At 43.1% G+C, this 112,077-nt stretch overlaps 1 protein-coding gene across 1 annotated transcript; it reads right to left on the bottom strand.

Moving 5' to 3' along the window:
• Positions 1-26,579: 26,579 nt before the first annotated feature.
• FAM149A (family with sequence similarity 149 member A) lies at positions 26,580-103,215 on the bottom strand. The gene is made up of 14 exons (XM_077814553.1): positions 102,722-103,215; positions 51,276-51,383; positions 41,845-41,977; positions 41,400-41,542; positions 37,350-37,475; positions 36,739-36,915; positions 35,299-35,489; positions 33,389-33,543; positions 31,299-31,402; positions 30,872-31,099; positions 30,491-30,611; positions 29,014-29,142; positions 28,454-28,532; positions 26,580-26,653 (listed from the first exon to the last, which is right to left on the bottom strand). Exons 1-14 carry the CDS (start codon positions 103,213-103,215, stop codon positions 26,580-26,582), a joined length of 2,262 nt encoding a protein of 753 aa, XP_077670679.1.
• Positions 103,216-112,077: the final 8,862 nt, after the last annotated feature.

The raw sequence follows: 112,077 nt of genomic DNA, 5'->3' as shown, positions 1-112,077 counted from the left end.
TGTGGGGAGTGAGATTTTCTTTACTATAGATTGTAATAAAATTTTCAATGCTTTGTGACCCTCCCACCCCCCACCACCGCACACGCACACGCACACCAGGGGATCACAAGCCACTGGCTTAGAAAACACTAACCTAAATTGTGTAGGTAGTCAGACTAGAGATGATCATAATGATCCCTTGTGGACTTAAAAATCTATAACTTCTCAAAGTTATTGATTTTCTTTCTGATCTTAGTCTAGTCCTTGTTGTTGAGGTGCACAACTCCTGACATATCCAAGTAACTTAACAATATTTTAGTACATTAGTTAGAGAGAGATCCCTCCTTCAATGCCCTTAGTGAAGCCAACTCTGCTACATTTCCTCCATGATGAAAACTTGTCTCTTTCCATCCAAACGCACAGTTAAGCCTGTCTTTTTGACATTTCCTTGTGGATACCCAGCTAGCAATTTATCTTCAACATGGCCAAAATTGAGCTTACAATCTTCACTCACAAATTTTCCATCACAGTGGATTACACCACCATCCTCCCAGTCACTCATGCCCAAAATCTGGATGTCATTTTTGACTGAGTCCTCTCTTTAGAGGCCATCCAGGGTCTCTCCAAGTATCACCACTTCTCTCTGCATAATATTTCAAAGTTTTAGCCTTTTTCTGTCTCTCTGGATTGCCGAGGCTATTGTTCAGGCCTTCATCATCTCATGCTTTTGTAACATGTTTTTGTATATGAAATAGAGATTATAAATTGTTTTGTACTTTAGAATAAGTTGTACTTTATGCCTTTACATTTGGTTAAGGTAGTTGACCATGTATTAGATGTGGAGTCTGAAATTCAAAATGGTGTGTCTGCCAAACAACTGCTCGACTCCATCTTTGTTTAGCTTCTTGTTGAAGTTTTCACGCCCTTTTGGAACTTTGGCAGGAAAGGCAGTTAACCATTAGCACAGAACTGGTTCCAGCAGGGGAGCTGCCAGTTTTACCTCAGAACTTTGGTGCACTTGTTCCTATATAAACTCTGAGCGCCCGCTGTCCTAGAGGCAGCCACGGTACCGTTGTATCTGCGCAGCTACATGGACCAGAAGATCAATATCTGAGGACATCAGCATTAAGAACTATGACTGTGCTGCCAATCTCTAAACCCCACATTATTTTCAGAGAAAGGTACAGAGGTCCTGTAGATCACACACCCTCGGGTGATTGCAGAGCCAGGCCTCTCTTTAGCATCAGCAGATCCTGTTGATCTCCCACTAAGCAGCAGTTGAGACCCAGGGTCCATCAGTTGGCTGTGACAACGGTGTCGTGCCATCTATTACTTATCAACACCTAGAAACAGTGGAGTATCTAGGGTATTTTGGTTTTAGGTTTATTTGTTTATTGCCAGAGTATCTGTTTGGTTGGGCCTGGATTTTAAATCCAAATTGTCAAACCACATCTCGCTGTTGCTTCTTATTAAGTTATCTGTTCTAAATAAAAGCTGTCATCTGTTTACTTTATTCTTCTCTCTTCTTTATCCATTTGCATCATGGGATAGGAAGGCACACTATCTTTCCCTTCTAACCCCCAGCTGATGGACCTTCATCCGGTATCTAAGATGCTGCTAATTAGCTGCAAGGGATAGCTGGCCTTTACCATCCTCACCATCACAGTTAACGTTGCAGGGTTAACACTTTCACTACTATAATCTCCCTTTCTCTGGCTTTGAGGCAAGACAAATTGCCTTCCTAAAGCCATTTAAAATGTTCCAGCTAGGGATTATCTTCCTGGCTCATCACTCAGAACTTCTGGGCTGCTACTGACAAAGTTCTAAAAATTTCTCCTATTTTAAGGGTCTAACTGACCACTTCAGCAGTCTGCTGCATGATCCTATTGCCACCTTTGAAAATCACCAGGCCTGCAGCTTGCTGAAGGTCTCACATCAAGTCAGTAATACAGCTGGTGTGGTCCAGAAATACAAGTCAAGGGATACGAATTCTAGTCACAGCCTTGCCACTGATTTGTCTTGTGACCTTTGGAAAATCACATACCCTTTCTGTGCCTTTGGGATTTAAGGATACCGGTGAAGCAACAGGAATAATCTGTGAGATTGATAGTTAACTGGAGGGATTAGAGACAAGAACAAAAACTAAAATGAGATTCATCTTGGTAAAAGGTATATTGATGCCACACTTAACCCTGATTACGTCTGAATATTAAACTGAGGCTAAGGCCTAACTTCCTCGATCCCTGTAACTTTGTTTCAAGGGCAATCACAGTAGTTATCTTCCTCCCTACTTAATTGCTGTCCTGAGTAACAGTGGGGGAGGTCTAGGTTGGCTGTTAGGAAACACTGTTTCACTAGGAGGGTGGTGAAGCACTGGAATGGGTTACCTAGGGAAGTGGTGGAATCTCCATCTTTAGAGGTTTCAAAGGTCCAGCTTGACAAAACCCTGGCTGGGATGATTTAGTTGGGGTTGGTCCTACTTTGAGCAGGGGCTTGGACTAGATGACCTCCTGAGGTCTCTTCCAAACCTAATCTTCTATGATTCTAACATAACATGTGGGAAAATGGAATAACCAGACAGAAACACAGGATTAAGACTATCATAAAACTATTGGCCACATAATTGTGCCTCTAGCCTGCTTCGTGCATAATAAAAAGCCCTACCCTTACACGCCAGTGAGCTGCAGTAGCCAATGGGAGGGTAAGTATCTCTCTCTCTCTCTCTCTCGCTTGTTGGCATGCACATACACTCAGCCCTGCCGCCCACCCACCCCCAACGGTGATCACGCAGGCATGCGCCCCCAACCCCGCTCCTGTCTCTGAGGCTGCTCCAGGCATACTGAAACCATCCCAATGTGTAGAAAGAATAGTAAATATGGCAGGCGACCAGCTTGGCTTAACAGTGAAATCCTTGCTGATGTTAAACACAAAAAAGAAGTTTACAAGAAGTGGAAGATTGGATAAATGACCAGGGATGAGTATAAAAATATTGCTTGGGCATGTAGGAGTGAAATCAGGAAGGCTAAATCACACCTGGAGTTGCAGCTAGTGAGAGATGTTAAGAGTAACAAGCAGGGTTCTTCAGGTATGTTGGCAACAAGAAGAAAGCTAAGGAAAGTGTGGGCCCCTTACTGAATGAGGGAGGCAACCTAGTGACAGAGGATGCGGAAAAAGCTAATGTACTCAATGCTTTTTTTGCCTCTGTCTTCACGAACAAGGTCAGCTCCCAGATTACTGCACTAGGCAGCACAGCATGGGGAGGAGGTGGCCAGCCCTCTGTGAAGAAAGAAGTGGTTCGGGACTATTTAGAAAAGCTGGACGTGCACAAGTCCATGAGGCCTGTCAAGGTTCCTCCCCCACTCTGAACTCTAGGGTACAGATGTGGGGACCTGCATGAAAACCTCCTAAGCTTACTTTTACCAGCTTAGGTTAAAACTTCCCCAAGGTACAAATTAATTTTATCCTTTGTCCTTGGAATAACCACTGCTGCCACTAAACTCTAACTGGGTTTACTGGGAAACGCAGTTTGGACACGTCTTTCCCCCCCAAATCCTCCCAACCCTTGCACCCCACTTCCTGGGAAAGGTTTGGTAAAAATCCTCACCAATTTGCATAGGTGACCACAGACCCAAACCCTTGGATCTGAGAACAATGAAAAAGCATTCAGTTTTCTTACAAGAAGACTTTTAATAGAAATAGAAGTAGATAGAAGTAAAGGAATCACCCCTGTAAAATCAGGATGGTAGATACCTTACAGGGTAATTGGATTCAAAACATAGAGAATCCCTCTAGGCAAAACCTTAAGTTACAAAAAAAGACACACAGACACAAATAGTCATTCTATTCAGCACAATTCTTTTCTCAGCCATTTAAAGAAATCATAATCTAACGCATACCTAGCTAGATTACTTACTAAAAGTTCTAAGACTCCATTCCTGTTCTATCCCTGGCAAAAACAGCATACCAACAGACACAGAGACCCTTTGTTTCTCTCCCTCCTCCCAGCTTTTGAAAGTATCTTGTCTCCTCATTGGTCATTTTGGTCAGGTGCCAGCGAGGTTACCTTTAGCTTCTTAACCCTTTACAGGTGAGAGGATTTTTCCTCTGGCCAGGAGGGATTTTAAAGGGGTTTACCCTTCCCTTTATATTTATGACAGGGCCAGATGCGTTGCATCCGAGAGTGCTAAAGGAATTGGCGGATGTGATTGCACAGCCATTGGCCATTATCTTTGAAAACTGATGGCGATCGGGGGAAGTCCTGGAAGACTGGAAAAAGGCTAATGTAGTGCCAATCTTCAAAAAAGGGAAGGAGGAGGATCCTGGAAACTACGGGCCAGTCAGCCTCACCTCAGTCCCTGGAAAAATCATGGAGCATGTCCTCAAGGAATCAATTCTGAAGCACTTAGATGAGAGGAAAGTGATCAGGAACAGTCAGCCTGGATTCACCAAGGGAAAGTCATGCCTGACTAATTTAATTGCCTTCTATGATGAGATAACTTGTTACGAATTACACCTTGTAGGACATGCACACAAGTGCTGCGAATTATACCTGGTAGGACACGCACACAAGTGCTACGAATTACACCTGGTAGGACACGCACACAAGTGCTACGAATTACACCTGGTAGGACACGCACACAAGTGCTGCGAATTACACCTGGTAGGACACGCACACAAGTGCTGCGAATTACACCTGGTAGGACACGCACACAAGTGCTGCGAATTACACCTGATAGGACACGCACACCAGTGCTGCGAATTATACCTGATAGGTCACGCACAGTTCGAATCTAGGCTGAGGCACAGAAACAAAGTCCACAACTGCAGAGTTCCCAAAAGACACTAAGTTTATTACGCTCGAGCGTGGTGCCCCCCTGCTAGCCAGGAGGGGACCCTGAATGCAGATTATACAAAGGTTATATACCTTTTAGCAAAGCATGTTGCCCTCGTGCATCGGAAACCTTAGCCAATAAACAAACCCTTGTCTTATCTACCACCTATCCCTGCTTGGTGCATTCCTCGTGCTATACCAGTATGTCAATTACACAGCATGGTCCTAAAGCCGTGCATCAGTAACTTTTATTATCAGGATGGGAGGCCTCACATCAAGGCCAAGAGACAGGGAGTTAGAGACTGACAAAAACCAGATACTGGGAGTCAAGGCAGGCTGGAGACAAGGAGGAGGATTTTCACAGGGATTCAATATCTAAGGATTACTCCTCCTGGTGTATGATGTGCTGGCATTTAAACAATGGTGGGCCCCAAACCAACATGGAGTCACATGTGCTAACTTTTCCTTAACAGTCCTCCCTTTTTTTTTTTTGTACGTCAGTAAGCTATATCAGGGCTGAGTAACCGCGCTGCAGGGTTAGCAACTGCCGACAGCACATACTGCAGCATTGTAGGCATACAAAAAATAACGCAAAAACAATAACAGTCAAAAAAAGTAAATACAAAATACGCCGTCCCCAAGTCCCCACATCCGGTAGCCATGAGGTGAGCCAGTCCCAGACCTCCTGGAATCCGGCTTTGGTAGTGTCGAGGCTGATGTGGTGGGATAGGGCTGCCTGTTGCTTGAGGATGTGGATGTCAGTTTCCATCCTATGGTGCTGATTTACAAATACACAACAGCTTGAATTGACCAGAGCACAAACCCCGCCCTGATTTGCAAGGAGATAATCCAGGGCTAGGCGGTTTTGCAATGTAGTTTGGGATAGCTGGGTGACTTCAATTTGAAGGGCAGAGAGAGCATCTGCAGTAGCATTTGCCATTAGTTCCAAAGCAGCTGAAATGTTAACTATAGCTTTTTCCAGCTTGCTTACTCCTAACCATGGCAGAAACCAACGCACAAAGGAGTGAAAGCCTTTGGGCTGATAAGAAAGGGGGTTTAAAGGAATACTTCGTCGGTCCCTCCATACTAGATTGCGGATCTCTCCCCGGGTCAGGTTCTGGTGTACTGTCACGGCGGGTACTATGGCCCCTAAGGTACATATACCACACCATCCTGCTGGGAGAACCTTATAGGCTGTGTGATTGCATAACCAATACCAGCCAGACCCCTCGGGGACTGGCCACAGGGTTCTGGAGTAGGTAGAGGGGCCTCCCGCACCAGAGCTGATTTGGGTGGTGTCCTTGCACCCTACAAAATTCCCTACAAAAACTGTATTTTCTATGCCCTTACGTCGTGACACACATAAAGCATAATTACTCTGGGCCACCATATCAATAGACCATATTTGGATTGTAACATTCCAGTTAAATGTAGTGTTTGCCCATAGCTTAGCTTGGAGTGTTCGATTAAGGGGGATAGGTACCCCTACCAATGGGACGCCCTGACCTAAATATGTGGGGGTACGAATACAAATCCAACACTGCATTCGATTTACACCCTGTTTGATAGCACGGGTTAAATTCAAGAAGCTATTGCCCTCCCATCCTTGTACTGGACTTGGGAATAGGGAGAGAACCCCTTCCAGGCAAACCATACCAATGTCAACATCCTCCCCTGTACTATACAAAAAACACTACCCCCAATGTAAGTCCAATAAACAGGAATACAAAAAGTCCTGGTGGGCTGTGAAGGTCCCAGTAGCTGGAAAGCTTAGTCCATGGGTTGGTCGTGGTGTTCATTTGTGAAGTGGCTCATCCAATGGCTTGTCAGGGTCAGGTGGGGGTCCCAGCGCCAACTTAACGTAGCTATGATGGATTCAGGAACCTTTACCTGCAAAGGAGTGGTGGCAGATGGTGGGAGTAATGTTCGTGGCTGTAAGGCGTTTTTGGTATTTATACTTGCCTACAAGCACAGTTCCAGCCTCTGGAATAAACCCACCCCACCACTTTACTTCACATTCCCAAGAATACATTCCGCAACTTTCTCCCTGCCAATGTACAATGCTCCGTCTTTGCCATCAAGGCCAATTTTCAGTGTCTTTTGCAGTCAGGAATTTTTGGATTTTGGTGGTTTTAGCAGAGCAGGCGTTCCTTCTCTCTTGGAGCAGTCATGGTTTTGCATTATACAGGGGAGAGGTTACTAGCACGTCACCCTGTAGTGCTTTGGTTTCTTTAGCAAATACTGAATGCAGGTTAGCTTTGTCAGTGGACAAGGGAGAGGTTACTAGCACTTCACCTTGTTGGTTTTTTTTTTTTTTTTTTTTTTTTTGCTGTTCAAAAGGAGGAAAGAAAAAGAAAACCCAGAAGGAGGGACAGGCTGATCAGTAGTCGAAGTGAAGTCACCTCGAGGTGGAGGGGTCTTTTTGCAGTAAGAAGCATGGGTCTAGGCAGTCAGTCCTTGGCACTTCACAGCGTTGTTGGTAGTTAGCAGGACTTAATAAGGGCCTTTTCAGCATGGGGCCAGAGTAGTATTTTGTCGAGGGACCTTTATGTAGACCCAGTCACCTGGTTTTAACAAATGGCAGGTTTGCTCAGGATTCTTGAAGCAGGACTTCTTTTACCTGTAAATACAGAGACCTAACACATTTCATTAATGTCTGGCAGTGTGTTGCAGATCTCACAGCTGTTTGGGCACATTTAAGCCCCCCTCTTTCTTGGCTGTTAGCCAAATCCTAGCTGTGAGTAGTGTCCTTGGGCAGGCCAGTGTTTTATCTTTGGACCGAGCCTGCCAAACCTGCCAGCTACAGCGTTGAATTAGCTCGTCCTCTGTTTAATTTTTTTTTTTCCCCTTCTTGGCTTTTATTAACCTGCAAAGGAAACTTTCACTTTTTACTTATACATTTTTGCTTAAAAAGGAACACATGTACATTGCCCATTATACAGCACTTTAGTCTTATTGTATAATGTATGCCACATATACCCTTCTAGGAAAATGACTTTATTACAGAGCTTTGGAGCAACAAGCCAGGACAAGCACACCCACTTTTGAGGAGTTCACTTGGTACAACTTCTGGTGCCCAATAGCTTTTTTTCCCTCCCCAGCCCTCTGGCTAGAAATGTGAGGTAGCCAGAAGGATCTCATGTATAATATGGGGAGTGGGTTAACCTTTGATGTCCTTGCTTCCAAAGACTGTTGGTGTGCAAATTTTAACAATTTTTTTAATTAAAAGATCTGGCCAATGAATTTTTTTTTTTTTTTTTTTTACTTAAGCAAATGTATTAAACTTTAGTATATCACATTTTTTTGATATTATCCAAACACTTTGTACTGCAAGTTGAATAAAACAAGTATCTGCATTTTGATTTAACCCTTCTATTTAGTTTTAAACTAAACTGTCCTATGAAAAATTAAACACAGCAATTCTGGCCACAAGACAAACACCACAAGACAGGACATAGAACACAGAACAGAATTTCTATTGTGCCAGTAAATTCATGAGATGTTGAATTGCTTTTCAGCTGGCATCAGTTTTCTCTGATTTTCTGAAAGACAAAAATAAAACACAGATCTACCCCTTTTGGGCAGTCAGTCATTGCTTAAAATATTTCCTTTTTATACAAATACCCTTGTTAATTGCAGGCAAAACAGAGGAATTACCCATATTTTCTTGTATTTGTTTTATAGGCAGCCCAGGTTTCAGTGGCCTCTACCTTATTAGTTAGGTAATTTACATTAAAATAAATGCTTTCCGGCTTGCTTTTGGATCCACAGGTTAAAGATTCTTACTTTAAAAAGGGCACAATAAACTTTACCAGACTTTTGATTGCCTTTTACTTTTAACTCCTGCTGTCAAACACACAGCGACCTGAAAAGGAAGACACCACCTATTGTAGCCTCTTGGAACCTAATACGATATTAATTAATTAGCACTGTATAATTGCATTTCTTTGGAAAAGGGCCCATTTTTTTTCCAAAATGGCTGCAAAGAAACCAAGCTTTTTTTTTTTTTCTTTTCAGTATTTTACAAAGTTTAACTGTTTAATTCTTTCCAGCAACTAAAGAGTTAACTTTTTACTTTTTTTTTTTTTAAATTACTTGCTTATTTTTCAAAACGACACCCAATTACTTAGATTTTACCATTTTAAGTATTATTCCGGGATTTACGTTTTTCATTCCTGTAATTATTTACTCTTCTTTTTCACTATGACCTTTAAGTTTTCAACCTGTTTTCCAATCTCTATCTGTTGCCTGCCCGCTTGGGCCCGATCCTGTTTTTTTTCCTCTGAACTGTCCCTTCCATGAGCACCAGCTTTGTTTCACTAACAAATTAACAAGGAGGGTGGGCTTCTTAACTAGCCCCCAGCCCTCCTGGTCTCTTTTTTAAAATATTTTTACTTACAAGGGCTACCCGAGTCCTCCCCACATGAGGCTTGTCACCTGGACAGAAAGCACGGCTAATTGGCAAGCAAGGAGGTGACGGGCATAAGTCAGAAAGCCGAGGGTAAGCCGGAGGAGGGGCAGAAGCAGGCATAGCACAGAGCGGGGCTGGAGACCCCTGAGATGAATAAGAAAAGGAGGAGGAAAGAGGATGTCCTTTTGCATGCGCATAAGCCCAGTTGTCCCATACATACCAATAATCCATCTGGGCTGGAGCTTTGTCCTCCAGCCTCCTTTTAAGCACTGTTAATGTATCCCCAGCAAAGGACCCATTCAACATGGGTGGCCATTCAACAGATGTTTGAGTTGTTAGTGCTGGCCACTCAACCTTACATAAAATAACAGCTTTTATTTTTGCCTAACCCATGGGTGCCAGAAATATTCCCCCAATTCTTGAGAATTTCAGCCAAAGGGGTCCCCTTACTTACACTCTGCCCAGAACCTATAACGGGCTACCAAAAGAACACAAAATGTGCCACCTTATCGCCTAAGCGACGGCTCACCCCCCCCCCTCCTCGGAGTTCTCAAAGGTGAACTCACCCTGTGCCGGCTGGAGCTGTCCGAGAGGAGGAGTGTAGTCTCGCTTGTTGGGGCGAGCCTAGAGTCCCTTCGTGGTCACCAAAACTGTTACGAATTACACCTTGTAGGACACGCACACAAGTGCTGCGAATTATACCTGGTAGGACACGCACACAAGTGCTACGAATTACACCTGGTAGGACACGCACACAAGTGCTACAAATTACACCTGGTAGGACACGCACACAAGTGCTGCGAATTACACCTGGTAGGACACGCACACCAGTGCTGTGAATTATACCTGATAGGTCACGCACAGTTCGAATCTAGGCTGAGGCACAGAAACAAAGTCCACAACTGCAGAGTTCCCAAAAGACACTAAGTTTATTACGCTCGAGCGTGGTGCCCCCCTGCTAGCCAGGAGGGGACCCTGAATGCAGATTATACAAAGGTTATATACCTTTTAGCAAAGCATGTTGCCCTCGTGCATCGGAAACCTTAGCCAATAAACAAACCCTTGTCTTATCTACCACCTATCCCTGCTTGGTGCATTCCTCGTGCTATACCAGTATGTCAATTACACAGCACGGTCCTAAAGCCGTGCATCAGTAACTTTTATTATCAGGATGGGAGGCCTCACATCAAGGCCAAGAGACAGGGAGTTAGAGACTGACAAAAACCAGATACTGGGAGTCAAGGCAGGCTGGAGACAAGGAGGAGGATTTTCACAGGGATTCAATATCTAAGGATTACTCCTCCTGGTGTATGATGTGCTGGCATTTAAACAATGGTGGGCCCCAAACCAACATGGAGTCACATGTGCTAACTTTTCCTTAACAACTGGTTCTGTGGATCAAGGGAAAGCAGTGGACGTGTTATTCCTTGACTTTAGCAAAGCTTTTGATGCAGTCTCCCACAATATTCTTGTCAGCAAGTTAAAGAAGTATGGGCTGGATGGATGCACTACAAGGTGGGTAGAAAGTTGGCTAGATTGTCGGGCTCAACGGGTAGTGATCAATGGCTCCATGTCTAGTTGGCAGCTGGTATCTAGCGGAGTGCCCCAAGGGTCGGTCCTGGGGCTGGTTTTGTTCAATATCTTCATTAATGATCTGGAGGATGGTGTGGATTGCACCCTCAGCAAGTTTGCGGATGACACTAAACTGGGTGGAGTGGTAGATACGCTGGAGGGTAGGGATAGGATACAGAGGGACCTAAACAAATTGGAGGATTGGGCCAAAAGAAATCTGATGAGGTTCAACAAGGACAAGTGCAGAGTCCTGCACTTAGGATGGAAGAATCCAACGCACCGCTATAGACTAGGGACCGAATGGCTAGGCAGCAGTTCTGCAGAGAAGGACCTAGGGGTGACAGTGGACGAGAAGCTGGATATGAGTCAAGAGTGTGCCCTTGTTGCCAAGAAGGCCAATGGCATTTTGCACTGTGTAAGTAGGGGCATTGCCAGCAGATCGAGGGACGTGATCGTTCCCCTCTATTCGACATTGGTGAGGCCTCATCTGGAGTACTGTGTCCAGTTTTAGGCCCCACACTACAAGAAGGATGTGGAAAAATTGGAGAGAGTCCAGCGAAGGGCAACAAAAACAATTAGGGGTCTGGAACACATGACTTATGAGGAGAGGCTGAGGGAACTGGGATTGTTTAGTCTACGGAAGAGAAGAATGAGGGGGGATTTGGTAGCTGCTTTTAAACTACCTGAAAGGTGGATCCAAAGAGGATGGATCTAGACTATTCTCAGTGATAGCAGATGACAGGACAAGGAGTAATGGTCTCAAGTTGCAGTGGGGGAGATTTAGGTTGGATATTAGGAAAAACTTTTTCACTAGGAGGGTGGTGAAACACTGGAATGCATTACCTAGGGAGGTGGTGGAATCCCCTTCCTTAGAAGTTTTTAAGGTCAGGCTTGACAAAGCCCTGGCTGGGATGATTTAGTTGGGGATTTGTCCTGCTCTGGGCAGGGGGTTGGACTAGATGACCTCCGGAGGTCCCTTCCAACTCTGATATTCTATGATTCTATGAAACAGACATGTTGCCGGGGGAGAGGCGCGTGTCCCCCGGCAGAGATTTTTTTGCATTTTTCTGCACGGGGGGCACAGAAAAATGCAGGCCATATGAATTCTGTGCCCCCGTATTGGTGCAGAATCCCCCCCACACGTAACATATGTATAAGAAACATAGGGCATTAGGAAAGTAGGTGTGAACTCTATATACCACAATCATAGTGAATAGTTTGTAGATACAGTATATGCAAATATATCCCAGTTTTATTAAACAGCTCTTTTATTATTAATTATTATTATTATTATTAGAGAAGTCATTTGTGATTTTCATGTATTTTACCATCCAGCTCTCACTCAGTATTGAACCCAGAAGGAAGCCTCTAACAGACTGAATAATTTTCCTTCTCTTACCCCTTTATCCATCATCTACAGCAGCACCAGCCCCATTTCAGTCACCTTACCATTCGGCACCTGGTCTCACTGCACCGCCTCAGTTTTTACATTCCGGGGACTTAAGTGTGTCCCATGCCCCTGAGTCTCCATTACTCGGCACCAATCCATCACCGAGACCTTCAGCACCCTTTCTACGGTACTACCCTACCACTTCAAGCCTCTCAAATGAAGAGGACGACGACGAGGAAGACGGTGAACATATGTTTTCCTCACATATTCTTCCCAGGTTCCATTACCTGCAACTGGGAGATGCATTACAGCACAGTTTCCCTATCCTAGCGGCTACCTGCACTGCTATGGCAACTCCTGGATGGGACCACCTATGCCCTTCCCTGGGTGTCATATCCTTGGGAGCAGCAGTTTTAGGAAGAAATCACTTGAGACACAGAGAGCTGTGAGCCATGAAAGCAGTCATTTATTTTCAAACACTGAACTAACCAAACCAGCCAAAACTGGCTGGGCTATCCCCTAATAATCTAACTCAGTTGCCATAGCAACAACAAGGTGCTGTTACCACGACAACCAAATACACAACATATTCCTCCCCCCTTAATAAGAACATCCCCTAAATAAAACAAACACTAAACTAGAGAAGGAGAGTAGACTGCCTCCATTCCCAGCTAAACCCCAGGGATTATGTTGCCCCATAACTGTGGGTTCGTCCTCGCTAAAGATCCAGCCACTGAGGAGGTCGTCTGTCTCTAGGTAGATTACGGCAAACTGCTGGTGTTGTTGCACCCAAAAGTACCTTGGGCGCAGGCCTGACAATGGGCTCAGGGTTCGTAGCGCAAACAGGTGAGGAGGTGTTATCAGCTTGTTCCGGGCAAGGGGGTATCTCAGCCACCAGCAATAATGGAGGAGAACAGTCAGGAACAGGTGATTTTTGATTTGGTGTCTCGCCAGAAGAGGTGAAGTCAGACAACTCAACTGAAGATGTGTCCTGAGGACTGGCATGACCTGGCAACAGCTGATCTACATGTTGCCACCAGGTGAGATTCTCTGCAGTCCGGACTGTGTAGGAAACAGGTCCTGTTTGAGTGATGATCGTGGCAGGTACCCATTTAGCTCCAGAAGTACAATTCCAAGCCAAAACAGGCTCTCCCGAGCTAAAGGTTCGGTCTTTTGCTCTGGGTGCACATCTGCTGACTTGATATTGCTGCTGATGTTGCACAGTTTGTCTGGGTTCAGAAGGTTTCAGCAGATCAAAGCAAGTGCGCAGCTGTCGTCCCATCATTAGAAAGGCCGGGGATGCCTTGGCCATAGCATGAGGTGTGTTTCTGTAGGAAAGTAAGAAGGTGTCCAGACGCTCTTGAATGGAGTGTTGTCCCCTTGCTGATTTCAAAGTTTGTTTCATTGTCTGCACAGACCTTTCAGATAATCCATTGGTGGATGGATGATATGGTGCTGAAGTGATGTGGTGTATCCCATTTGCCTTCATAAAATTTTGAAACTCCTGAGAGACGAACTGCATTCCGTTGTCACTCACAAGTTGTTCTGGCAGACCGAAATGACTAAAAAGAGTCCCCGCAGTTTTTGGATAGTACTCTCTGCAGTAGTGGACTGCATTATAGAGACTTCTGGCCATTTAGAATGGGCATCTACCATCACCAAGAATATGCTGCCTTCAAGGGGCCAGCGAAGTCAACATGAATACGTTGCCACGGGTTTTCAGGCCAGTCCCATGGGTGTAGGGGCACCCCCACTGGGGTGCATTCCTGACACCTTGACATGACATACAAGCTCTTGCCTTCTCTTCAATAGCACTGTCCAATCCAGGCCACCAAAAATAGCTTTGTGCAATTTCCTTCATATGCACTATTCCACAGTGTCCAGAATGTAACTGTTCTAACATCTGTGATCTCAGTGGTGGTGGGAAAATGACACGTCTCCCCCACAACAAACAACCAGATTGGATCGATAACTCCGTCCTCCTGGACATATAGGTAATAAGGCCGGGTGAGACCAGAAAGGTTCATCGAGATGTTCCATGCATCACCAGGTCCATAACTTGGGACAATACTGGGTCAACGCGAGTTGCCTTCTTTATCGGAGTAGCAGCGATGGGTGTATTCTCTACGTGTTCAAACTAGAAGATTTCCTTTTGAGCAGTATCTTGATGTTCGACTGGCAAAGGCAACCTTGAGAGACCATCTGCATTGCCGTGCAGAGTGGATTTCTGATATTTGATCTCGTGTGTGCGCTGAAAGTAACAATGCTCAACATTGCATACGACTAGCAGCTAATGGAGGAATGCCTGTGTAGGGTCCAAAAATTGATGTCAGAGGTCGATGGTCCGTAAGAAGAGTAAACTTCCGCACAAACAGGTACTGATGAAACTTCTGAATTCCAAAAACAATTCCCAGTGCCTCACATTCGATTTGGACATAGTTAGTTTCTGCTTTGCTTAGAGTGCATGAAGCAAAAGCAATAGGTTTCTCTTCTCCCTAAGGCATAATGTGTGACACGACTGCTCCCACTCCATAAGGGGAGGCATTGCAGGCCAATTGTAGGGGTAAGGATGGATCAAAGTGCGTTAGAACTTCAGAATTTAGCAATGCATCCTTAGCTTTGTTAAATGCAACATTACAGGCTTCAGTCCACTTCCAGGTCTTGTTCTGCCCAAGAAGTTCGTGAAGTGGTTTTAGCAGTGTGGCTAACTGTGCGATGAACTTTCCATAATAGTTCAATAGTCCTAGAACCAAGTGCAGCTGGCTAACATTCTGAGGTGGGGGAGCCTCTACAATAGCCTTAACTTTTGCAGGGGCCTTATGAAGACCTGCAGCATCAATGATGTGTCCCAAATATTCTACAGAGGGCTGGAAGAATTCACATTTGTCTTTGCAGACTCGTAGGCCATACTCTTCCAGTCTTTGTAGGGTAGCCTCTAAATTCTTTAAGTGATCCTCTTCATTCCTTCCAGTGACCAGGATGTCGTCCAGATAGCACTGGACTCCTGGCAAGACACACAAGATCTGGTCCATAGCCCTCTGGAACAGGGCAGGAGCAGACGTTATTCTGAAGGGTAGGCGACTGTATCGATAAAGCCCCTTATGAATCACAATAGTCAACAGCTCTTGGGACTTTTCATCAACATGCATCTGTAAATACGCTTGACTCAGATCAATCTTAATGAACTTTTGTTCCCCTTTCTTTTGCCAGGCCCGCGAAGAGGTCATCGATGCGGGGAAGCGGGTATTGCTCTGCACACAACACCGGGTTGACAGTGACTTTAAAATCACCACAAATCCGGAGGGAGCCATCTTTCTTCACTATTGGAATGATAGGAGTGGCCCATGGGCTATGGGAAACTGGTATTAGGACTCCATTGGTGACCAGGCACTCCAGGTCTGCTTCAACTTTCGGCCTGATGGCATATGGCACAGTTCAGGCTTTCAGATATTTTGGTTGACTGTCAGGTTTAATGTTCAATGTCACAGTGATTCCCTTCATACTTCCCAGATCCTCTCCAAAAACAGCAGCACGTTTCGTTAGTATAGTGGTCAAACCGGTTTCTTCTTTAGTCATTCGGTGCACTTCTGCCCAATTCAGCTTAATCTTCCCAAGCCAAGACCTACCCATTAAGGCTGAGTAATTACCTCTCACCACAAAACAGTGGCAATTTAGCAGCCTGTCCATTGAACTCCACCTTATGCACAGCACTGTCCTTTTACCTGGATAGAACAAAACCATTTAGAAAACCCCCCAAACTTTTTGTCTCTACTACTCAGTGATCACAGGAAAAAGCTCTCTCTACCCAGAGACTCTCCAAATGGATTGCTGACTGCATACATCTGTTACCAGCTGAGGCAAATACACCCTCCTACATCAATTAGGACACACTCTACTAGGGCTGTCTCCACCTTCACTGCCTTTCTCCATAATGTCCCGCTTTTTGACATATACAAGGCAGCTACCTTGGGCAGCACTACACTCTCATGCTCACTGCAACATACGAAACCAAGATGCGTAACGCTGTCTTGTCAACAGCCTTCTTACCTGATTCAAGGTCCCAACCATCCTAAGGGATACTGCTTTTCAGTCATCTGAAGTGGAGCACCCACAGGGACATCTCTCTCTCGAAGAGGTTACTTACCCTGTGCAGTAACTGACGTTCTTCAAGATGCGTGTCCTTGTGGGTGCCCCACTACCCGCCCTCCTCCCCTGTACTTTGGAATCTGGAACGCACTCCATTGTCGAGAAGGAACTGAGGAGCCCGGGCCGTGCATGCGCTATTCAAACACTGACAGCTAGTGAGGCAGGCATAGCACATGCACGGTCCACAGGGGTACTGCTGTAGAAATCTCCAATCAAAGGCACTGGGATGCACCTTGACCTGGAGTGGAGCACCCACAGGACACTCATCTCGAAGAACATCAGTTACTGCACAGGGTGAGTAACCTCCTCTTCCCGCCGAAACATAAAAAGTCGCCAAATTCGGAGTGAGGAGGGGACAAGAAGGGCTTACAAAATGGATGCCTAGTTGTCCTTTAGAGGATGCAAGATGGCCTTAGGATTTTTACCTCTACACTGTGACATGGGTAAAAGCCACTCATTTTACAGCGTGGATACAGCTGATGCCTGGGTCACCAAACTCACATCCAGAGAGTCGGCCAGCATTATCTCACAATCCCCTAGGCCTGTGTGTCCCAACCCTTCTACCCCAAATTTACCACTTGATTCCCAGGAACCGGAAGCACTCTCCTGGTTCAAACACAACTCTATGTATTTAACCCTTCCTTTCCATGCCGACTGCTCAACTGAAAACACAGTTAACCTATTGTGTGTTAGCTAAGTCCGTCACTAAGAAGAAGCCCTACATCAAGCACACTGCTAGCTGACCAGAGGAACACAGCCAGATTCTGGTAAAACTGCAGTGGAAGGAGTGCAAGACATTTGACTTCATCAGAGCACAAGAAATGATCGTGGGTACAAAAGTATCTTACCTGGGAGTGTTGGGGAAAAAACAGTTACTCACCTCTTGTAACTGTTGTTCTTCGAGATGTGTTGCTCATATCGATTCCAATTAGATGTGTATATGTCGTGTGCTCAGTCGTCAGAAAGTTTTTGCCCTAGCAGCACCCGTCAGCTCGGCTGTGGGGCCCCCTGGAGTGGTGCCTTCATGGCACTCAATAAATGACCCTGCCGACCCGGCACCTCCTCAGTTCTTTCTTGCCATCTACTCCAACAGAGGGGAAGGTGGGTGGGTTTGGAAGGGATACGAGCAACACATCTCAAAGAACAACAGCTACAAGAGGTGAGTAACCGTTTTTTCTTCTTCGTGTGATTGCTCATATCGATTCCAATTAAGTGACTCCCAAGCCTTACCTAGGCGGTGAGGTCAGAGTTAACAGAAAGCTGATTGCAGCACCGCTCTGCCAAAAGCCACATCATCTCTGGCGTGCCGGACAATGGCGTAATGAGAGGTGAAGATATACACCAAGGACCAAGTTGCTGCCCTGCAGATTTCTTGGATAAGGACTTGGGTCAAGAACACCACTGATGAGGCCTGGGCCCTCGTGGAGTGTGCTATAAAAGCCAGGGCTGGTAGTTTGGCCAGCTCGTAGCACGTGCGGATGCATGACATGATCCAGGAGGATATTCCTTGAGATGAGACTGGGAGTCATTTCATCCAGTCTGCCAATGCTATGAACAGCTGGTTCGACTTTCTGAATGGCTTAGTGTACTCGATGTAGAAAGCTAGTTCTCAGTGAACATCGAAGGAGTGAAGCCACTGTTCCTAGTTACTGGCATGAGGCTTAGGGTAAAAGACGGGTAGGAAAATGCCCTGACTGGTGTGGAAGTACGACATCACCTTGGGGAAAAAGGCCAGACATGGCCTGAGTTTCACCTTATCTTTATGGAAAACTGTGTAAGGTGCATCAGAGATGAGGGCCTTTACCTCAGACACCCTCCTCGCAGATGTAATGGCGACCGGGAACACTATCTTCCAAGACAGGTACAGGAGGAAGCAAGTTGCCAGTGGTTCGAATGGGGGCCCCAGGAGCCTGGAAAGGACCAGGTTAAGGTCCCACGCAGGGACAGGTTGCCAGATCTGGGGATGTAGGCAGTCCAAACCTTTAAGGAAGCAACCAACCATAGGGTTGGCGAACACAGATTGACCAGACGCTCCTGGGTGGAAGGCCAAGATAGCAGCGAGGTGTAATCTTATGGAGGACATTGCCAGGCCTTGATGTTTCAGGTGTAGGAGGTACTCCAAGATGAGAGGTACTGAAGCCTAGAGAGGGGGTATGCAATGCTGGTCACACCAACACAAGAATCTCTTCCACTTCGCCAGATACATGGCTCTAGTAGAGGGCTTCCTGCTGCCAAGGAGGACCTCCCTTACTTGTTCCAAGCATGGAAGTTCCAGGGGGTTCAGTCATGAAGCTGCCAAGCCATGAGATGGAGGGACTATAGGTCAGGATGATGGAGGTGACCATGGTCCTGAGTAAGTCGGGGAAGAGAGGGAACGTGACCGGTGCGTCCACTGACAGCTCCAGTAGCGTGGTGTACCAGTGCTGGTGAGGCCACACTGGAGCTATCAGAATTATCTTTGCCCCCTCCCTGCAGACCTTGAGCAGGACCTTGTGCAAGAGAGGGAACTGGGGAAAGGCGTAGAGCAGGCAACCTTTCCAGGGTAGCAGGAATGCATCCATGAGGGAGCCTGGGCTGTGACCCTGGAAGGAACAGAACATTGGGCACTTCCTGTTGCGTCGGGTGGAAAAAACAGGTCAACCTGGGGAAACTCCCACCTTTGGAAAATGAGGTGTATGATATCTGGCCGGATGGACCACTCGTGTGTGCGGAATGACCTGCTGAGGTGCAGGGCCACCCTTAGGCATACACAGCATGTGTGGCTGCATAAGGCACCCGAAAATTTGGGGTACCTCTGGGTCTTAGTGTCCACCGTCCCTCCTCTTCCTATTTCTGTTCTGACCCCTCCTGCAGGCTCCCACAGCTACCTGCTGCAGCCTGGTGAGTCTTCCAGGGAAGGGAATCTAGTAACTTAAAAGTGAAAATGTCTTCCAGGCCTATTAGCACAACACTGAAACTGTTAAAGAGCCATTCAAGTAGTCATGAAGCCATTTAACAGGTATTTGCCAACCCCTAGGTATATACTGTCAGTTTCTGAATTTACTGACAAAAACAGTTGTGCGTTACTGTAACATGTTCTGAGTAAATATTAGTCTACAGGACCTTCATTTAAAATTTGCTTTAAAAATATTTCATTAGTGTGTTGCTGAAGATTATAAAATCACATCTCTAAAAAATCCTTGCATAGATTTTTAGATGCACAATCTGACTATTCATCTTTAGCCTTAAATGCTTAACTCTTCAGACATATATTTTTTTACATAAATCCTTCAATACACATTTTAATTTTAATTACCATAGTAAAAAAAACCTAGCTTCCAACGTCGTCCTGTCCTTTCTGTCCACCTCTTTCTCCCTTCGCACCCCTGTTGAAGAGAGCCTTAAAGGGACAACACCCCTTTCCTTCCAGATAGCCGGACAAATAAGTTTCCCTTTCTTCCCTTCTATTTGATGAACTAGTTTTAAGAGAACCCTCTAGCAAAACCAGTATCTTAGTAAGATATAAAATCCTTTGTTATGCCTAAAATCTTTGGAAACATATTTTTTAAAGTTGGTGAAATTTCATAAACAGGTCCATTGTTATGGAGATCACACAAAATAAATTAGTGTTCCCTTTTTCTAAAACAATGAACATTGTTATAAACAAACTAAACCTCTGTGACCGATTAATGTAAAATAATGTCTTTGTTTCAGTGAGTTAAATATGTAGTAATCTGGAATGATTACTTTATGAAGGTTTAAGAGTACATTTAAAATATAAAATCACCTTAGAAATATTAAGAAAATGTAAATCAGAGAAGAGCTGCATCATGTATTGCATAATATTGAATGTTGTATTCAGCTGACTTACCCTTACTACAAAGTTTTTGCAAATAAATCTCTGACAAACTTCAGGGTATATCAAAAAACCCGTGACTGACATTTTTTATTCCCAAATATGGTGCTTTTAATTAGGTACCTTCTTCATCTCCAATCTTCACCATCTGACATGCAGTGGAAAACATGCTCCATTTTCTTTAGAAAGAAATTGCAGAAGAGTGTTTTTTTCAAATGTCATTTGCTTTATTTCGATTCAGGGATTTGGCTGGAGTGGGGGCAGGGCCTGGAGCAGAGCAGGGGGTGGAGTATGGGCGAGGCCACAGGCAGAAGAGGCAGGCTGGGGAGCTAGCCTCCCCAAGCGGCAGCTTCACCCACCGCCCATGACAGCAGGTAATAACGGGTTGGCTCCCGCACACCCAGTGTGCACTGGAGACTCCTTAAGCAGGGGCCATATTCACAGAGCCGAATGCATTTTTGGTGCCACACATTCTGCATGAGGGAGAGGGTATGTGGGTCTCTGCGGGGAACTGTGATTCTCCACAGCCATGAGGCAGGCCGAGCTGCTCAGTATCCTTTGCTGCCTTGTCGCCCGCGCCCTGGGCTGTGAGCCCAGGCTGCCATTGGACGTAGGGGCACCAGTTTAATAATACTGCGTAGGGCCCCATAAATCCTAAGGATGGCCCTGCTGAGGCGGTCGGCCAGGGTGTTCTGAACTCCTGGTAGAAAGGATGCTTCCAGGTGAATGGAGTGGGCTATGCAGAACTCCCACAGTCAGAGGACCTCCTGGCATAGGCGAGAAGTACGGGCTCCCCCTTGCTTATTGATGTAAAACATGGCAGTGGTGTTGTCCATTAGGACTGCTATGCACTGGCCTTGCAGTCGGGCCTAAAAGGCCTGGCAAGCGAGGCGCACCACCCTCAGCAACTTGATGTTGATATTTAGGGAGAGCTCATCCTGCGACCACAGGCCTTGTGTCTGGAGGTCCCCCAGATGCCCCCCGCCCAATACCAGAGCCGACACATCCATAACCAGGGACAAGGAAGGTTAAGGGTTGTGGAAGGGTACTCCTCCCCACACCGCTTGGGGGGTCAAGCCACCAGCGAAGGGATGTGAGGACCTGCCCTGGCACCGTGACCAATGAATTCAAGCTGTTGCGCCCCAGGCGGTAGGCCAAGGTGAGCCATGTCTGCAACTGTCTGAACCAGAGCCTAGCATGCCGGGTCACGTAAGTACAAGAAGCCATTGGCCAAGGAGACTCAGGCACCCGCTTGCTGTTGTGGTTGAGAATTGCTGGAGGCTTTGAATTATGTCTGTGATGGCTCAAAATTGGGACTCCAGCAGAAGGGCTTGCGTCTGTACCGAGTCTAACACTGCCACAACGAATTCTATTCTCTGGGTCGGTTCCAAGGTCGACTTCCCCAAGTTGAGGAGACCAAGCTACTCAAACATGCAATTAACCAAACGGATTTGGGACTGCACCTGTGCTCTGGTGCAGCCCCTGAGCAGCCAGTCATCTAGGTAGGGGTATACTTGCACCTGCTGGCAATGGAGGAAAGCAGTCACAACTGACACGCACTTGGTGAACACTCAGGAGGCTGTTGAGAGGCTGAATGGTAGGGCAGTGAATTGGTAATGCTTGTGGTTGACCACAAAGTATAGGAAGCGCCTGTGTGCTGGACAAATCGCTATGTGGAAGTACGGACTCTTCATGTTGAGGGTGTCATACCAGTTTCCCGGATGCAGGGAAGGGATAATAGTGCCCAGAGAGACCATGCAGAACATCAACTTTACCATTAATTTGTGGAGTCCGTGCAGGTCTAGAATAGGTCTGAGATCCCCCTTGGCCTTGGGGATTAAGAAGTATTGGGAGTAGAATCCCTTGCCCCTTAGCTCCTGAGGAAGCTCCTCCACCGCTTCTATGGTGAGGAGCACCTGCACCTCCTGGATAAGGAGTTGCTCATGAGAGGGGTCCCTGAAGAGGGACACAGAAGGGGGGTGGAAGGGAGGGTAGGAGCAGAACTGGAGTATCCCACTTCCACCGGACCCAACAGTCCGAGGTTATTTGGGACCAAGCACGGTAGACGTGGGACAAACCATTCAAAAAGGGCGGGGAAGGATCCGGGAATGAGTCTGGTGCACCGTCCTCAAGCACCCCTTCAAAAGGCTTGCTTGGAACCCAACGATGGTTTGGTCGGGCCCTGGCCTTTTCCGGAAGGGGGAGGTGGGGTTGGAAGGCTTCCTTCTGCCGTTCTTGCCCCTTCTTCCATAAAATTCCTGCCTTAGTCGAGGAGGGTAGGAGAGCTGCTGCTCCTGTAGTGGCTTAAAATGTTTACATTGGGTTGTCAGCATGTGCATACCCAAGGATTTCATAAAGAAAAGGAGTACTTGTGGCACCTTAGATTAGATTTAGGATTTCATAGTAACCCTTGAGTCTTTGAGGCTATGCAACTGAAAGTCAGTCTGCTCCGCGAACAGGCCTGCCCCATCAAAAGGCAGGTCTTGCATTGTCTGTTGAACCTCGGGCAGTAGGCCCGAGGCTTGCACCCATGAGGTGAACCTCATGGCGATACCGGAGGACAAGGTGTGCACCACCGAGTCCACAACATCCAGTGAGGCCTGTAAAGAGGTCTGTGCCACCACCTTGCCCTCCTCTACTATGGCTCCAAACTCCTCCCTGGACTCAGTTGGCACAAGCTCCTTGAACGTGAGCATTGAGTTCCAGCAGTTGAAGTTATACTGGTTCAGAATTGCCTGCTGGTTGGCAATCCTGAGCTGGAGCCCCACACTGTGGAGTACACTTTACGTCCGAACAAGTCCAGTCATTTGGCTTCTTTGGACTTGGGAGCTGGGGCTTGCTGCCCCGCCTCTCTCTCTCATTTATAGCCACAACCACCAATGATCAGGACTGCGGGTGCATAAAGAGGTATTCGTACCCCTTTTAAGGCATAAAGTATTTCCTCTCAACGCCCTTGGAGGTGGGAGGGATGGAGGTCAGGGTCTGACAGATGGTCTTGGCATTGGTCTGTATAGTTTTGATGAGGGGCAGAGCCACCCTCAAAGGACCCTTTGGGGCCAAAATGTCGACCACCGGGTCCTCTGACTCCACTACCTCCTCGGCCTTCAGACTCATGTTGTGTGCCACCCTGCACAAGAGGTCCTGGTGGGTGCAACTACAGGAGGTGGTCCGGAGACGGAAGTGCCTGCAACAGCCTCGTTCGGGGAGGAGGACGAAGAGGCTAATGGGGGAACCAGGTCCTCCTGTCCCTCCTGCTCATCAGGAGCCTGACTACCTGTCTCGCTGGCTGTACCAGGCTCAGGAACCAAAGTTGGAGTTGGTTCTGGGGGGGGGGGGGCACGGCGCCTTCTTAGCATCCCTAGGCGTGGGGCGACTGGCTGAAGCCTCTGGCACCCTAGGTTAAGAGGTGGCCAATCAGAAGCATTTAGACTGGGCGCCCTGGGCCTAGTGGTACACCCACAGGGTCCAGAATGACCACGGTGCTGGGCCCTGCCACTGTGCAGGCCATGGCCCTGCCCCCACCACAGGGCATCCACAGCCTGACCGGTGACCCGCCCTGAGTACCTAGATCCCGAGTCCGAGAACTAGGATCAGGACCGCAAGGGCCAGGGTGGTGCTGAGCAAAGCTGATCTGGCAAACAGCGCTGTGCTGGGGAGTGGTGCCGCGACCTGGAGCAATGCCACAATCTGGAGCAGTACTGGGATCTGGAGCTATGCGGGGTCACTGAGCAGTGTTGGGACTGGTGCCGGGTCCGGGACCTGCTGTGCAATGGGGACTGACACATGGATCAGCATTGCGATGGTGAGCGCTGGCGCAACCTGGAGCGGTGCTGCGAGTCCAACCGGTTCCGCGATTCTATCAGTGGTACCAAGCGTTGGATCATCGCTGGTTTGCCTCGAGACGGTGCCATACGATGTGGTACCAGAGGTTGGCGCAAATCGTAGGTGACCTCGGCGCTGTCATGGCAATGAGGTTCCTTGCAGCAGCAAAGGTGTCTGGGGTGGATGGTGGGATGGATGGCAGCTCCAGTTCCTCAATGATGTAGGCTGGGAAATCCAATGGCACCAGACTCAACGGTCCCCCTTGCGGGGCCGAAGTCAATGGTGCCATCTCTGCAGGCTTCGGCACTGAGTGCTCCTCACGAGGATGTGCCCCATTGGCCGACTCCAGAGGGGTGGGCCTCTGGGACGAAGAACTGCTCCTCCCTTGCTTCCAGTGCTGCTTCTGCACTGGGGAGTGGGAGCGGTGCCAGGTCGATCCTGCTGGTTTCGGCACCGAGGAGCAGCGGTGCTACCGGTCTCTAGTAGAGTCCATCCGCGGTACCACTTCCACCACTGTCGCCAGGGTGCTACGCACCAAAGAACTTGGTACCAGGTCCTGCCGCACCGGCAGAGGCTGAGGTTTAAGTGTCACCTCCATAAGGAGCTGCTTAAGGCAAAAGTCTCACTCCTTTTTGGTTCTGGGGTGAAACCCTTTACAAATCCTGCACTAATCGGCTTGGTGAGCCTCTTCCAGACACTTCAGACAAACGTCATGGGGGTCGCCTGTTGGCATCAGCTTGGAGCAGGACTTGCAGGGCTTGAACCCCTGGGACTTGCGCATAAAAGCCCTCCCAAGAAAAAGCAGTTGGGATAGAGGGTAAACCCCCCAGCCCAACTGCTAAGTTTAATTTTTAGTTAGTATTAGTTCTAACTAAAATGTATAAAGAACAGAGACAAAATAAAGAGGCTGGGGAAACGTGGTAGAACTTGCTGAGCAATACGCCACAGTTCCAACGACTGTCACTGGCAGTAAGAAGGAACTGAGGAGGTGCCGGGTCAGCAGGGTCATATTTTGAACGCCATGAAGGCGCCACTCCAGGGGACTCCACAGCCGACCCGACGGGTGCTGCTAGGGGAAAAAACTTTCCAACAACTATGCACGTGGCACACGCACACCTAATTGGAATCGATATGAGCAATCATTTGAAGAAGAACCACTGGCATGTGATCAATACTGGGAGCACGATAAGCATCTGAAGACCACTTATTGCCAAACCAGGGGTGATAACCACACCTTAGAGCACTCCCAATCAGCATCGACCTGCCTCTTGTACAAGCAATCAGATTGGGTGCTGGGAACTGTGCCAAGCAAAGAACCCACAGTGCTGCATGACAATTTCCTGAGCAAGCATGGCTGACAAGAATTATGTTGTCCAATGAACAGGGGACAGGACTGGGACTCAGCAGACCTGGATTCTATTCTCAGCTCTGCTACTCACCTGCTGGGTGATTTGGGAAAGTCACTAAATTTCTCTGTGCTCCTGTTTCCCCTCCAATTTTTAGCCTATCTTGTCTATTTAGACTGTTGGCTTTCTGGGACAGGGACTGTCACCTATTGTATATATGTACAGGGCTAACACACTGGAGCCCTGATCTTGGCAGTGCCCTCTAGGCACTACTGCACTACACATAATGAACAAACATTTTTAAGTTACTTTTTGTTTTTTTGTATGGTCTAAACAGATGCAGGGAGTATGAAATGCTGCCTCTATTCATTAAGTAAATATTTTAATGTTAAAACAAATCTGCTGCAGAATTAGATACAGGAATTTTTATTAGGTTTCACATTAGTATGTGTCATTAAAAAACTTCAATAATAACTGGTTTGGTAAGTGAGACCTGTCTTATTCACAGGTCAGCGATTCAAATCTTGAGACTGTAATGAATAATTCAGCCTGACAAGACAACTGTTGTTTCCTGAGAACAATTCCATTTGAGCTACAGAACACTTAACATTCTGAACAGCTTAATTACTAATAATGAATGAAATACAGCTCTCTAATCACTGTTCAGATGAAGATAAATTAAACAAGGAAGAAAGGCTAGGGACAGGCAATTTTTACAGAGAGCAACAGGAACAGTCCGAGACTAGAAAAGCGAAAGGGCATAATAAACACGGGGTAATACAAACTCTTATTTAAAAAGACATTAACTTTGTACATAATCAGTGCAAGGACAGTACAAAATGCCTGTAACACTGGAAAGAGGAAGGGGAATATAGCTACAAGGACTTAAGCAGGTTGTTACTTGCTTCTGCCAAAAGAGAAGCAGAACTATGAAGTTGCTTCCCAAATGAAGGACTAAGTCAGTGTATGTGTGTGAAAGAGACAGTGGCCTCATCTTTACCCTGGAAAGACACCAAATTCCTACAGTCTAGATTTAATCCATTGGTTTTATTTTCTTTCATTTTGCTCCAATCTCTGCTGATGCTACTTTTGAACAAGGCCATACACATATGCCCAGGACTGGAAGACGAAGTAGCATACAGTATGCTGCAATACTCTTTCTTTATTCCTTATGACAATAGCTAGTAGGCCAAGCAGCGTAGTCCTCCAATTAATGCCATGGATTTTCTGTCTCTTTCTAAGTTGTATTAAGAGGCTACTTGAAATCTCTTCCTGGAAGTGGATGGATTTCTTTGAAAGGATTTGGAGTAATGTTGTGAACCTGAAAATAAAAAACATTATTTAGTAAGTGTACTATAACCAAAAGTCACATCAACCCTGTATTTGGGTTGTTTCCGTAGGCCTCCTTTAGAAGAACATTTATTAGCTTGATTGTATTCTCATGTCACCTTTTTTATCGAAGTAGTTCTTTTGGTTTGTATTAGTTTCTCTACACAATGCTTTAACTAAAGAATTACACAAAACTCAGGAAAACCTACAATTCTTAGAAATGAGAATGGACACACAATGTGTGGAATGGCAGACTTTCATTGGCTGAATGCAACCTAACATAAGAAGTACTGCTTTATCCCAGAAGTTAGAGAGCCCCATACGAAGATTCGTTTTAATACTGAATCCAATATCCAGTACCTCCTTGTTTTGCTGGTACAGCAAAGGAAAGACCTTAGCTGAAATCCAACAATGATTTAATTTAATATTTGATTTAAAGAACATTATAAACAAAAAATTTCCATTTTCTTTTTCACATTAAAATTACTTGTTTATGTTCAATATGCTATTAATAAATAAGGGACTTTTACACTTTGTAGCTCATGTAAGCCAATCTTATCACACACATCAGGGGCTCCTTGCATCCCTCCATTTCCCCCCACCTCCAGCTTCTTATGTGTCACCGTACCATCCCCCTCTTTTTCAGGGACTTCCTGCAACTCCCCCCAATCTTCTCGCTGCCAGGAGTTGTTTGTGCCCCCAATTTCCCCTTCCTCCCATGTAAAGGCTACCCTTTCTATCCCCCATGCTAGTGGCTCTGTGTCTCCCCATTCCCACGTCATCCCACGCACTCCTCCCCCCATCTCCCTATGCCAAAGGGTCTGTCTCCCTCCTCCCCCCCATGCAAGGGACTCCCCCCACACCAGGGTCCCCCCACTCTCCCCATCCCCCTTGGCAGGGACTCTGCTTGCAAACCTTTCACCTATTCCCCTTATATCACCCCCACCAATTGCCATCCATTCCCTCTCTTGCCCTATACCAGTGTCCCACATTCTCCCCTGAGTGACAGGGGCTCTGTGTGTACACCCACATTTCCCACCTCAGTATTATCTGTCTGGGTGTTGTCATTCACGTGTCAATGTGCCCCCACTTCCTCCCTTTCAATGTTCTGATTTGCCCCCCGCCAAAAAAAAAACCCAATAGGATTCTGGCCACTGATGCCTAAAAGGGACCCTGATATTTTGGAATTGATTAGATGCAGTGTTCAAAAGTTTTTGCATTACATAGACAGACAGACAAACAGAGAAATGCTATCAAAAGTTGGGTGTAAAGCTTTTGCAGCCTCAGCCAATGAAAAAGCATAATTATATGGAGTATGTTTAGACATTTTATAATCTAGTGTGGAATGTCATGTGCAATACACATCTATGAGTAAGTGTCTGGAAAAAAAATATAAACAACCACCACCACTGCTGCCATTTATATAGAACCTACAATGAGGGGGTTGCACACTTCATAGCTTTTGTAGGCCAAGCTTATTGTACACACCAGGGGCTCCTTGCATACCTCCACCCTGCCGCAAAAGCTCCCTGCATGCTGCCCTCCCCTCTATTTCAGGAACTCCTCCAATCTCCTCCCTGCCAGGAGCTCCGTGTATCCCCCCCATTCCCCTCTCCACCCATACCAGGGTCCCCATTATCCCCACCATTCCCACCTCTTCCATGCCCTCCTTTCTCCTCTTCCCCCCCATGTCAGAGGCTCTGTGTGCTCCCCCACACAAGGTACCCCCAATTTCCCCCTCATCAGGCGTTCTGTGCGTTCTTTTTTAAATTAATCTTTTGGTTTTGCTTACCTGTTAAAAAGCCTTGACCTGTCCATGTATGGTTAGCAAAATCCATAGGCGTCAATGACCTTTTATGAGGGGTATCTGACTGTAAAAAGGGGGGAAATATTTTTGTTCATTATGGTCCTCTCGCAGATTAAGGATTTGATTGTGACTTTCACACCACAGCCCAGCCCAGAGGGCAGTGGTGGAGTTGCACTGCTCTAGGAGTATGAGAGACATTGTGCCTCCACAGGCATCTTTCTTGCATATGGAGGTGGCGCAAATCTGCTTCACTCACTAGGATGCAGCAGATCTCTCTTCCCAGCACACTAACCCCACTCTTCAGGCCAGTGTAGATGGGGTGCAGGAATGTGGTCCCACCCTCTTTTAGACATCCTGCTCTCTGGAGGGAGTAGGAGTAAGCAGTCCCTTCACTCCTGAGATCACAAGGTCTGGTACTGTGGGAGGCTGTTTTGCAGTCATACAAAGATGGTGGTGGTGTTGGGGAGGCAGGTTTTCTGCATCTCTCTCTGTCCCACCCTTCCATAGATGTCTGGCCCAACATCTCTAATCACACAAAAACCCACCCTGAATGTGTTAGTTGTGTTGGGTCTTGAAAACTGATCAATAATGACAGTTCGTTCTCTAAGTGGTCGTTGCTCTGTACTGTCAGGTACTGCACTTGACACTCTGCTATGAGGATATCTCCCTCTATGCTGAAAGAGAAAAAAAATTGAGCATTGAAATAAATGCAAATATTGGCATGGCTAAAATAAGAATCCTTTTGACCTTTGCTTAAATTAAAAGAAAAAAAAAAAAAGCAAAGAGCTAATTCTCCATTAAGTGAAAGGCTTGAGTTAAGAGTTTTTAAAATAACTATTTTGGGCTTTTCAATTGGATTTCAAGTGTCTAAAAATTAAGATAACATGTTTTATAGAGAGGGCAGGAGAGGGGTAAGTGTAATTGCAAGAGGCTCTGTTTAAGACGAAGAATGATAGCTGTGTTAACAGCATGTGTCTATCTCTCATGTTCTACATAATTTGAGAGGGTTATGCTAGACCCTACTGTATCTATTATAAAAGACGGCTAGGAGGGTCTTCCACATCCCAGGTGAGTCTTCTAACCATTGAGTTTTTAGTAGAAGGAGTGTGGGTGCAGGACCACCACCAGTACTGTTTTTCATGAGAAAGGACTGAGTTGGCTAAAATGCTTAATTCTAGGAAAGAGTTTACATGTAGGAATCCTGAAGCACCTCCCTCCCAGCACAGAGTTAGGCACCTAACATCCTTTGAGGGGCAATGCTTAGACCTCACCCCTCTCCTCAACATCTCTACTGACCATGTCCATTTTAGAGATGAGGAAGTGAGGCACAGTAAAGCAAGTGACATGCTCACAGTCACACTGGATGTCTTTGCCAGAGTAGGGACTTGAACCAGGGTCTTCTAAGTCCTAGGATAATGCCCCAACCACTACACCATCTCATTAAGGAGCATAAGAACATACAAAACCATAAAAGTTATGGGTTTCTTCATGTATGTCCATATTTATAATTTTAAAAATATTTGGAAATATATTATTCAAACTGAAATAATTTCAAAATACTAATTTACTTTTCATCATTTTTCTCTTTTCTTGTATTTCATACTTCTTGGACAATGAAAATGGATCAGTTTCACTTTTATTTATATTCACTTTTAGTCAATTTCAATTTCTACTTCTCATGCACTGGCACAACGCAGAAAACACTGCAAGGCAATATATAAATCTAAAACACAGATACAAAATTCATTTATATCTGCTCTTTAGAAATTCAAGAAAAAATTATTTAATTTTAGAAAAATATCTTTAAAATAACCTACATTTGGGACCTAAAATATCTCCCAATGTCCCTTCAAAACGTAACTATAAATTCTCACATATCTTAAGGCCTTGTATCACAATAAAATATGACTGAATACAACTTTCCCCAAAGTACTAATTTCAACCAGTGATACAAAGTGGTTTGGGGAATTTTTTTGTTCAAGTTACTGATGTCCTTTAACAATATTAACAAGCACATCTTACAAAGCCTTGCCGTGATCCAGGTACTGAAAGATACTGTTCAACAGTCTCCGTGTTTATTGGTGGTAACTTGTTCCGGGCTGTATGTACAAGTGGAGAGGACAAGCGATCTAAGCCAGTATACCTGTAGGATTCAGATTAAACAGATTTCATATTCCATCTAATACACCGGGGACAACATTTCTTAATACATTTAAGTTACTGTAAATAGCAGAACACTTAATGCAGCGGCAGCTCTCAGAACATGCTTTATGTATGCTTCATTTTTCTGTATGAAGTGTGGAATCTTTCAGCAATCTTTTACAATACTTCACTAAACCCTGTAACAATGAATGCTCTTGTTCAAGTTCAGCAAGGAAGAAGAAAGTGAAACTAAAAACTCACAATTTAGTGCCCCTAAGGACTTCATCACTGTACACATTAGGAGTTTTTGAGCATAGTGGGTCTGAAGTGAGAGATGGTAGCCTACGATGGGTTGGCATTTTCCTAGAAGATGCCAGCAGTACCCGAGATGATGAGAGAATACTGTAATCAGTAATTCGCCCCCGCCGAGTCCGCACTGAGTTGAGAACACTGGAGCCTATACTATGTTGTTTGTCTTCTTGTTCATTCCTAGAGAGAAAACAAAACGCACACTTTTTAGAAGAATATAATTGTTACTTTTATAAATTAAAACTCAGTCATATCTATTATTGACAGAAAGATGTCTGCATTTTTAATTACATTTTTGAAATCCCAAAGCATATTTTATATGGCCAAAATGACAAAGTACAGCATAAAAAAAGTGTACTATTTTCATAGCAATATTTACTGTATCTTGTCTGCCAAGCTTGTATGCCTCTGTTGGAGTGGTTTAGCTTGAATTGTCATGACGCCATTCAAATCACTATAGAAATTGCTGGAGAAACGGTGAACCTAAACAGAGCAAAAAAATAAATGTATTTAACCTTTCAGTCTCATTACCTTCTATGGAGGAAGGCTTCAAAACCCCCAAAACCCACATAGTTAGGTCAAAAAATGCTTAAAAACAGTATGCAAGAGAAATCCCACTTCAGATCATAATGGAAAATGTCTCCCATAAAGAAGATAAAATGCAAACAAATAAGGGTTAATACTCCACAAAACAAAGCTGGAAAACTAAAACTAACAATACATATTACAAGAAAGAACTCTTGAATATTATCACTGCAAACATAAGTAATATGTATCCCATTATTTATTGCTATTATAGGCAGAGATGGCAGCAATGACTATAATTAGGGTTGCTTTTCCATTCTATTGTAAGTAATTGAAAACAGAGCCCTATAACTTTGCCTAAAGCTTTTTCTTCAGGCTAAAATTTTTCTTATTGTGTGTCCACTTCAGGCTTTTATATATAATTTATATATATAATTTATTTACTTACTTTTTGAAAAGTTCCACCAAAAATGGTTCAGCCATTTCTGAGAATGAGGTTAGTGAAAAATACGTTTTGTTACGATTAAAAAATTCTTACAACCACTTTACAGAGAAGCTCTACCACCACCAGGCTTTGGAGTAGGGACTCAAAAATTTAGCAGAGGAGTTGCTGTAGGGACAGAGAGGCGACTTGAAATGCCCCCATGAAAATCCATCCAAATTTGGCCAAATTATAAACCTCTGACCATTGCTGTCTGCACTTAGTCAGTAAAGGTTTGTTAGAGGATGGTAGCTAAATTCTCAAAATATTCCATTTTCACTGGGCATATCCTAGATCAAGGCTGCAGGGGCTGAATAGGACTTTTTTTTTGGTTGCAATTTACTCCTGGCTGCTGGGCCACTACAGTACCAAGCACTGGAACTAAGGCCTTGTCTACACTACAGGGAAAATTCAATCTAAGCTATGCAATATGAGTTACATGAATAGCGTAACTCAAATAGACATAGCTTAGATCCTCTTACCGCGGGGTCGACACTACGCAATGTCGACAGGAGACGCTATCCGCTCGACTCCCCCTACGCTTCTCAATCCGGTGGAGTACAGGAGCTGACAGGAGAGCGATCTGCGGTTGATTTAGTGGGTCTTCACTAGACCCACTAAATCAACCATCGATGCATCAATCGCTGCTCACTGATCCCCCATAAGTGTAGACAAGCCCTAAGAGCAGAGAAGCTGTCTCTCCTATGTTCTCAAAGTTCCCTCTGTGGACGCCTAGGAAGCATGGAGGAGAAGAAGAAAGCTGCTTGAATGCAGGGGTAGGGACATGCTGGATGTGAATAGGGACAGACTATGGGAAACAGAAGCATAGGGGACAGAGACAGAAAGGGACAGGCTAAAGAAAAGAAACAGAAGAGTATGTAACTGCTAGAGCATACCCACCTCCAGAAACTCAAATAGAACCCAAGACTCCCAAGTTCCAACACTGAGGCAGACACTGAACAAGTCCCTTTGTCCACCAACCCATAATGCAGTGGGGAGCGGAAGGGGAGAGAGAGGGAAGGGAAGAGAGAGAGAAGAGGAGCAACTAAGACAATCTGATGTTAGGGGTTTTGAACGAGGGGAGTTAAGCTGGAACTTCACATGCACCTTGCAGGGAAGAGTTCTTTCATGGTTCTATTGAAAGGGAAGGATTGTCTCTCAATATAAAGGGTATGATTTTCTGGGAGGGAATAGGGAGTACTGCTATCTGTTTTTATTGCACCTAACACAATAAGGTCTCAATTCTAATTGGGGTCTTTGGGCTCTAATTGGGGTCCAAATAAAAAGTGGTTATAACAATGATGTAGACTTGTGTTTTTTTAAAAACCAGACTCAAAGATGGAAAGTCAAACTAAATACCTTAGATATGCATAAATCAATAAAATGGAAACTTTTCAGATCTAAGTTAGAAAAGGCCTAGGCCAACTGAAAACAGAATTCTGTTTTGTGGAACAATATTTTACCTGAGATGGAACAAAATGCGAACCAAAAGATGTGCTTCGTGCCTCAGAGCCTCTTGATGGGGGGACACTTGCTGTATCTGCTGTAATACGGGAGACTAGTTGATGTGGCAATTTACTTGTAATAGCTTTCAATTTCTCCACCTGCTTGTCATTCTCTGCACCAGTGTAGAACATACAAGTGATTAAGAAACAAAATTTTATGCAATTAAACAAATTGATGATGGTAGGAAAATATCAGTGACTCAGGTTTGACATATTATCTGCTAGAAAAACAGTATTCCACATTTATTATAAATGTTGACATTTTGTCTTAGATTAGTTTTAATTTAAGTCTTCATGACATTTAAAAATAAACTAGTTGTGAGATTAAAAGCATTTATTTCTAAAAACATTTTCAAAATGACTGTATTTTCTCTGTCAATGATAAAAATCAGTTGGGCCATGTACGTGGAAGAGATGTAATTTGCTTTTTTTTTAGAAAACACTGGTAAAACAACTGGAACATTATTGAAACATTCGCATGTAAGGTGTGTTAGAAACAGAAAAATGTGTGAACAGAAGCAACCAAATGTCCTCTTAATCCATTCCTGCCTGCCAAAAGTTGAATTGCTACTTTTCCAGTGAGTATAAGCCATTATATTATTTCTATCATATCCTTAAATTTCTCAACAGTCCTAGCCCACATACTTTGCTTAGCAGCCTATTCTCCACAAGTGGATTTCCTTCTTAGAGGACAAGGTAGCAAACCTAAATCTCCTCCTCTTTAATGCATAATACTGAGCTAAACAATTCACTTGTAGCCTGAACAATTCTTGTGCAGTCTGGCAATTACACACGCAACACTCAGTTCTACCAGCATAGATTCCTGCAAATATTTAACAACTTCTACTTAGACCGTTTCTACACTATGGGGGCTATAATGGCATAGTTACAGCCCTGTAGCTATGCCAGCATAACTCCAAAGTGTAGACACAGCTAGAGCACTGGAACGGGTTTCTACATTGCTTAGGGAGGTAATGTTCCCACTGAAATAGTAACTAGGTCACTAGAAGCATTCTTCTGTCAACCTAGCTGTGTCTATGCCAGTGGTTAGGCTGCACAGCTACCCCACTCAGAGCTGTGAATATTTACGTGTAGACCAGCCATAGTTTTAAAATGAATTTGAGGTTTATTATTTTACTAGTTTCCATTGATATGTTTTTCCTTTTTATTTAAGATTAATTTTATGTATGTTTTTCTGGCATTGTTTCTTCTGTTAATCTGCATTGTTTCTTAAAATGTATATCCCATTAGCTTCTAAAGGCAACTCCATGCACATGCCAGAGGACAACATTTCACCAATAGTTAGTTCTTTACCTTCTGCTTTTCTGTGCAACAGTCTGTTGAAAACACCAGGAAGAGTTAAATTTAATCACAGTGAACTATGTTCTTTCATCCTATGTTCATTTCTGCATAACCCACAGTCAGCGTAGCTCTCTCTCCTCCTCTAGTGGCTGGACCACACAGAGTTTGATGAGTCTCTACTGTGATTTTGCTAACAAACTTGGGTCTTTTAGCTTAAACATTAGAGGCTAATGCTTTTAAATACCCAGGTCCCAGATTCAATCCTTACTGCTGAAGAGCTTCCAAGAGGCATCATGTTATATATTGCACCAAGGATCTCTTTGTGCCTACAAGCACTTCTTGTGAGAGACCTCTCTTTATGGGGCTGATCCAAAGCCCACTGAAGTCAGTAAGAATCTTTCCATTGGGAGGATGTGCATGAATTTTATAAAGTGCCATGTAAACACAAAGTGATATTTAAGAATAATAATAAAGATGTTTGCTAAGCCATATTTAATTAATTGGTGAAATTAAATTACTGTTCCAAGTACAAGTCTATAAGTGCCATCTACAAAAACTCTGAGTACCTGTGATAGCAGTTTCCCAGTTTTTTCTAATCAGCTCCTCCAATATTTCAACTATATTGCTCCAGACACCATCAAACACTTCAGCAGCCACTGCGTCTTTGATACAGGCATTGGGAGAAACTGGAGGAATGCCACATTTATTCCTCTTTCGAGCAAGCTGGGTTTTCTTTTGTTCCAAACACTCATCATCACTAATGATTGAAGCAAATTCAGCTTTATTACCAACTTCTACATGTTTCTGTTAACAAAAACAGTGAAACTAACATATTTTCTTATGGATCCAGAAAAGCATAAAATAGATTTGTATTTAAAAGATCAAGGTTCATATTATACATGACCCAAGTACTGTGGGAAGAAAACAGAACCGCTCTAAACTGAAATTATGAATTGGTTTTACTTTGCTTTGTTGCCTCTTGCTGGTTGAATGGAGGTGGTAGCAGCATGAAAAATTAAACTGGGGCGTTATAGCAAGAAGTTTTTGAGACTCTTGATATAGCAGCCATAGACATAGATAGTATAGCAGGAATGAGACAAAACTGATGGACTTGGGCACGTGGGGCTAGAATCCCACACCCCCTTACTTCACCACCACCTAAGGAAAATACCATCCCACCAGCTCTGAAGGGGAGAATATTGTGTAGAGTAGATCCTTAGCTCCACATCCTGCTCATCCCGACACATTTGCCATGACCATGTGGAGTGACTTGGAGGGATTTCTACAGCTTTGCAGGAGCAGGGGACCATGTAACTTCATGTGCCACACCCACCCTTCCATTATTATATGGACATTTTCACCCCTCTTTATTTCTCTCTCTTCCTGTCTGGACTGGGGAACAGGTGTGTCACAGAACCCTTACTCACTGCCTCATGATACACTTAGTATGAAAAGAGCTTTCTGGAACTAAATTTTATTCTGTGCTTATTCTAACATTAACTATATCATATTACAATTTAAGAAAATGAAAAAAATTATATTAAAAACAACCTCTATAATCTCAATTCAGAAAGGCCTCATCCTTGGCTGCATTCTAGATGTGCCGATGGAAAGTGACCCTAAAGATGGTGTAGCTGGCCCCAGAAGAATCAAACTAGTTCAGGGACAGGGAGAGGGCACAATGGTTCCTTTACCATAACTTCCCAACCTTATAGCCAGCACTAGGTATGTGGTTTCCCTGCACTCTCACTCTTCAGGCTTCTTTAACTTATGCCAGGGGACACATCGGTAGCCCAGGGTTGGAAGGGAAAGGAAAGGGGGCTTAAAATCACTTTTGCATCCCCCCTTTTTGAGCTACACAGTGTACTTCTGAACCACAGAAGTGAGGACTAAGGAATTTTCTAAATTAATTGGAAGTAGGTTTAGAGAGAAGCAAAGCACCAGGTTTTAAGCAATTTCATGACAGTTTCTCATTATATTCTTCAAAAAATATATAATTTATTTACAGCTCCTTGTTGTCAAAAGCAAGATATTCTTCAATTTTTCCATCCACCTCATAGATTTCTTCTTCCAGGAATGAATACTCAGATGACTCAGAAACAGAAATCCTTGGGGAACCACAGTCTAATGATTTGTGTACTGGGGATGCTATTGGAACTAATTTAGATCCCGAAATGCACATCCTGAAATAAAAGAATTAAACATACATGGAAAGAAGTGTAAATAGACAGATGCTGCATTATACTGAGGTGTTTTAAGGTTATTAAAATAATATGCCTATAAACTTATGAAAAGATATGATAGATCAAAGTGAAGTGCTTTTGACTAAGTAAATTTTATTTCTACTACATAAAGACAACATACTGAAATGATATCCTAATAAGGTCTTAAAAGCCTACGATACAATTGCTGCACAATCAGGGAACTCTTTGATATGTCATACAAACTTTTCACTTATTTGATCATCTATAAGAGGTAATGTTTATGTATTTGTGACTGAGGTTTTTTTATGTTAACTGTAACTATATTTAGTTGCTATAAATATTAGGAATATATGAAAAAATGTAATGTCAATAGAAATGCTTAAAAAGTAACATATATGAAACTGTTAACATACTCTTTTGTGTTGCTAGTACTTTCACAGAGGCCAGGTAAAGATTTGGTGTACGCCGAGCTAGTTGTTCTGCTCTGAAAATGCTGAAAGCCTTCATCCCTAGGAAAAAGAAGCTGTTTTCCTAAAATCCTGCAAAATACAGAATGTGAAGTAGTTACACATAATCAAATCAGAATACCAGGAAGTGCAGCAATGTGAAAAATACAGACACCTGCAATACCAACAAACAGGTAGAAATAATTTAATAATAGCTTCCATACATTTATTCTGAGTAATCAATGGGAATAAGGGGCCAGATCCTCAGATAATGTAAAGTGGTGTAGCTGCACTGAAGCCAGTAGATCTATGCTAATTTAAATCAGTTGAGGATCAGGCCTATAAGCTTTAAAAATAGCCAGACATTTACTGAAAGGACAACAGATAACACCCACACGAGCTACATGAACTATGTTATAAAAGTTGATTTGCATACAGAACATAAAACTTTCTTTCATATCAACAGTCCATCAGACAACATAGAAAGAGAAAATTTTAAAATACATGGAGAACACGATCCCAATAGGGTTACTTTAACATCACTCTGCACAACTCTAGTAACACAAAAGTGACCTCCCTGGGGACAAAGGATCTGACCCAAAATGTTTATAAAGGTGGCTGCTAATGTACATGTTATTGAAATTGGGACCAGATAAGGCTTCAATGTATAGGCTGCAATTGGGGGGAGGGGGGAGAAGGGAAGTTTATTTTTCTTTTAATATATACACAATCCCTTTGTGAAATAGAGAATTTTGGATCATTATTTATCTGATTAATGCTCATTACTTTACATTGCTTTCCACTAAACATTTTCAAGGGCTCTTGAGGGGAGTCTACAGGTAATAAGTAGGAACTTGTATATTTCAATCTGAGATTCTCAGGTTCGTTCAAATACTTGGAAACTCTTCCTTGAGAAACTCCTACTTTTTCACTGAATGGCACTGTAAATAAGCAAGTTCTGAGTCATGTTCATTAGTCAATAACTCATTAATTATTACAAATTCTCTACTTTATAAACTGATGCAGTAAGTAAAGACCTTTTCTTTTATTAGGTTTGATCCCATGCCTAATGAAATCAATGGCAATGTTCAGGCCCAGTCTGAGCAACTAAATATGTTTTGTTCAAACAGAGACCAGCATGACTTACCTATTGGAAGGACTGACTGTAAACCTCTTATTCACACTGGGGAACAATTACTCAGAGCAGCAGTCCCACTAGAATCAATGGAGCAACTCCTGAAATTGCTCAACACTGTGAGTAAAGGCGTTCACAATCTAGCCCTGACTGAGAACTAAGGGGTTTTTTTTTTTTAAAGCTCAGAGTTAACTATGGCACACTGTGCATTTTTCAATATTAGGTGGTAGAAAATTCCCTAAAATAAACTCCCTTAGCACCTGTAATTAAGCACTGTAACGTTCACAGAATTTCTCGTACCTGTAAATATTTCTTCGAGAGCTGACATTCATGTCAGACAGGCTTTTTCTATATCACTAGAATTTTTCCATACCTTTCCAGTAATTCATAGATTCCAAGATCAGAAGAAACCACTGTGATCATCTAGTCTGACCTCCTGTATAACACAGGGCATAGAACTTCCACAAAATAATTCCTAAAGCAGATATTTTAGAAAAACATACAAACTTGATTTAAAAAACAATCTCTGTCTGTGGAGGAGAGATATAGCTCTGAAAAATCTACATGACAGGATTTGCAAGAATGTTCCACTCACGGGACAGGGACCAGGGGATATGAACTTGAAAGCCCAAAGATCCACAGAGAACTGAAGGGCCAATGCAATGGACTCTCAAGAATCCATAATGACAGCGTTGTGTGGCTCTCTTGCTAACACCTCACTTAGTAGGATAGCTCCTTCAGAAATCATGTTGCTATAGTGCTAGAGCTGTGCACTATTCTCCATTTGACAGGGTAGAGGGTTGCAGAGGCAAAGTTTATGTTCGTTCACTCATTAACTTGTACAAATTTCCAAGCAGAAATTTACCAAGTTCCCAAGGGAGCCAGTCACTCAGAACAACTGCTTCCAACCTCCACCCCCAGTCCTGACATACACTTGCAATCATTACAAGAGGCTTCGGCAGATTCCCGGAGAAGAAACGGAGCATACAGAAACAATCCAGACTGGAGAAGAGCATGAGGACCCACTGTATCAAGCTTTCTTTTCTACTATACTCATCTTTTTTCAAAATAACTTAACAAAATAGTTAATGACACTTATATTCCATAACTAGTCTATCCAGTGTTATTGTAGCTATGTTGGTCCCAGGATATTAGAGAAACAGGGTAGATGAGGTAATATCTTTTATTGAACCAACTTGTCCCTCTCACCAACAGAATCTGGTTCATTAAAAGATATTTCCTCGTCCATCTTATCTCTCTACTATCTAGTCTATAATCTTTAAATTGGCTCAAATTAAGTTAATATATTTCCCTCCTGAATCATGTACTGGTAGGCAGGTTCAATCTACCTATTTCCAGGAGCTCATTAATAAGTTCCATTTACTTTTTACCATCATTATCAGAGCTAAGTACCCAACATTCATATGAACTCTAGTCCAGTGAAAATACTGTAAAAATGTAATCTCTGAGAATGCATATATTGAATTAGCTACACTTCTACACAACAGCAGGATTTCAGCATATCCTATGAATTGTTATAGCATTTAAAGAAAGAAAAGATTTTGTATAACAATACGGAAATGTTGCTTCAAGTTTATGTATTTAATGTCTCCTGATTCACATAAAGGATTGTAGTATTTATTAGTTATTATTATTGTCAACCTTAACAACACATTCTAAATCTTTTTTCATTGACATTTGGTAATTATGATTCTCTGGAAACTTAAAACTAAAATCCTTTTAAAGATTAAGGACTAGGTTATCCAGATACACACAGGCTCACATTAGAATGGTGTGGAGCCACCCTATGACAATAAGAGTGTACATATGTGTGCACACAAGGCAGTACCACTTTAATGGTGTTGTGTGACCCTCTGAGCACATAACAGGGCATTGGTCTTCTCCCTGCCCTCGTTGGGTGGTTTGCTGTGCTAGAGATCGAAGGAAAGAGCAGTCCCTGTGTTCCGCAGGCACCTTGCACCACCATGAAAGAGCCAAGGACATTTTCTCCATAAGTACATATCTCTCCATTTATAGAACTACTTATTGCTTTGCTAACATTTCACTTTGGTTCATACTGGTTTACATGACTCAGGATGGTGACATCACCGTAGCCACATACTGTTCCTGCAGCCTATGGACACACTCTTTTCTCCCTACTCCTAAAAAGGACTGCATTCAACAGGGTAGAATTGGCAGCATGGGTGTCTTTGTATTGACTTCAGGGCAGACAGGATTTTGTTGTATGTCTTCACTGAGGTTAGTTTTTATAAATAGAGTATTAATTGCACTATTAGATGTATGCTGTAAATATTAAAAGTCACTACTGAAATAAATGTTTCTTCTTTTCTCATATTAATTTTCACACACATAACTATTCTCATGATACTGCACTAATATAAAATCTTTTGCAATGATTACATTACTTAGGAAGAATATCATGAGCAGGTAGAGCACTGAGAGTCCATGCATGGCTAAGGACTAACACCCAGTTTGACCACTAAAACAATGAGGAGTCCGGTGGCACTTTAAAGACTAACAGATTTATTTGGGCATAAACTTCTGTGGGTTAAAAATCCCACTTCTTCAGATGCATGGAGTGAAAATTACAGATGCAGGCATAAAAGCTTATGCCTAAATAAATCTGTTAGTCTTTAAGGTGCCACTGGACTCCTTGTTGTTTTTGTAGACACAGACTAACACGGCTACCCCTCTGAAGTTTGACCATTGAACTGCAGATGAATTTGAACACAATTGTGAAAATAGTACTACAAATATATGCCAATAAGAACAGCTCAGATTGAGATACCTAGAAAATAAAATAAATTAATCAAACAAAATTCTGATAGCTTCAAATTAATTCTAGTAAACAATTCCCTTACCTCAGATGAAGAGACCTTTTGGTCCACTCTTTACATTCTGCCTGCAGACTCTGGGTTTGAGAACTCACTTTTCCTTCAAACAACATTTCATCCACATCCCAGAATGACTGATGCACTCTTTGTGTATTAGCTTTGTCATATTCCTACAAATTATAAGACTGTTTTTAGGAAATACAGCTAAACATATTTAAAATGAGAACCATACCAAATATACGACATTATTAGTAGTAGTCACTGGAGACACAACTGAGTTAACAAATGACCTTGTTACTAATTTGGTTTTCTTTACTGCTATAGCAGCTGTCCTGCACTGGAAAAGAAGTAACTTTTCGATTACAAGTCATGTGCTGTATGTTGATTCAAAACCTTAGTTTTCTGTAAAACAGTTTAATCTTTCATCAGTAAATTAGACAAAAAGTACTATTAATAAAAATTTGTGACATACATCATCCCTCCAAGAGTAAATTGAGCTTCTTTCAGTGGACAAGCCTGTAGTATAGCTTTGTATTCCAGACCAAGAATTATTCAAGTCTGTTGGTGTTATAGGACTGCTAGAAGACAGTGATGAAACAGTTTCACTATGGAAAGAAACAAAGTAATAAGAATCAAATGTATTTTACACAAACATACTAAAAGTAACATTGCACATATACCATATATATAGTAGTGATGTATGCCTGTGTGTGACACTGTCAAGGTTCCTCCCCCACTCTGAACTCTAGCGTACAGATGTGGGGACCTGCATGAAAAAAACCCTAAGCTTATTTTTACCAGTTTATGTTAAAACTTCCCCAAGGTACAAACTACTTTTCCTTTTGTCCCTAGACTTTATTGCTGCCACCACCAAGCGTCTAACAAATATAACCGGGAAAGAGCCCACTTGGAAACGTCTTTCCGCCCATAATCTCCCCAAGCACTACACCCCCTTTCCTGGAGAAGGCTTGATAAAAATCCTCATCAATATGCATAGGGGAACACAGACCCAAACCCTTGGATCTGAAGAACAATGAAAAAACAATCAGGTTCTTAAAAAAAGAATTTTAATTACAGAAAAAGAATCAGCTCTGTAAAATCAGGATGGTAAATACCTTACAGGGTAATCAGATTCAAAACATAGAGAATCCCTCTAGGCTAAACCTTAAGTTACAAAAAGACACAAAAACAGGAATATACATTCCATTCAGCACAGCTTATTTTATCAGCCATTTAAACAAAACGAATCTAACGCATATCTAACTAAATTGCTTATTAACCCTTTACAGGAGTTCTGACCTGCATTCCTGCTCTGGTCCCAGCAAAAGCAACACACAGACAGAGAGAACCCTTTGTCCCTCCCCCCAGCTTTGAAAGTATCTTGTCTCCTCATTGGTCATTTTGGTCACGTGCCAGCGAGGTTATCTTTAGCTTCTTAACCCTTTACAGGTGAAAGGGTTTTTCCTCTGGCCAGGAGGGATTTAAAGCTGGTTAGCCTTCCCTTCATGTTTATGACAGACAAATGACTTTCAGAACATGCTGTGAAATCCATCTGTTAAATAAGGGTAATGAGAGGGGTATAGGCTTTTAGGCAGAGCAGGATGGGTGTATGCTGCAATCATACCTATCATCCAAAGGCTGATAGGTAGGGCCCTACCAAATTCACGGTCCATTTTGGTCAAATTCACGGTCATACGATTTTAAAAATGGCTAATTTCATGATTTCAGCTATTAAAATCTAAAATTTCACAGTCTTGTAATTTTACGGGTCCTGACCCAAAAAGAAGTGGCCGGGGGGTTGCAGTACTGCTGCCCTTACTTTTGCACTGCTCCTGGCTGCAGCGCTGCCTTCAGAGCTGGGCAGCTGGAGAGAGATGGCTGCTGACCACAAGCCCAGCTCTGGAGGCAGAGTCGCCTCCTGCAGCAGTGCAGAAGTAAGGATAGCATGGTATAGTATTGCCATCTTTACTTCTGCACTGCTGCTGCAGAGCTGGCCCCGCAGTCAGCAGCTGCCACTCTCCAGCCACCCAGCTCTGAAGACAGCACAGAAGTAAGGGTAGCAATACCACACCCACCCCTAAAATAATCCTTTAACCCCCTGCAACTCCATTTTGGATCAGGACCCCCCGTTTGAGAAACTACGGTCTCCCCTGTGAAATCTGCACAGCATCAGGTAAAAGCACACAAAAGACCAAATTTCACAGTGGGAGACCAGATTTCATGGTCCGTGACAAGTTTTTCATGGCTGCAAATTTGGTAGGGCCCGATTGATAGGTTAACTTTTCTACCACATTACACTGCTGGATGATTATCATTTTAACTATTACCAGGACACCCTGAACATGTGTATAGGGATTTACTTTACACATGCGACCATGCACATGCATACATACTCAATATGTGAAAGGTGCTGAAAGAATAACATGGTCCCTCCTGCACAGTTAAAGACAGTGAAGCCAAAATTGTACAAGTTATAGACAGTGTGACAAAGTTCCCCCTCTGCCTTGGTGGGTTCTCCACTTTTTGGCGGATTTGCCCACCTCAGAGGTTCACGGCAGCCCTCAGATTGGCCTCTTCTGCTAGAGGCTCAAACCTGCTGTTCACTCAGCTAACCTCATCACTGGCCAGCATGGGGGAAATGGAGAACAATCTCTGCAGTCTCTGTTGACCCACCTAGTGGGTCGAGGACAGGCCAGATCCCTTTCCAAATTAGAACTTCCCTTTTGGTGTTGCTCACAGACCAGATCAACTCCTCCTGTGTCCGATCAGCAGTTGGAGGGATAGAGGCAACCCAGGCCCGCCCTCTACACCGGGCTCCAGCCCAGGGCCCTGTGGATAGTAGCTGTCTATGCCTCCTGTATCAGCTGCATGACAGCTATAGCTACAACTCCCTGGGCTACTTCCCCATGTCCTCCCCCCAGAACCTTCTTTATCCTCACTGCAGGATCTTTCTCCTGAAGCCTGATCATGCTTGTACTTCTCAGTCCTCCAGCAGAACATCTTCTCACACCTTGCTCGCCCTCCACTAACTGATGGGAGGTCCTTTTTAAACCAGGTGTCCTGATTAGTCTGCCTGCCATAACTGATTCTAGTATGTTCTTAATTGGCTTCAGGTGTCTTAATTAGCTTACCTATCTTAATTGGTTCTAGCAGGTTCCTGATTGCTCTAGGACAGTCCCTGCTCTGGTCACTCAGGGAACAGAAAACTATTCATCCAGTGGCCAGTATATTTGCCTTTTACCAGACTCCTGTACCCCACTGGTCTGGGTCTGTCACAACAAGTAAACTTTTTGAAATCTATTAGAAATTGATAGGCTCAATTTGCATTATTTCTTACAGTAAAGTGTTTAAAACTATAAAAGTTTCAATTAGTATTGCTTTATTATATTTACTGCTACTTATTATACTTTACACATACAGAGAGTGGGCTTGTGATGGTTTGCACCCTTTGAGGTGTCACCTGATGTGCTGGGGTGTCACTGAGTCAGCCTATTCTTCCAGCCTGGGTCCCCTTTACCTGGCCTTGCTGGGCCTAGGCTCACAAGCCTCTTCCAGTCAAGCACACAGACAGAGCCCACATCCAGCTGCATAGACAGACAGAGATCCATTCTGGTGCCCACTCTCTTTAAGGGGTACAAACCCAAAGGTTTTATGAAATTCGTCCTCTCCCTCAATGGAGAGGGAGATATGCACAACTTGAGTCAGTGGCAGTATGGACTGTCCACAGGAAGGCCAAACCTTTTGACAGTCCATTGTCCTCGCTGATGGGCCATGAACCCTGTCTGGCTTTTCCATTGTTGTACCTGAAGTGTTAGCAGTGGGCATCACCCAAAGTAGCATAGTTGAAATACAAAGTCAATATTCCTAACTTCAGATACAGAAATGATACAGGCATACAAATTGGATAATCACATTCAGTAAATCATAACCTTTCCAATGACACCTCACAAGACCCATCCTGCATAAAGTATTTCTCAGCTGTTATTCCCATATCATAAGCATATTTTCATAAAGAATATGGAGTGAAAATCACACCTTCCCTTGGAGATTACTGCCAAAGGTTTGATCATTGACCAATACGGAGGCAGTACGCCTAAAATCCCTTTTTGGCTTTGGTTATACAACCGCCAAGAGTTATCAAACATTGTAACGTTATCCACAGGTGCTTTTGCAAAGTCCTGAGTTTCTGGTCTCAGGTTGCCTGAAAACATTTTGGTGTGTAGCATTGCGAACATAATGCAGATATCAATATCTTTTAAAGTGTAGGTGTCTTGGCATTTAGCCACCAATACCATGAGGTGGTGGGCCTCAGTTTCCCCTTTCACACAGCAGTCTAGATTACTTGTGCTTTTTCTGGTGTGTCCAGCTCTAAGCCTGTTTACAGGTACTAGCTCAGAAGCAGCACTGTTATAGGACTTTCTTGTTACCACTCCCAGTCCGTACCAAAGATTCTTCCAACAATCATGCATGTTACACATTTTGAAGTATTTACCACCAGTATCAAATTCTTTGTCTTGACCCACAGTGTGTGTAGTAAGAGACATAAAATTACCAGCAAATTCATGACAGAGAGGCGCTTCCAAGTAAGATCATCATACCACATCCTCTGTCTAAACAAATCAGTTTGTTTAACATTTACTGTATTTCTCATCCCCTCAGTAAAGGTTCTTAGTTTAGGTATGTCTTTGGAGTTTTGGTACGGAAAGGGTGTATGGAGACCTTGTATGTTACTGGCCCACCCCCTGTGGAGTCACATTTCCTCGCTAGGGTTAAGCCCATTGGAAGAATCCACTCCCACACACACATCCCCGGGGTTCCTTTGCGTTGCCAGCCCCCATCACTCAGTGTCTGATGCTTAGCTGTGGGGAGGGGTTTACCTGCCTGGGAAGTGGCGGTCTCTGCATGAGATGGTTCATTTGCATATCCACTGACACCAGAATGCCTGGAAGAACACCGTCCCCCCATCCACCTTAAAGGGAGGGAGTTGGTTTTCACAGGCACAACAGGAAAAAACATTTTGCAATAGTGCTGGCCACAGGTGATGTGCCTGGGAGTGCAGATGCAGATCCAGCAAATTTCTCCTGTTACCCTTCCCTGTAATAAGTAGGGGGACACTCATGTACTCCCCCACATTCCTTCTTAACTCCTTTCCTTGCCACTTCTCTCCCAAGGAACACACCCCTGTGTCCTCAGAGCGGCATCTGCCCCCTGTTCAGCTGTGGGCTCAGAGCTAACAGCCTTCACTGGTAATTGGGTTTGCCTCCAGTTACAGGGCCCAAGGAAACCTTAACCACTGCAGCAGTCTCCAGGATTTCACCCCCTTTCTCTGGGCCTTCTTCTAGGACACATTTTCCTATGAATTTTACAGTGAGTTCTGTTTTGTGCTTAACTGCCAATTCCTGGCAGCCAGCAACCTCGACACACTCCCTACCATCAGACAAAACACTCCCATCACCCAAGGGGATAGCAACAGGACAGGAGCTGGTTTTACCCACTCCCACCTTTGGTAGCAAATTGCTTTGCAGGGCAGTAGAGGAATTAAGGAGACATTCTCTCATTTCCTCAGCAGTTTCTGTAGCTTTGCTCCTTCCCACTGGGGCTTCAGCACAAGATTTCTCCTCGCTGTTGACAGACCCCTGCATAGCCCTAGCCACATTGAAAAAGTAATTTCCCAGAAGAATCTGGGTAGGATTTTGAGCAACCGCAGCCACGGTTAACTCAGCTTTCAAATCTCAGTTTCCATGTGCACTTTAGCCAAAGGCACAAAGATTTTGTGACCCCATACCAACAAAAGCTCTGCCATTTGTCCTGGCAGTATGTCTTTCTCCTGAACCAGGTCTCTCCTGACCACAGAGATTTCTGTACCAGTATCTCTCCATGCAGGGAGTTCTCTGCCAATTACTTTGACAGCCTTCGTGTGCTTACTGCCTGGCTGTGCAGTGGCAACCTTTACAAATCCTGTGTGATAAGTGGCAACTGCCTGAGGTGCCTCTGTGCTCTGGTTAGCAGCATTTCCATGAGTTGCCTGCTGCCTGTTCCCACTCAGCAGAAGGCATATATTCTTCAGGTGCTCAGTGGAATTACGATAGCACCTGCTGGGCTCTTCTGCTTTCACAGGAGATTTGGGACAAGGACTGCAGAAGTGAACTTGGGGAAGTGAGTGTCCAGCCTCCCATCCACCCTCCTTCCTGGGGTAAAACAGGGACTTTGCTTCCCACCAAAATTAAACCCCTTTGCCTGTGATTTATTCCACTAGGTGCTTCGAATTGCTCCAATTTATCAACATAAACTGCAAGTTCATCAACAGTTTCCATCTTTTTATCCCTTAAACACTGTTTTACATTAACACTAGACATATTCAGGAACTGTTCCTGACCAACCAAATCATACATTCCTTCAAAACTTGTATAAGTATCTTTTCCCCTCACCCACTTATCCAGTAAATCTCTCATTTTGGTTCACATAAGCCACATTACTTAATCCAGACCCTCTCTTAAAGCTTCTAAATTTTACTCTATACATTTCAGGTGTAATCTGAAACTGTTCAAAACCGAATCCTTAAATTCACCACAATTGGAAGCATCACCCATGGACATCTTATTGAATATGAGATTTCAGGCAGCAGAATTTTTGAATATGTCCAGAGCTCTCCCAGTCAATTTTGCAACCAAAATGGTCATCTTTGGATCATCAGGAATCACATGGAGCATACACAGCCTCTCAAAGGTGATGAAATATTCAGCAGGATCACCAGATTCGCTATATAGTGGACACAACCGCTTCCACTTGTGGATTTTTGGAGAGGTGGCGCCCTCTGGTGTGGGGTTTTGTCTCCTCCATTCCATTACAGCCAGTTCATGATTCTGAGCTTCCCTTTCCCTGTCAGCCTCGAGCTGCCTCAATTCCATGGCCCTCTTGTGGGCTGCTTTCTGGGCCTCAATTTCTTTGTCTTTCAATTCCAGGGCTTGCTTCTGGGCTTCGATTTCTTTGTTTTCTTTCATTTCCAGGGCTTGCTTCTGGGCTTCCATGGCCCTCTCTCATGGGCTGCTTTCTCCCTGGCATTTTATGCTTCTTGTAATTCCATACGTTTTTTATGCTCTTTCTCATTTGCCACTGTCTGAAATCTGCAGAGCTCCAACTTTTTGGTAGCTTCACTTTCACTCATTTTGCTGTTTTTTCCTGCCCTTTTTTCTCTTGCCAGAAATAAGCAAACAGAAAATAACAAACCAGTAACCACTTTGTCTGTTCTCTAGTCACCACACTTAAAATTCACTTAAAATCACCACCAGTGTTTCAGGGCAATAAGCTGTGCACACTATCCTGCTGCTTACAACACTGTGACAGGTCTGGGCCCTTTGGGGTGTCACCTGATGTGCTGAGATGCCACCAAGTCAGCTTATTCTGCCAGCCTGGGGTCCCCTTTACCTGGCCTTACCAGGCTAATCTCACAAGCCTCTTCTAGTCAAGCACACAGGCAGGGCCACACCCAGCTGCATAGACAGACAGAGATCCATTCTGTTGCCCACTCCCTTTAAGAGGTACAAACCGAAAGGTTTTATGAAATTCGCCCCCTCCCTCAATGTGGAGGGACATATGCACAACTTCTTGCCCCTCCCCACCCAGTTAGCAATTACATAAACTGGGTTATATTATAAACAAGAAATAAGTTTATTAACTAGAAAAGGTGAATTTTAAGTGAATATAAGAGATAACAGAACAAAGCAGATTACTGAGCAAATAAAACAAAGTACACAAGCTACGCTCAATATACTTAAGAAAAAGGTTACAAAATGTAAATTAATCACCCTAAATGTTATTTTAGGCAGGTTGCAATGTTTCTGTGGTTCAGAGTTCCAGTTATATTCCTTTTCAGACTGGATCTCTGTCTCAGCCTGGACTCCCCCCTTGCCTTCCCTTCAGGTGGCTTTAGCAGTCTTTCTTCTTGGGCAGATAGGCCATGGAGAGTGGCAGTCTTGTTTGCCTTCCTCCCCACCCTTAAGTAGCATTTACATAAGGTGGGAATCCTTTGTTTCCCAAACTGACCTCGCTTCCCTTCCAATGGAAAGTTACAAGAAGTTCCAGGTAATGTTTAGTATCAGGTGACAAGATCACCTGACTCTGTAGTATTACAGCGTCCATGAGTCAGTTGCAGTGTGGATTGTCCACAGGAAGGCCAAGCCTTTTCACAGTCCATCGTCCTCGCTGATGGGTCTTCAGCCCTGTCTGGCTTTTCCATTGTTGTACCTGAAGTGTTAGCAATGGGCATCACCCGAAGTAGCAAAGTTGAAATACAGATACATCTCCAATATTCCTAACTTCAGATACAGAAATAATACAGGCATACAAATTGGATAATCACATTCAGTAAATCATAACCTTTCCAATGACACCTTACAAGACCTATCTTCCACAAAGTATTTCTCAGTTATGTCATATTCATATCATAATCATATTTTCATAAAGAATATGGAGTGAAACATCACAGGACCCATTCCAAACTTTCTATTATGGGTTTTTAGTTTGTCAGGAGGCTTTTATATGGCTGTACTCCAGATCCTCCAACACCGGAATGCAGTGAAGATCTAGGCAACCATCTTTGCAGACCAACCAATGTCTAGGCCAGTGGTTCCCAAACTTGTTCCGCCGCTTGTGCAGGGAAAGCCCCTGGCGGGCCACGCCGATTTGTTTACCTGCCGCGTCTGCAGGTTCAGCCGATCGCGGCTCCCAGTGGCTGCGGTTCACTGCTCCAGGCCAATGGGAGCTGCTGGAAGCAGCAGCCAGCACATCCCTCAGCCCGCGCTGCTTCCTGTAGCTCCCATTGGCCTGGAGCAGCGAACCGCGGCCACTGACAGCCGCGATCGGCCGAACCTGCAGACGCGGCAGGTAAACAAATCGGCGCGGCCCGCCAGGGGCTTTCCCTGCACAAGCGGCGGAACAAGTTTGGGAACCACTGGTCTAGACAGTGGTAGTTGGAATGAGGCCTCTTTAAAGTTAGCTGATCTACAAAAACAGTTAGCTTTCTCGTCACTGAACTCTGAAGTTTGAACCTGGACTCTCCATGCTGGCAGGTGCCTCTTCATTTTGCTCTGAGGTTGTGGTGCCCTGGAGCCCAGTAGCGTAGTTCAAACCCAGAGATATTTACAGACGATCTGATTAACAAAGGTTATTTGTATTTTGTGCAGTACAGAGCCTGTGTGTTTCTGTTCATAGATTAAATGCATTTAGATACAATAATAATAGTTTTATAAAAAAAGAAGAATGTGGGATTATATTACTCGGCAAGTGGGGGCAGAGGAGAGGAAAGGAAAAATAAACTCTGAGAAGGAAAGAATCATGGTTGTACAAAATATTAAGTACATTGGAGAAAATGCAGACCAAAAGCAAATGTTATCTGCCTGAAACGCGGCAAAGACAAACTTTGAGTTAAGCAGACTAATACATAAAAAGTTGAATTTACTTGCTATCTCAGCTAGTTAAACTGCTGCTTCCCTTGCATGGCATAATGTTTATTTGGAAAGTTGAGGTCCTCACTTAACACCTGTCATCCATGAAAATGACCTGGAAATGACCAATGAAATCCAAGAGGTATTCTGAAAATAATCACTTGAATTAAAAGATGATGTTTCTTGACCCAATACTCCCACAGGAAAAGCTTACCTAAAAATGATTGATGATATTCATTTTAACTATGTTAGAGAATATACTTCAGTGGAGAGAAACTGCACTACATTTGTATAAAAGCATAATATTAAATGTAGCCACTTTTTTCCAAAATAATAAAACAACCTGTTAATCATCCAGATTTGCTGTAGACACATTGTAATATTTAATTATAATGGATTATATTACCATACTTAGACCATTGTTCTATTATTAAGTACTATTTCAAATGTTAATGCATACCAGGTAAAATTGTCAATGGCGTCCTGTACATTTCTCCTAAAAATTGCTGGAAGATCTCCACTCTTCCCTGGGAAACAATGATCTGTAGATCCTTTGGACAACCCCTTTCTGAAAACACCACAAGAAAACAATATTCATTTCTATAGTCTGTACATACTCATAACTCATGTCTCACGATCAAAAACAGAAAGTAGAAACTAACTACTCATACAGCATACTACTGTATAGCCAAATGAAAAGAGCAGATCAGATTTAAGAGAGGTTCGGAGCAAATGATTTTCACACTGCAATTGATACTGTAAATTCCAGTCACAAGTAAAAGAAGATAGCTCTGGATTCCTGTACAACACTCAAGAATGTGCACTTATGGTGAGAGTGGTAGTACTACACTGTAAGACAGAATGTATTTGCTCCCAAACTGACAAATAAGAAGGCTTCTGCCTAGGAACTAGTACTACAATCAGGGATCGGAGGGGAGATCCCACAAACCTTTTGCACACAGTCATCAGTCAACGGGATTATTTGTTTAAAGGTCATTGCCAAGATAGCAATGAAAAAAATAAAATAAATTAGCTTTGCATTTGGTCCATTTATAGAAAAAAAAAAGTATTATTTTCCATCTCCTGCAACCTATTTTTCTTTACAGACTCCAACAGCTTATTTGCAGGATCTGGACCAACGACTGTATGATTGCACCTCTCACCACTAGACAGGAACACTGGCTGAAAAGTAGAATAAAGCACCTCTCACCACTAGACAGGAACACTGGCTGAAAAGTATCTGGCCTATTCTATATTCAGTATTCTGAACAATGACTTGAATTTCCGTCTCGGCCAACTCCTTAAAAGTGTTAATTAACAAAAATATTTGCTCAAATAATTTTAAGATACAGTAAGTCAATTTACAAGAGCTTTCCTGAGGAATAAAATGTGAGTGTACTTTTAATGGAATTAAAGGCTTATGTTAAGAGTGGTATGAATCTTTACAGAAATCTACATGTTATTCTTCAAGCATTTCTTTACCCTGCATTTTGCCATGCAGAAACCACAGGAAAAACACTCATGCAGTATTCCCTCCCGTCACCAGAGGTACTTCAAAAGCACAAAACAGTAATTGTTCAGACGGTACTTAGTTAAATAAATTTTGTTGTTCAATCATTAACCTGCAGCTGGTTTCACTGCCTGTAAAGTCTGCAGGAAGATAAATTACAAATATGCTACAAAGTGGAAAAGGACCTTTTCAAAGAGTCTTTAAACAGTCAACTTAACATTTTCATTAGAAAATCTGAAATGCTAGTTAAATATCAAGAAACATGCACATATCAAAATTTTCATGAGCTGCAAAAAGTACCATGACTTTTGCATTAGGGAATAGGCCATAACGTTTTTCATTACTCTGCCCTTTCCAATGTAACAAATGTTAGTACTGATCTTCTGACTCATTTTGATTGCTATTTATAAAATGTAGTTCCATGTCGCCACCCTCAATAACTTAAAGAGTCTATAAACCTTAAACTACATATTTTAAAATACACAGATGAGGAAAACTATACTGTTGCTTTATTGCTATTTCTACAACAATATCTTAGTGTGGAGAGAAAAGTTAGTATTTTTTAACTGGAGTAGTTGTTGGTTTACAATCCTAAATGGCTATAATCTAACTCAGTTGTACAATTAATAAATTAAACTGATCCCTTTAGAACATACAACACTGAGAACTCACGTATAACAACTCTGACAAGAGTACCCTGACAATCATTAAACTTATAACAATCACTCAGCGACCTTAATACTAATATACAAATAACATTACTCTGCCAGCTAGCAGCCTTAAATAGTTAAATTCATGAAACAATTTACCTCAGCCAGCAGACAATAAAATCAGAAATACTCCAAAAAACCCCTCTCATCCTTAGATCACACACAGTAATATAACCTCATCTCTCTCCAAAAACCCCATCAAATACAACAGTAATTTTTTCCAATATTGCCATATTAATATAATCTCAGATAACATCTTAATTTTAATACTTACTTTTAGTTAAATTTGAACACACAATTTCTATTCAACATAGTATTGTTGTTAAATCATTATATAGCAATTTATGAAGTATAAATATATATATTCAGAACACACATACAATATTTTGCACAGACAGGAGAGGGTTCAAAGCACTATTTGAATGGTAGCGTGATCGGACAACTGTGTTCTATTTTGATGCAGATACTTCTTAGACATTTTTCTTGGATAACTAACACTGCATGTAATATTACAATATAGTTTTCTTTAGAGAAATCACCTTGCTCAGAAAAAAAACTAAAATCTCTTTAGAAGAAATACACGCATTTGTAAACACAATATACAGGCTCAGTCCTGCAACCTTTTCTGAGATGTATAATTCCTACCTTAAGTAATACCCATGTAAAGATTATATGATCGGCCATACTATTTTCCAATTTGTCTTAATGTTGACTGGGATTTAATGTAATGCATAAAGCCACTGTCTATGGTTATGAGAAGAGTTCTGTTAAGAATGACAGGAGCAACTAAAGCCTTAAATTAAAATAAGAACAGTTACTTTGAGCTATATTCTACCCTTGTTCCAAATGTGGGCCTTCCACTGATTTCAATTGGACATATTTGTTTATTTCTAAAGAACAAAGGTCAAATACAGAATCAAATCACTAATCAGACATAAAAATTATTATTACATATATGTACACTCCTCCTATTTAATCCTGCATCTATCATGAACCTTTGACTGCCTCAGCTGCACTCTGCTCTTTAATCTATCTCCCCAGAGAATTCTAAATTCCAAACTTCTGAACAGCTTCAAAACAGACACCATTATTTTAATTAAATCCACTGGCCACAGAAATGTTTCCTTTTTTCTCTTCCGAGATGTGAAACTCACACCTCACATGCCTATGCTTAAAATGACCTGAAGCGCCAGTTGGACAACAGTCAGTCTACAATGGCGATGGTATTCATGGTCAGATATCTTGTGCCTCCTGAATGCTAGAAAAAGAACCTCATACTTTTCAAAAGGAGAGATTCCCAAAAGGCACTGAGATACTGACCTGGAAATCATGACATTTGTAGGTATAAACAAAATCTATTTGTACAGAATTTTTAATGTAAGAGATTTTCTCGCTCCCTCAGAGGTCTGTGTGAGTTGTTCTCCTGGCACTGGGAGAGCATGGAGCTACAGGCTGAGGTATGAAAAAGTAACAATAATAAAAAAAAATGCAAGTGCTCTAAAACGGGCTTTTTCGCCAGGAAAAACACTTGATGGTATGGTTTCAAGGTTTTACCGGTGACAATTTGAGATGACTCGTTGTCGGTAATACAGTCATGCCAAATTTACACCAATACATCTTGCTGCCACCCCACCATGTATTTTATACACCATTCACGTACCCTATTCGTAATAAGCTGTATACCGATACACACACACTGGACACGTGTAACACAGCCCTGCACACGCCCTGCCCCAGGGAATTCCGACCTCCGCTTGCACACGCGCGGAGGCTGAGGCCGGAGTCTCCGCAGGGAGGGTGCCCCGAGGCGCGCCCGCAGCCCCCCGTGTTTTCCAGCCTTACCCTACGACCACCAGCTCTGGATCTCGGGCAGGCCGCGGCGGGTCGGAAGTCACGGGCGGGGGGCAGGGGCGCCGCACCCCGCTAGCCACGCGCATGAAAGGCGCAGAGAAGAGCGGCGCCCGGGCTCGCAGCAGCCCAGCAGGGTCCCTTCCTGTCCTGGCGGCCGCAAGCGGCGCCCCCCTGTCATTTCTCATTGTGACCCTCCATCTCCCGTCGGGAGAGAGGCCGGGGGCGGCCGGGAGGGGGTGGCAAAGGGGTCTGCGGGGTCGGGCTGCTCCGGAGACGCTGGAGCTTCACCCTCCGCTCGCTGCGGGCTCTGAGCGCCCCTTCCCGAGGGCCGCAGGTGGCGGGGAGCGGAATTCCACGACAGCTGCAGTAAGCGGGGCTGGGCGGCTCCTTCTGCCCAGGGCGCGGCTCTCCCCTGGGCAGACACTGCGCCGCGCGGGCCCACGCGCCCGGAAACCCCACTCGAGCCAGCCTCCTCCACTGCCCGAACAGCCCCCACCTCCCGCCCCACCGACCCATCCAGCTGCCAGACCCTGCCCTCTTTTCTCACGCGGTAGGGAGAGCCCTGACCACTACCCCATCACACCCCACCCAACCCCACACAAAGGCCCCTTCCCTCCTACCAATTATTCTCCCCCTTCCAGGAACAAGAGCCTCAATGCCCTAATGCCAATGCCCCCTAAACCCAACAAAGCCCTACCCATCCCCCGGGCAGGCTGGAGTAATTTGTATAGTGGGGGTGCTGAGAGCTATTGAACCAAACTGTTAACCCTGTATATAATGGAAACCACTTCAAGCCAAGGGGTGCTGCAGCACTGGCAGTTCCCCACCCTCCTCTTAGCCAATAGGAAAAGCCATACCCACCATCGTAAGGTACGCAGGCCAAGTCCTTCCACCCCCTTTCCCATCCCACCTACAAGCAGGAAGATCTCACACACAATGACCAATTAAATTGTGAGTTTTAAGAAAGGAAACCAGTGGTTCACATACACCTGTGCAGGTCAAGTCCATTGTCTTCCTTCTGCCCCTTCTTCACAGGATTTTCAGGACAAGGCTGCTGATGGACTACTCACCAGAATCCAGATTCAGCCAGCATCGAGTTGCACTTTACTGTCCTCATAACTCTACTGAATGACAGGATGACTCAAAAAGAAAGATACTACTCAATGAATCCTAGTGGTGGAATCTGGCCCACCTTATTTGGAAGGGAAAAATGCAAGAACAAAACAAAAAACAACAGAGGTAGGGACAATTGCTACCATGAACAGGAGTTAAAAATACTCTTGTTCAGAAAATAGTACCAGGCATAGGAGTTGGAGGGACCTACAGCATCAGTCCAGGCAATAAGAATGCATGCACATCCTTAATGCACAGTAAACCATAAATATATGGAGAAAATAAGATAATTAGTGTCACTCTGGGGAATTATGGTGATTCCTCCTTTGCCTAAGTGTGAGAATTTTTATTTCAAAAGCATGATTTAATAAAGAAATTCCAAGGGAGATTTCCACCAACTGACTTTAAATGAAGGTTTATTTCAGAAACGAGTTTCTAATGCAGTTTATTCACTACAAAATTCCTGTGCTTGCCCATGGGACTGGCAGGTGTAGCCTATTGAGAATTTCCAAACTGTACCATTTAAAAATTTCTCTGTACTAATTATATGCCTTAAACAATTCCACACACTCCCACCCCTACCCGAATTTCCTCAGTTGTTTCTGAAACAATTCCTGTATGCTTGGTTTGATGCACGAGAAAGGCGAAGCACCAGATAACACCTACATCAGGCCTTGGCTTTCCTTTGCAGGAGTTAATGAATTTGGGAAAATGAGTCAATCCAGAGCAAAGAGTTGACTAGCAGCCTCTCCCTCAAAATCCTTCTGTGGGGGCAGAAGGAGGGCCATCTCAGATAAATTAATCCACACCAGTTTCCCCCTTCACTATCCCAGTTTAAAGTATAGCTAATTTTCATGCTACAGGCAATGGGGGAAGGTGTATCTTTACACCAGAGCACTTCCCACTGCTACCAGTGTACAGGTTCCAACAAAACATGTACATCTCAGATAAATACTGTACAACTCGCCATAAACAAGCACTACCAGGAAAGGGAGAGGTCTTAGGGGAGCTAAAAATAAACTGCTAAAATAGCAGGAATATATAACAATTTGCTAAGCTATATTAAAATATTATTTAAATCTTGAAAATGTAATATTTAGATATAGGATTTTTTTTATTTTGGTTTGTTTTAAGAGACAGGAATGAAAAGGAAAGTATGCAGAAATATTTCTAATGTTTACTAACACAGTTATCCTCACATATAAGATTGAAAAACATTTACTTTACAGATTCTTCTGAACCACTACAACACTAAATAATAATAATTATACAATCCAGACAATAAGCACAAAAGAACATTGCAACATAATTTTAATTGTAAGCCATGACGAATAAAGACATTAACAAAATGCAACTTATGAACTGTACATCTTTAAGTATAAATGAGAAATATTTGCTTTGTTCTAAACTATAATGTAGTTTTATACTGCCACTAGGTGGCTACTTTGTTTATCAGAGTGTTACACTAACACCACAATACAGGTTTCAGAGTAACAGCTTTGTTAGTCTGTATTCGCAAAAAGAAAAGGAGTACTTGTGGCACCTTAGAGACTAACCAATTTATTTGAGCATAAGCTTTCGTGAGCTACAGCTCACTTCATCGGATGCATTCTGTGGAAAGTTTAGAAGATCTTATTATATACACACAAAGCATGAAAAAATACCTCCTCCCACCCCCCTCTCCTGCTGGTAATAGCTTATCCAAAGTGACCACTCTCCTTACATTGTGTATGATAATCAAGGTGGCCCATTTCCAGCACAAATCCAGGGTTTAACAAGAACGTCTGAGGGGGAGGGGGGGAACAAGGGGAAATAGGCTACCTTGCATAATGACTAAGCCACTCCCAGTCTCTATTCAAGCCTAAATTAATTGTATCCAATTTGCAAATGAATTCCAATTCAGCAGTTTCTCGCTGGAGTCTGGATTTGAAGTTTTTTTGTTGTAAAATAGCGACTTTCATGTCTGTAATCGCGTGACCAGAGAGATTGAAGTGTTCTCCGACTGGTTTATGAATGTTATAATTCTTGACATCTGATTTGTGTCCATTTACTCTTTACGTAGCTGGCATTGCTGGCACATGATGGCATATATCACATTGGTAGATGTGCAGGTGAACGAGCCTCTGATAGTGTGGCTGATGTTATTAGGCCCTGTGATGGTGTCCCCTGAATAGATATGTGGGCACAGTTGGCAACGGGCTTTGTTGCAAGGATAGGTTCCTGGGTTAGTGGTTCTGTTGTGTGGTATGTGGTTGCTGGTGGGGGTGGGGGGTGAGAAAACCTGGATTTGTGTTGGAAATGGCCCAACTTGATGATCATACACATTGTAAGGAGAGTGATCACTTTAGATAAGCTATTACCAGCAGGAGAGTGGGGTGGGAGGAGGTATTTTTTCATGCTTTGTGTGTATATAATAACATCTTCTAAACTTTCCACAGTATGCATCCGATGAAGTGAGCTGTAGCTCACGAAAGCTTATGCTCAAACACAATACAGCAGCTCTTATCGACAAGTCACTTCAGTTATAAGACCCTAATTTACAGATGCTTGTGACAGTCTTTTTTTTAAAAAAAAAAAAAAAAAAACACAACAACACACCCTGAGGCTGACATTTTTCATATTTGGTCAGTCCAGAGATGAATTTTATGGAAAAATTTGACAAAAATTCCATTTGGTTGCCTGAGATATTGCGGACAGGGCGATTTTCACCAGGTAAAACTAATTATTTTTTTCCTCTACTTGGATATCACAAATACTGAGGGGAACCAGGGAAGCTGAGTCAGATGGATCACAAAGGGAGGAACCACTAAAGCCATAATTCCCCTGTGGAGCTCCACTAGCGGTAGCAATTGTGAAAGCAGCAATTAGGACATGGTTACCATGGTATCTTACAACACTTAGTGAATGGACTAGGAAGAGGACAGGATTGTGGCTAAAAGGGGGCCAAATCTTCATCTCCTACATGGAGTTCAAGTAAAAGGGTTTTGCACAGGAGACTTATACAGTGGCTTGGAGGACAAAAATCCCCTCACCCAAAGAGGGAGGCAGGGCATGGAGCACCTGCACAGGTTGGAGTGCAGTGAATTTCCCAAGGAGGGATAAGATGTTAAATATCATTCAGTGGTCATTAAGGGCTACACCCTGCCTTAAAGAAGGAGAGAAAGAACCCATAGGTCTTGAGGCCTCTGCATGTGCTGGGCCCTCCTCATTGCTTCCTCGCCACTCACCCAACAGCATGCCTTTCATGACCTGTACTGTCATTAGAGTTTCTACCAATCCCTCCAAGTGGAAGGAGTTTGGTGTGGAAGTCAATGCTCGTTGAAGCATCATTAACTCCTGTCTCAATATCCTTCAGTCTTGGAGTAAAGTGTTCTGCATAGAGTGATTGCTTCCTCTCCATCCCCACCCTCAGTATATGTCCTGAATGCCAGCTGAAGCCCAGCTGTGTGGAGTTGGTGCACAGCACCTTTTGCTGGCTCAGAGAAAATGAAGACTGCATGCTATGTAGGCTCTGCTCTACCCTTTCATGGGCTTAGAACCCTTCTATGTTCCTTTTTACTCTGTTTTGTTTCAACACCTTGATGTAGAGGAGAATATAGGGCCTCAAATGAGAGAGCAGAAGCATATGGTAGTGCATAATGCCAAAGAAGTTGCACAGAGGGTGCTGAAGTACTCATGGAAGAATCTGTGGATGGGAGAGAAGGAGAGAATACTGGGCTTTCTATAGGAAGGGTGCAAGAGAGCACCAGAGGTTTATATAAAAGAGTACAGAACTGCTGTGTTTTACATAGAGGTCACGAGCGCATGAGGGAATTTTAGATTGTAAGCTCCTGAAGGCAGGGACTGTCTTCTTTTGTGTTTGTACAATGCTTCGCCCAATGGGGGCCTGGTCTATGACTGAGCCCTCTAGATGCTACAAATGCAATACAATATATACCTTTGAAATAGGTCTGGGAACACTTTAGGGGAATGTGTAAATATCTCAAAAGTTTCTAAAAGAAGGTTTGTGAGCATGTAGGAATCTTAGCAAATGGACAGATTCAGGAAAACACTGAGGAGCATCTACAAAGCAGGAGCACTTAAATGAAATATTAAACAGGAGGGGTGCAGAAGAGGTATTCACAGGGGATGTTGAATTATATGAGGAAACTGAAAATGTGTTTAAAGTGCACAGGAAGGCTTCTGAGTGGTGTGCAAAAAGCATCAAGCATTTAAAAAGAAATGGAGTAACACAGGGTATCTCTATAAGATAGGTGTGGTAAAAGTTTCTAGGGGAAGTTGTGGAGCACTTAAAGGTCTCTAAACAGGAAAACAGAGACTACTGACATTTTCAAATGAGTTAACAGAAGTGTATGGCTGTGATAGAGAATTGGGGTCATTAGAGGAAGGATACAAAAAGTACTTGGAACTCCTATGGTGAGCATATATGGAAGTGTATGGGTGATCTCCAAGAGAAATGGATACTCAGAGCAAAGGAAAGGAAACAAAGGAGCATACAATCTTTAAAATTAGGGTTCTTGGATATATCAGGAACTACAAAAAGAAAAGGAGTACTAGTGGCATCTTAGAGACTAACCAATTTATTTGAGCATAAGCTTTTGTGAGCTCATGAAAGCTTATGCTCAAATAAATTGGTTAGTCTCTAAGGTGCCACTAGTACTCCTTTTCTTTTTGCGAATACAGACTAACAGGGCTGCTACTCTGAAACCTATCAGGAACTACAGTGCTTCAAGCAATCCTTAGAGTGGTGACAAAGCACATTAGAGAGAAATAGGGTGTGGCAACATGAGGTCTTTACAGGTGAATTCAGGAGCACACTAACTGTCCATAAAGGGCAAGGCAACCACATGCAATCTTCTCTTTTTCTTCCTTTTCTCTCTTCCACTACAGCATACTAAGCAGCAGAAGAAAATTAACAATCAACATGAATTTGCCCATGCAGTGTTGAGCAATATTTTCCCAGAAGCACTGGCTACAGTAGTGTAAATTAAACTAGTTTTGACTAATCATCTTCAAGCTGCTACTGCTGCAAGCACATCCAAGGAAATAATACTCTGCAGCAGGACAAATACAATGTTGCTGATGGGAGAATCCTGTGGAAATAACTATTAGTGTGTGGGGAATGTGGTGGGGAGGGAAACTGCAGATGCCGCATATGTAGGATAACTGCAATATCATGCCTTGTTTAAACTCCTGTATCCTCAGAGAGTATACTATAATAGATGTTAGATAACTAACTACGCTACAAAATGAAACCATAAGAAGAAATCAGTGGCGAGCTTCCACGCCTCAAACAACAACTGCAGTCACCTCAACTTCCTTTTTTTCTCCCCTCTTAAATTATATCTTGTGCCTTAAAATATGCATTTTATAGTGGTTTGCAAACACCTAAAGAAAATATATTTCTAGAATGAAGATGGTAAAATTACAGCTCTGTTACATCAAGAAATAAATAAGAAGAATAAGATTATGGAAATGATAGACTATCATATCATCTGAACAAGTGGGTGCCAAAGGAAACAAAATATTAGAAGAAAAATGTTTAGTGACTCTAATGTGATTTATTGCAGGCTGGAACATACATGCTATAGTTTGCCAAAGAGGAAGTTCAAGATATGGAGAATTACAGATAGAAAAGGGAAGTGAAAAAAGGCTGTCTGTAAAGCTACCCTGTGAAAAAAGGATATATAGGACAAAATCACTATCAAAATAATGCAAATGGGAATGCCACTTGAATTTACAGTCCCAATAGAAATACAAAACCTTCACAACTGTATTTAAAACTTAAGTTAGGCTCGGTACATTATTATCTACACAATAAATGTTTGCAGTGCTATAGAGGGGACAAAACAGTCCCTCCTCTGAAAAGCTTACTATCTAGTTAAGAAGAAATTGACCAGCGCAGGTACAGATACATAGAATCATAGAAGTGTAAAACTGGAAGGGACCTCAGTAGGTCATCTAATCCAGACCCCTGCACTCAAGGCAGAACGTAATAACTTGACCATTCCTGATAGGTGTTTGTCTAACCTGTTCTTAAAAACATGCAAGTATGGAGATTCCACAACCTCTCTAGGCAATTTGTTCCAGTGCTTAACAACCCTGACAGGTAGTTTTTCCTAATGTCCAAAATAACCCTCCCTTGCTGCAATTTAAACCCATCGCTTCTTGTCCTATCCTTAGAGGTTAAAGAGAACAATTTTTCACCCATCTCCTTGTAACAACCTTTTATGTACTTGAAAACTGTTATAACGTTCCCTCTCAGTCTTCTCTTCTCCAGACAAAACAAACCCAGTTTTTTCAATCTCACCTCACAGGTCATCTTTTCTAGACCTTTAATCATTTTTGTTGCTCTCCTTTGGACTTTCTCCAATTTGTCCACATCTTTTCTGAAATGTGGCACCCAGAACTGGACACAATACTCCAGCTGAGGCAATATCGGCATGGAGAAGAGTGGAAGAATTACTTCTCATGTCTTGCTTACAACAATCCTGCTAATACATCCCAGAATGTACATCCCAGGTGTTTGCGTTTTCTGCAACGGTGTTACACTGTTGACTCATATTTAACTTGTGATTCACTATAATTCCCAGACTGCTTTCCTCTGTAGTCCTTCCTGGGCAGACAGGAGAAGGAGAGAGAACAGGAAGAGAGAATGAGGGTGATTACAGTAAGATCGCATGATTCATATTTTAGGGATTAATGCGTATAGCATTGAGAGTTTCATTATTTCCCTTCAGCCTCACTATTTAGCAGGGGAAAGTAAGGTTTATAGATCTCACAATATGTGAGGGACTTGACAGAGTGGAGAGATGACAGAGAAGGTCAAGAAAGGAGTTCCAGACTTAGGAGCCACATAAAAGAAAGTGAGGAGAAGAACATGTGAGGAAGAAATGAAGGAGGTTGTTAGACCTGTGGCTTAAGCTGAATGAAGAGGTGAGGGGAAGAGTGAAGAGGAGGTGGAGGAGCATCAAAATAAATGCAAATGGAGAGAGATGCAAAAAACTAAGACTATGTCTATGCTACAGACTTCTGCCAGTAGATATATATGTTGATTGGGGTGTAAAGAGGTGTGATCACTGACTGACGCAGCTATGCTGACAGACATCTGTAGCGTAGACACAGTTATACTGGCAAATCTGTGCTTTTACTGGTGTAGCTTGCTTCACGTGTAGGGGATGGTTTTACTATACTGGTACAAAGCACATCTTTGCCAATATAGCTGTAGCCATGCGAGGAGTGCTTTGTCACTGTAGTGTGCCGGTATTCCTAGACCAGTAAAGCGCTGCTAGTATAGACATAGCTTGAGTTGTGCATAGCCTTAAAGGAGCTTGGATTTGTTACAGAAAGCAAGAGAAAGCCAGTGAAGAGGGACTGAACATAATAAGAGAGAGAGGTGTCAGATCATTTTCACATCTAATTTTGGATAAACTAAAGAGGAAACATAATCAGGAAGACCAGAAAGGAAGTAGTACTTTAAATTCAAGAAGAGAGATTGGAATAGATAAGAATGGCTTGAGGTGGACAGCATCACAATAGCAACAATCTTATTTGATTTGGACAATGTGGGGAGGGTGACGTAGGGTACCACACTTCGGCAATACTAAGAGTATGGTCATTGGCACGGTCAAACTCAAAGTTCCCCCAAGTCAATGGTTCACTGGGCTGACACAGTGAAGACAGGTCAGTTTCACAGTCAGCATACCCAGGGGAGTGACATGGCCAGCATCATGTCTGACTGTAAGGGATCAGGGCATAGGCAGTCTTGCCTAGCAGTCACAGCTGGGCCAACCCACATGTCAAGGATGGCTACAAGGCAGAAGTCAGCAAGCAGGGATCAGAATAATCACTAGAGCCAAGATCAATAAGCAAGAGTCAGGGTCAGAGTCAAGGCAGGGTCAGAGGCCAGAGATCAGAGGTAGTTAGGCTGGAATCAGGAGGCAAGAAGAAGAGAGAGTCAAGCAGGGGTTGGAGACTGAAAATCAGGAAAAGAGGTGAGGTCTGGAGTCACAGCAGGCCAGAAATCTGTGTAGTTGCCCAGACAACTTCCTGGTGTACCTTCTACGTTTAAATAGCAAGTATGGGACAATCAGAGGGTCATAGATTGCTGTCACTCTGGACGGTACTTCCTGCAGCACCTAATCTCCATAGTGCCCCTTGGATATGGTACTGCATGGTCTCCTGGTGGCAACATCACATGTCCCAGGCTCTGCAGACCTGGGTTCTAGTCACATGGATCAATACATTACACTCACCACTTCCTTGGGGTTGGCCTCAGGCCTGTTTTATCCAGCTGGTCTTGAGGAAACCTTTTCACCAGGTCAGGGCATGACACGGGCAGCAGCAACGCTCTTCAGGATCATAACCCTCCCAGTCACTAAGCTAGTACAGTCTCCCATTCTGCAGTTTAAGAGAACAGGATAGTATGGACTACCCTCATGCCCTTGGACCTGGACTGGTGGGGGTGGCTGTTGGGACCGGTCAGGAAAAGGGTCCTCCATATAAGGCTTCAGGAGGGATACACTGAAATCATGATATGTCTTAAAGGATTGAGGGAGCTGCAATTTGAAGGTTACAGAGTTGATTTGCTGATAAATCCAGAATGGTCCAAGTAACTGGTGGTCTAGCTTGCAGATCAGCCTGTTCATACAGAGATGTTTTGCTGCAGGCCAGACCATTTGGCCTTCTGCGAGAGCTGGGCCTTCCTGGCATCAATAGTCCACATACCACTTGTAGTCCTTTTTCATGTCTTCATGGTGGTCTTTAAGCTCCTCCTGGATATGTTTAATTCATTGGATACAGCCAGTGGCTGCTGGGTTTGGGCAGGCTGCCGGCAAAGCTGGGTGAAACCCATAATTTGCAAAAATGGGGAGGCATGGTCAGCACTGTTGTATGAGAATTCAGCATAAGACAGGAGGGAGAACAGTTATCAGAATGGTAGTTGACAAAGCACGTTCGGTATTGCTCTAGTACTTGATCCACCTTCTCTGTCTGCCCATCTGTCTGAAGGTGGTACACAGAGGAGGTAAAAGCGAGAAAGTAACCGGAGCATTTCATGCCAAAAGCATGAGACAAACTGTTGACCTTGGTCCAAGATAATACAGTCCAGAAGCCCATGATGAAGCCCAACACACACCACTAGCAGCTGAGCCGTTGCTTCAGCAGAGAGCAGGGAGCCAAAGGAGATGAAATGCACCATTTTGTTCACTTAGACCACAATGGTCAAGACCACCGTGTGGCCATCAGAGTCAGGGAGTTCCTGAAAATCAAGAGTGATCGAGGCCCAGGTTATAGATAAGGAGAATGCCAATGGGCTTAGCATGGGGTCTCTTGGTGTGTGCACCCAGGTCACGAGAATCAACATAATCCCAGACTTCAACTTGTAAATGGGGTCACCAGAAGAAATGGAAAGCCATGCAGCAAGTCTTAAGGCAGCCAAAATAGCCCACCAATGGAATATCATGGCACATATGACGCACTTCTGGCCTGGGACGCCCTGGTGGAATGTAAATAAGCCCATTGAGTTATGTGATCGTGTTCTGTGTGGATCATTGCATTTTGGTTCTGACTTTCATTTGTTCAGGCTGTTCAGTCACCTCCTGGGCTTACAGATCACGCCACAAAGCAGATCGGGTTAGGTCAATCAGGTCTTGGTGTATTGCAACACTAAGGAAATGGTGAGTTTTTAGGAGATAGGGTGTTTTTGGTTAGTCTCCTCGTTCTCTTGGTAATGTTCACCCTTTTGGAATAAGGCATTGGCTTTCCCATTCCTGGCTCCTGGGCGATAGGTAATGATGAAATCAAACCAAGGGAAGAACAATGCCTACCTGAGCTGTCCTTGGTTTAAGGGTCAAGCCTTATGAGGCTAATCAAGGTTATTATGGTCAGAAAAAGACTTGCATCTGGTGTCAGACTCCCTTGAGGTGATGGCACCACTCTTCAAAGGCCAATTTAATCACAAGCAGTTCTTTGTCTAATATTTCATAATTCCATTCAGCAGAGGTGAGTTTTTGGGAGGAGTTTGAACAGCGGTACAGCACTTGCTGTAGCCTGCACCTCTGAATGAGTACAGCCTCAATCACAACACTGGATGCATCGGCCTCCACTATGAATGCTTGGGACAAGTCCATATGTGCTAGATCAGGAGCAGTCATAAAAGTGGCTTAAGCTATTTAAAGGCATGGTGAACTTCAGGCATCTAAACAAATTTGATGGCTTTCCAGAGGAGGTTTGTCATGGTGGGTATTTGCCCTGAGAAGCCTGGAATTAACCATCGGTTAAAAATTTGCAAGTCCAGAAAGCCCTATAACTCCCAGGGGGACCTGGGTACTGCCCAGCTGCAGACAGCCTCCATCTTTTGCGGGTCCATCTTAATGCCCTCTGGGAAAAGGATATAACCCAGAAATTCTGTGGAGGATTAGTCAGATACATTTTTCCAGTTTCACATATACACTCTGCTTCCGTAGTCTTTTCCGGATGGAATGAACATGGTAACAATGTTGATCAGGGTTCTTTGAAAACACAAGTATGTCACCAAGATACGGGACTGTATATTGGCCCAGAATGAAGTGTTGAAAGGTTATGGGAGCATTGGTCAGACTATATGGAATTACTAAATATTCGTAGTGCCCACAGCAGGTTAAAAAGGCCGTCTTCCATTCGTCTCCTGCTCGAAGGTACATTAGGTTGTAAGCCCTCCAGAGATCCAGTTTGGTGAAAATTCAGGAAGACCATACATGATCTAATAATTCTGAGATTAGGGGCAGGGGATACTGGTGTCAGACCATTACCTGGCTTTGGTCCCGAAAGCCTACACAGAGGAATAGCATTCCATCCTTTTTCTTAACGAAAAGGACCAGAGCCCCTGGCAGGGAGGTGGAGTGCTGGATGAAGCCCTAGGCCAGATTTTCCTGGATGTATGAACAAAGGGCTGCCAGTTCTGGCTCAGACATTGCATAGATCCATCCTTAAAGGACCTTCATCACAGGATGCAGGTCTAAGGAGTAGTCATAGTTCCAGTGCAGATGTAGCATGTCTGCATTTTTCTTGGGAAGCTTGAGAGCAATTCCTTCTGGCTAGCCAATGCCAGAAATCTGTATGGTTGCCCAGACAACTTCTTGGAACACTCTCCAAGGTTAAATAGTGATCATGGGCCAAGCAGAGGGCCGCAGGGTGCTTTCACTGTGGACTCTTCGGGTGGTATTTCCTATGGCACTTAAGTGTTCCTTGGATGAGGCTCTGCATGGTCTCTCTCTGGTGATGTGGAAACATCTGCTATTCTAGACTCTGCAGACCCAGGTTCTAGTCCCACACATCCTTACGATTGCCTTTGATTGCCCAATGGATCAGGTATTCATTTTGCACCTGGGTGAACCGGAGCTGGCCATTAAGTGTGATATCAAGAGAGACTTGAACACGACCTTCAGGGTGGTAGTCAAGCACCTTAATCACTCAGCCACCAATAATTTTGTTTGTTTTAAACTTAACTGGACTTTTATTCCCCCACACAAGCCTCTCAATAATGAGGATTTAAGAACCTAGCGTAATTCCTGATACATATATAAAATTAAACTCTACATAATAGCATCTGAATAAAGGAGATGGAGAGAGGAGTCCCTTATATATGAAATTTACTGTTTTTTAAATGAGTATTTGGCACTTACATCCCACAGTGATAAACAGATTAGAAATACATAGGCAGAGAAAGAAAAAGGGAAAAGTTATCTTGCCGTTGAACATTTCATGAGTTTTCTCTGAGTCCTGATGTCATATCAGGGTTCTAAATGAAGGGAAAACTCGGGGGAAGTGTAATTGCATTTGTAAAAAGAGCTTTATTACTTTAAATAACAGAAAAGCACATGGCTGATACCCGATGCCAGTTTTCAAACTGTTTGTAGACACAATATGAAGATACTGGGTCAGATTCTCAGCTGATTTAAGTCAACACAGCTCTACTGAACTTAATGCAACTACCCAATTTGCACTAGCTGAAAATACAGCTCTGTTTATGTATAGAATACAGCACTGTTATAGTTACAAAACTAGATGGTCACTAGATGTCACTCTTGTTTCATAAAAATGAAACAGTATGCACTGATATTTCACTGGAGAAATTCATGGGTATCTTCCATAGTAACATCTACATGGCTAAAAGGAAACTTTAATACAATGATGATATTTACCTTCTCACAGAACTCTGTGTGATGAAGCTAAAATGCTTGAAATATTAACTCTCCACTAGAGATGGACCTGCATCCAAACCCTGGATCTGATCCCCCTTCCCACAAAACTTCAGTCTGTGTGAGTGGGCTGGGGGGGAGTGAAAGGGGGATTCAAAATCCAGATCTGAATTTTGCAGCTTTCAGGCCTATCATGTGTCTCTACTACAATTCTTGGCAACGGTAACGGGTTATAGCAGGGGGACTAGAGGTCAGTACCACGAAATGTTATTCTGATCTCTTTTACTGTACTGATATGCAAGTTTGGGAAAGTCACTGACCCTTTCTATGCTTCATTTTATCCACATACTAAATGAGTATATTACTATTACTGGCCTCATAGACTTTTTTTTTTTATTTTATTTTTAGAGAGAGCTTTGAGATCCATGAATGAAAGCCACTATAACATTTGTCATCTTGCTGAACAAATGAACCATAAGATGTCTTTAACATAAAAGCAATAGATACATCTATCGAAGGAGACTAAATATTGAAAAAAAAATCCTTTGACACTAATTTGGAAGAATAAATATTGATACCTAGTGTTTATTTTGTTTGTTTTTGCTTAACTAATTAAAAGTACATTTGTTATTTCGCAGAATCACTTTGCTAAGTGTAATGCTCACTATGAATAGTCTCAAGGAAGTTAATAAGACTGCTCGTAGTAATGAGTGGCACATCTGATAGTAAGTGCTTACAGATCACTTCCTCAAGCAGAAGCACCAGGTCTTGCGGCCTGTAATGTAAACTTAAGTTCCTTCCTTTCTGGTGAATAGCAACATCACACACATTTGCTTTTAGCTTATACTTTTGAACTATTTTTATTGTCTTTTGTTTTATTGTGTCAGTAGTGCACTAGCCTTTCACAATTATGGCCTAATCCTGCATGCCCTCATTCATATTCTATGCAAATGGTGTCTGAAAACTTTCTCGCAGCTGAATGACTGCCAAAGTTTGGACATCATTCTGAAGTACTGTACACGGTTTGAATCTAACATTACCCAGAAAATAGAAAATGGGAAACAAAAAAAAACTTGGTAACAAAACTGCCTGAAAACAAATATTAAACTTTAATATGCAATAACCTGAGCATTTGCTGAGTATTAACTCATGCATGTTTTATTTATATCTTTTTTAATCCTGATTTGGTGCAAAAAACTTGTATTTCCCAAAGCAACAGGGTCATCTGTCAGATGATGTATTATATACATTATTTCTTAGACTGAGCTTCTGAACGCTACTGAGATAAGACATACATACTTAGGAGTTCATTTATCTTTAAAGGCAAATCTGACATTTTATCATATTTTTACATAAATTATGAATTAATGTCAAGAAAATGCAATCATCTTAATTAACTACAATAATAAAGAAAGCTAATTAGTGTTTTGGTAGAGGTGTTTTATTTCTTTGGGATCTGATAGGAAGCATTTACTACAGCAGGATCAAGTGTCCCTGGAACTGAAGGGGGAAGGGGAAAAAAAAAAAAGGGTTGAATAAAATTCTTGGAAATGGTCCATAAGGCTTTCAAAGCACATCAGTAATAAGAATACAATGATAAAATACAGGGAAAACACAATTACTATTCTTTTCGCATACAATGGATTTCTTTTATCAACATAATGATTATATCAAAGTGGTCAGTAAATCTTTCTTTTCTCTTTTTCTTAACCCAAAAAGCCATGATCACACGGCCACCATCAGAACTATTTGATCTACTGTATATCAGGTACTACTGAGCAGCTAAGATAACAATGTACTTTAGAGTTTGCATTAAATTGTTTCAAATAAACCTCCACCACTCACAGGAGGTCTGAGCACAGCAGGAGTGCTCAAGCCATGTTTGGAGAAGGCCGGAGAAAGAGTCTGCTCTAACTTGTGCAAGGAGCCAGACTAGCTCCTGGCAGCCAAGGCACAGGAAGACCCATACCTTGGTCACTGTACCAGGCTCACCAACAGCACAGAGGTAATTTGGTCCAACATGTGTGCAACACTAAACCAGACAAAAACTTGGTTTAATCTGGAGGGGTATTCAGAGGTGCAACAGGACAGCCTGTGTCCCAGAGTCACAGCTATCCCAAGACATGCACACAAGGTGAGTATGCTCCAACAAATCAATATTTAATGTGCAATGCCTCAGACATTTGATGTCCCTGACCTTCTCGCCGTTCATATAATACCGAATACCAGACTGAAAACTATCCCCACAGGCATACTACTGTATATTTGCTTATTTTGGGGATTTACACCTTCGTTCAAAGCATCTGGGTAATTTAGAAAGGGCCAATTTCACAAAGCTGAAAACAATTATGAGCCAAATAAGCTGGGGATAGGGGAGAATTTAAATGGAAAAATGTGAATATCTGTGAATGGCTTATTAGATGCTCAAAAAGCAACAATAAAGAAAAGTCTGCACTGGTTAAAAAAACAACCAAGCTTAGAGGGGATGTGGAGGCAGCTATAAAAAATGAAATATATGTAACAAATGAAGGAAAGTAAAGATAGTAATGATTATAAATCAGAAGCTAGGAATTGCAGAAAATTGGTAAGGGAAACAAAGGACACACAGGAAAAAAAAAAACCTATGGCCAGCAGAGTTGAGGATAATAAGAAAGAGATTGTAAGTATATTAGGAACAAAAAAATCCTGAAAATCATATTGGTCTATTACTAGATGGAAACGGTAGAATTATCAGTAAAAATGCAGAAAAGCCAGATATGTTCAATAAATAGTATTGTTCTATATCTGGGGGGGAAAACAGCGATGTAGTCATATCATGATGATGATACTCATCCCATTCCACTATCATCTCAGCTTAGGTGCCCGGTGTGCTGGCTTGAAGGGGTTTCCATCTTATACAGAGTTTACAGTTCGGTTCAACAGCTCTCAGTACCCCCACTGTATACATTGTTCCGTCTCAGCAGCTACCACAGTCAGACATTTTTGGATGCAGGTTATCTGGACCTGCTGATTTAAGAGTTTAAAAACAGCTAGCCCCAGAGCTTATTGGACAATTAATGTTGCCTTCCACTAACTCTTGGAACACAGAAGATTGGAAGAAGGCTAATGTTTTGTCAATATTTAAAGAAGATAATCAGGATAACTTGGGTAACTACAAGCCTGTCAGGCTGACATCGATCCCAGGCAAAATAATGGAGTAGTTAATATGGGACTAAATTAATAAAGAATTAAAGGAGGGTAATACAATTAATGCCAATCAACATGGGTTTAAATAGATCCTGTCAAACTTTCTTGATGAAATTACGAGTTTGGTTGATAAAGGTAATAGTGTTGATGTAATATATTTAGACTTCTATAGAACATTTGACTTTGTACTGCATTATATTTTGATTAAAAAACTAAAACAAAAATTAACGTGCTTCACATTAAATGTATTAAAAACTAGCTAAATACAAGGTCTCAAAATGTAATTGTAAATGGGGAATCACCATGGAGCATGTATGTTTCTAGTGGAGTCCCATAGGGATTGATTTTTGACCCTACGCTATTTAAAATATTTATCAATTACTTGGAAGAAAACAAAATAATCACGATAAAGTTTTAAGAGAACAAAAAGGTTTGGGGAGTGGTATATAATGAAGAGGACAGGTCACTGATACAGAGCAATCTGTATTGCTTGATAAGTTGAGCACTAGCAAACAAACATGTTTCAATATGGCTAAATATCAATGTACACATCTAGGAACAAAGAAAACAGGCCACACTTACATGATGGGAGACTCTATCCTGGGAAGCAGTGGCTCTGAAAGTGACTTGGGGGTCATGGTTGATAATCAGCTGAACATGAGCTCCCAGTGTGACACTGTGGCTAAAGGGCTAATGTGATCCTTAGATGCATACAACAGAGAAATCTCAAGTAGGAGCAAGGAGGTATTATTGCTTCTGTATTTGGCACTTGTGCAATCATTACTGGAATATCATCTCTAGTCCAGGCATCTGCAGATGAAGAAGGATGTTGATAAACTGGAGAAGGTTCAGAGAAGAGCTATGAGAATGATTAAAGGATTGGAAAACATGCCTCATAATGATAGACTCAATGATTTTTTTATCTATTTAGCTTAGCACAAAGAAGGCTAAGGAGCAACTTGATCACAGACTAGAACTACCTACATGGAGAACAAATATTTGATAATGAACTCTTTAATCTAGCAACATAGGTATAAAAAAGAGCCAATGGCTAGCTGAAGCTAACAAAGTCAGACTGGAAATTAGGTGCACATTTCTACAAGTGAGCATAATTAGTCATAGGGACGATTTCCCTAGGGTCATAGTGGATGCTCCATCACTGGCAATTTTTAAATCAAGATTGTATGTTTTTCTAAAAGAAATCCTGTTTCAAACTGGAATTATTTTGGAGAAGTTGTATGCCTGTGTTAAGCAGAAGATCAAACTAGATTATCAGAATTGTCCTTTACAATCTATGAATCTATTAGTGGCCAGTGCTGGAGACAGGGCACTAGTTTAGCTGTATCACTGATCTGATCCAGTGTGGTGGTTCTTATTTTCCTCTGAAGAAAGCCAATACAACAAAGAGCTAATGACTTCATTTGTTCATCTCTCAATTTTACATGTAAAGTCTGGGGTCACTTCCCTGATCTAGTTATGGATGGATAAAATTTTACTTGTGTCAAGGTTCCTCCCCCACTCTGAACTCTAGGGTACAGATGTGGGGACCTGCATGAAAAACCTCCTAAGCTTATCTTTACCAGCTTAGGTCAAAACTTTCCCAAGGTACAAAATATTCCCCCCCGTTGTCCTTGGACTGGCCGCTACCACCACCAAACTAATACTGGTTACTGGGGAAGAGCTGTTTGGACGCGTCTTTCCCCCCAAAATACTTCCCAAAACCCTGCACCCCACTTCCTGGACAAGGGTTGGTAAAAAGCCTCACCAATTTTCCTAGGTGACTACAGACCCAGACCCTTGGATCTTAAGAACAATGAACAATCCTCCCAACACTTGCACCCCCTCTTTCCTGGGAAATGTTGGATAAAAAGCCTCACCAATTTGCATAGGTGACCACAGACCCAAACCCTTGGATCTGAGAACAATGAAAAAGCATTCAGTTTTTTACAAGAAGACTTTTAATAAAAAAATAGAAGTAAATAGAAATAAAGAAATCCCCCCTGTAAAATCAGGATGGTAGATATCTTACAGGGTAATTAGATTCAAAAACATAGAGAACCCCTCTAGGCAAAACCTTAAGTTACAAAAAAGATACACAGACAGAAATAGTTATTCTATTCAGCACAATTCTTTTCTCAGCCATTTAAAGAAATCATAATCTAACACATACCTAGCTAGATTACTTACTAAAAGTTCTAAGACTCCATTCCTGGTCTATCCCTGGCAAAGACCCAGCATACAGACTGACACAGACCCTTTGTTTCTCTCCCTCCTCCCAGCTTTTGAAAGTATCTTGTCTCCTCATTGGTCATTTTGGTCAGGTGCCAGCGAGGTTACCTTTAGCTTCTTAACCCTTTACAGGTGAGAGGAGCTTTCCCCTGGCCAGGAGGGATTTCAAAGGGGTTTACCCTTCCCTTTATATTTATGACAACTTGTCACAAACATTGCATTAAATTGCATAAACACAAGAATAAGGTCACCGTTAGCAGATACCCACTTTGCTTTCATACATAAACACTTGAAAATAACTCACCCACACATAATATACTACCCAAACAAAGATCAATAATCTTCTTCTGCTATCAAGATGGCATGCCTGCCATGTTTGAATGTTTATTTATTAATTTTTATGGGAAAGTTAGGTTGTTTAGGTTCTGCTGTCTAGCATGGATTTAGTGGCAGGAGGGCCACGGGCTTCAGGTATTGTTCCAGTACAGAGGTCTCTAATTGTAGTGAGTAAGGGGACCAGGAAGAGTCTCAATGGCTATCATCCTGAAAAGTGCTTGGATTTCAAAGTCTCTTCTCTACCACTCTAGAGCTAGGTCCTGTTAGTGCATGGTGGAGCAGAGACCATGGTGAAAGATGTTTACAGAGAAAGCCATGCATGAGTCTTTCAACTTACCACCATTCTTTACAAAGGCCCAAGACACAAGCCTGAGAAGTCCAGGAGGTGCCTGTTGATATGTCTCCTTAATCATCCATTAAAAAAAAGGCAAAAAAAAGCCCATGAAGGAGAGCCCATGGTACATTCCACAATCATCAGCCGGTCTCAGGGAGTCCTGCTGGTAGGCCTGAAGGAAATAAACTCATATATAGACCCACCAGAAAGTATATGGAGTTCCCAGGACAAGGCCACTAAAGCAAAATGTTAAGAACACTATTCTCTATGCAAGTTGCAGAGTCAGCTGCCAAGGCAAGTCCTCTCTGCTCTAGGGCAGCTGAATTTCAGAATAGCTCCGCCTCCCACAATGAATATGGCATAGGTGTCTGTGAGGGAAGTACTAGTTATTTAGCTATTTCTCTTTTTAACCTTTTCCACGGCAAGTGACGCCAGAACATTAACATGCCAATCCTTTCCGAGTCTAATATCCAAGTGCACTCTTGTTACCAGCCAATTCCAAATAGAACACAAGGTGACCTTCCATTGACTACTTAAAACTATCACAGAGAGTCAAAAATTGTCATTCAGTAAACTTCTTCAACTTGTTGCTACCCAGTAATATGTGGTAGTGGGAAAACTATAATTTGGTGATAAAGGCTTCAGTTCTCTTTTCTGCTTGGCAGTTTGCTCGAGCCCTCATTCTTAAAAAAAAAAAAAACATCAAAAACAACAAAATGACAGTTAAGACCAATAATTTTCAATTGAAAAATTGCTAAAGGTTACAAACTACACCCCGACTTATCTCTCTCTTTTCTTAAAAAAATTATGTACTGAAAACTCCTGGATTTCACAGCACACGTGTACTCATTTTCAAAGACACCATTCAGTATTATGGTCTGTCGGCTTACAAAATAATAATTTTCTTTCAAGTGGTAAACTTGTTTGATATTTTTATGTCTAATAGAATATTGAGGCATCTAACAAATGGAAATATAAAACACTGATAGGGATTGGGCCTTGGATGCATTTAAGAAGCATATCCTTGCTTTCATTTACTGTAGACTACTATATTATAGGTTTCAGAGTAACAGCCGTGTTAGTCTGTATTCGCAAAAAGAAAAGGAGTACTTGTGGCACCTTAGAGACTAACCAATTTATTTGAGCATGAGCTTTCGTGAGCTACAGCTCACTTCATCGGATGCATACCATGGAAACTGCAGCAGACTTTATATACACACAGAAATCATAAAACAATACCTCCTCCCACCCCACTGTCCTGCTGGTAATAGCTTATCTAAAGGGATCATCAAGTTGGGCCATTTCCAGCACAAATCCAGGTTTTCTCACCCTCCACCCCCCCACACACACACAAACTCACTCTCCTGCTGGTAATAGCCCATCCAAAGTGACAACTCTCTACACAATGTGCATGATAATCAAGGTGGGCCATTTCTAGTGAGTGTGTGTGTGTGTGTTTTGGAGGGGGTGTGCAGGAAATGGCCCACCTTGATTATCATGCACATTGTGTAGAGAGTTGTCACTTTGGATGGGCTATTACCAGCAGGAGAGTGAGTTTGTGGGGGGGGGGGGAGGGTGAGAAAACCTGGATTTGTGCTGGAAATGGCCCAACTTGATGATCGCTTTAGATAAGCTATTACCAGCAGGACAGTGGGGTGGGAGGAGGTATTGTTTTATGATCTCTGTGTGTATATAAAGTCTGCTGCAGTTTCCACGGTATGCATCCGATGAAGTGAGCTGTAGCTCACGAAAGCACAAGTACTCCTTTTCTTTTTACTATATTATAATACTCCATCTGCTGAGTTGACAAGTACTTTTAATATCAAGCTTCAATGAATGTAAAATTCCTCTTCCACAATATTACATTTTATAAAGTAGACAAGCACATCTCCCTAATCCTCCCATCTCTGGAACAATTACTAATAAAACTAAGAATTCAATTTAAATCCTCCAATTGCCATGGATATAATACAGGCCTAAGTATATTTTGAAATTGATGTTAAGAAGTACTCTTCTTCCAGAGCCTCTTAACTTAATTCTAATCATAGAGCAAGTTCTCTTCTCCGATTTACTTGACAAATCTTTACTCCAATATTCTGTTCTCCCTTTGTATAGGGAAACACTTCTCCTTCACAAGCACTGCATCAAAAACACATACATTTTTAAAATCAGATCTGTTTGATACTTAATTTCTTTATGGTGATATGGAATGGTCTCAGCCAGAGTGAAGGAAAGATTTACAGTTACTGACTGTAAATGTACAATAATTTTGCAGTTATGCAATTCCCTGCACAATGATTTATGTGAGTCTAATCTGCATAATCTTTGCACGGTTACTGAGAAATAATCACTTGTGATTATGCAAATCCCTCTCTCTCACTGGATGCAGCGTTTACAACTCTGTATCCAGAAGCCAAAAACAAAGCCACATCAATATCTGACCCCATTCCCACCTATTGTCAGCACTTAAATACCACAAAAACAATGAGGAGTCCAGTGGCACTTTAAAGACTAACAGATTTATTTGGGCATAAGCTTTCATGAGTAAAAAACCCACTTCTTCAAATGCATGGAGTGAAAATTACAGATACTGACATAAATATACTGTCACATGAAGAGAAGAGAGTTACCTTACAAGTGGAGAACCAGTGCTGACCAGGCCAATTTAGTCAGGGTGGATGTGGTCCACTCCCAAATAACTGATGAGGAGGTGTCAATACCACATTCTACAGGCCATTATCCTCCGACCCCACTGAGGAGTACCAAAAGAAACTATATCATCTGCTCAAGAAACGCCCTGCTTCAGCACAGGAACAAATCTTCACAGACACACCCCTAGAGCCCTGAGCAGGGGTATTCTATCTGCTACCCAAGATCCATAAACCTGGAAATCCTGGACGCCCCACCATCTCAGGCACTGGAACCCTTACAGCAGGATTATCTGGCTATTTGGAGTCTCTCCTCAGACCCTACACTACCAGCACTCCTAGCTATCTTCAAGACATCACCAACTTCCTGAGAAAACTACAATGCACTGGTGATCTTCCTGAAAACACCATCCTGGCCACCGTGGATGTAGAAGCTCCTTACCCCAATATTCCACATGAGGATGGACTGCAAACTGTCAGGAACAGTATCCCTGATGAGGCCACAGCACACCTGGTGGCTGAGCTTTGTGACTTTGTCCTCACCAACAACCATTTCAGACTTGGGGACAACTTATACCTTCAAGTCAGTGGCACTGCTATGGGTACCCGCATGGCCCCACAGCATGCCAACATTTTTATGGATGACTTAAAACAAGGCTTCCTCAGTTCTCGTCCCCTAGCGCCCCTCCTCTACTTGTGCTACATTGATGACATCTTCATCATAGGGACCCAGGGGAAGGAGGCCCTTGAAGAATTCCATCTGGATTTCAACAATTTCCACCCCACCATCAACCTTAGCCCAGACCAATCCACACAAGAGATCCACTTCCTGGACACTACAGGACAAATAAGTAATGGTCACATAAACACCACCCTATACCTGAAACCTACTGACTGCTATACTTACCTACACGCCTCCAGCTTCCATCCAGGACACATCACACAATCCATTGTCTACAGCCAAGCCGTAAGATACAACCACATTTGCTCCAGTCTCTCAGACAGAGACAAATACCTACAAGATCCCTATCAACCATTCTTAAAACTACAATACCCATCTGGGGAAGTGAGAACACAGATTGACAGAGTGAGACGGGTACCCAGAAGTCACCTACTACAGGACAGCCCCAACAAGGAAAACAACAGAACACCACTGACCATCATGTACAGCCCCAAGCTTAAACCTCTCCAGCACATCATCAAGGATCTACAACCTATCCTGGGAAAATGATCCTTCACCTTCACAGACCTTGGGAGGCAGGCCAGTCCTCATTTACAGACAGCCCCCCAACCTGAAGCAAATACTCACCAGCAACTACACACTACACCACAGAAACACTAACCCACGAACCAATCCCAGTAACAATCCCCGTTGCCTACTCTGTCCCCATATCTACTCCAGCGACACCATCAGGGGACCCAACAACATGAGCCACACCATCAGAGGCTCATTCACCTGCATATCTACTAATGTGATATATGCCATTATGTGCCAGCAATGCCCCTCTGCCTTGTACATTGGCAAAACCAGACAGTCTGTACGTAAAAGAATAAATGGACACAAATCAGATATCAGGAACAGTAACATACAAAAGCCACCAGAAGAACACTTCAAACTTCCCGTACATTCAATAACAGATTTAAAAATAGCCATCCTTCAACAAAAAAACCTTCAAAAACAGAATTCAAAGAGAAACTACAGAGCTACAATTCATTTGCAAACTTAACACCATTGATTTGGCCTTGAATAGGGACTGGGAGTGGCTGGCTCACTACAAAAGCAATTTTCCCTCTCTTAGTATTGACATCTCCTCATCAATTATTGGGAGTGGACCACATCCACCCTGAGTAAATTGGCCTGGTTAATACGGTTCTCCATTTGTAAGGTAACTCCCTTCTCTTTATGTGCCAGTATATTTATGCCTGTATCTGTAATTTTCACCCAATGCATCTGAAGAAGTGGGTTTTTTACCCACGAAAGCTTATGCCCAAATAAATCTGTTAGACTTTAAGGTGCCACTGAACTCCTCATTGTTTTTGTGGATACAGACTAACACTGCTACCCCTCTGACACTTAAATACTGTAAAAGTTGCAACAGAAATAATGAAGCTATATTCCCAGATATTAAATGCAAGTTGATTAACAAAGGAATTACTCTTACTTAGTAGAAGAAAGGGGACTAAGGGTATGTCTACACAGTAACTAGACACCCATGGCTGGTCCATGCCAGCTTACTTGGGCTCACAGGGCTTGGACTGTGGGTCTGTTTCATTGCTGTGTAGACTTCTGGGCTCGGGCTGGAGCCTGGGATGTGGGAAGGTTACAGAGCTTGGGCTCCAGCCCAAGCCCGGAAGTCTACACAGCAATGAAACAGCTCCGCAGCCTGAGCCCCACAGACCCAAGCCGGCTGGCACAGGCCAGCTGTGGGTGTCTAGTTGCAGTGTAGACATATTATCCTAAGGCTATCTTAGAGTAAGAGGGCAGTGAAAGATAGACTGTCCAACCTGTCACCATCAGAAACTATGGGGACCACATTTATTGAAATGAGATGTTCTGAGGCTAGCAGCCAATCAAATTGGAGGTAGCTGTTTTAGGGCTCTCTGTTCAGTTTCTTAAGGTTAAAAGTTTAAACAAGCCTAGAACAGAAGACCTGGAAGGGAAACAGTGAGGCTGAAAGAACTTCATGGCCAAGGTATAGATGGTTGGGAAAGGCTATAAGGGAAGGGATAGTTAAAGGGGAAAAATAAAAGAAAACTGGGTATTATATTATAGCCATTGTGGTAAACAGATGTTTAATAGAGAGCAAGAGATAGTAGTAAATATCTTTTCTCCTTCTCCAGTTTCTTATAGTTTTACCCATATGTGATTAATTGGGGCTATATCTATACCACTTATGAATTCTAACTGCTATTGTGAAGTTGTATTATGAAAAAAACTGCTCTGTTGTAAGTGCCTATATGTATGCGAATCCATCATTGCTGACAGTGCCTTTAGCATGTACATCCCAGACAGTTACAAAGAGAAACACTTGAGGTTAACAACAGTACTTAGACCGCACAAGTTTACACGCAAAAAAAAAAAAAAAAAAAAAAAAGCATCCACATCCTTCGAAAAACCTGTTTAGCTGATTCCTCTGAAGAGAAGGGAGCAGGTGAGCAGTGGAAGTTACCCTGAGGAGAACAAAAGAGGCCGGGTGACCAGAAGGGGTTTAAAATACATGAACACACAGAGAAATAGAACAAGCAGAATGGGGCAGGAGAAAGCGAGGCCACAGATGCTGGATAAAGGGTTTCATGAGGGAGAGAGGCAAGCTAGCATGCAGCAGACTGAATGAGGAGGGAACATCCTGGTTATCTGCCCTCTGGGACCCTGTTGGTTCCCCAAGGACTCACAAGGGACAGGTAAGCTAGAAAGTGAGGGACATTTGCAGTTTTGAGATGTTCATTATTTTTTATCTGTATTCTCCTGTGCTTTACACGATTATGTATAAAAGAGAATAAGGGTTTTACACCATACAGAGTGTGCGTGTATATATGCTTCACAACTACTGGGTGCCTCAAAAGAGTTAAAGTATAAACCAGAAGCTTGACACCTTTGAGTTGGAGTGTTGATCCATTTAAGTGAGTGAGATATTTCAGGGTCAGCACTGGTTGCGGGACCTAGGGCACATAGAAGAAAATCTGCCAGAAAAACCAAGAGAAAAACCAGTGCTGCAATCTGTTGAGGCTTGTAACGGGGCAGGACTCAACCCTGTGGTGCCTCCTGCTGGTCGTCCTTGGGAATTAGCTCTTCAAGCCTCCAGAGTGCCCTCTGCAGGCCGGTGTCCTGCTTGCTGCTGGCCCCCCCGTGTTCCTCCGGACCACAGTGCCCCTTTACCTGGGGTGCTGCCCCCTGCAGTACCCCACCACAGATCTGGGCCTCCCCCTCCCAGTGGAACCCCAACCCACTATCCCCACCTTGCCTCAGTATATGGCTACTGCCCAGTCAGCATCTAGCCCCCGTTCACTGGGGCAGACTGCAGTATATAAGCCAATCATCACAGGCAAAGGAGGGTTTGGACCTGCTGCCTCTGCCTACCCGTGGGCTGCCCTCTGCAACCCCAGTACCTATTTGGCCTTATACTAGGCTGCACGCTGGGAGGTTTCCAGGCAGGAGCTCCCCAGCTCCTCTGGCCTTCCCCAGGCCTGCTTCACCTTAGGTACCCAGGTACACTCCCCAGCAGCCAGGGGCTTCTCCCTCTACGGCTAGAGGAGACTCTCTCAGTGCGTGGCCCACAGCCCTTTTATAAAGGCCAGCTGTGGGGTCTGTTTGGGGTGTGGCCAGGGATGAAAGTAAGTTGAGTGACTTACCGGTATGCTGGGCCCAGCTCTGGTCCCCGGAAGGGGCAGGGTTGAGGGGGTCAGAGCCAGCCCCAGCCCACCCTGTAAGGTAAGTGGTCCCGCTCCACCCTGCACCGGGGTAGCAGCAGCAGCCCGGGGCTCCAGGAGCCATTTAAAGGACCCAGGGCTCCCCTCTTCTACTGCCCCGGCCCTTTAAATAGCCGCCAGAGCCCTGGGGAAGCGGCGGGGCTCAAGCGGCTATTTAAAGGATGGGGCAGCAGAGGCAGCTGGGCCCTGGACCCTTTAAATAGCCCCTGGAGCCCTCACTACCCCAGGGCTCCAGGGGCTATTTAAAGGGCCCGACTCCCCTGCTTTACTGCCCCGGTCCTTTAATTAGCCCCCATAGCAGCGGCGGCAGGGCTCCGGCAGCTATATAAAGGGCCGGGGCCACAGAAGCAGGGGAGCCCTGGGCTCTTTAAATAGCCACTGAAGCCCTGCAGCCGCTACCCCAGGGCTCCAGCAGCAGGGCTCTGGAGGCAATTTAAAGGGCCTGGGGTTCCAGCCACTGCTGGGAGCCTCACGCCCTTTAAATTGCCCCCTGGGGAAGCTGGGCTGCCCCAGTACGGCGCACCGGCTCTTGCCGGTACGCCGTACCAAGGCGTACCAGCTTACTTTCATCTCTGGGCGTGGCCCCCAGCTGTGGCTGCTCTGCCAGTCAGCTCAGCTTTTTCCCTGCCCCAGCCCTCTCCCAGGGCTGTTTTAGGCCCTTCCAGGCAAGAGGGGTGACCACCCCACTACAAGGCTCAAGAAGCTTAACACACACCAAGAAATCCACAGCACAAAGACTCAGATTGTTCTCACAGCTGTCCTAAGTGGATGCCAGGAGGGAGTGCTTGCTAGAGCAGCAGGTATTTATTTTGAGGGAGAGAGGGATGAAATCCCAGCTATATTCTGTTGGGAGTTGGTGCATGGTTGTGCCATCACCAAAAAGGCCTAAGCAGCCAAAGCAAACCCATGGCTTTGAACAACTAGTATCTCCAACCATACTCTAATAAAACTCATTTCCCAGTCACAAACTAGGTGTACTTTTTAATTGTCTGCAGAACTGCAAACATGTATTCTCTCAAACCCTACACATGACCTGTTTTTACTGCACCTCAGTATTTATGCATTATTTAATGTTTTCTTTCTACATCACATAGGTAGTTGAACATGTTCCAGAGAATGACTAGTGCAAGTTATTGTAGCTCTGCTGATAAAATAAACTAGAACTTGTTCAGCCTTGACATATGCAACCAGATACTTTTCAACAATTAAAATTTTAAAACACTTTGATATGGGCTTCTTTGTCTTATTTACCATATACATGAAGGCTATATCTAACTTGTGTCTCACGATGAAGGTTTCAGTCTGGATGGAAACACCACAACAATATTCTCGGAAACAGTTAAACCGGTTCATTGCAGGATATTTCGCTGTGCTGTTCAAAGTATTGTATATAAGATTCCATTCAAAGCTTACAGATATAAGCTTTTACAAGAAACACTTTAAGCTCTATTAGAATAATGTACATGATGTTTAGTTATTCAATTATTAATGACAGATTTCAGAGTAGCAGCCGTGTTAGTCTGTATTCGCAAAAAGAAAAGGAGTACTTGTGGCACCTTAGAGACTAACAAATTTATTTGAGCATAAGCTTTCGTGAGCTACAGCTCACTTCATCGGATGCATTCAGCAGATAGCTTGATCTAGCTCATGCAAAAATTTAGTGTTGATCCTAACATAGTTCCATGCTTTTTTAAAAATTTGTAAAAATGAAACAAAAATGTGAAGGAGTCATTAATAAATATGCATTCCATATTTGAATTTTAATGCAAATTTCTCTTTCAGAAGAGAAATCAGTTTGACTTCACACAGTTTTTAAAACATTGTAAATAAATGGCCTGATTTTCAACCCCATTTCCAACCTAGCTTTTCTCTGTGCACATGCAACTTTGTGCACAAGCATGCACATACATTGTCTCTACACTATCACCAGAGTATTCAAGTGAAAGTAATAAAATAATGCACATGCAGATGTGTGCACCTACAGTATGGCTCACACTCAAATGAAAGTCTCCTTTAAAACATATTGAGTAACCAACTAAGGTTTTGATAAACTGTGATAAGATGTCCCCATAGTACCAGACATGTAAACAAAATGGAACCAACTATACTACCACTACTATCGCAACAAAAAACACTTAAGGAATTATTTTTTATTTTTATGAATAGCAACCTAAAGCCACAAACACTACATGTTGGTAAGGAATTGTATAGTCTACAAATTTGCCTCTATTACTGATTTTTTTAAAAACAACTCTTCTGTTTCACATTAAAATTGTTACTCTTGGATAATTTTCAGATCATATCAAATATATTTCTTACTAGTCCAGTGCCCAGAACCACAGCTTCCAGGAATGGCAATTGCAGGGAAAGTCCTGGTCAGCAACTACAGTCCTTGGTTTCAGTGAAATTCTGTACAGATTAATCTTCTGAGAATTTGGCTGCAAACTCTCGCAAGTCTCCACTCAGCATTTGCAAACTGAGATTTTTCAAAGGCTTATCATTTGGATGCTGTTTCAAAAAGGCACAACTCTGACACAAACCCAACCTCCCAGCCAAATTTCAAGCCCTTTCTCCAGAGCATGGACGCACTAAAGATTCTCAATAAAAACAATTGTAAACATTATTTTTAACATGGGAGAAATAATATTTTTTTCTAATATTGTTCTCAGAAATGGCTGAACCATTTTTGCTGAAATTTTCCAGACAAATACAGCCTGCGGCTGGCAAAAGGCATGGAAATTTTAAGCCTAAACAATTAAAGTATGGCAGAGTTATAAGGTCATGTTTTCAGTTGCATATAAGAGAAGTATCAGGCTACCTTAATTAAGGATGGTGCTGCTGGAGATACCTATAATAATCTGGTTCAATATTTCCTGAACAAAGCTCACATTATTAATCAAAGTCTTAACCCGCAGCAACCAAATCAAGAGACAGTATTATTTTATTTTTACAAAATGACCAAGTGTTCAGTCTTTACATGTGAAAGCTGACAAATTGTACAATGCTTGTTTCTGGTGAATGGAGAATTTCAAGAGTAGTATTACCAGCAGTAAATAAATACATTCCACTATATCAGCTATTTGCATGATACTCATATAGTTCACCTCACTGCAGTATATTTTCAGCCAAATAAATAAAGTATATCTTCATAATGCCCTTCTTATAATATCTTTGAACTGAATTTTGTAACCCTGCTATTACCAACAAACTACTTCAGACACTAGAAGGACTATATACTCTGTACTGTACTCTGCCATATCAAGGTCATAAATACAAGTATATTACTGCTTTTCAGAATAGGCTATTAGATGAAACAATCGAAAATACAATACCTAAATACTGAATGAGGAAAAAAGGGAAAGTCAAAACGTAAAACTTTTTTACTTGTGAGTATAGCTTTCCCACAATTAAAATAAAAACCCACTATAGTGAGGGAGAATTTGTTTTTGTTTTTTACATGTACCAGATATATTAGCTTGTAAAGTGCTCAGATACCATGATGATGAGCTCAATACAATAATGAGGTGAAATTTTGCTACATCTTATTCTAGGATATGAGAATCATTTAATCAGATTGCGGGAATATATTTTTCACAAAGTAACTTTTCCCCTCCCCATCCATAAATTGCAACCACAGCAACAAATGCTCCCTTTCCATGGCAAAATTCCACAACAGACAGAAGCCTGACTGAAAAAATATGTGTGGTCATCCAACAGAAGCACCCTGTATTTCTTCCTTCCAGAAGTAGGGGAATGTGGCCATGTGATGAGCACAGGGTTTTACCAGCATTCCATCTTGATCAGAAGAAAAACCTTAATTATTGGTAAAAAGGAGCAAATATTGGAGGCCCAAAGATTTTAAATATGAAAAAGCAGAGACAAGGTATTTGTGGCCAATATATGCAGAAAATAATAGCAACACGTGATACAGACACCATCAAGAAGTAAAAAAAATAATTTGAAACAAACATGCAAACTAGCAGTATAAAACTTTCCTTCCCTAATGGCAGTATGTTTCACAGACAATCCAGCAATGGGCTTCCTTCCAAATTCACTCTGGCTTGTCTGAGCTGTAATTCTTCAGTTTCAGAGTCAATTTCCATAGCAAGGCAAAGAGAACTCTTTGTTACTTCTGTCAGGACAGGCCCTGGATGCTGCCATCAGCTGCACACTGTAGTGGTATTTTTTCTATTTAAATTTTAGTTATAGCAGCAAAATATCTCCCTTCCAACAGATCCTTTTATTATGAGTCATACTGTATCTGTTTATCGTACTTTAGTGAGAAAAAGTTATTTTTTACTCTTGTTAACACTATGATGTTCATCCAGCTATGGGAATTAACCTGGATTCTCTTATGGCTCATGCATCATCAACATAATTGTTAACTAAGTGCTAAATTACACAAATTTGTTACTGATGTGTGAATATAGCTTGATTTACAGATCTTAGGCAGGATTCCAAATCATGTGGTCACTTTCTGTACATGTGTAAAGCCGACAGACCCCTCATCAGCGGGCAGAATCAAACCGGGGACCTCTGGAGCTTAAGTGCATGAGCCTCTACCACATGAGCTAAAAGTCAACTGCCTGTTAGCTAAGGCTCTAGAGCAGACTCATTTTATCTCTCTCTCAGTGGTCTCAATGCCACTCGACAGGATAGAACACCACACCCACAAGGTGTGTGGGTTACACATGGAGTGCCTAGAAACCACACATGTACTAGCTAAAGCCCCTTCAGTTGTCTAAAGGTTTGGTGCAAATTCTCTAAAATGGACGTTTTGGGCCAAAGTTCATGATCATTCAGTAGAGTAGGAGAAACCACATTTGTCCATGGGATGATCAGTCTTATACTGCACAAATTGAAATTCACTTTCTATTCCCTTTCATGTCCACAAGCCCCTTCCCAAGGAGAAGATGCTGAACTGGCAATGAGGAAAACCATTATTTTTGGGATTGGCAATGAGGAAAACCATTACTGTGAACTAACGTTGTGAATAATTTTTACCTGGGTTTTTTTTGTTTGTTTTTGTTTTTTTATTTATTTATTTATTTTGCAAACCTCCCCAGCAAAAAACAAAAACAAACTTTTTTGGCTACTGTAAACAAAAGTCACCTTTAAAAATAAAAGAGAAGAGGTTAAAATTTAAAAATATCCTACGTCACAAACTGGATAGGGGTTTTGAAACCATAAGATATTGGCCACTCCCCTCAAGCATTTGCAAACTTTTTGATATCAGTAGTTCAAGTGAGATCACCTACCCAGTTATATAGTATTGTTTTGTAATCAGCTTGCTGGCACAAAAGAATACAAGAGGCAGAGGAGAATTGAATAGAAATACCATTCTTAAGGCTGTGTAAGTATTATTGCTAAAAAATAAAATGATATGATCTGAAACAAAATTAGGAGCCAAGAAAGTATGAAAAAGGACGGTTTATTAGAAGGATTTAAAGTTTGCTATAGTTCTTAGCCACAATATTCAAAATGCTGTGAAGCACTTTCCCTCGCTCCCTACAGCCTATGTATACCAATACACACACAACACACCATCTTCTGGAAATTCATCTAATCCTGTCTTTTTTCTGTACAGAGAAGGAATAAATTATACACTCATGCCCTCATTTTGAAATACCAGAGAAATTATATGAAGATAAATGGAACACAGTCATCCCAATCCAACAAGGGACAGGTTCTGTGCAGCCCTTCCTGAAGGTACCTCTACATTACACCCTCTTTATGGTGGCGTTTAAAGTACATACATTGCACACTTCCGAGCACAGGTATAAAAACCCATGTAGATGGTGAGGCACTGCTTATGCGAATAAAGACACCCCTGTGGGTATGTACCCTACATGGTTCTCTACACACTCAAACGGTGTCTCTCCTGTCTACATTGCTATTTTTAGCTGTGTAGTGTCCCACTGCCAGAGCCTTTCCCCAACACAGGTGATGCCAGAACCTTTCTCCACTGCTGCCCCACCACCAGAGCCTTTCATTGACACACACAATTAATGCCACGTGGGCATAGCTTGCTTTTCACTGCAGTGTGTTGCTACACACATATCCTACACACAGCTACCAGTGGTGTGCAGTGCAGACATATTTTAAGAGGTTCAGAAGGCACAGTCCAGGGGGGAAAAGGAGAAAACATGGCATTAAGCTTGTTTTCCAGTGCCCAGAGTCTGGCCTCTGACTTCTGCGGGGTCCACTGTGGCTGACTCCAGAGCCGCGCAACACAAATTACAGCAGCAACCTTCTCCTTTACAGCAGCCTCCCCATGGCTATGTATGGGCTGAGCTACAGCCTTAGAAATGCCAGTGGCTGGCACTATGTATATAACCCCTCCTGTCCTGGTTCGGCTCCCAGCACACTCCACATGTCAGGGGCTACAAGGTGCCATAATCTGTTTCTGTGTCAGGGAAATTCTTCTCTGGCCTGATGTGACTCCTCCACAGCCCCTATAAACTAGCGGAGTAGCATATTGGGGTAGGAGTCAAAATTGGCCCCTGAACCTTTGGAAAAAATGTATGAACTTGCATATAACACCATCTTCTTAATTGTTTATAAATAGGGTTCTGTGTTTGTCATGGAACTCACAAATTCCGTGACTTGTTGCAACCTCCATGGCTTCTGCGGCAGCCAGTGTGGCTGACCCCAGGGCTGCCCAAGCAGCTGGCTCCGGGGCCAGCTAATCAGGTGGCTCTGGGGACAGCCACGCTGGCTGCTGCTGAAGCAGCCCCGCAGCCAGCTGCACCAGTGGCTGCTGGAGTGGCCCTGGGACCAGCCAAACTGGCCGCTGCTCGGTTGGCCCCAGGCAGCTAGCCCTGGGGACCAAACGTTCTTTTCATTAAGAGCACTATCCAAAGAACAGTTACATAGGAGCAAATCCTAGTCCCAGGCAAGTTAAAAGAAGAGTTCTCATTGATTTCAGAGGTGTTGTGTTAATTAGGATTTAGCACTAAATATTTTGTTACTGATATATTTTCACTGAATCCCAAATCCAAAAATATCCTGCCAATGCACCACAAATTATTTTAAAGCTTTCTTCTAGTTACAATATTTTTAAGTGACACTATAATGTTATGTATAGGATACTACACAGAGTGAAAAAGATATATGTTAATTGTCTAGCACTTGGAAAAGGAGAAGGGGACTCAAGGGATTAGGATTCTGTTTCCATCTCACTCTGTCACCTTCCGCAAGACACTTATGCCCCCTTTTTCGATGTAACCATTGATTTTGAATGCTGAAGCCAAGACTCAGAGGACCAAACTGGAGGTGGAGGATGACATCATGGATGGAACTTGATCTTCTAAATTCTGACATATTAAAAGTTAAGTGCACAGTTAAACAGGACCTCCAGAGATTAGTACCACTTTGACAAATGGGGGCAGATGCTTTCGAGAGATAGATATTGGCTGTGACTCAATAAGTTCTTCAAAGTATTTCCCTCTTCCAACCAATATCACTCCAGTCTTGTCCACTTTAAGTTTGAGCCAGCTGTTCTTCATCTATACACTGATCTCCTCTAGGCATTTTTTCATTCTTAAAATGGCACTGGTTACAACTCTGGAAGAGGTCGTATACAGTTGGGTGTCACCAATGTACTGCTGATGGTGGTGGAGTCTATGGCATCTCATTTCCAAATGATTTCATATTGAATAGTGCAGAGCAGGATAGATTTTACAGAACTCTGCAGGGGAGGATGCTTTGTTTTTGTTTGTTTTGGGGTTAGGAGGTTTTTTTGGTGGTGGGGGTGCGGGGAGACTAACAATTGCATATTAGCATTCTTGGGCCCTGTTGGAGAGGAATTCATTATATACCTAGCCAATGAGGCAGTGGGGATGGAAGGATGGAATCCTTTTTGACCACAGCAGCAGTTTACACCTCCTCCAGTGCTTCAGGCTGTTCACTGATTATTATGGAATTGAAAGAATTTGAGTGATTGGCATATTCAATATTCAGCCTACAATAGGGAAAACTGAATTCCAGATTGTGGGTCTTTTTGGTACTTCAATTTATTGAGGATGCAATCACGCTAAAGTAATTGAAGAAAACGGTGATGAAGTAGAACATGAACACTTATTTATTTGAATGATTACTTTTCCATAAATGGTTTTTTTAAAAGATCACATTTTAACATTTAAAAAAAAAACGAATGGAAAAGGATTTTATGTTTGGATGAGCTACCTCATCTGCTTAAATACTAAGCGAAAAAATATATACTTTATAATTTACACCAACTTAAATCTGAACTCAAGGTAAGGAGGACTATAGTTATCAATATTTAATTTGGGTGCTTCTAAAAGCTTAAGTGGAATCATCTAATTAAAAAAATGCTAATGTAGAGGTATAGACTTTCCTTCTCCAAGTGCCATATCTTATTCCTTCTTCTTCATCTTCTTGGTATGTTTTTTTCTTTTTAAAACAGACAATACATGTTCACTACATGGCTTTTGGGTATGAATAAAATATTTGATTTGCAATTAAAAATACACAAAAGAACAAAAATTATATCAAATAGAGGGGTCTGAACTCTGAAGGGCACGGTCTAATAAAAGGAAGTAAGCATTTTGTAGTGCATGTCTATCTTGGATCTTAGCAAGAATATGCAACCAACTTTAAATGACAGAAAGTACATTTTAAAGTGTTTACTGATCAGCCCTTGTAAGATAGGCAGCAATTTCTCTTCAACAATTAACTAACAATAATCAGATCCATCTTTTAATTTGTCTAATAGATTACATCCTCTACTTTTCACTAGGAAAACAAATTCAGATTGCATTATATTCTGCTTTATTTTTCTTACTCAAAAAAGAAAAAACAAAAGGATACATTTAGTATTCATGAAATTAGACACACAGCATTGACCTGATTCAGGCATGATGCACGCAGGCACTGCATAGCCTTCCTCAGACAACTCTGCCGATGAACCTCAATTCACACCTACAACAACCCTGTTACGCCAGTCCTGTACTTTTTTGAGCAGAGTGCAAGTCATGCACTCACACAATTATCTGAGCTTTTGTGATGTGAACAAATGGAGATGAGGATAAGACCACTACACTCATTTCTAACCATTATTGTTATTTGTATAGCAGTAACACAACTAGGAGTCAGGTCCTGTATAAACATACAAAGAGCACAGTCAATGCCCCAAAGAGCTCTCAAATTATTCTGAAGACACAATGTAACAAAAAAGGAAGGGAAGTGGGCAGGGAGGATGACTTATAAAGATAGAACCATACAGTTATGTACGTTAGTGTGACGGGGCACACCCCCACTCTAGTATAGCAAAGACTAACAAGCTCTTCTGTGCTCCTTCAGCATTACTAGGCACACCTGTAAGGCTTGCTATGCCTGGAAGAGGAGTTTACAAAGGGAAAACCTGCCACAGGAAGGCTTGGTGAACAGGAGGAAGACTGCTGTATCTCTGAGACTACTGAACACAGAGACAGATAAGCCAACAGAAAGACAGTTGCAGGCCTTACCACCCCTGAACCTACATGGATCAGCTATAAAGCAGGGTGCCCCACAGGAGGAGGGGCAGGAGACAGACCCTAATTATAGACACTATACCTGCTGATAAACCAAGCCCCAGAGGGGTGACCCCAAAAAAAGACTAAGAGACAAACCACCTTTGCCTTTCTTTTCTTTTACTCTGATTCCCCTCTCTCTTAAGGGAGAGAGAGAAAAGTTCTCTCTTTTGTTTGTGTTTATTTTGTTTGGAAAACTCCTTTGTGGTACAAACAGCAGATGGATATCATAAACAATCCGAATTGGGATCTGGTGGGGACTCAAGGGAGCCCCAACCACCACCACCCAGTCAGCTATTGCACAACTTATAGGTTCCAAATCATCTGTGTTGTTTTGCTTCTAATAAATAACTACGTAACTACCTGTCATAAATATAAAGGGAAGGGTAAACAGCTTTAAAATCCCTCCTGGCCAGAGGAAAAACCCTTTCAACTGTAAAGGGTTAAGAAGCTAGGATAACCTCGCTGACACCTAACCAAAATGACCAATGAGAAGACAAGATATTTTCAAAAGCTGGGGGGAGGGAGAAACAAAGTTTCTGTCTGTGTGATGCTTTTGCCGGGGACAGAACAGGAATGGAGTCTTAGAACTTAGTAAGTAATCTAGCTAGATATGTGTTAGATTCTGATTCCTTTAAATGGCTGAGAAAATAAGCTGTGCTGAATGGAACGTAGGTTCCTGTTTTTGTGTCTTTTTGTAACTTAAAAGGTTTTGCCTAGAAGGATACTCTGTGTTTTTAATCTAATTACTCTGTAAGGTATTTACCATCCTGATTTTACAGAGGTGATTCTTTTTACTTCTATTAAAATTCTTCTTTTAAGAATCTGATTGCTTTTTCATTGTTCTTAAGATCCAAGGGTTTGGGTCTGTGTTCACCTATGCAAATTGGTGAGGATTTTTATCAAGCCTTCCCCAGGAAAGGGGGTGTAAGGGTTGGGAGGATTTTTGGGGGAAAGACATTTCCAAACAGGTTCTTTCCCAATTATATATCTGTTAGACTTTTGGTGGTGGCAGCGATAAAGTCCAAGGGCAAAAGGTAAAATAGTTTGTACCTTGGGGAAGTTTAACCTAAGCAGGTAAAAGTAAGCTTAGGAGGTTTTCATGCAGGTCCTCACATTTGTACCCTAGAGTTCAGAGTGGGGAAGGAACCTTGACACTACCTATCTCCAATTACTGTATAATCAGCATTGGTTGTCCAATTTCTCACAGGCATCACAGCAGAACTGGGTCTTGAGGCAGAATTAGAAAGAGGAGAGGGCAGTGATCTAAACATTGATTTGAACTTTATTCACAAAAAGTAAATGGCTAGTGCACTATTTCCACTGCATTATATAAAAGATTGAAAAAGATCCCAAATATTTGTGATTTGATTCTCTTTCATATTTTTAAACCAAACACTTCAGTTCAAAGTCCAAAACTGTTGTTTTGGGGGGGGGGGTTGGAACAGATATCTGCTAATGAAACAAACTGTTTGCTCAATAAGTATTTGTGGACATTTAATGTATCTGTTTTTCAAATTAACATTTTACATCATGATAAGAAACACTGAAAGATAAAAATGTCCCCAGTCCTCTGCAGTTTTTAAACTATATTACCAATACTGTTTGTTTTATGGGAAACATTTAATAAAAAGAAACAATTAGTTAAACACCTTAACTTAATTATTCTAACTTGTATTATAAATAATTTAAATATCTAAGCTGAATTATTTTAGTTTGCAGTATTCAATACAGTTGGCTTTAGTACTCAACTGCAGAAGTTAATTTTGATGGGTTTTTTTATTTCAGAAGAGAAATGTTTTTACATCTATTTTCTATTAAAATACAGGCAAACCCATTATCCAAATTTCATTTAGGTCCATCAGATCCAAAGTTTGCTGAAGAACATACCAAGTACACACTAAACAGTGTTCAGATCAAAATGTACAGCTCACTTTCTCAGCTAAGTCTAAGTCCAACTGTGTTTCCTCCGAACCAAAAAATGTCCACCCTGTAACAAGGGGAAAGTAGAGAAAGGAGAACATCTTATGGGTTATTTTTGTTTTGCTTTTTATGTAGATGTATTCTGCACTGACAAATACACTTAGAAGTGCATTTGGATTATGAAAGCTACTGAGCATATGATTTTGGCATTTTGATAATATGCATTTTTATATGGCTCCTCTACATTTATCTGTGTTTGTGGATATATTTTAACTTTTTAATAGGAGCTTCAGTAATATCTATCATTTGGAAGGCTTACATTTATTTTTGCTTTGCCTCAATAGAGCTTAGTTTTACTTTGTATAGATATTACACTTGTTAGTGATGAATAAGAAGCTTAGTCTGACTGTTTCTGCTGGCGTTTCGCAAATCCTTGGCTTAAACTATGCCAGGTGAGATTTTAAACTATTCATTTAGTTGATAAATTAGCAAAGTCTTTTATTTTTAGGGTTTATTCATATATGTTCTAGTGTTTTTCCATAATTTATTTCTAGCTCCAAGGGGTAATTCAGGAAATCTTTTGTTTACAGGTGCTATTAATATCAAAGGCCCCAATTCAGCAGGACCTAAGATCCTGAGCCAAAGTCACTGAAGTCAATGAGAGTATTTCAACTGGCTTCAATAACCACTGAATCAGACACTAATTGAATCAAGTCCTGTGCGGTTAGTAAACTTACCTAATAAACTGCTCATTTAAGGGCCACAAATCCTTCCCTGTTTTTTTCTTTTAGTGTAACCCTTGAGCATCTAAAAAGCAAACAGCAAGTCTTTAATTATTATTTGCATTATGGTAGCATCTAGAGGCCTCCGGGAAGGATCAGGACCCCACCATAGTAAGCACCGTACATACATACATAAAATGAAAAAAGGCCCTACCAAAAGTTCTGAGATACTAAATGTCTTCATAATTATATTTGGTTATAATCTGTGTAATAATTCAATATATGTGTTACTTTCTGTTCCTATTTTTTAAACAGATGGATGATACTTTTTTCAACTTTTCAAAGAGAAGATTATGTTCAGGTTAATTAGTACAATCCAATAAAAGGATAATTAGTTGTAAGTCTTGTGTGTATAGTGCTGATCAGATTTTCTGCATTGCATAGTGCCCAAAACACTGGATTTGAATTTTGATAAATACATAACAATTTGAAAAATCTAATTTTTGAAAGAGACACAAAACTGACAACGTCATTAAAGTGTAAAGAAATAAATGTACACTGTTATAAGAAAATGTAAAAACTTCTTTTGCTGTGTATCTTATTGACACAGCTTTCAAAGACTGAATTTTAAAAAAGCAGAAAGTTAGTTTGTGTCTTTTCTACAGTGGATTCTTCGTCTATATAGACAACAGGGCAAAGTGAAACAGACAATGTGTAATGTATTAGCCAGATGCAAGGAAGAATGTCTAGCGAGGATAAACACTGACTGGACAAAACTAGTCAGCAACTCCAAGGCCACAAGAAGCACGTAAGTAACAATAAGACAACTGTTGTAAGAAATATTGAATAAATGAAAGCAATGAGTTAAAAAAGATAAAAAGCTAAAAATTTGAGCATTAGCAGAATAAGTAAAAATGCATTAGAAAATATATTTAGAATGAAATATTTACAGATGAGGTAGTTTTAATAAATTGCACCTATGTAATGTTACAAGACAAGGTATAAAGAATGTGTGTGTTTAATGGGGAGGCGGATGGAGCAATCCAGATCAGACCATGTCAAGGTTCCTTCCCCACTCTGAACTCTAGGGTACAGATGTGGGGACCTGCATGACCCCTAAGCTTATTTTTAAACTTCCCCAAGGTACAAACTATTTTACCTTTTGCCCTTGGACTTTATTGCTGCCACCACCAAGCATCTAACAAATATATAAAAAGGAAAGAGCCCGCTTGGAAACATCTTTCCTCCCAAACCCTACACCCCCTTTCCTGGGGAAGGTTTGATAAAAATCCTCACCAATTTGCATAGGTGAACACAGACCCAAACCCTTGGATCTGAAGAACAATGAAAAAGCAATCAGGTTCTTAAAAAAAGAATTTTAATTGAAGTAAAAGAATCACCTCTGTAAAATCAGGATGGTAAATACTTTACAGGGTCATCAGATTCAAAACATAGAGAATCCCTCTACGCAAAACCTTAAGTTACAAAAAGACACAAAAACAGGAATATACATTCCATTCAACACAACTTATTTTATCAGCCATTTAAACAAAACAGAATCTAACGCATATCTAACTAGATTGCTTACTAACTCTTTACAGGACTTCTGACCTGCATTCCTGCTCTGATCCCGGCAAAGGCAACACACAGACAGAGAGAACCTTTGTTTCTCCTCCACTCCAGCTTTGAAAGTATCTTGTCTCCTCATTGGTCATTTTGGTCAGGTGCCAGTGACGTTATCCTAGCTTCTTAACCCTTTACAGGTGAAAGGGTTTTTCCTCTGGCCAGGAGGGATTTAAAGGTGTTTACCCTTCCCTTTATATTTATGACAGACCACCTTTATGATGACAAGTGGCTTACCTGTGCCATATTATCCTATCCCTGCTCTCTCTACTTTACGTATGTTTTATGCTTGATTAAGATGGCAATATATTATCCTAAAAATTTCTTATTAAAGCTTTAAATTAGTTAGGCTTAGTAACTGGTGTGGACAGTGCTTTTCACCCCCCAAAAATGTAGCATCACTGATAAAAATCACATCAACTAATAATCAAATGTGAATCACAAGGCCGAAAAAAAGAAAAAGAGAGAGAGAGAGAATCAGATCATAGAAAATATAGTGATGGAGACTTTATTGTTCATCCAATGTTTTAGATAAGCAGAAACTGCTAGCTGGATTAAAATAGTACCATTAAGATCATGTCACCCACATGACAGGGTGCTGTTGTTAAAACTTATTGCTGGTTAGCTGGCAATAAGCAATATTGTTTACTTCTTATCTTAAAGGATGGATAGTCAGTCACGTGTCTACTGTAATACAGTTCTAAACACTGATATTACTACTCCATCCCTGCATAAATGCATATCAAATAAAAGGTTCCCAGAAACAACATTAACTTCAGAGGCATCCCACTGTAACAAAGCAAAAAGCACAAGGCAGCATGTGAAGTGTAAACCCTAAGTATTTGCCAAATGGACTTTCCACATTACAGATAGGCACCTTTCTATGACCTACGTGATATTTTCTACTTTAAAAGGGAAATATCACAAATACCATGATAAATTAAATTACAATGCTGTGGTACATGTTCATAATTTTGGATGGACACCAAGTCTATTCTCTCACCAAGGCATCTTTTTGTTCATGTAATGACCAAGTTTTGCAACACATGGTAATCAGACTACAGCCTTCTGTTACAGTAACAGCATTCGTGTGGGCTCACAAGCCGAAACACAACCATTATGAACAGGAATTTCAGGAGTTATGCCAGAGGAAATTTTCTAACACACAGCTAGTCGTATAACTGTATAATACAGAGCACAGGCTATTCCAACTAAGAGTAGCTTTAATCTTGTTTCAGGCATTTGGCACTTAGGTCCCAAGTCCTCTCTAATTTCCTTTAAAAAAAAAAAATGTTCGAAGTGTAAGACTCATTCTCATTGATCTTTCTGCTGCTTTTGACTCTAATTCTTTTGCTTTTTTTCATAACCTCTCCTTTCTCAACTCAGCACTTTCCTCCTTCTCCTCTTACCTTACAACTTGTTCTTTCAATATCTCTTTTGGTGGCTCCATCTTTTCCTCCACATCTGTTTCTGAGCCCAGTCTACTCTACAAACTTTTGCCAGCATAGCTACGCTGGTCAGGACTGGGTGAGGAATGATCTCTGACGGACAGCAATGCCGACAAAAATCCCATACTACAGATGCAGTTATACTAGCAAAACTGCACTTTTGCCAGGGCATGTCTATAGGAACATTTAGTTTGCAACAAGCTGGAGTGTAAATCTACCTGGCACTGGCCTGCCACATTCTATCTGTCCTTGCAGATCCTGCTACCGCATACCATAAGTTCCCTAGTATATTTAAATCTTCTCCCATTTTAAAGCAGGGTAGATCTGTGTATATATGTGTATATACATATACCAGCAAAGCGCCCCTACAGCACACTCGGTCCGAGTCCTACAGGATCCATCCACTGTCCCTTCTTTTTTCATACTACACTCTGTTCAACTATGTGATCTCATTCATTCCCTTGACTTCAGCCACTGTCTTTATGCTCATGACTCCCAAATCTACTTCTCCTTTCTTGACCTCCCATCTTATACTCCTGCCTCTGCCTCTCTCCAACTCTTCCCCCAGATCTCTCCCCAGAACTTCAACTCAATGAATCAAACTGATTTATCTTCACTCCTAAATCTTTTCCTCTATCCCTTTCTCCATTTCTGTTGATAGTACCACTATATGTTATTACCAAGTCATAACCATAAGTCATCATCAACTCCTATGAAGTCATCTTCAGCATCCTCCCCTCCCCTTCTATCTAGGCCCTTACAAGTCCTTTTGTTTCTTCCTCTACAATACCAAACTTCGTCACTTCTTTTATGATTACTGCCAACATACTAGCTCATACCCTCTTGCTCTCTTCTTAACTACTGTAGCCTTCAGCTCTCTTATCCAAAACAGTTCCCAAAAATCACAGAATCATAGAAATGTAGAGCTGGAAGGGACCTCAAGAGGTCAGCTAGTCCATTCTCCTGCACTAAGACAGGACAAAGTATATTCTGACCTTTGTCTAACCTGTTGTTAAAAACCTCCAATGACAGGGATTCCACAACCTCCCTTGGAAGTCTATTCCAGAGCTTAACTATTCTTACAATTAGAAATGTTTTGCTAATACCTAACCTAAATCTCTTTGCTGTAGATTAAGCCCATTATTTCTTGTCCTACTTTTAGTGGACATGTAGAACAACTGAACCTCTTCATAACAGCCCTTTAACACACTGCAAGATTTATCAGGCCCTGCTCAATCTTCTTTTTTCAAGATTAAACATGCCGAGGTTTTTAAGTTTTCCTCATAGGTCATGCTTTCTGAACCTTTTATCAACAACCTTTTGTTGTTCTCCACTGGATTCCACAATTTGTCCACATCTTTCGTAGAGTTTAGCACCCAAAACTGGACACAGTACTCCAGCTGAGGCCTTACCAGTGCAAAGTACAGCAGGACAACTTCCTCCTGCGTCTTACATATGACAATCCCGTTAATACGACCCAGAATGATTTTTGCCTTTTTTGCAACTGCACCACATTGCTCACTCATATTCAATTTGTCATCCACTATAACCCCCAGATCCTTTTCAGCAGTACTTCCATCTCGCCAGCTATCCCCACTTTGTAGCTGTGTATTTGTTTTTTTTCTTCCTAAGCGTAGTATTTTGAACTTGCATTTATTGCCTTTCATATTGTTGACGTCAGATCAATTTTCCAATTTGTCAAGGTAGTTTTGAATTCTAATCCTGTCCTCAAGGTGCTAGCAAACTCCCCCAACTTGGTGTCATCCACAAATTTTACAATCATACTCTTCACTCCATTCTCATGGCAAGTTATAAGAATGTATGTCATCTCTGAAAAATGGATCAAGCTGACAGAAAACATCTACAGCAAGTTGATGAGTGCAGTGAGATTAGACAAGAAGCTGATGAAATGGTTCAGGATCACTGGAGAAGCGACAAAAGGATGAATGGTATCACAAGATTTGTTCAGCTTGGTTCTGGAAGCAGTAATAGCTGTAGCACTGACAGATGAAATGGGACGAGTCATGTTAATATGTAGAATGACAGTGCATAACCTTAGATTTGCAGAGGATATTGACCTCATGGTACTGAGCAAGGAGGATTTACAGAGAATAACTGACAAGGTTGATGATAAAAGCAGAAAATTCATATTGAACATCAGCATGGAGAACACAAAAATTATGGCAGTTGGAAGACAAGAGATAAAGATCAAATTCAGAGACAAAGGACTAGAACAAGCGGAAAAATTTGCATACCTTGGAGGACTACTATCAAAGAACGGGAATTATGAAGACGATATACAAAGAAAAATCAGACTGGCCACGACTGTATTTGCAAAACTATGCAAGATCTGTAAGGTTAAAAACATTTCAATAAAAACAAAACTCAACATATACCAGACAACTATCATGCCAATAATGCACTATGGGTCAGAATGCGGAAGTACGAGTATTTCTGACAATGAAAGATTTTGACTGCAGAAATAAACTTGCTCAGGATAATACTGACAGTTCCAAAACTGCAGAAAACAAAAAGATGAAGAGATAAGAAAACGGCTAGAGCAAGAAATAATGCTATTACAGAAAATTCAAAAAAGACAACTGTGGTGGTTTGGAAATGTGTCAAGAATGCAGCTGAAAAGTATACCATACATGGAAATACATACCAGAGTGCAAAGACCTGGGAATAAGAGGAAGACCAAGGATGTGTTGGATAGACATGATGAAGAATGGTATAGAACAAAAAGATTTCAAGATGAACAAAGCTGTGAAGCTGGTACAATACAGAGTAGTGGACATAAGAAGGGCCATACTGGGTCAGACCAAAGGTCCATCCAGCCCAGTATCCTGTCTACCGACAGTGGCCAATACCAGGTGCCCCAGAGGGAGTGAACCTAACAGGTAATGATCAGTGATCTCTCTCCTGCCATCCATCTCCACGCTCTGACAAACAGAGGCTAGGGACACCATTCCTTACCCATCCTGGCTAATATCTATTAATGGACTTAACCTCCATTAATTTACCCAGCTCTCTTTTAAACCCTGTTATAGTCCTAGCCTTCACAACCTCCTCAGGCAAGGAATTCCACAGGTTGACTGCGCTGTGTGAAGAAGAACTTCCTTTTATTTGTTTTAAACCTGCTGCCCATTAATTTCATTTAGTGGCCCCTAGTTCTTATATTACTGGAACAAGTTAATAACTTTTCCTTATTCACTTTCTCCACACCACTCATGATTTTATATACCTCTATCATATTCCCCCTTAGTCTCCTCTTTTCCAAGATGAAAAGTCCTAGCCTCTTTAATCTCTCTTCATATGGGACCCGTTCCAAACCCCTCTTCATTTTAGTTGCCCTTTTCTGAACCTTTTCTAATGCCAGTATATCTTTTTTGAGATGAGGGGACCACATCTCTACGCAGTATTCAAGATGTGGGCGTACCATGGATTTATATAAGGGCAATAAGATATTCTCCGTCTTATTCTCTATCCCTTTTTTAATGACTCCTAACATCCCGTTTGCTTTTTTGACTGCTGCTGCACACTGCGTGGACTTCTTCAGAGAACTATCCATGATGACTCCAAGATCTTTCTCCTGATTTGTTGTAGCTAAATTAACCCCCATCATATTGTATGTATAGTTGGGGTTGTTTTTTCCAATGTGCCTTACTTTACATTTATCCACATGAAATTTCATTTGCCATTTTGTTGCCTAATCACTTAGCTTTGTGAGATCTTTTTGATGTTCTTCACAGTCTGCTTTGGTCTTAACTATCTTGAGCAGTTTAGTATCATCTGCAAACTTTGCAACTTCACTGTTTACCCCTTTCTCAGATCATTTATGAATAAGTTGAATAGGATTGGTCCTAGGACTGACCCTTGGGAAACACCACTAGTTACCCCTCTCCATTCTGAAAATTTACCATTTATTCCTACCCTTTGTTCCCTGTCTTTTAACCAGCTCTCAATCCATGAAAGGATCTTCCCTCTTATTCCATGACAACTTAATTTACATAAGAGCCTTTGGTGAGGGACCTTGTCAAAGGCTTTCTGGAAATCTAAGTACACTATGTCCACTGGATCCCCCTTGTCCATGGACTTCAATCAGCCCCATCGTTACTTTTGAGCTGACAGACAGGAATAAAAGACAACAACTCCTCTCCATTTCATTATGCACGTTTTCATTAATGGAATATTGAATATTACCAGACCCAGGACAGACCCTTGTAGGACCTCCTAGATGCACCCCCCTCATCTGACAGGAAACCTTGATAACTACTCTTGGTGTACAGTCTTTCAATCAGGTTTCAGAGTAACAGCCGTGTTAGTCTGTATTTGCAAAAAGAAAAGGAGTATTGGTTAGTCTCTAAGGTGCCACAAGTACTCCTGGTCTTTCAATCATTTGAGCACCAGCCTTATAATTTCACCTAGACCACATTTCCATAGTTTTGCTTATGAAAATGTCATGTGGGACTGCCCCAAAAAGCTTACTAAAATCAAGATATATCATGTTTACATCTTCCCCCATCCACTAGGCCAGTAACCTTGTCAAAGAAGGAAAATAGATAGCTTTGGCATGATTTATTCTTGACAAATCCATGTTAGCTATTATTTATAACCCTATTATCCTCAAACACTCTTCTTCCTTTTCTACCAGTGTGACTTTCTGCACCTCCAGAATTCCTGTTTTCCTCACAAAGTTCAAGTAACTTTATGTTCAGAACACTGCACATTCTCCTCCTTCACATGCTCCCATCCTATATCTCATTACAATAAGTTATGAATATTAATTTAGTATCACATTGATGTATATTCAGTGTTTATGCTGAGAAAGTCAAGAAAATTGAAATCATAAGTGACCTCAGCAATCAATGTTACAGCTTTGTCCAACATGATTTTCACATCAAAATAATAGTAGATTTCACATATTAATTTTATATTAAGGACTAAAAGAAATCCAGACACACATTTTGCAACACAAAGCTGTTTTTAAATACCCCAATTAAAATATGTTCTCACTAGGGCATTACCAAATATTTGTTTTTCTCTGATCATAACGGTGCTAACTTTAGCCACAACTGAAGCATGATGTGGGTATAATATAATATCCATAACTTTATAATTTTAGAATGTATTTTTCCTTTTAAAACTTTAGACAAGGTAATTAGCTGGTAAATCGGCTTAGCTACACTTGATGTTATTGCAGCTATGCTGCTTTACATCAGCTGAGAAACTGCCCTGTTTTTTAACGTGGTACAACTTTTTGTAAGCAGAACATCCCCCAGTAGAATCACACAAAATCCACATTTAAGTGGCTGGATATGTGTAGTTCTCTTTAACTATAATCGAAGTTAAGCATTTTGAGACTCAATGCCGGGAAAATTCAGATTTAAAGAAAGTTTCCAATCTGTTTTAAAGTATCTCTTTACATTATGAATATAATTCAAATGTGTACTTCAACACACAGCAGGCATGTTGAAGCAGCCTTTTACAATGAGCACAAGTGTACAAATAATCGTAAGCAACACCTCCTCATTTGAGCTGCCAGGCCCTTTTACCCTCTCCTTTGCCTTAGTTGGTTTCTCTGCTGAGCCCCATTTCTAATTCTAACAGAATGATTTTACCCTACCAGGATAAAAGGAAATCGGTGAAACTCCATTTAGGAGATTATTACAAGTCTTGGGAGGACAGAATCGGATCTCAGCTACCTTAACATAAATCCAGTCACCTTGTTGACGGTGGTAGAGTTGCTCTGGATTTATTACACCTGCGTAACCCAGTGCAGAATCCAGTCCCCTGTCCCCAGGGGCACAGCTGTGCACAGGAGCATTTTAAACCTTTTCCCCCAACCATGGGTCCTTCCCAGAGGGGAAAGTTCATTAGCGCTCTGGGCCCCCCGGGGGCTCGCTGCATGATTGGGGCGGTTACCCATTAGGTGGGCAGGACGCAAGCTCCATACTTTTAAGGGAGGGTAACACCCCCCCCCTTACCCTACCCCCCCAAACACAGAGCTGAGCCTTTCCTCGACCAAAGAGCCAGGCTCTCCCAGCGGCCCCCCACCCCCTGGGCAGGGGGAAATCCTGCGCCATTTCGGACCCAGACACCGTCGCCTCCCGCCCCCAGTTTCCCCACTCACGCTGGGTCGGCGGCGCTGGGGGCGCAGGCTCCGCCCTCCGGGTCGCTCTCGGCCACCCCCTCCTCGCCGATGTCGGGCAGGGTGACGAAGAGCAGCGGCTTGGCGCCGAGGGCTGACCAGGCGCCGGGCTCTCTGTCCGCGGGAGCCGCTGCCTGGCGCGGGGAGCCTCCGCCCGGGTACGCAGCCCCAGCCCCGCCACCGGGAGCCGCCCGCCCTGGGAGCGCCGCGGCGGCGGCAGCCGGGGAGCCCCCCGCTAGTGGAGGGAGCGGCCGGGGGCTGGCGGGCAGGGAGCTGGGCAAGGGAGCGCGGGGGAAGGACGGGGCGGGCCGGGGGTGGAGGGGAGACGGGGGAGGCGGCGCCCTGGACGCGGCAGGGCAGCCGGGAGCCGCCCCGGGCACGGGGGAGCAGGAGGCGGCGGGGCCCGGGGCTGGAGCCGCGGAGGGCTTGAAGAGCCTGGCGAAGATGGTGCCCAGGTCCAACACCGCCACCTTCATGGCTGCGCGCCCGGCCGCAGCCGCTCGCAGCCCCACGCACAGCGAGAGCAGAGCGCGGAGCGGGCAGCGCCCGCCAGGCGGGGAGGGGGCTGAGCCTCCAGCCAGCCGAAGCCAACCCCGGGGCCAGGGCGGAGTGTCCCCCTGTCACTGGCCAGCGGCGCGGGCCGCGCTCGCTGCTAGGGGCTCCGGGCTGGCAGGTTGCCGCAGGTGCCCGAAGGGAGGGGAGGGGAGGGGAGAGGAGAGGGCGGGGGGTTGCTAAGCTAAACAAAAACCCAGGAGCTGCGGTAATTGGGCGCTTGACTGCAGCTCCGGGGCCTGGGCCGTGCGTGGAAATTGACAGTGAGCATCACGCGCAGCTCCACCCGGCATAGCCCTTAACAGGGAACGTGTTGCTGAAGAAACAGACCTGTCCAAATTATAGATCATCTGGGCTGGACAAAAACAGGCTGCTGGAGCTGAACCCCATTGGAACAATTCCTGGCTGGTCAAAGCAAGAGCTCTGTGGGAGGTGGGGAAGGGGAACGTGCAAAAGAAAATGGGATACTTTTTGCATAGCAAACAAAGCATGTGTCTGAAAAGGCTTTTGGTTTTAAATAATGTACTCTGTTTGGAATGAGGAACGTAGTTCTTAAAGCTACAATCCCAGCCAAATCAGCTCTTAGGTGAGTCTGTCAAACAAGGGTTTGTGGTAAAAAGGTGTTAACTTTTTCTGACCAAGTGACAAATCACTCCTGAGAAGAATGGATGAAAGCTGGATGCCTAGGCTCAATCCTGCTAAATCCAGTGATGTTGTTGAGTTAGGTGGGAGGGACTGGGGGAAACAGCAGAAGTAATTTTTCCCCCTTTGATTAAGGTAAAACACCACTTCCCATTAGCAAGGTTTGCAAACCAGGGTCCTGATACTGCAGCTCCTAACACTTGAGTGGATAACTGCATAATGAGGCTCTGCACAGGCACAGAGATCCATCTGCAAGCTAAAAATTGCAAGAGTGGGATTTAGAAGTCTAAATGGCTTCTCAGTTGTTCATGGATCTTTGAATAACAATAATGAAGAGTGCAGTTTTGCATTTTTGCTTGGTGGAGACATTGCAACTTTTCCCATAAGATGCAGACCTCACAACCACAGCTATCCTTGCCATAGTTTCAGTTTGGATTATGGCAGTGTGCTTTATAGGGTAGGGCACCTGAAGACTACTGTTTGAAGCTGAAGCTAATGCAGATTGCAAGTCACGATGGCTTGGAGATTCTAGGCTGTTGGAATGTTCCCCTTAAGACCTGTAGGCAACATAAGTTAGAGCAGTTTGTCCCAAGATCTGGGGCCACAAAGGTATCTGGAAGCCACTTTTGCCCATCACCCCTCATTTTGTGTCAACCACAGCTTGGTCAGACCAGGGTCCGGTCAAGTGTTTCACTATTGATTGGTGCCTCTCAAGGGGTATCACAAACTAAAATTATGAAAATTGTCTTCCATTTTGAGTGTGCGCACCCACACACTGGTTTAATACTGTTGCTTGTGCATAAAGTCTACCTTTTTTTACAGAATAAACCATTAAAGTATTTAGTGAGATGATCATTTAGATTGTTAGAGTTTACTCATCAGGGAGTCTCCTTTGTGAGGCTACGTAGTCTATGTGTATAAATACATTATGATTGATTACAGGAAATCAAACTGCAATTGATTTCTATCTTAATGTTCTTCAGTTAATTTTCAGCAAAAGAGACATTTTGAAAATGTACATATCTGAATAAAGTGTAGGTATGGAGGGAAATATTACAAACAGGTTATTATTATACAAATAATCATAATAATCTTACTGACAATAAGAATTAGTAATACAAATACCATTCAGAGGATTCATTTAGGATTGGACCAAAGAGAGAGGTCAAAAAGGGTACAGTAGTCAAGACAAGAGATGAGCCTGCACAAGACTTTCAGCAGCCAAATAGAAAGAAAATATGAAACGAGAGAGAAACTCTATGAAAAAAGAAGCAGCAGATTTGGACACAAAGTGGAGTGTGGGTGTAGTGAAGCAGAGTGACCTCCCTTCCTTCCCCACTGGAGAGCAAGGGACCACTACACTTGGTGGAGAACACAGGTAGCGCCCCCTCCTCTGAGATAAGGGGACAAGCCAATGACAGCGGTAGACAGAACCCTTTCACCCTTCCTCAATTTAGGAAGTATGGAAGCCAAGAAGTTGATTAAATGGCTTGCCAAGAGCCAGCAGCAACAACTGCTGCAACAGCTTGGGAGTCAGCAACAGCAACTGATTCAAGAACTGGGGGCCAAGAACTGTGAGCAACAACAACAGTGCTTGCAGCAGCTTGCAGCACTTCTGCCAACCCCCATGGGCCCCAACCCCAGGGGTGCTGCAGCCCCAGCTGACCCCACGATGCCGGTGCACTTGGCAAAAATGGGCCCCAAAGATGATCCCAAGGCCTTCCTTATCATGTTTGACGGGGTCGCCTACACAGCTAAGTGGCCCCTGGAGCAATGGGCCAGCTTACTGGCTCCGTACTGGAGAGGCATGGCCCACGCTGTCTACTGGGGAGCTCCCAGTAGGGAAGCTCAAGAGTATTGGTAGTTGAAAGCCGCCATCCTTGATGCACTTGAGATCACACCAGAGACGTTCTGGCGGCAACTCCAGCTGCAGCCCGAACGGTGTAGGGGGCCGAAGTCACTGAATGAGTTGTGCTCGAACAAGTCATACATATCCTTCCAATGCAAGGAAGAACCTGGGTCCTCCACCACCAGCCACTGACCCTGAGCATGACTGTGGCCCTGATGGACAACTTGTTGGTGGCATAGCCTGGGGCTCGGCCCATGAACCTGATGATGACCCCCAGGGACCAAAGGAGCAAACCCTGACCCAGCCCAAGACAGCCTGAGGGATGGGAGGTTGGCAAGCCCCAACTCCCACCCCCTACAGCGCTGGGACTACCTGAGGACATAGTCATCATGGGGAATCCCCAGACTGCAGGCACGCCAATGTTCTCACCCAACTCTGCAGAACGGCCCTGATGCCCCAAGATCAGCCTTTGTTTCACTTGAGGCCGATTCGAACATCTCAAATGGGAATGTCCCATGATGGACTGCAGTTTTGGCCAAGTCTGTTCTGGGAAGGCCGTGGGCCCATAAGCAGCCCTCAGATAAGCTGACAATCCCCCTTAGCGTGAACAGAGTCCAGGTATCCACCCTCCTTGATTCGGGGTGCAGGCAAACTCACATCCGCCAGGATCTCGTCCTGTCTCCAGACCCACCGCTGGGTGTCATTCAGCTGCAATGCATCCATGGGGATGTGAAGCCCTATCCCAAGACCCTAACCACCCTGACTGTGAAAGGGGAGACACAGCCCATGATGGTTGGGCTGGTACCAAGGCTGGCATACCCCATCATCTTGGGCCGTGACTGGAGGGGGTTCCCAGAGATCCTGTGTGTGACGACTACAGGGGCCCCCCCAGCCTGAAGTAGCCCACAAGGGGAGCAGACAGAATCTCTGAGGACCCCAGCAGGGAGGACCATCGGGCTAGCAACCCTAACCCTGACCCCCAAAGAAAGAGATTGAGCCCAGAAAACTCGCTCAGGAAGAATCCCCAAATTTGGGAGCCTACTTCAGCTGGGACCAACGAGAGGATCCCTCACTTAGCCAGGCCTATGAACAGCTGGCTCGCATTAATAGGGCTCTGATGGAACCCCACCAGGCAACGGTATACCCCCACTTCAAATTGACTGGTGACGGCCTAGACCACCCGTGACCTAAATTCCCTGTAAGCTGCGCAGCCACAGCAGCCTATTTAGCGCCATGCAGGCGCTTAGGGAACCCTCCCCTAGCCCCAGCTCACCATGCGGCCCCACCCCAGAGCTCTCACGCCCTGCACCCAACCCTCTGCCCCAGCCCTGAGCTCCCTCCCACAAAAACCCTTTGGCCCCACCCTCACCACATGAATTTTGTTCTTTGCACCAATATGGAGGTGATGTGTTGGTGCACAGAACAAAATCACCTCCATATTGGTGCACACAACAAAATTCATTCCGCACATTTGAGGGAACACTGCCTGTGACCCTCAGACCCATGAAACTTGAGCCCAGCTGGTGGTAGGCCAGTGCTACCGATGTGCAGTCTTGTGTCTTGTTCAGCAGCTGGGCACCTGGGCCATGAGAAAACCCTAGCATGAGTTCTGGCCTGATTCTTCTGGCCTGGAGTGCATAGGGAGGTGAACGATTTTTGTGACTCCTGACCTGAGTGCCAGTGAGCAGCTCTGAGAGACGTACCAAGGGCTCATCTCATCCCATTGCTAGTGGTTGGCACCCCATTTGAGAGGATTGCCATGGATCTCATGGGGCCCCTCCTGAAGAGTGTCAGGGGATTCTAATTCATTCTGGTGGTTCTAGATTATGCCACTCAGTTTCCAGAGCTGATTCCCTGTCGAAACATCACTGCCCGGATGATTGCCGCGGAGCTCCTGAAAGTCTTTGCCTGTGTAGGCCTCCCACCAGAAGTCCTGACAGACTAGGGCACAAACTTCACATCAAAACTCTTTCGCCAAGTCTGTAGCCTTGTAGCGAGGCCCACACTGGGCCCCTCTGGTTTCAGCCCCTGTTGCCCTCTCCAATCAGTCAGGAACGTCTCAGCTTGATGCAATACCAGTGTTCTTTATTTACAGTTGTTTTCCCAGCACCTGTGTACAGGTTTCACAGCCAATTTTGCCAAGTGCAGGCTTGGCCAGCAACAGACCAGCAGGCTCCCGGCTCCCTCTGAGCCTAGCCTTTCTCCCTTCCCCCTTCTCTCTGGTTTCTGCCCAGCCTTTATAGCTCTGGCTAACGAGGCTGGCAGGGGCTGCCTGTTACCAAGCAGACACAGGGCTATCTGACCAGCCCCAGTTCATTACCTTTGATTGGGGCTGGAGTGACAGGGGCTGATTAAGTGCTTCTCACTCAGCACCCTCTCACAAGCCTACTGGGAATAAAAAAATTACAGACCTCCATATACCACCCACAGACGGATGGGCTGGTGGAACGTTTTAACCAAACACTGAAGGAAATGCTGTGGAAGTTCCCCCCAAAAGATCTTCACCAGTGGGACCTGTGACGTTGCACTCCATATGATTTTATGAAAATATGCTAATAAGTGTGAATATAATGTAACTGGAATATGCTTCATGCAAAAGTCTCTTGTAAGGTATCATTACAAAGCTTATAATCTACTGAGTGTGTTCATCCTATTTGTATGAATGTATCATTCTTGTATCTGAAGCTAGAAATATAAAATATAACTCTGAGGTCCTATTGTAGTTATGCAAAGTGAGGCCACTAATGTTGGTTTAGAATCTTGATGGCTCCCATCAACTGGGACAATTGACTGCAAATGGCTCTGTTTACTTGCAAGCCTTCCTGTGAGTCAGGCTTGGGGTCTCACAGGACGTGTGACCACGTCACCTGGTACTGGAATCCATCTTAAACCTGGTGCTTTTCCATTTAGAAGGAGGGGTGGGGACCTAAAGAGACAAAAGATTCGTACCTTGTGCAAAAGATATATAAGGGGGTGGAACAGAACAAAGGGGGGCAACAGTCATGATAAATCCCCTAGTTACCACCTGACCTGGAACAGGGACTGTACCAGCGGAAAGGATTGGGCCCAGACTAGAAAGGAGTCTAGTTGGTGAAAGAAGTTTATTGGAACACCTCTGAGGGTGAGATTTCATCTATATTCAGTTTCCTACTGTATTAGGCTTAGATTTGTGTGTTTTATTTTATTTTGCTTGGTAACTTACTTTGTTCTGTCTGTTATTACTTAGAACCACTTAGTGAGCTGTAGCTCATGAAAGCTTATGCTCAAATAAATTGGTTAGTCTCTAAGGTGCCACAAGTACTCCTTTTCTTTAAATCCTACTTGTTATATTTAATAAAATCACTTGTGTTTATTAATTAACCTAGAGTAAACAATTAATTCCTGGGGGAGCAAACAGCTGTGTGTATCTCTCTATCAGTGTTATAGAGGGTGGACAATTTATGAGGTTACCCTGTATAAGCTTTATATAAAGTAAAACAGATTTATTTGGGGTTTGAATCCCATTGGGAGCTGGATGTCTGGGTCCTAGAGACAGGAGCACTTCTTAAGCTGTTTTCAGTTAAGTCGGCAGTTTTGGGGGGACATCCCAAGCTTTGAAGTCCCAAGCTGGCAGGGAAAACGGGCTCAGAGGTAGTCTCAGCACATCAGGTGACAGTCCCAAGGGGGTTTCTGTGACCCAACTCATCACAGGACCAACTTATCCCACCCCTGTTACTGGCTGTGCATGAGGTCACCCAGTCTTTGACCAGGTTCTCCCCCTTTGAGTTGTTATATGGCTGGCAGCCAAGGGGGCTGCTAGACCTTATGGGGGAAAACTGGGAGCAAACACCATTTCCATTGCAGGGCCTCCTCCAGTATGTCCTGCAGCTTCAGGAGCAGATAACTGGGGCGGGGGATCTGGTGAACAAAAATCTACAGAATGCGCAGAAGGAACAAGAGCGAATATATAACAAGGGAGCCCAGAGGAGGACCTTTGCACCCGGCAAAAGGTACTGCTCCTACTACCCTCTGAAGAATCAAAGCTCCTTGCATGCTGGCAGGAGCCTTATGAAATTATTCGCCAGGTCGGGCCGGTCACCTGAGTTGTCCCAACCTGACCAAAACAAAAAAATGACAGATCTATCATGTCAATTTGTTAAAGGCATTGCGGGAGTGGGAGAGGCTGCTAATCACTCCCTGGAACTAGACCTAGGACCCAAACCCCCTGGTTCCACCAACTCAGAGGAGCCAGCTGGGGGATACCCTGACTGAGGAGCACAGGAACCTGTTGAAGTCGTTCCCCAAAACTTTCATTGTGCAGACAGGGCAGACCACACTAGTTCAACATAGAATATTGATGAACCTGGGAGAAGTCATCTGAGAGATCAAGAGGTCATTGCCCTGCCACACCCATGAAATAGTGGAGAAGGAGCTCCAGACCATGCTGGAGCTAGATGTAATAGAGCAGTCACAAAGTGACTGGCACAGCCCCATCATCCTGGTCCCAAAGCCGGATGGGACCCTTAGGTTCTGCATCAATTTTAAGAGAGTCAACACCATTTCGAAATTGGACACGTACCCAATGCCGTGTATTGATGAGCTACTAGACCGCCTCGGTGATACCCAATACATCAGTACTCTGATTCTCACAAAGGGGTACTGGCAAATTCCCCTGGACCAAGCTCCGGGGAGAAGACTGCCTTTGCCTCCCTGACCGGGTTTTACCAATTTGCCTGGGTGCCTTTTGGTCTCCACGGGGCCCCGGTCACCTTCCAGCGGCTGATGGACCAGATCCTACAGCCTCCCTGTGCCTGTGCCGCAGCCTACCTCAATGATGTAGTGATTTACAGCAGCCACTGGGAGGACCATCTCAACCAGGTAGTTGCCGTCCTTAGTCTTACGGGACGCCAGCCTGACTGCCAACCCCAAGAAGTGTAAAATTGTCTGGCAGGAAACCACCTATTTGGGGTACACCCTCGCATGAGGCCAAGTACGACTCCTGGTAGGGAAGATCCAGGCTCTGCAGGCCTAATCAGCCCCTACCACAAAGAGACAGGTGTTGCAATTTCTTGGGCTAGCAGGCTACTATCACTGCTTTGTCCCCGACTTTGCCTTGATTGCAGCACTGCTGACAGAGCTCCTGAAGGAGAGTCCCTGAGGTGTGTGTTGGACCGATGAGTGCAGACAGGCCTTCCAAACCCTCAAAGACCAACTCTGCCGAGAGCCCATAATCTTCAGCCCAGACTTTAACTGGGAGTTTCTGTTACAGGCGGATGCATCGGAGGTGGGCCTGGGAGCTGTCCTCTCCCAGTAGGTAAACGAGATGAGCACCCCATATTATATATCAGCTGCAAGTTGTTACCCTGAGAACAGAACTACTCAGTTGTTGAGAAGGAAGCTCAAGCCAAGAGAGTCAACACCACTTGGCGGCCAAGTGGGCCGTGGACACCCTGAGATACTTCCTCCTAGGGGCGCCCTTCGTGCTAGTGACCTACCATGCCTGGCTGAACACTTAAGTGATTGAACACTGTTAAGGAAATGAATCAGTGACTAATGTGCTGGTATTTGGCCCTGCAGCTGTATGCTTTCATGGTACGTCATCAAGCAGGTAGAGACCATACCAACACCTACTTCTTCTCTCGGATGGGGGAAGGAGATATTGCCATCTCCAGTTCCCTGGAGATGGACTTGAGGGGGAGGTGTAGTGAGGCAGAGTGGTCTCCCTCTGGACTGGAGAGCAAGGGACCCCTACACTCGTTAGGGCTATTAGAGTGAAGCTCTACTGTCTCACTATCTTGAAATATTTGGGTTTACAACCATGTACAGGAAAATAGCTACATACGGGGCACATTGTGGTTCATCCTGTACACTTGCGCAGGGGAGTATCTGCCCTGCATGAGTGTACAGGATGAACCACAAGTACATAAAAGGTTATTACAAGGAGGAGAAAAATTGTTCCCTTTAACCTCTTAGGACAGGACAAGAAGCAGTGGTCTTAAACTGCAACAAGGGTGATTTAGGTTGGACATTAGGAAAAAGTTCTTAACTGTCAGGGTGGTTAAGCACAGGAATAAATTGCCCTGGGGGTTGTGGAATCTCCATCATTCGCAATTTTAAAGAGTAGATTAGACAAACGTTTGTCAGGGATGGTCTAGATCAGTGGCTCTCAAACTTTTTTACTGGTGACCCCTTTCACATTGCAAGCCTGAGTGCAACCCCCTCTTATAAATTAAAAACACTTTTATATATATATTTAACACCATTATAAATGCTGGAGGCAAAGCGGGATTTGGGGTGGAGGTTGACAGCTCACAAC

The sequence above is a fragment of the Eretmochelys imbricata genome, chromosome 4 (assembly GCF_965152235.1).
Source record: "Eretmochelys imbricata isolate rEreImb1 chromosome 4, rEreImb1.hap1, whole genome shotgun sequence".
Classification (NCBI taxonomy): domain Eukaryota; kingdom Metazoa; phylum Chordata; order Testudines; family Cheloniidae; genus Eretmochelys; species Eretmochelys imbricata.
The sequence above is the reverse complement of the archived record's forward strand: the minus strand, read 5'-3'. Positions and strand labels throughout refer to the sequence as shown.

Excerpts from the sequence above, each read along its gene's own strand:
- FAM149A (XM_077814553.1), bottom strand. The coding sequence starts at position 103,215 with ATGAAGGTGGCGGTGTTGGACCTGGGCACCATCTTCGCCAGGCTCTTC. Across the intron at positions 35,490-36,738 it reads GCTTTTGACAACAAGGAGCT|TGATGATGAGTGTTTGGAAC; the intron begins GTAAATAAATTA and ends TTCAATCATTAG. Across the intron at positions 26,654-28,453 it reads AGGTCAAGGCTTTTTAACAG|GTTCACAACATTACTCCAAA; the intron begins GTAAGCAAAACC and ends TTTTATTTTCAG.